Source organism: Sciurus vulgaris, assembly GCF_902686455.1.
Source record: "Sciurus vulgaris genome assembly, chromosome: 8".
Lineage (NCBI taxonomy): Eukaryota > Metazoa > Chordata > Mammalia > Rodentia > Sciuridae > Sciurus > Sciurus vulgaris.
In genome coordinates this window covers 105772780-105916958 of record NC_136468.1, presented here as the reverse complement: position 1 = coordinate 105916958, position 144179 = coordinate 105772780, and the positions used below count along the sequence as shown (strand labels likewise).

The window sequence follows — 144179 nt, the reverse complement described above, 5'->3', positions numbered from 1 at the left end:
AAACATATTTTCGATAAACATCAACTGGGCCCTGCCTTGCAGACATAATACTATGGTAGTATAGTAACAGTGCATACACAGTTTTCTTGGGACTCTCTCCCCACCAGATGCATTTTTAAGTGGTGTTCTTGTTACTGTCTTGTCCTGAGGTAGGAACTCTGAGAAGCTGCTGATCTGGTGGAAAAGCAGGTCATCCTGTGGGATTACAATACCTGGTAAGAACAGGAATCTGAAAATACTTTCTGGTGTGACAAAAGTAATTCATCATCAAAGTACTTTAGAAATGTCACCAATCCCAAATTCAGATTTCCTTATCAACGAATCTGGAAGATATAAACAAGTTGGAAAGCCATATAGGAAGTGAAGCAGGAACAGCCATTCTGAGCAAGGCAGGGCTGGGTTTCTCTTCCTTTCTCTGTTGCATTGTTATTATCCACGCTCCCTCATCACTTCACTCTCTTTTTATTGAATACTTCCTTGGCATATTGCATAGTCACCCAGGCCATTCATATAATGGGTAATAAAAAATTATCAGAGCAATAACAAATGACAAAGACTGAGGTTCCCAACAGTGTGGTCCATGATGACTCATCTTCAATCCTGAAGGCAATCATAGGAAGCTTTCTCTGATGATCTTCCCTCACTGACCTCTTCTAATTACAGTGTCCCACCACCATCTCAGTTGTTCTGCACAGCATCCCTGCCAATGCCCAGGACATTTCACTTTACATGGCTAGATCTATGTCACATCAATGATCTGCAAATTGTTTCAATTCCAGTAACCAGAGAGGCAAGGCAGACTTAAAGGATAGGTACAGAGTAGACACTAGACGGCAAATGTTGCCATTTTGTTTTAGTTTTTTCACTGCTGTGACTAAATGACCCAACCAGCACAACTGTAAAAGAGGAAAGGCCTGTTTGAGGGCTCATGGTTTCAGAGGTCTTGGTCCATGGAAGGCTGGCTCCATTCCTCCGATTTCAAGGTGAGGCTGAACACCATGGCAGGAGAGGGTGGTGGAGGGAAGCAGAAACAAATAAATACACTCCACTCACCAGATACAAATATATATACCCCCAAACCATGCCCCGATTCCCACCTCCTCCAGCCACACCCTACCTGCCTCCAGTTACCACTCAGTTAATCCCACCAGGAATTAATTCACTGATTATGTTAAGACCCTCAAAATCCAATTCTCCTCTGAACCTTCTTTCATTGACTCACATGTGAGCTTTTGGGGGATACCTCACATCCAAGCCATAACACATTTCCTTTCCAGTGAATGATAGGTGTGATCATACATTGTGCTTCATGTGAGAACTTCAAAGGAGAAGAGAAAGCAATAATTGTTCAGTGCAGGACAGGAAGAACATGAATACAGACAAGGCCGGAAGCCAGTGGCAACCTGATTGTTCTGAAGAGTTATTGATGAGAGCTTAGAATGTGAGGGAATTTGTGAAGAGTGAGACGAAGGTTTCAGACGATAATGAGGTACAGCCCAAAAGAAGTAAGGTCCTAAAATGAGCGAACCCAAGGGCAGGGGAAGAACTCAAGGGAAGTAGTTGAAGAAAACTGTGTTCTAGAGGCCAACTTCACATGAGGAAAGCAGAATGGAATGGGCAGAGAAGGAAGAAGAGGCCCCACAGGTGGAGAAGAGGGGACATAGTCCTGACTGAGGGAGATGTGTGTGAAGGCAGGAAGGAAAGGGTTGGAATGAGACATCTGTTTTCCTGATGTACAACTTCTACTGATGAATGAAAACAAAACCCGTGCCCCATTTGAAGGTACCCCATACCTTACACTCAGAACCAAAACTTTCTCGTATACCCATAACAGTGTCCCCCATCCCATACGAACTCTGCCAAACCTGTGCACCTTTCCAGTTGGATGCTTTCCCATATTCCTGGTATTCATAAATTGTTCTTAATGTGACAATTTACACGTGTGTTCTCTACATACATACTGTAAAAGCAGGAGTCACAATGGAGCATTTTCTAATATTCATTATATCTATCTGTAGAAGTTTTTCCATCATGGACTCTGGTGCTGAGGAAACATCCAACTCTAGCCAGTTTTGCACACTACATTCTTTTAATTTCTTGGGTGCTGTGATGCTGAATCAGAACTCAGGAGAACTAAAAATACCACACTCTCCTATCCGTTGGGCTTCCCCCTGGTGTAAATTTGCTCATGGTTGACACCTTGGCAGTTACACATAAAAGCAATCTCATATTCCTTTCTTTCAAAGGGTGTCTGCCCAGTGTGGATTCTCTGATGCCAAATGAGTTTTTAGTCGCATCTAAATGGTTTCACAAAGTCTCCACAGTCATAAACTTCCCTGCATTAAGAATGTTCTGATACTGGGAAAGGTGGGAATTCTGATGAAGACTGGAAAGTCTTGCTATGAGTGGGGTTTTTCCCCGGTGTGGATTTTCCAATGCTGCAGAATTTCAGTTTTGAAGACTCTCCCACATACATTATACTATGGACTTCTCGATAGTGTAAATCTTAAGGTGCTAGTAAAGGTCTAAATATCAGTTGAAATATCTGCCAAAATTGCCACACATATAAAATATCTGTGTTCTAGAAATGCTCTGAATCACAGGGAGACATGTGCTGACATGAATACTCTTCTCCCATTTCTTGGCTATCTCCTTTTTCCATGGCAGAGGGTTATGATCTGGGCTGTTAAATCTGTCCAATCTCTAATCTTCAATTTTGTTTTTTCTCTGTGTCACATTGTGTTCTTGAAGTCAGGGTGCTGGGGAATGTCCATCAACAGCCCCTGCCCTGGATATCAGTTTGTGGGTCTCAGGTTCTTTGGAAGAATTCTGCTTTGGGTTTCTCATTGTCAGTCTTGGTTTTACCTCCTCTGCAGGCACATCTCAGACTCAACAGTGTCCCCAGTGCTTCCCATTGGGACTGATTTATCTACATTGAATTCCCTTTGTGTACTTTAAGTACAACATCAGCTGGTGTTATAATGTTTGTTTCCACCATCAAATATGATTTAAGATATCCATGAGAAGTCTCTTCTATTATTACAGTCAAATGTATTAATATATGTATTTTAGTCATTTAATAATTCTTTCCTTCTATGAAATTCAGGTTTCTTATACCTTTTGCTTTCTTTAAAGAATTTGTTTAAAGAATTTCCCTTAGCTATTATTTAAGGACAGATCTTCTAGCAAGTTTGTCTTATTCTCCTTTTTTTCTTAAAAATGTTCATTTTTTCATTTTCAATGCCCACAATATATTTTTGTCAAGTATTGAATTCATAGTTTTGACTCTTCTTTCAGCAATTGAAAAATATGAGACCACTTCCTCTGGACTCTATGGTTTCAGATAAAAAATCAGTCAGTTGAGGAACATTGACTGTCTTTTTGGCAATTTTCAAGATTTTTTTCTTTGTTTATAGTTTTCAGAACTCCAGGTTGGTTTTTTGTTTTGTTTTGTTTCTTGGAAGTTGCGGGGTGTGGATTCTGTTTGAAATTATATCAGTGAGAAGTGAGATTCAAGAAGAATCTATAGGTTTCTGTTCTTTGTCAAATTTGAGAAGTTTTCAGTCTTTATTTCTTTAATCAGTTTTTATCTCACCTTTTCCCTCAATGTCTGGACTATAGCGATACAAACATTAGAATCGTGTTATTGGTCATAGACGGTTTTTCTTCACTCTTTTTAGTCATACTCATTGAAAAAGAACTAGTGCCTCTTGTTGCAGTTTCATGGCCTCCTGTTTTTGTAAACCCAGCTCCATGGAACACAGCTCTGTGGCATTCATTTATATAATATCTACAACTGCTCCTCTGTTATCACATGATTGAAGAGTTGCAACACAGATCCTATGTGTGAGAAATACAAAGTCCAGTGGTCATTTTTAAAAATTCAGTATTTAGCTTTAAGTGTAAAATTATTGTGGATGAAGGAAAAACATTGGAGGGGAAATAGAACAGAGTGGTTACTAGCATTTAACACTTGAGTGTGACAGAGTCACAGACCCTTGACAAACGGGAGGTGGGGGGAAGAGGACAACCTAATCAACAGAGATAAATGGCACATGCCAAGATGCACATACAAGATGCCCTCAAAAGACCTTTCTGCCACAAGAGAACAAAGGGAGGTGGAGACAACTAAAGGTGCATTTCTTTTAAAAACCCAGTAGGAGACATAAAAGCCAGGCATCATTGGGAAGAATGTGCACCCATAGGACTCAGTCAGTGGGAACTGGAGAGGAACCCTGTGCACTAGGGGATAAGATGCTGATTATAACCATTCTGGGTGTGCCTGCTCACCGAAATACGCCACTCTTGGAAGACCCGCAGAAAAAGTTTTGCTTTCTCCGTACTTCACATCTCTGAGTCCATTCTTTGGGTTTGAACAGGTGAAAGGTTTGTGCCTTTACGAAAGTTTTTTCAGATCTCTAGTTGGGTCTTCAAATCTGCCAGTTTTAATATGCACGGCATACATAGAACAAAGACAAAAATTTCCACAGATTTCTGTCAGACATTATGCAAGCAAAAATACATTGAACCAACATTTTTAAAGTGCCAAGAGAACATTTTTAAAAAATCAAATTATAATTCCAGCAAGAACTTTATATAAATAAATATGACAACTTTGTCAAAATATACTATTCCACACAACCCAGAAACTCCATTCTTAGGTGTTTACTTCAACTAAATTAAAACATGCAGCCACATAAAATTTGCACACAAATCATCATAGCAACTTTTTTGTTAATAACTCCAAATATGAAGTAACACAAATGTCCCACAAGTGACTGGTGATATGGTTACATAGCAAAACACTGCTCTATGGTAAAACAAAACAAAACAAAACCTGAACCTATTATGTTTTGAATGTTTGTGCCCCCCTAAAATTCATATGTTAAAACCTTAACCACCAGGGTGATGTCATTAAGACAGGGGGTCATGGGGCCGTGGAAGTCATTAAGTCATAGGGTTGGTGCCCTTATAAAAGGGACCCCAATATGCTGTCCTGCCCTTCTGACATGTGAGAACACAACATGAAGGCATTATATATGAACTAGGAATGGGCCTCCACCAGACACCAAATTTCCTGGTACCCTTATCTTGGACTTCCATATTTGAGTAATGTGAGAAACAAATTTTTGTTGTAATCTAGTCAAAGGTATTTTGTCATAGCAACTTCAGTGAACTAAAACAAGTGCACACACAACATGAATAAATTTCAAAAGAATTGTGCTGACATGAGGGAAAGTCCAGACACACTGGCATGCTAGACGATCCATTTTTATTGAAAGCGTAGTGGGAAAGTTTTTAACCTACAGTGACAGAAAGCAAATCAGCAGTTTCCTGATGCTAGGAATTAAGTGATATGTTAGTCAGCTCCCTGTTACTGTAACAAATACCTGAGATAATCAACTTTTCAAGATAAAAGGTTTATTTAGTCTCATGGTTTCAGAGATTTTAGAACAAGGCGAATTGGCCCCATTGCTATCAGGCTCGTGGTGAAGTAGCACAACACGGTGGGGCCTGCATGACAGCAACCTATTCATCTCGCAGACAGGAATGAAAGTAGCTCATGTCTGACAGTGCCCTTCATGGGCATCCTCCCAATAACTGAAGCCCTCCCACTAGGCTCCACATCTTAAGGTTTCTATCACTTCCTAATAGAACCAATCTACGTACCAAGCACTTTTAACGCATGGACCTTTTGGGGACATTCTAGATCTAAATTATAACAAGAGGGAAGGGAAGGGCAGAGGGAAGTTTTGGGGTCTTGTAGATGTTTTATCTGTGGGGCGGAACTTACAAAGGTATGTGAATTTGTTAAAACTCATCCAAACGTACATTTAAAATTGGTGCATTTGATTATATGTGCATTATACATATTACACTTTGGGGCAGTAGTTTTGTTGTTTTCGTTAATAAAGAGCGATTGATATATACACACAAATGGAAATCAGTGTTAGGAAAGATGGATCAATGATTCAAGCTGTATGTCATGGATATAAATTGTCATGTTCATCTTGTGTTTGTAAAAAGGTTTAGACAGGTTGATATCTCTAACCTGGTGGCTTTCAGGCACTGGAGAACATCATGACAGTGTGCAAGTATCTTAGGGAAAACACTGTGAAGGAGCAGGAGGGTAGGGGCTCTGAGGGAAGGCCCAGTAGTTACATATGGCAATTGTGCACACAAGAAAGGGGTGCACTGATCACACTCTGGGCTCTGGGACACTAGCTATTCCCACTATGGACTGACCTCTTCTCCCCCACTGCCACATGCGTGCCCTGGACCTGGGGCACCCCAGGATCACTCACCAGCTTCTGGTGGTACAGGATGGAGTTGGCTAGGAAAAGTCTGTGCAGAACCTGGGCCCAGCCACCATCAGATCGCTCTTCAACTTTGGAAAGTCTTAGAATTGGGAACCTGTTTTAGTCAGCTTCTTCACTGCTGTGACTAAATGACCTGATCAGCACAACTGTAGAGGAGGAAAAGTTTATTTAGGGCTCATGGTTTCAGAGGTCTTTGTCCATAGACATCTGCCTCCATTCCATGAGGATCAAGGTGAGGCTGAACATCATGGTGGAAGAGCATATCAGAGGGAAGCAGTTTACATGAGATCAGGAAGCAGAGAGAAACTCCACTCGCCAGATACAAATACATACCCCAAAGCCACACCCCAATTCCCGCCTCCTCCATTCACACGCTACCACTTCAGTTACCACTCAGTTAACTCCAATCAGAAGAGTAAATCACTGATTGGGTAAAGACTCTTACAACAATCATTCCTCTTCTGAACCTTATTACATTGGCTCACACATGAGCATTTGGGGGACACCCCATCTAAACCATAACAGGACCCCTTGTCCACTTTTCTCTGTGTAAGAATATCTGCTGAAGAATTGAAAAGTCAAAAATTAAATTAAAAATAAAATTTTAAAATAAGTAGATGAATGGGTACATGGATTCACCAAATAACTCTAACGGCTTTGAAAGGATAACCCATGGATGGGTAGTGACTTGGACAGAAGCTCTGTCTTCTACCTGCTCGTGTCTTTCACCAGGAGCACTAGCCCACCTTGCTCCTCTCCCATTTCCAGTGAAGATCTGGTACCCTGTGTGCTCCTACCATCCAGACAGGAGAAAAGACTCGTGAAGAAGACCGTCTGCTGGGGTCATTCCTTTTTCAGGACATAGACTATACAGTTCATTTAAGGGCCTGGTCTGAGCCACAAGTCCCAGAGGCCACCAATCACAGATAGTAAATGGACAAGACCCCCATTGCAAGGGCCTACTCCAGAAGAGGTTGGGGCTGACTATAGTGTGTCTGTCACTGCTTATCATAGTGACCTCAGGTGTTATTACTAAGGAGTTGTTCAGAAAAATCACAAAGGTCTGGACTCAAATCAACGAGAAGGGGTAGAAGGAAGAGCTTTGGTGCAGAACATTTGCCTGTTTTACTTATTTCTTACTATTATTGCTATTGCTGTTGTCCCAGCAAGTTCAGATCATGTAAGATATTGACTATCATTTCAAATCTGCCCAAAAGAAAAGAATGAATGACATCGGTACCATTTTAAAACCAAGTTGGTGCAGGTGAGTTGAGAGCCAAAATGCTCACTTTGAAGGGGCTTCCAAAGTCTTTGACAAGCCTAAATGGAAAAATCCCTTTTCTTCCCAGACAGAGGACCTGCCATAGTTCTGAACATAAACCCCATTACCACGGGAGAGAGCATTCTTGTGGTACATCGACTGAGAAGACAACCAGCCTACTCTTTCTTGTGGTATTGGAGCTGAGGACAAGGATGCCTTCCCAGCCTGACCCTCCAGAGCCAGCAAAGGAGCATTTCTGGAGGAAGAGAAATTTAAGATGGCTCATGTCAAACACAGTCAGGAAGCCAGGAGAGCAAGCTGTGGGATGCAAGGAAAGAAATGTGAAATGAGCATTTTCCACTAAAAATCATTTGCAAAATTTCTGTTGGATATACTGACTGCCCTAATGTCATTTTTTTCTCCAGGAGGACATTGAGGTACATTATATTACCAAGTCTTTTGTAAAAGCAAGTTTCTTTCTCAGAGAATATTATAGTATTGGTTTTCAAATACTAATAAAACAGTCAGTATACACCTAAAAGTTTTGCCTTTACTCAAAGTTTGCTTTAGCCAGAGGAGGAGTTCTTCAAACATATTTCATAGCCTTTCTTCTGGCTGCTCATTGATTTGCATCTCAGTTTAATTGGAATGTTTAATACCTGGCATAATATGTGACAGATGAAAGTGGAATTAGCCCACCTGGTATGTACAGGAGATGAACTGCCCCACCAGCCTGGGCCCAGTAGGGCCTGTGCTTCCCCATCTCCACCCACTGCCCACCCTAGCAGCTTGCTAGGTGAGAAGGTCCTGCCTGACCTCACTGTAGACGTTGCCCAGCATAGTGGTTCTGCATGAATTTCTCACCATGCAACCAAAAGAGTAGTGTGAAGTCACAAAGTTGCCCATGAAAAATCTTGTTTAAAAACTTGGCTTTTCAGACCAGGTTACACATCCCTAAGCTGACCTCCAAGTCCTGGATGTGGGTTGTTCACCCACAGAGCCACTTGGAGCCAATCACCCAGGTCTAACTCTACACTTTCCAGTCTCCAGGATCTCCCATACTTGGGCTTAGGGAGGGTCAACCTTTTCTCTTTCTGATCACCCCATAGGCACAGGAACATCTTCATGTGGATGGATCTAGGCATGCCAGATCTACCTCTCCTTCCTGCTTGGCACATATGGGACCACATGGCCCAGCCTCCCTCGGAGCTCAGATTGGCCTAGTCACAAGCCCTTCAAGATGCCCTGAACAGCAAGACAGGGCCACTCCTCACTAGCCCTGTAGTGCTCCCTGTGCTCCTCTGTGCCTCATTTTTCTTGAGAGATGGGGACACCCAGGGAAGCAGGAAAGCCACACATTAGAAATGAGAGAGCAGGCCTGACCTTGAGCTGCTGAGTGTTCATAAGGGAAATGTTCTGCCCACTGAAATGCTAGACCTGAACTCTCAAATGAGGGAGAAACATGCTTCTTGCAATTTAAGCAACTACAATTTTGGGCTAATGTGTTCCTGACCCTACCTTATATCCCTTCACAAATTCCCCCAGACCAAGTAGGATACCCTTTTTATATGTCTCTCTAGCTATACTTTTCTTCATTGCATGTTCTAAAATTACAGTGAGGCTTATGTGTAGAATTCTATTTTCTATATGGATATTCCTTTTGGAGGTGAAAATTTCATGAATATTCTTAACCTAGTTCCCAAAAGGAAATAGGAGCTCAATAAATATTCACTGAATGAATATTAAGCACTCGTATTTGCATTATCCCATTAATTTGTAGGCAAGATGAATTCTGTAATTTGCCAATGTCCTTCAGTAACATAGTATCAGTGCTAAGATTTCAACCCAGAACTGACTTCAATATACTCTGGTCCTAGGATCATACTAAGGGATATGAATATCAATCAGATGTCATCCACAATAGTTATAAAGAAAGAGTATCACAGAAGTCCAGAGGAAGAGAAAGGCCTAATACAGTGAAGAAAAGGTGAGACACAGGAAGAAACTGCAGTTAGGGATTTGTGGAGATGAGGGTGGCAAGCAGTTAGGGAGGGAAGACAGCACAGGGCTCCCCCTGAAGGAATTTTGTTCTTAGGATGAGGATTCCAGACTTCACACTGTGGGCATGTGGGTGGACAGGAGGCAGAGTTGAGAGACTTGTGGCATGGGTGATCAGTTGGATTAGTTGTGGATTTTAAAACAATGACAGCAGCCAGGACAGGACCACTGAACAGGCTGAGAGAAGGAGCAGGCAGGACAGCTGAGAAGTTGATGTGACACTCCAGGACCCAAGAGCAGCAAATCTGACATCAAGTGGGAACAGAGATAGCCACATAAGCATGGAAGAAGGAAAATTCTCCAAGATGTGACCAAGGAGAATAGAGGAATGCATGGGAAGAAGGAGGGCCAGATGGCATGGGAGGGTCGGGAAAAGTTGTGGGCCTCCTAATGAGACAAGGATCAAGGGGCCATGGAACAGGTGAGGATCGTGGGCCCACCTGGCCCACATTTAACTCACACTATGACTTCGTCTTTAGAGGTTGCCTGTACCAGTTAGTAAATGAGCTGTGAATCCCTTTTCTGTGCAAGCTAAAGCATTGTTGCTGGTTTGCTTTTGGAAAATATTTTGGAAGCTGTTTTAGATAGTCCAAATCTAAGCTAAGAGGTGAAAAATTCATGAGAATGTGTCCCAACCAAACAAAACATATAGTTAACTACCCTAAATCATTTCTGAAAGAACTATCCTGTGGATGATCAATCACATAGAAAGAACAAAGTCACAAGCAATTGTTGGGCTCTAGGTGAAAAACTTGCAGATGCGAATGACAAGTTGGCTATGTGTTCACTCACGGTCTCATTTCCCTAGATTTTCTTTGGGAACTTGAGAACTAAAATTGTACATTCCTGGCAACTTTGCTTAAGACATGAGAATGTAAACTGTTTTATTGAAAATCTACTATGTTCCAGGGAATAGGTTAGGGGTTTGGGGAAGGAAGTACATGTCTACAGAAAACATATTTAATGTGTTTTCTTAGTTACACAGCCAGGAGAGTTTGAGGTCCAAGGAATGACACCCTCCTCTTCCTCAGCCCACTCTCCCCCCAGCTATAGGACTCCCCAGTCCAGCAGCAAGTGTCTGCCAGTGGTAAACCTCAGAATCCTCCAGACCTCTACCTCAATTCTTAATCCGGTTAATCCATCTGCAAGTCTGACTCCAGACTTGTCTCCATTCCCACCGTTTCTACTGCTGCTGAAGCCTGGTTCTCCTGGCCTCAGGCCCCACACCAGCCTTTGCACTAGTCTCCCTGATTCTGAGCTTTCCCTGATACTCCAGTTCAACCCTCATCTTGTAGTCAGAAGGATCTTTCCACCATACACTCGACAGCTCAAAATGAACTTGAATAATACACTACACCACAAATGCAGAATTTTCCGGATCTAACTGGAACAACCACTTAGTTAAATAACTTTCTTTGTAATAAAGCTGAACACTGGGAGGTAGTAACATTAATTAATCTTGTAGCAACACATTGATTAAAATAAAAAATGGAAACAATGCAAATGCCCACAAACTCTCCTACACAACAGACAATTGGCTCATGATTCTTCAATACAGTCATGAACACAAGTGTACTGATGTTCAACATCCACATGATGAATCTAAATCCATAGTGTTGGGCTGGAAATGTGAGTCTCAGGGGAGTGATATTACTTCCATGAGGTTCAACAACACAAAGGGCCAAGTCATGTTTTCCTTGCAGATATATACATATGTGAGAAAACTACAAAGCTAGGGAAAGACCAACCCAAATGGTAGAGTGAGTGCCAGGGGAAGAAACTGATGAAGCTGTTGAAGGGCTCTCAGATATTCTGCTCAGACTTTGCTCTGGAACCAGTCTGTTGGTTTTCATTTTATTGTTATCTTTAAAATAGGTTTTATATACTTTCATCATATTTCACCAAAAAAAAAAAAAAAAAGTGAAATGAGACAAAAGGAAAAAGAATGCAATGGGAGCCCACTCTCTCCAGGAATAAAGCAAAGTTCCTCAGCCTATCTCACAGGTGGCTGGTGGCCCCCATGACCTGGTCATCCTTATCTGTGGGACCTGTCCATCCTGGAGCATCATACTCTCTGCACTCAGTTCCTTTCTGTCAGCCTCCCCATGTACAGTGGTCCAACCCTCACCAGCCCCTGCCCAGGGTTCTTGCTGGAGCCAGAGCTTCACACAGACTCTCCCTGGTCCTGCCATGGGGTCTGGGGACTAGGGCTCCAGAATGACATCTCACCCATTTTTACAACAAATCACACTGTCACTAGGACATAATGTAAGTCTTCACTGAAGGCTACAAAAGAAGAGAACCAAAGAGGGCGAAAAAAATGAAAGAGAAAATGGGAGTGGAGAAGGGAGGGGAAAAAAAGATTGATTACATGCAAATAATTGGGTCTAAAACTTATCAAAAAATAGTGTTTTACCTGTATGACATTTATAATTTAAGGTAATTTATCTACATAGGAAGCATACAGATATCAAACTAATATTGGGAACATTTTTTTTCCTTAATCAAATAGCTTTTATTTTTTTTTTACTTTTTTATTAATCATTATTTTATTTGTACAAATTTATGGGGTACACTGAGAACATTATTTTCAAAAAATGTGCTTCTGTTCAAGCACATTCTCTGTTGGCCATGGTAATATGTTAATATATTATGTGTGATATTTTGCTTTTACATTTCTCTCCTAACCTTTCGAACCACTAATTAGTGGAGCATCTGGTAATTAGCTCCTCACTCGGATCATTTGATGATTCCTCAAAGCCATTTACATTGGCCAGTGCCCAAAGTTGAAATTGAGGCAGACATCTGTAGAACTCCTGGTGCCAGAGGGGATATAATTGAGTTAATATGTTCACTTTCACCCAATTTCAAAGGGGCCTTGTTGACTACTAATTTTTCCTGTGCTTTTTAAAGGTCAAGTCTGCTTAAAATTAGAGAAGTTGATAAAATGCAGGACTGCCTTAATTTGGATACTGAATAAAGTATTAAATAACAGAAAACATTAATACAAGTTCAAGAGCAGAATGGACACCCAGCCACCCACTGGTCCATCTCCCTCCTTTACATGTGAGGGACAATGAGAACCAGCAAGTGACTCCCTGGCCCCTGCAGACTCTGTTCTGGTACAGTGAAAGTCAGTCATCTTTTGGGTCACAGTTTAATGCCAATTCCTCCCTACTGTGGTATCTCAAATAACAATACTAAAAATAATTTAAAAAAATAGTATCTATGAAATGCACAGTACCAGGCACAGCTTTCAGTGTTATAGACATGTAACTTCATGGAATAGTCATCCCCCCACCAAACCCAGGATGGAAGACATTTGTGACATTAAGTTTACAATTGAGGAAACAGAAGCACAGGTGTGCCAGCACCTGGCCCCAAGATTGAGGTATAGCCAGGAATTGAACTCAGATTCATTCTGCAACCAGTCTGGACTCTTCCATCCAGGAACACAGTGCCTGCTCACTGATATTCTGAACATGAGCAAGTCTTCACTCCATCAGAATGGCCTTCTCTGAATCCTGCACCTAGATATTTTTTTCTTGATTGCAGGATATTTTCAAAAGTAGGGCAGAATAAAAGATTCAGATTCCTACATGGGAACAAACAAATAAACAAATGCTGATGCCATTTAGAAGCCCCAAAGCTAAAAACAGCATCATCTGTAAGGAATCTATTTTACAGGCATGAAGGAGAATATGCCATCAGATAGCAACAATGACAGGTTGCAGCTGAATGGGCCTGCCACACCTGTCCTCTCTGCTTGAAAATGTGCATGCTTAAGATAAAAATAGACTTCCAGAACCAAGTATTTTAGTGGCTGTGCATTTGAGGGTCAAGGAGAATCATTTGTATATCCTAAGACCTGGCATGATTGCAGGGACAGGAATGATTGATAACATTGGTGGAATGAATGAATGACTGCATGAATGAATAGATGAATGAGATCTGGAGGAAACATTAAAGGCCATATCATCAAATCCCTGGTTACATATTCCTTTCCTATGACATTTTTAACAAGTATACTCCACCTTGGCTTGAACTCTTCCAAGAATAGGGAATTAACCATGGGCCTATGTAGTGTAGTTTATTGCTAGGAATTTAGAATTGGTGTAAAAATCTCTTCTCAATTCTGCCTCACCCCTCCCCTGTCATGTGCATGTCTCTTTATAGAGTGTCTTTAGCACATAGATGGCATGGAGGCAATAGAATTACAAAGAAGGAGGAAATATAAATGCTGAAATTTCTTATCAACCATAGAAGTCCTGGGATGGGGAGAAAGAAATAACAGACTCAGATAAACCAACTATCCATTCAAAGCATGTGGTGAAAGTCCACATCACCTCCATAGCAGAAAAGAGAGAGAAGCTCACCATTTGCAGGTACAATGTATCTTGAACTGAATTTCATACCTGGGATTTAATTGAAATGATAACATTGCTACCAAGAGATCTAAATGCACATATTTAATAGATTATCTTATGCCAAGGTCAGAGTCCTAATAGACAAATAGTTGGACCTTTGAACGTAGGAGAGAAGAATTTGATGACTGATATGAAAAATCTTTCTAATTCTATGTTCATGTAAAATTTACTTATATTGTAAGTTACAGAACTTAACTATTAAATTAAAAGAGTTTTTCTAAATGTACACACCTATACAACACGTTTCATACCTGTCATCCCCAGAAATTTCCTCCATCTTCTTCTAATCAATCCCCACCTCCCAAAGATAACAAATGCTCTGATGTCTTTCGCCATAAATTTTCTTTGCCAGTTCTTGATATTCATTTATGAAGTGTATAGATTTTCAGTATACCAAACATACTGGTGGTTGGAGCACAGGGTTCTATAAATAAATTATATCAGGTGAAAGAAAGGATTAGGTATAGAATTTTATGCTTACATGCTGAGTATGTTTTTGATAAACATCCATGTCATTGCATGTATCAATAGTTCATTCTTATGATAATAGTTAGATAATAACTTATGATACAGTTGTACCACACTTGGTCTGTCAAGTCCAAGTCTTGTTCTGGTTGATGAACATTTGGTTTCATTGAGTTTTGGATAATTATGAAAAAAACTATTTGAATGTTCTTGTATAATTCTTTTTGAGAAAATGAGTTTTAATTTTTATTAAAAAAAATATTTAGGAGCAAAATTTCTGAATCACAGGATACCTGTATTTATAACAATAAATAATTGCAAACATTTTTCCAAAGTGATTATACCACTTTGTGTTACTTACCTTCAGCAATGCAGGGGAGAACCAGTTGCTTCATATACTAAACTGAGTGTGCTAGTCTGTTTAATTCTAGGCATTCTAAGAGATGTAAAGTGGTATCTCACAGGGGTTATAATATGCATTTGCCTAATGATTAATTAATGCCAAATGCTCTTTTATGCACTTACTAATCATTCATACTTCTCTTATGAGATAGTCATCCAAGTATTTTGCCAATATTTTCATTGTTTTCCTACTATTGATTTGTAGAGGCATTCATATGTAATGGACATATGCATTTGATATGTGTGTTGTGAAAGCTGTCATACAGTTCATGACTTGCATATTAATTTCATTAATTGTCTTTTGAAGATCTTATAGTTTTAAATTCTATATGGTCTAACTTATCAGTATTTTATTTTCCTTCAGAGCTCATGATTTGATGTCCTATCTAAGACATCTTTACCTAGCTCAGCATCCTAAAGAGTTTCTCTGATTTTTTTTTCAAAAAAGACTGTGTTTTTAGTTTTTTACATTCATGTCTATTACCCACTTCGAGTTCATTTTTTATTCTGATGTGAGATAAGAATTGAGGCTCATTTTTTTTTCATAGAGGTGTCTAGTTATTTTAGCACTATTTGTTGAAAAGAAAATCCTTCTCCAATTGATAAACAATGACATCTTTGTTGAAAATCAACCAGTTCTAAATGCATTTCAGAAAACAGGAAGCTCTGGTTGTATAGTTTCACTGGTTGTATGGTCCCACTGAGCTTTCCAGAGCTAGTCTCTGGATATTATTATTACACATGTCACAAGCACATTCAGGTGAAGTTTTCCAACTGACTGTCATAAAAACCTGGGTGAAGTACACCCTCATACAGAGGGTGGCACCCAGAAGGACACATCAGCCTTCAACAAAATATCTTTCAACAAGAATTATAAGACATGCTGAAAGGTAAGGGAAAAAACAAAGCAGGCATCAGAACCAGACTAAGATGTGGCAAGATTGTGGAATGACCAGACAGGAAGTTAACCACAATGAATTTGTTAAGGGCTAAAATGGGAGAACAGATAATGTGCAAGATTAGAGAGGTCATGTAAACAGAGATGGAAACAAAGAAAAAGGAAATAATACAAATCAAAAAGCATTAAAATATAAATGATGAATGTTTTTGATGAGTTCATTAGTCAACTGGACACAGCTGAGGGAAAAAAAAAGAAAAGAAACAGTGGACTTGAACATGTCAATAGAAACTTCCAGAAGAGAAAATAAAGAAAAGTTGAAGGCTGAGGGGCAGAGGGAGTAAAACATTGAAGAAGCTTGCAAACTTTAAAAAGGTATAATTTATGACAGATATTAGAAGAAAAGGAGATAAGACTAGAAATAGATGAAGAAATAATTAATGAAAATTTCAAAATTTGTAACAGACAAGGCCCATATACACAGAGCCTGTGGCTAAATCACATTCAATGAAGGAAAGTTGAAAGCTTTTCCTCCAAGATCAGGAATAACACAAGGACACTCACACTTACCACTTCTATTCAAAAAAAAAAAAAAATTGGAAGTCCAAGCCAGAGCAATTAAGCAAGAAAAAGAAAGAAAAAGCATCCAATTCAGAAAGGAAAAATTCTCTATTTGCGGATGATGTCATATTTTATATAGAAAACTCTAAGGGATTTGCCCAAAACCCTATTAGAACTATTAAATAAGTTCAGTAAATTGGCAGGATACAAAGTCAACATATAAAAATCAGTGGTACGTCTGCAATACTAACAACAATCTGAAAACCAAGAAACCAATCCCATTTGCAATAGCAACAACAAAAAAAAGGAATAAATTTTCCCTGAGAAGATGAAAGATCTGCACACTTAAAACTATAAAACCCCAATGAAACATTGAAAACACAAATAAATGGAGCAGTAGCTCATATTCATACATAGGAAGTAATTTTGTGAAAATGTTCAGAGTACTCAAAGTGATCTAGATTCAGTGTAATACCAATCAAAGTTCCAATGACATTTTCCCACAGAAATAGAAAAAACAACACTAAAATTTGGGTGTAACCAGAAAAGACCCTGCATAACCAAACAATCTTGAGTAAAAAGGACAAGGCTGGAGCATCACACTGATATCAAAATCTAGTTCAAAGCTATAGTAACCAAAGCAGCATAAGACTGGCATAAATAAGACACATACCAATGCAAAAGATAGAAAGCTTAGAAATAAACCCACACATGTGGTCAATTGATTTTTGACAATTATGCCAAGAGCCCACAATAGGGAAAAGACTTCAATAAAGAACTTCAATAAATAGTGCTGGGAAAACTGGACATCCACATGCAGAAGAATAAAATTAGATCATAATCTCACACCATGCACAAGAATCAATTCAAAATGGATTATACTTAAGTGTAAGACTTGAAGCTATTAAAATTACTTGAAAACAATACACAAAAAAGCTCCATGATATTGGTCTGGGCAATGACTTCTTGGGTGTGATTCCCCAAAACCACGCACAGCAAAACAAATAAATGAAATGGAATCACATTAAAATCCTCTTCACAGAAAAGGAAACAATAAACAAAGTGAAGAAACAACCCATGGAAAGGAAGAAAATATTTGCTAATTATGCATCCAAAGAGTTAAAATAGAAAATATATAGGGAACTCAAACAACTCAATAGCAAGAAAATAACCCACTTAACTGGGTAAAAGTCTTGAATAAACATTTCTCAAAAGAATACGCACAAATGGCCCATGGTATACGAAAAAATGTTCAATATAACTAATCCAGAGGGAAATGCAAATTAAAACCACAATGAGATATCCCTTCATGCCTGTTAGAAGGACTATTATTGAAAAGAAAAAAGAGAGAGAATAAAGAGAAAAGGAATCCTTATATACTGTTGGTGGGAATTAAATGAACATAGTCATTATGGAAAAAAGTATAGAGGTTCTTCAAAAAACTAAACACAAAACTACCATATGATCTAGCAATCATATGAAAAAAGCCAGGCACTGAAAGAAAAATACTGATATCAGTTATTTGTGAAATCTGAAAAAGTTGAACTCATAGAAGTCGAAAATGGATTGTGGTTATCAGTGGCTGGGGATTGGAGAAGTGGAGAGATGTCAGTCAGAGGATGCAAACTTTCAGATGAATTTATTAAGATAAAAGAAATTAGTTCAAAATCTCTACTATGCCTCATTTTGTCTACAGTTAACAATATATCCTACATGTGAAAATGCTAGGAGAGTAGATTTTAGGTGTTGTCACACACACACACACACACACACACACACACACTTACACACACACGTGTGTGAATTCATGCATGTGTTGAATAGCTTAACAAAATTAAATAACTTAGCTCTTCCATGATACACATATATGTCAAAACGTGTTGTACACCATAAATATATGCAATTTTTACTTGTCATTAAATGGCAGACACCAAATTAGAAGAAGCTCAGAAATACTAAACAAGGTAAATATCAAAACGTACAACCTGACTTAACATATTTAAATTATGGAAATCCAAAGGCAAATGGAAAAATCTTTAAAATAAACCGTAGCTACACAGGAACCAAGATAGGAGTCACATTTCTGTCTTGTCAGAAGTCATGCAAGAAAGAAGAAAATAGAGTGAAATATTTAAAGTGTTGAAAGAAAAAAAGTGCCCATCAACCATAATTCTATATCTAGCAAACTTACCCTTCAAAAGTGAACAGAAGGGGCTGAGGTTGTGGCTCAGTAGGAGAGCACTTGCCTAGCATGTGTGAGGCCCTGGGTTCAATCCTCAGCACCACATTACATTAAAGGTATTGTGTGTCCCTACAACTAAAATATATATATTAAAAGTGAACAGAAATAATGTCATAAGACACATCTGAACAGATGCAACAAAATAAAAATCATATAAAGTATGTTCTCAGACAAGAATGAAATTAAATTAGAGATCAATAAAAGAAACACAGCTGGAGAAACCACAGAGTTTTGACGACGGAACCACACACTTCTAAAGAGCACATGGGTCAAAGAAGAAGTCTCAAGGTTATTAATCTAACATTGCACTTGGGATACTCGAGAATAAGAGCATTTTATGTCTAATGGGAGCAGAGGAAAAAAATAATAAAAATTAGGGCAGAAATAAGTGAAATTGAAAGCCAAAAAAAAAAAAAAAAAAAAAACCCAATAGAATAAAACCAAAATTTGTTATTTGAACGGAAAATTAAATTAAATAATAAAGCCATTAGGAGGGCTAAGAAATAAAGAGAGACTGCAAATTACCAACATCAGAAATGTGAGAAATGTCCTTACTGATGGCCTAAAGGGACAGTCAGGAGTATTATGAACAAATCTATTCACACAAATTTGGTAACCTAGACTAAATGAATCAATTCCTTAAAAGATACAAAGTCTCCAAATTCACATGGGATAAATAGATCACCTTACTGGACAAATCTATTAAAGAAATTAAGTAAAGAAATTTAAATTTTTCTGAAAAAAAAATCAAGTCTACAGGAATTTACCAAATAATGAAGAAGAAAAAAATACCAATTCTCTATAATCTCTTTCAGAAAATAGAAGCAGAGGGAATACTTTCTAACTTATTCTTTAATGCTGTCATCACCCCAATACAGAAAATATCAAAATGAGACAAAACCATTAAAGAAAAACTGAAGACCAATATCTCTCATGAGCACAGATTCAAAAACATTTCAAAAAATATTTTCACATCACATCCAGCAATGTATAAAAACAGCAATGCTCCATAGCTCAGTGGGATTTATTCTAGCTGTGCAAAGTGTGTTCAACATTCAAAAAATAATGTTTTGTCATGTACACATGCTAAGGGAAAAAAAATACTATGATCATATGTTTGTCAAAAAAAAAGCATTTCACAAAATCTAATACCCATTTGGGAAAATTTTCTTAATTTTTAAAATTTTTCTGATTTTAATTCACTGTACACAAATGGGGTACAACTGTCATTTCTCTGGTTGTACACAAAGTAAAGTCACACCATTTGCATAATCATACATGTACATAGGGTCATATTGTCTCTATTATCTTTCCCCCTACCCCCTCCACATTCCTCATTTTCCTTTGTACTATCCATCCTTCCTCCATTCTTGCCTCCCCTGCACCCCCCATTATGTATCATCATCTACTTATCAAAGAAATCATTCTGCCTTTGGTTTTTGGGGATTGTCTTATTTCACTTAGCATGATATTCTCCAACTCCATCCATTTACCTGCAAATGTCATAATTTTATTCTTCTTTATGGCTGAATAATACTCCATTGTGTATATATGCCAGTTTCTTTATCCATTCATCAACTGAAGGGCATCTAGGTTGGTTCCACAATCTGGCTATGGTGAATTGAGCAGCAATGAACATTGATGTGGCTGTATCTCTGTAGTATGATGATTTTAAGTCCTTTGGGTATAGGCCAAGGAGTGGGATAGCTGGGTCAAATGGAGGGTCCATTCCAAGTTTTCTAAGGAATCTCCACACTGCTTTCAGAGTGGCTGCACTAATTTGCAACCCACCAGCAATGTATGTGTGTACCTTTTACCTATATCCTCGCCAACACCTACTGTTGCTTGTATTCTTAATAATAGACATTCTAATTGGAGTGAGATGGAATCTTAGGGTAGTTTTGATTTATATTTCTCTAATTACTAGAGATGTTGAACATCTTTTCATATATCTGTTGATTGCTTGTAGATCTTCTGTGAAGTGTTTGCTCATTTCCTTAGCCCATTTATTGATTGGGTTATTTGTATTCTTGGTGTAAAGTTTTTTAAGTTCTTTATATATTCTGGAGATTAGTGCTCTATCTGAAGTATGTGTGGCAAAGATTTTCTCCCACTTTGTAGGCTCTCTCTTCACATTGTTATTTCCTTTGCTGAGAAAAATCTTTTTAGTTTGAATCTATCCCAATTATTGATTCCTACTTTTATTTATGTGCTTTGGGAGTCATGTTAAGGAAGTCTGGTTCAAAGCTGACATGATAAAGATTTGGACCTATGTTTTCTTCTTTTAGGTGCAGGGTCTCTGGTCTAATTTCGAGGTCCTTGACAGGATAAAAATTTTAAATAAACAAGAAATAGAGGGGGAATGCCCCCATTTTGGTAAGTAACACCTATAAAAGCCTACACAAGCACACCTAATAGCTAGAAACCAGAATGCTTTTCACCAAAGAAGCACTCAAGATCAGACGAGGATGTATTTTCTCACCTCTCCTGCTCAACATCACCCTGAAACTGATCACTACCGGACATAAGTCAAAAAACAAAATAAAAGGGACACAGATTGAGAACCAGAAGTAAGCCTCGTTTTTTATAAATAATGTAATTATATAAAATATCTAAATTGAATCAACATCAACAATGCCAAAGATTTCTGGAGTTAACAAACAATAAGATTATAGCAAGCTCAGAGGAAGTAAAGTTAGTATACAAGTATATACAAGTATAGAAGTATCTTATATGCAAGTAGTAAATAATTAGAATTTGAAAAAAATTTAATACACACAATTACACAATTGCACTCCAGAAATGAACTACTTAAGCATAAAATTTACAAACTAAGCACAGCTTTATGTGGTAGAAATTTCAAAACTCAGATGACAGAAATCAAGCAGGTTCTAAAGATTTCATGATCATGGATTGGAAAACAATGTATTACAATATCAATTCTTTCCAATTTGATCTTATAAATTACCAATAAAAATCCAACCAAAACATTTTATGGATAATGACAATCTGATTCTAAAGTTTATTATCAAAGGCAAATGCACAATGCTAATAGAGAAAAAGTTAGAGAACTCACATGATCTGATGTCAAGACTTGTTAAAGCTATAATAATCCAGATAGCATAGTATTGGTAAAGTAATGAAAATGTAATCAATGAAACAAAATAGACTCCAGAAATAGACCTATGCAAATATGGTCAATTGACCTTTGACAAAGGAGCAAAGAAATTCAATTGATAAAGGAGAGTTTTCAGCAAATGCTGCTATAAAAACAGAATGTCAATACATTAAAAAAAATTAAGTAGGTTAAGACCTGATACAGAACTTATGCAAAACTAACTGAGAATGGATCATTGACTTTCTAAAAAAAAAAAAAACCATTAAATTCCTGGGAGAAAGCAAGAGAGATCTTAGGCAACACTCTGCTTAGTGGCAAGATTTTAGATACAAAATGATTTTAGATATAAAAGAATGATCCATGAAAATATGTGATAAATTGAACTTCATTAAAATTAATACCAGCTCTTCCAAAGACACTTAGAATCAAAAAGCAAGTCAAAGAATTGGTTAAAATGTTTGCAATGTTCATATCTGGTAAAGAACTTGTATCTAAAATCTAGAAAGACCTCTTAAAACTAAAGAAAATGAACAGTCCAATTTAAAAATTGGCAAAAGATCTAGACACCTCATGAAGAAGATATTCAGAGAGGAAATCATATACTAAAAGATGTTCAATATCATTTAGCTTTAAAGAATTTCAAGTTAAAACAACAATGAAATACCACTAACAGAAGGAGTATTACAATGACTGAGATTCAAAATCTGACCATACAAAATGCTGGTAAAGATAAGGAAAGCAACAGGAAGCAATGAATTCAGTGTTAGTGGGAAATAAATGGAAAGGGTATAGCCAAGTTCAAAGACGTCTTGGCAATTTTTTAGAGACAAATATAGTCACATAATAAAAGTTAGCAATCATGATCCTAGATATTTCCTCAATTGATTTAAAAGCATATCACTACACAAAAATCTGCATATTAATATTTGTAAAAGCACTATTCACAATCATTGAAAATACAAGCAACCATGATATCCTTCAATAGGTAAATACATAAACTCTGATTTATCTATACAATAAAATATTATTCAATAAGAAAGAATAGAAACCAGCCAGCACAGTGGCTCATGCCTGTAATCCCAGCAGCTCAGAAGATGAGCAAGGAGGATTGCAAGTTCAAAGCCACCTCAGCAACTTAGTGAGGCCCTAGACAACTCAGTGAGACCCTGTCTCAAAATAAAAAAATTTAAAAATAGGCTGAGGATATGGCTTAGTGGGTAAATGCTCCTGGGTTCAATCCCTGGTCCAAAAAAAAAAAAAAAATCCAAAAAGGCATGAATGAATCTCAAATATATATATTTGAAGTGAAAGAAGCCACTTAGCTTGAAAGAAACTTCCCTCAAAAGACACATGCTGAAGATCCATCACTTATGTATAAAAATGCATTGGATTTATGAGCATTGATCTTGTAACCTGCTACCTTACTGAATTCACTTATGAGTTCTAAAAGTTTTCTGGTGGAATTTCCAGGTTCCTCTAAATATATAATCATGTCATCAGCAAACAGGGATAGTTTGAGTTCTTCTTTTCCAATTCGTATCCCTTTAATTTCTTTGCTTTGTCTAATTGCTCTGGCTAGAGTCTCAAGAACGATATTGAATAGAAGTGATGAAAGAGGGCATCCCTGCCTTATTCCAGTTTTTAGGGGGAATGCTTCCAGTTTTTCACCATTAGAATGATATTGGCCATGGGCTTAGTGTAGATGGCCTTTACAATGTTAACGCATGTTCCCACTACCCCAATTTTTTCTAGTGTTTTGAGCATGAAGGGATGCTGTATTTTATCGAATGCTTTTTCTGCATCTATCAAAATAATCATGTGATTCTTAACTTTAAGTCTGTTGATATGGTGAATGACATTTATTGATTTCCAGATGTTGAACCAATCTTGCATCCCTGGGATGAAACCCACTTGATCATGGTGCACTATCTTTTAAATACATTTTTGTATGTGATTTGCTAAAATTTTGTTGAGAATTTTTGCATTGATGTTCCTTGAGGATATTGGTCTGAAATTTTCTTTCCTCGATGTGTCTCTGCCTGGTTTAGGTATCAGTGTGATATTGGCTTCATAGAATGAGTTTGGGAGTGTTCCCTCCTCTTCTCTTTCATGGAATACTTTGAGGAGTATTGGAATGAGCTCTTCTTTAAAGGTTTTGTAGAACTCGGCTGAGAACCCATCTGGTCCCAGACTTTTCTTTGTTGGTAGGCTTTTGATGACCTCTTCTATTTCATTGCTTGAAATTGATTTATTTAAGTTGTGTATGTCCTCCTCATTCAGTTTAGGTAATTCATATGTCTCTAGAAACTTGTTGATGTCTTTGAGGTTTTCTGTTTTGTTGCAGTATAGATTTTCAAAGTAGCTTCTAATTATGTTTTGTATTTCACTCGTGTCTGTTATGATATTTCCTTGTTCATTCTGAATTTTAGTAATTTGAGTTTTCTCCCTCTTTCTCTTTGTTAGTGTGGCTAAGGGTTTATCGATTTTGTTTATTTTTTCAAAGAACCAACTATTTCTTTTGTTAATTTTTCCAATTATTTCTTTTGTTTCAATTTCGTTGATTTCAGATCTGATTTTAACTAATTCCTGTCTTCTACTACTTTTGGTGTTGGTCTGCTCTTCTTTTTCTAGGGCTTTGAGCTGTAGTGTTAATTCTTTTTTTTTTTTTTTTTTTTTTTTTTTTGTTGTTGATTTCTACTTCTTTTGTTGAATGTGCCCCCATGAAATAAATCTTCCTCTAAGTACTGCTTTCATAGTGTCCCAGAAGTTTTGATATGATGTGTCTTTCTTCTCGTTTACTTCTAAGAATTTTTTAATTTTCCTCCTGATATCTTCAGTTATCCATTCATCATATAATAGTGTATCATTTAATCTCCAGGTATTGGAGAAGTTTCTGTTTTTTATTCTGTCATTTATTTCTAATTTCAATCCATTATGATCTGATAGAATACAAGGTAGTATCTCTATCTTCTTGTATTTGCTACCAGTACCTTTGTGGCATAAAATATTGTCTATTTTAGAGAAGGATCCATGTGCTGCTGAGAAGAAAGTGTATTCGTTCTTTGTTGGATGGTATATTCTATATATGTCCGTTAATTCTAAATTGTTGATTGTGTTATTGAGATCTATGGTTTCTTTATTCAATTTTTGTTTGGAGGATCTATCCAGTGGTGAGAGAGGTGTGTTAAAATCACCTAGTATTATTGTGTTGTGGTCTATTTGATTTCTGGAATTGACAAGGATTTGTTTGACGTACATGGATGAGCCAATGTTCAGGGCATAGATATTTATGATTTTTATGTCTTGCTGATTTATGCTTCCCTTAAGCAGTATGTAATGTCCTTCCTTATCCCTTCTGACTAGTTTTGGCTTGAAGTCCACATTATCTGAAATTAGGATGGATACTCCAGCTTTTTTGCTGTGTCCATGTGCATAGTATGTTTTTTCCCATCCTTTCACCTTTAGTCTATGGGTATCTCTTTCTATGAGATGAATCTCTTGCAGGCAGCATATTGTTGGATTTTTCTTTTTAATCCAATCTGCCACTCTATGTCTTTTGATTGATGAGTTCAGGCCATTAACATTCAGGGTTATTATTGTGATATGATTTGTATTCCCAGTCATTTGACTCAGTTTTGTTTTTTGACATGATTTGGTTTCTCCTTTATTTGGCTATTCCTTTAGGCTAGTTACTCCCGTTGCTGATTTGCATCATTGTTTTTCATCTCTTCCTCATGGAATATTTTGCTGAGAATGTTCTGTAATGCTGGCTTTCGTTTTCTAAATTCCTTTAGCTTTTGTTCATCATGGAAGGATCTTATTTCGTCACCAAATCTGAAAGTAAGTTTTGCTGGGTATAAGATTCTTGGTTGGCATCTGTTTTTTTTCAGGGCTTGGTAAATGTTGTTCCAGGTCCTTCTAGCTTTTAGGGTCTGGATTGAAAAATCTGCTGATATTCTTATTGGTTTCCCCCTGAATGTAATTTGATTCTTTTCTCTTGTGGCCTTTAAAATTCTGTCTTTATTTTGTATGTGAGGTATTTTCATAATAATGTGCCTTGGTGTGGGTCTGTTGTAATTTTGTATATTTGGAGTCCTATAAGCCTCTTGTACTTGGTTTTCCATTTCATTCTTCAGATTTGGAAAATTTTCTGATATTATTTCATTGAATAGATTGTTCATTCCTTTGGTTTATTTCTCTGTGCCTTCCTCAATCCCAATAATTCTTAAATTTGGCCTTTTCATGATATCCCATAATTCTTGTATATTCTGTTCATGATTTCTTATCATTTCTCTGTTTGGTCAACTTTGTTTTCAAGATTAAATATTTTGTCTTCAATATCTGAGGTTCTGTCTTCCAGGTGTTCTATCCTATTGGTTATGCTTTCTATGGAGTTTTTAACTTGGTTTATTGTTTCCTTCATTTCAAGGATTTCTGTTTGTTTTTTTTTTTCAGCATCTCTAACTCTTTATTGAAATGATCTCTTGCTTCCCGTATTTCCTCTTTTAATTGTTGATTGGTGTGATCAATTAATGCCTGCATTTGCTCTTTCATCTCCTCCTTCAATGCCTGCATTTGCTCTTTCATCTCCTCATTTGCTTCCCTGGTTGTTTTAATTATGTACATTCTGAACTCCCTTTCTGACATTTCTTCTGCTGTGTTGTCATTGGGTTTTATTGATATAGTATCTAAGTTTGTTTGGGACATTTTCTTCCCTTGTTTTCTCATATTGGTCAGATGTCAGTGGGACTCTGAGATATTGCAGATTTCCTCTATTGGTTTATAGTGTCCCTGTAGATTTCCAGTATATCACCTCCCAGCCTTCAGTAGCATGTATTCTTGGAGGAACTTGATAATGCAGTGCTTCTGAAGAAAGCTGCCCCTAGCCCGCTACTGGTTCCAGGGCTTGGAGCTGTCTCTGTGTGGAAAGGCTTTCACTGGGGGGCCTGCGCAGAGAAGCTGGCTGTGAAAGGAGCCTCCTGCCGGAGGGAGCAGGGCTGCTTGGGGAAGTCCCTGGCTGCCCTGTCCTGGTCCCTGAAGGTTCCTGTGGGCTGGAGCTCCAGGACTTGGGGCTGGTTCTGTGCAGAAAGGCTCTCACTGGGAGGCCTGCTCCGAGAAGCTGGCCATGTGGAAGAAGCCCACCACCAGAGTGAGCAGGGCTATCTGGGGAAGACTCTCGCTGCCCTGCCCTTCTCTGAGAAGCCACCCCTGTCAGGCCTGCCTCCCGGGCCGAGCTCACCCAGTTGGGGAGACTTACCCCATGGCTCTATTTTAGTGCGAGTCTCTCAATGCCTCCCCTTCTTGAATCCTGAGTTCTGGAGTGACAGGAGATGCAGTCACCCTCTAGTCCGCCATCTTGGATCACCCTGTCAGTAGTCCTTTGACTAGTTCTGATAAGAATGACCCCCAAGGCAATGGCACCTTGGCGGAGTTCGAACTGCTGCTCGAAAAGCAACTGAAGGGCAAACAAATGCAGAAAGAAATGTCTGAATTCATCCAAGAGAGGATAAAGATTGAAGAAGAATATGCAAAGAACTTGGCTAAGCTCTCTCAGAACTCATTGGCTGCACAGGAGGAAGGCTCCCTGGGAGAAGCATGGGCTCAGGTGAAGAAGAGCCTGGCAGATGAAGCAGATGTTCATGTCAAGTTCTCCGCCAAGCTTCACAGTGAGGTAGAAAAGCCCCTAATGAACTTTCATGAGAACTTCAAGATAGACATGAAAAAGTGTGACCACCACATCATTGACCTCTGCAAGTAACTCTCCAGCCACTATGCATCAGTGGAGAAGGCCTGGAAAGCCCTCACAGAGCAGCAGAGAGACCTAGAGATGAAGACCCAGGAAGTGGAGGTCAGGCTGAGCAACAAGATGGAGAAGGACATCAAGAAGGCACAGAGGAAGTCCACACAGGCTTGTAATGACCTCATGCACTGTGTGGACCTCTACAACCAGGCCCAGTGCAAGTGGTTTGAAGAGATGGTGACCACCACTTTGGATCTGGAGCGGCTGGAAGTGGAGGGGGTGGAGATGATCTGGCAACATTTGTGCCATTACACACAGCTGCGGCATGAGTCGGACATGTCAACCAAAGCACAGTTGAGCCTGTGGACCAACTGCTTCAAAAAGTGGACCCAGCCAAAGACAGAGAGCTGTGGGTCAGAGAGCACAAAATGGGCAACATTCGCCCTGTGGACATGGAGATCTAGACACGCCTGTGTGGCCCCGGGGGTCCTGCCCAGGAGAGGAGCTGGGTGTCCCATGGAGAGGAGATGGTGTCTCCTGCTGGGTGAAGCTGCCCTCCCACCCACTCTCCTGTCCACTGAGGAGAGAGGAGAGAGCTGACAATTCCAGAAGGGTGATCTGGATGGCCCAGCTGGGGGATCCCAAATATTCCCAGGCCAAGAAGACAGACCTGCAACCCTGCCCTTGTCTCTAAGACTGAAGCCCCCAAACCCCATGCCATGCTTGTTGCTCTGAGAACAAACTGAGGCTGGAATTTTGTGGTCCCTGCTGAGTTCCATAAGGGTGGCCGTCACACACTTGTGCCCTTGGGTGCCTGAAGGCCCATCCTCCAACTGTTCCTTTTACCTCCTTAGGGGCTTTGGAAGATCAGGGGAGGGCTGCCTCTCCCTCCAGGCCAATGTCAGGATCAGAATCATGAATAGAAGGTGCCATCAGCTCAGCCTGCACCTAAAAAAAGAAGAAAAAGAAAAAGAAGAAGAAGAAGAAGAAAATATCAACAAATAAACGGCCTAACACTACAGCTCAAAGCCCTAGAAAAAGAAGAACAGACCAACACCAAAAGTAGTAGAAGACAGGAATTAGTTAAAATCAGATCTGAAATCAGTGAAATTGAAACAAAAGAAACAATTGAAAAAATTGACAAAATAAATAGTTGGTTCTTTGAAAAAATAAATAAAATTGATAAACCTTTAGCCACACTAACAAAGAGAAGGAGAGAGAAAACTCAAATTACTAAAATTTGGAATGAACAAGGAAATATCACAACAGACACAATTGAAACACAAAACATAATTAGAAGCTATTTTGAAAATCTATACTCCAGCAAAACAGAAAATTTCAAAGACATCAACGGGTTTCTAGAGGCATATGAATTACCTAAACTGAACCAGCAAGACATACTCAATTTGTTTTCTTTTTTAAACTATTTTTATTTGGCTTTCAATTTTTTACAGACTGCATTTTGATTAATTATACACAAATGAGGTACATAATTTTGTTTCTATGGTTGTACACAATGCAGATTCATACCATTTGTGTAATCATACATGTACATAGGGCAATGATGTCTGTCTCATATTTCATACCCCCCTCCCTCTCATTTTCTTCTACATATTCTAAAGTTCCCCAATTATTCTCTCATTCCCCACCCCCATCCCCATTATATATCATCCTCCACTTATGAGGGAAAACATTCTGCCTTTGGTTTTTTGGGCTTGGCTTATTTCGCTTAGCATGGTATTCTCCAATTCCATCCATTTATTTGCAAATGTCATAATATTATTCTTCTTGATGGCTGAATAGTATTCCATTGTGTATATATACCACAGTTTCTTTATCCATTCATCTGTTGAAGGGCATCTAGGTTGGTTCCACAATCTAGCTATTGTGAACTGAACTGCTATAAACATTGATGTGGCTGTGTTACTGTAGTTTGCTGATTTTAGGTCCTTTGGGTATAAACTAAAGAGTGGGTTAACTGGGTCAAAAGGTGGGTCCATTCCAAGTTTTCTTAGGATTCTCCATACTGCTTTCCAGAGTGGCTGCACCAATTTGCAACTCCACCAGCAATGTAAAAGTGTGCCTTTTTCCCCACATCCACGCCAACACCTATTATTGTTTGTGTTCTTAATAAAAGCCATTCCAATTGGAGTACAATGAAATCTTAGAGTTGTTTTAATTTGCATTTCTCTAATTACTAGAGATGTTAAACACTTTTTTATATATTTATTCATTAACTGTGTGTCTTCTTCTGTAAAGTGTCTGTCCAGGTCCTTGGCCCATTTATTGATTGGGTTCTTTGTATTTTTGACATACACAATTTAAATAGATCAATTTCAAGTAATGAAATAGAAGAAGTCATCAAAAGCCTACCAATAAAGAAAAGTCCAGGACCAGATGGGTTCTCGGCCAAGTTCTACAAAACCTTTGAAGAAGAGCTCATTCCAATACTTCTCAAAGTATTCCATGAAATAGAAGAGGAGGGAACCCTCCCAAACTCATTCTATGAAGCCAATATCACACTGATACCTAAACCAGACAGAGACACATTGAGGAAAGAAAATTTCAGACCAATATCCTTAATGAAATTTGACTCAAAAATGCTCAACGAAATTTTAGCAAATTGAATACAAAAATTTCTTCTTTCTTAATAGTAATATATCCACATTTTCTTTATTCACTCATCCATCTGTGAACACTTAGGTTATTACCATAGCTTGACTACTGTAATTAATACTGTAATGAACTGAAAGCACAGATGTCTCTGAGATCCTGATTTAAATTCTGTTACAATTAAATGCAGAAAGGAGAGTTCTGGATCATACCACAGGTCTATTTTTTAATTTCTTGAGGAACCACTGTACTATTTTATCTAATAGCCTCACCATTTGACATTCCCATTAACAGTGTACAAGGGTTAAACTTTCTCCACATCTACCATGTATTGTTTTTCAAAAAATAGCTATTTTAACAAGTGTGAAATGATATCCCATTGTAGTTTTGATTTGTATTTCCCTCATAATTAGCAATATTGAGCACCTTTTCATATATCTGTTGGCTATGTGTATGTCTGTTTAGGTCTCTTTCTCATTTTTTTTAATTGGATTATTTGGAGGTGGTGTTATTGTTTTACTATTGAGTTGTACAAGTTTCTTACATTTTTTGGAAATTAACCTATTGTCACATGTTTGATTTGAAAATATTTTCTCCCATTCTACAGATTGCCTCTGCACTCTACCCTTTCTTTCTCCATGCAGAAGCTTTTAGCTTTGATGCAATTCTATTTGTCTATTTCTGCTTGTTTTGTTATCTTTTATTTTTTTTTTATTTTTTCATATAGAATTCCACATTAGAATCCAATTATAAAAGTATGGAATGTAATTTGTTCTAATTCAGCCCCATTACTTCCCCTTCCCCTTCCCCTTGCCTTATCCCTCCCCCTCTTCCTTTCCCTCTATTCTACTAATCTTTCTGACATTTACTTATAGTTTGTTTTTCTAATTAGTGTCTTGTGGATATACATAATGGTGAGATTCTCTGTGGTACATTCTTATATGTATACAGGAAATTTGGGTCAGATTCATTCCACTGTCTTTCACTATCCCAACCCTGTTCCCTTCCTTTCATTCTTTCTGTACTCCACTGATCTTTCTTCTGTTTTTTTACACCCCTGTTCTTATTTAGGATTAGTTTTCACATATTAGAAAAAACTTTGACCTTTGACTTTTGGGGACTGGCTAATTTCACTCAGCATAATAGTCTCCAGTTCCATCCCTTTACCTGCAAATGCCACAATTTCATTCTTCTCCATTGTGTATATATATCACATTTTCTTTATCCATTTATCTGTCAAAGGGCACCTAGGTTGACTCCATAGCTTAACTATTGTAACTTGTGCTGCTATAAACACTGATATATAGTGTGCTGATTTCAGCTCCTTTGCATATGTATGGAGAAGTGTCAAAAAGTGGTTCCATCAAGGAAAAAAAAACTTCAGGCCAGTATTTCTGCCTTATGATGTAATATCCAAGAAATCACTGCCCAGACCAATGACAAAAATTGCTTCCCCTATGTTTTCTTGTGGTAGTTTTATAGTTTCACATTTTATGTTTAAGTCTTTAAAACGTTTTGAGTTCATTTTTGTTTATGGTATAAGATAATGAAATAAAATCAGACCTTTATCTTATACTAGGTGGATACTCTAGAAATAACAGAATAATAGAGGAAGAGAACTAAGTAATGGTTGTCAGGAAACCATACCTGGAGGGTAGGAGGAGCTATACCAATATACACAGTCTGAGGAAGGGCTTTTATGGTGAAAATATGGTTCTTTACTCTTTATCTTAACATGGTGATGGATACATGAGTCTAGATGTTGAAAACAATATTTTACTAAACTTGGTTTCAGAATTTTGGATATTGTACTATATCTATATAAAATATCACCATTAGAAGAAGTAGAATGAAGAATCTTTGTGACTCTATAGTTGTTTTTTTCAAAATAAAGTTGTTTTATTTTAAGATGGGAAAGATGGTTTCATCTCTAGAAGCAACTTATTTATTTAACCCATTTGAAGTGTGCTTGTTTGCTTATCAAACCACTGTGACTTCATACAAGTGTGTGATTTGTTATGGGACAACACATTCAGGTTTGATAGGGGCTTTTGATCAAATGGGATATATCACACTAGCAACTATTTCTAGCCCACTGAGGATACATATTCACTGCCTCCTCTTCACTGCCCAAGCCTCTATTTTAAAGCATCGAGGGAAACTACTTCAGATACATTTCTTGAATAGATGCTTAGCAAATTAGCCAGCATCCTAAATAATAGACCTGGTATCTCTGATGTTTCTGGCTCAAAGTTTGATTAGTAACCCACAGAGATGATTGAAATGTGCTTGTGTGTCATTGCCAATTTGGCAGCAATATGGGCATTATGATCATGTTACATGAACCACTCCCTCATCTTTCATATGTACTTGAACTCTGTAATTCCTGCCTTTATCTTGGTAGGTAGGTCTGGGTGGGAGGAAGGTTGGCAATAGTTTCTGAGTAGTGATGATCCTGAATATGGAGTTTCTGGCTTGGGTATAAGATTTCCTTCTGCTTTCAAACATGGATCTTCTGTAATCACAGCCTTGAATCTCACAACCTTGTAAGTGGAGGGATGTTGCTTTTGGACCCCATCCGCTGAAAAGAAAGATAGCAACAGTAGTTGATCCTTCTGTGCAGGGAAATATCTCACTTATTAAACACTTGGATGCCATGCAGATGAGTAGTTTGGTGTGAAAAACAATTTCAAAAACATGCAACTTTACAAAATTGTGTCTGAAAAAGACATCCCAATTGCTGCGGCACCAGGTCAACATTATAGTATATTTACCACTCTGGGAAACAGGAATATGTCCGTGATCTCATCTACCCATAGCCCTAAGGATGGAGCAAAGAAAGAGATCAAGCAATAACCATCATAAGAACTTCCTATAAACAGATGTGTCATTTTCAGTTCATGCTCATGTGGTTCCTAGTGTTTAGAGAAAATCCATAAAAATTAATGCATTTATGGAAAGAAATCTTTTATGGTTTGGATGTGAGGTGTCCCCCAAAAGCTCATGTATGAGATAATACAAGAAGGTTTAGAGGAGAAATGATTGGGTTATGAGATTCTTAACCCAATCAGTGAATTAATCCCTTGATTGAATTAACTGAGTGGTAACTAGAGGCAGGTTGTGGATGGAGAAGGCAAGTCAATGGGGGCATGACTTTTGGGGCATATATTTGGTCTTTGTCAAATGGAGTCTCTCTGTTTTCTGATCATCATGTGAGCTGCTTCCCTCCACCACACTCTTCTGCCATGATGTCCTGCGTTGCCTTGAGTCCCAAGAAATGAAGTCAGCTATCTATGAGTCCTCTAAAACTGTGGGCCCTCAAATAAACTTTTCCTCCTCTACAACCATTCTAGTCAAGTCTTTTAGTCACAGCAGTGAAAAAGCTTAACTAAAACAAAATCTATGCAATTCAAAATCATTTATTTATTTAATACAGTGTCCATTGTAGAAAAGAAAAGGATATTGGTGAATAAAGCAACATAGGAGCTTGACCATACAGCATTCACCCAAGGAGAAAGGAGGCAATGATGTATTAACCTTTTGAAAAATATTTTATTTCATGACCTGATTGGTCCAAAAGGATTGGTTACAAGCAATGGGAAGAATTCCAGAATCCTGAATGGTTGCAAGATGCAAGGGTGGACAAGTTTACTGCCACACCCCCCAAAATGTTCTCTCAATCTAGAAACATCCATGTAAGTATGTTTTGCACCCCAGGTGCATCCTGGGCACTTGCTATGTGATGTGCAATTAGATATATTACTTGTCTTTAAATGCTTAAAATGTAGAGAGACAGGAGAGAAGAAAAGCAAGAGCAATATAATGAAAAAAATGCTTGGCAGGATTAATCACAAAACTGTGGGATGAAGGGAAGTTGGCATGAAACCTAATGTTTTAACTGGGGTACAATATGCATATACCAAAATAAATGTGTCTTAACTGAACAAATGACTGGAGTCACCAACCATGTCAAGGATCATCTCAGTCTCAGGAGGTCTGAAAAGATTCTGAGAGAAGGGTTGAGGATGCCAATTAAGTCTGGCAAGTACCAAACAAAGCTTACCTTAGACTCTACACCATGTGTGAAGGCTAAAATCAGAAGCAACAGATAAGCAGTGAATGTGCGGGAACCAAGATGGTTCTCTAGGAAGGAAAAGTCAAATATGATGGGGAGAGAGCCTAAATCAGGGGAATGGGAACCTCAAATGTTTGGGGATTATGACCCAAGTGTGACAGAAATTTGCAGGATATAGGAAATCAGATTGAAAATTGGGATTGGTCTTTAAGAAAAGAAGGACAGAGACAGGTCTCAGAGAAGGAACCATTTCTTATCAAAACTGAGGAGGGGTCAACTGATGCATGAAGCCTTACACAAAAAACTCAGAGATTAATCTCCCTGAATTTTGTTTCAGCTCACGTTGCTTTCACTTAAATACATTCAATGAAGCTTCCCAAAAAAATTTGGAGAAGGTGACACAATGAGTTTATCTACCATTGTGTAACTTCTCGTTGAGCTAACCTAAGGAATGTAGAACTCACCACACTTCCAGAGAACCCTGCTACCACCACTGCTATTGTCCATTCCCTGACCAAGGAAGAGAAGTAGGAAGTTGCCTTTGGTGGAGACAAAAAGCTTAATATGTAGCCATGTTCTGGAAAATAATGGGACCAGCTTCCGAAATCAGAGACAGCACTTTCTTCCAGCTTCAACCTTGAAGGCAGAGGAAGGAGAAGGTGTTTCGAGTAGAGCAAGGCACTGCATTCCAAGGAACTCAGTCTCAAAATAAGCCCCTTGACTTTGTAGACCTTATTCCAGCGAAGTAAAACATCTCTTTTATCTACCAGATCCTAAAACACAGCTTGATATGATCCAGCACCATCTCCATTATCAGACAATCACAGAATTCCTGTTACTTTCTGTTAGAAAGCATGAGGAGATGGGAACGCTAGGCAAGATAGAGCTCAAGGGGCATGAGAGCAAATGTCCCTTCTGATATAGATTGGTTTGAAGAAAACGGAGGAAAGTAGAAAAAGATTTTAAACTTCTCATTGAGACTCAGTAAAAATAACTATTAGAATGAATTGATTTTTAATGGAAAACAAACTAGCAAAATTTTAAAGTTGAGACAGTGAAGAGCAGATTAGATTCTAGAGAAAAAAAAAATGAAACACAAGATCACACAATTCCACAGTAACAAAAAAGCATAAAGACCTGATAAGATGAACAAATGTGTAAGAGATAATAGGAGAACATACACAAAGTCAATATAGTTTAGATAAGAATTTTAAACAAAACCCAGAACTATATAGTCCATGAAACAGTAATCAAATACAAATATGGGGAAATTTTTCAGAACAGAAAAATTTATATTCCAGTGGACTCATCATGTAGTCAGCAATAATGGGAAGGGGCCTGCATTTAAATGTTAATTAATTTCTTAATTCAAGGATAAAGAAAAATTGGCCAGCTTCTAGAATTCATAAATGCCTTTCTCTACCTGGATCCCTTCTTATCTCTGCCATCAACAGGATTAATTTGGAAGATAGCTGTTCATCTTTATAAGCTGATTCCAGTTATGTCCCCAAAACTGGTATACTTGTTATGATTTTTGTCTGCACCAAAGGTCAATTTCTTACTTGTGTTCCTTGGTCAGGGAATGGATAGTATCAGTGGTAGCAGTAGAGTTAGTTGGAAGTGTGGTAAGTTTTATATGATTTAGGTTAACTCAATGAGACAGACATCATTACCCTATGGACATGTATGATTACACAAATGGTATGAATCTACAGCGTGCACAACAATAGAAACAAAAAGATGTACCCCATTTGTGTACAATGAATCAAAATGCAGTCTGTAAAAATTTTTTAAAAATTTAAAAAAAGAAAGAAAAGTTGCACAGTGGTCAGTTAAAGGTTACCCAGAAGAAAAACAACTGTATTGACATCATATGTATTCTCTTTAAACTGAGAAGATGGAACGACAACTGTAGCATTTTGAGGCAGAAACATTTTGATGTAAGTTTCCTTAAATTATTTGAGGCCAACAAGAAGAAAGATTCAGATATGCAGAAAAATATGAGCCTCAATGTCCTAGCCCAAAAAAATAATCGTTAAAAAATATTCTAGCTAGTGAAGGAATGAAATAATGGATTTTAAAAATATTTTATAAAAGTAATAATGGGAAATAAAAGTGGTAAAACAGAATGAAGCTGTATACAAATCCAAATATTTTAACATAATTAAGTAAATTACTACAAATTCAAGAATATTTCCAGAAAGAGAAGATGTGGATACACAATTATATTAATCAGAATAGTATTTTGATGTGGACAATAAATTCTAAATAGGAAAATTTACAATAACCATAGTTATATTAAGGTAAAAAATTATCACCTTAATGCTTTTCTGATTTAAAAACAAGAAAGATTCTAAAGGAATGAACTAGAATTTTATAACAGAAATATAAAAAATGAAGATTTTTAACATGAAACTCAAATATTAATGAATTAAAAAATGGAAAATAGCTGGTGTGGAATGTAGTTCAGTGGTATAGCAATTGTCTAACATATAATAGGTCCTAGGTTCAATCTCTAGCACTGCAAAAATAAAAGAAGATAAAAAGGAAGGAAAGAATGAAAGAAAGGAGGAAATGAAAAATGAAGAATTGACATATCTAAGAAGAGACATTCAAAAGCATAATACAAAACATCATTAAATCACTAAATAATACAAAACATCACTAACTCACTAAATAATATGGTAACTATGGAAAACTTACAAATATATAACTTAAGGGAATAAATATGAGGACAACTGAAAAATCCCAAGAATAATATATACATGTATAATTATCTCCAGTGACATATAGTAGTAAAGTATAAATTTCAAGGTAACAAAATTCCATGTACTCTTTATACAACTTTCCCCTAAAGCTTTCAAAGGGAGCATAGCCCTGCCCACACCTTGATTTGGTCTTCTAGCCTCCAAAATCATGAGAAAATTAATTTTCATTGGTTTTAGTTCCTCCTTTTATAGTAACTAGTTATGTCATGCAGCCTGAAGAAATTCATACAATACCCGAAACCAGAGGACCCAGAAATAACTTCCACTATGGCATGGATATGCCCTTCTCTCTTATGAAGACTTCACAGGTTGATGGCTCACAAATGACCTAAGCCAAATGGACATGAAAGGGTCATGCAGATGTACAACTGGGGTAGACGAGACCAATGTCAGGGGTTGATCAAGGATACCTACATTCACCTAAGATCCAGAGGTACAGTTGCCAAGGGGCTATCCTGAAAAACAAGCGTATGATCCAGCACAATCATGAAGCTTTGACATCAACTGCATGAGAAAATTTCCCAGAAGTCAGGGAGAGAGACATCCAGCATTATTAATTTTGTTTGGATTGGTTTGGTTTGGTTTTGGTTTCGGTTTGCTTTTTGTAGTGCTGGATATCCATTCTTTGTGCATACTAGGTAAGTACTCCATCACAGAGGTATATCCCTGGGCTCAGACACCTGGTATTTAAAGGATTATTCACACTGGGCAAGGACCTGCCCAGTCCCTGGACAACAGTGACTTTCCCAGTGATAAAGCAATATGGAAGATGCCCTTCTAGGGACCTCGGATGAGGCAGAGAGGCCTCCACAACCCCCACAATGTCTCCTTACTTTGCAACGTATGAAAGGCTCTCTCTTACTTCCTGCTTCTTTGGGACAACTAGGGGGAAGGCTTTAGAGTTTCCCAGGCAACAGTAAAGAATGACTATAATGCCTGGTAATAATACTCGTGTTGAGATAAATATCTGCTTGAGAAATACAGTTTTAAGCTGAAAGTAACTAAAAGTTGCCGGACAGCCCTGATTTTACCAGATTATACTGTTATTATTATTATTCTCTGCTGTGACAGAATGTAGGTTGGAAAGCAGGAGCTCATAAATATTGTATATAGTTGTAAAAATGAAGTGACTTTCACCTTCTCTTCCTGAGGCATGAATCTAGTCACTTCAGCTAGTTTAAATAAATTTTAGTGTCTTAATGAAATAAATGCCTTTCTGGTGTGTGGGGGGTAGGGCTCCAAAATGCATTCAAGAAAATATAGAAAACTCATTAACATGAAGGAAATTATTAAACCGCCTCCTCCAAAATATCTAAAAATAAAAACTATAGGGGCTCGGCAATTGCACAGAGAACTCCAACAAGGTTGCTGAAAACAGGTAATTTAAGAAATTCCAATTGTTCTCCTGCAGCCCAAAAGGTGGATACTTTTCAAATCAGCAGGAAAAAGAATCTCCCAGGAGAAAAGCAGGCCATGGAACACGAAGAGACAATTGACAAAAGAAGAAATTCAGATGTTCTGTGACAATAGGAAAATAGATAAAAGGTGGAGTCATGCTTTTCCCATGTCAAAATGCTGGTCATTTCATAAAAGGAGAACCTTCAGTCTAATGAATGGGAAGTCCCTCCTGCAGTTTTAAAAATTAAGTACAGGAAGGGAGAATCCTCCATTAGCAGGCCTACACCTGACACCCTCTGGGGACAGGGCCTATTGTGGGTGTTGAATGAACTTCTCAGAAGACGCAGGATACAGTCAGCGTTGCTACTGCAAGCTGCACCATCAGCTCCCAGTCCCTCCTCCTGGGACACCATCACCAGTGACTGGCTCCTGGGAACCTGACCCCACAGTCCATCCCAACAAGGGAGATGTTCCAAATCTCACAATGGGACACCCAAATTAAAAAGACCCCCCAAAAGAAAGAAATGTCTTCTCCCAGCAAACAAAGAAGGTAAGCTGGGGAGTAAATGCCCTGAGCTCCCACAGGTGGATGGAGCTGACTCTGAGCATAGAGTTTGCCCATGCTCCCTAGAGAGGATGATGTCATCTGTGTGGGTGACACTAGAGAAGGCAGAATCACTCAGCAACCTTCAAAGGAGGGCAGGGAGAGCCAGCATGGCCACAAGGGGAATTTAAGCATTTCCGACACCAGTATGTTGTGTTTGACAGTCTCATCTGTGCTTTGGGATTTCACTGCCCTTTCTTCCTGGATACTCACTTTCCCAGACCTTCATGGGCTTCACTGCTCACCTCACTGGGCTCTCAGCACCTAGAGGTTGCCCCTGCCCAGCTGCCTCTCCTGAATCCTGCTGCCCAGACTCTACAGTGCTGAGCCCAGTCAGACACCCTGTCATGTTGGCTCCTTTTTGGGGGACAATAGAATCAAAGCTTCCCCAAAAGCAGGATTTCAGGAATTGAGTCCCCAAAGCTTTGCACAGTAAGTTAATTCATATTTATTGAATAAAGCAATCACCAAATTCATTCAAATTCATAAGTACTTAGGGTTGAAAAAACTTGCCATGAAAAACATGCTCTAAAATTACCATATCTAATACCTGTTCAATGAAAATTGAAAAGTAAGTGCAGGATTTGTCGGTCACATTTGTTCATGGGGACATTTATATTCCTGTTATAATTTAGATGTGAAATGTCTTCCAAAAGCTCAGGTGTGAGACAATGCAAGAAGGTTTAGGACCCTGCCTGACCACCACACTGAGGTCGGTTGCCATCGCAGAGTAAGCCAGCAGACGAGCCAGCCCGCCTGCATCACGGAGCTAGCCAGAGGGTGAGCCAGCCGGCCTGACCCCCACACCGAGGTCAGGCACCTTTGCTGAGCCTGCCTCCCTGCCCCCACTAATGCTGAGGGACACTGCAATTGCCTCTGTGCTGACTCAGCGCACCCTCACTGGGGCTCCCCAGCTTCTTTATAGGCTGGTGCAGGCATTTTGAATTATTCCTGAGGATGTGACTATCATCATCAGAAGGACAACTCCCTACCTGAGACACCTACAGGAGACTAGAGGACCTTTGACAGGACCCAGGAGTCAAGAAGAGGAGGTATTGAGAGACTTGGAACCAACTCAGAGCCACTGGGTGAGTCTCTCCCACTGGGCGGGCTCCCCGAATGGGGCAGTAGTCCTGAAATGCAGGGAACTTTGTGCAGTAGAGTGGCCCAATGAGACTCCCCCACTGGAGCCATGAAACCGGTCAACCAGGAGCATTGCAGAGGAGGGATGCACAGCGAGAGGCTTCGAGGAAGAGTGAGGGTCCAAGCCCAGGTGCTAGTTCCAGTCCCCAGGGAACATAGCAGAGGAGAGCCCCTCAGCAATGGAGTCCCTCACAGGACCAGGCTCCCCAACCCAGGCAGTAGGTCAGGACTCCTGGGAACATCGCAGAGGAGGGCTTCCCAGTCCAGGTGGTAGCTCTGGACCGAAGGGAACTTCTCGGAGGAGAGCTTCCCAGTGAAACTTTCCCACCAGGTGAGTCTTCCCCACTGGGCAAGGCTTTCCAACCAGAGCAGTAGAACCAGAGACACAGGCCCAGATCAGACATGCCACAGTCTGCATTCTAGTCCCCCTTTAACTGACCATCAATCAACAAGTGGAGGCACCTCTGCCCACTGACAGGGAATATACTCCATCTGAAGGCCACCACTCCTACAGTGCAGTTTCCTGTGGAGCACCACATTATCAAGTTCCTCCAAGACTTCAGGCTACTGAAGGCTAAGAAATGAGTTATTGGAAATCTACAGAGACAATATTAGTCAACAGAGGAAATCTGCAATATGTCAGTTTCTCTACTAGAGGGGTAGATACCTGAACAATATGAGAAAACAAGGGAAGAAAATGTCCCAAACAAACTAGATGGTATACCAATAAAATCCAGTGACAGCATGGCAGAAGAAATGTCAGAAAGGGAGTTCAGAATGTACATAATCAAAACAATCAGGGAATCTAACGAGGAGATGAAAGAGCAAATGCAGGCTTTGAATGATCGCACCACTCCACAGTTAAAAGAGCAAATGTGGGAAGCAAAAGATCATTTCAATAGTTAGAGATACTGAAAAAAAAAAACAGACAGAAATCCTTGATATGAAGGAAACAATAAACCAAATTAAGAACTCCATAGAAAGTATAACAAACAGGATAGAACACCTGGAAGACAGAACCTCAGACATTGAATGCAAAATATTTAACCTTGAAAACAAAGTTGACCAAACAGAAAAAATGGTAAGAAATCATGAACAGAATCTATGAGAATTATGGGATATCATGAAAAGGCCAAATTTAAGAATTATTGGGATAGAGGAAGGCTTAGAGAAACAAACCAAAGGAATGAACAATCTATTCAATGAAATAATATCAGGGGAAGATCCAAGATGGCAGCCTAGAGGGAGGCTGCATTCCTTGTTGCTCCATAAGTCCGGTTTCAAGCAGAGGATATCTGTTTCTTGGTGAGGCAGATTTTGCTGCTTATCGATCCCCTGCTGTTTACCCCATTTGTCTACTGTGATCACCTGCAGTCTGCCAGCATATTCATGCCTTTTTTGAGTGCAGATTGCTCACTGTCAGGCACCTATCATCCGCCATTTTCCTGCCTCTTGCCTGTCCATTGCCTGCCTTACACTTACTTATCCATCACCCAATGCACATGGTTCACCTCCTGATAGTCCAATGACAGCAAACTGATCGCCAACCACCAGTGGAGCACTAGATGCCTGCTGTTGCCTGGAAGTTCACTGTTACGGTACCTGCGGGTATGGATACATGTGGCTGCCGCCATTTTGAGAAAACAGCCAGGCCCCAAAGGACCCCTGGCCGGACTGACTGAGCCCCGTTTCCAGGATCCCTCAGCCCGACCGATCACTCCCTGCCTCCAGGGCCCTCACATTGACTGATTGCTCCCTGCTGCCAGGACCCCAGACCAACTGACTGCACCCTATCACAGGGACCCCAGACCAACTGATCGTACCCTGCCTCCAGGATCCCGCAACCACACCAAACACACCCGACCTCCAGGACCCCTGCCTGACCAACTGCATCCCGCCTCCAGGACCTCCAGGACCTCCAGCTGACCACATCCACACCCCGAGCTGCAGTTCCCCATTTGCCAACACATTTGGAAGCCAGAGCAGCCATCTTGGATAATCCTGGAAGCCTTGGCTTCGATCTTTAGTGGGGCAAATCCCATCCTGAGACATCTGCTGGAGACTTGAAGCTCCTTGTCAGGTACCTCTCAAACATCAGGCTACTCAAACTATATGAGTACTATATGACTATTATACTATAGATTTTCTTTTTTCTCCTTATTGGACAATTTTAAGTTTTTCTTTCTTTACTTTTCTTGCTCTCTTTTCCCTTGTGTACACCTGTTCCCTCAGAGTCTTTCTCTTCCTTTTTTACATGCTAACATCCAATTTCTTTTGATTACACTCTCACACTTTCTATTATCTAGAACTTCTGTATATTCTTTTCTTATCACATTAACAGCTACATCCTACATCCCTCTGCATCCTCTTTGTCCTCCATTAGAAACTGCAGACCTTATTGCAAATCTGTTTGTTATATGGAAGATAATATTTGAACTAATTCTGTTTATTATGACAATATTGTTAATGTCTGCATAGGAGCTATTGGTTTAAGATTGCATAGTGTCTGAATTGGGCACTGCTAATATTGATCTCCCCTTAAAGAAAAGGTTTTGGAAACCTATAGGGCCACTATAAGTCTATGGGGGGAATCTGTAATACCCTATATGTGCACTGCTAGAGGAAAAACATGAACATGAACAACATGAAACATGGACATGAACAACATGAAAAAACAAGGGAAGAAAATGATCCACACAAATCTAGATTCTATATTAATAGAACCCAATGACAGTATGGTAGAATAAATGTCAGAAAAGGACTTCAGATTATACATGATTAAGACAATTCGCGAAGCAAAGGATGAGATCAAAGAGCAAATGCAGGCAATGATTGACAATACCAATAAGCAGTTGAAAGAGCAACTGCAGGAAGCAAATGATCATTTCAACAAAGAGATAGAGATTCTCAAAAAAAAAAAAAACAAACAAACAAACAAATGGAAATCCTTGAAATGAAGGAAACAATAAACAAAATAAAAAACTCAATGTAAAGCATCACCAAAAGACTAGACCACTTGGAAGACAGAACCTCAGACAATGAAGACAAAATATTTAATCTTGAAAATAAAGTTGCCCAAACAGAGGAAATGGTAAGAAATCATGAACAGAATCTCCAAGTACTATGGGACATCATGAAAAGACCAAATTTAAGAATTATTGGGATTGAGGAAGGCACAGAGATACAAACCAAAGGAATGAACAACTTATTCAATGAAATAATATCAGAAAATTTCCCAAACCTGAAGAATGAAATGGAAAATCAAATACAAGAGGCTTACAGAACACCAAATACACAAAATCACAACAGATTCACACCAAAGCACATTATAATGAAAATGCCTAACATTCAAAATAAAGATAGGATTTTGAAGGCTGTGAGAGAAAAGCATCAGATTACATATAGGGGGAGACCAATACGGATAGCAGCCGACTTCTCAGCCCACACTCTAAAAGCTAGAAGGGCCAGGAACAATGAAATTTCAAGCTCTGAAAGAACATGCTTGCCAACCAAGAATCCTATACCCAGCAAAACTAACCTTCAGATTTGAAGATGAAATAAAGTCCTTCCATGATAAACAAAAGTTAAAGGAATTTACAAATAGAAATCCTGCACTACAGAATGTTCTCAACAAAATATTCCATGAGAAGGAAATGAAAAACAACGATGTAGGTCAGCAAAGGGAGGAACTACCTTAGAAAAAAACCCACTCAAAGGTGAAACCAAGCCAAGTTAAAAAACCAAAAATAAGCCCAAATGACTGGGAATACAAATCATATCTCAATAATAGCCCTGAATGTTAATGGCCTAAACTCATCAATCAAAAGACATAGACTGGCAGAATGGATTAAAAAGAAAGACCCAACAATATGCTGCCTGCAAGAGACTCATCTCATAGAAAAAGACACCCACAGACTGAAGGTGAAAGGATGGGAAAAAACCTACCATGCACATGGACTCAGTAAAAAAGTGGGGATTTTCATCCTTATGTCAGATAAAGTGGACTTCAAGCCAAGGTTAATCAGAAAGGATAAAGAAGGACATTTCATACTGCTTAACGGAACCAAAAATCAAGAAGACATAACGATAGTTAATATTTATGCCCCAAACAACAGTGCATCCCTGTACATCAAACAAATCCTTCTCAATTTCAGGATTCAAATAGACCACAACACAATAATTCTAGGTGACTTTAACACACCACTGCCACCACTAGATAGATCTTCCAAACAAAAACCAAACAAAGAAACCATAGACCTCAAAAACACAATCAATAGCCTAGACTTAATAGACATATATAGAATATTCCATCCATCAATGAGCGGATTCACTTTCTTCTCAGCAGCACATGGAACCTTCTCAAAAATAGACCATATGTTATACCACAAAGAAGCCCTTAGGAAATGCAAAAAAATAGAAAAATGTAAAAAAATAGGAAATGCAAAAAATACTGCCTTGTGTTCTATCAGATCATAATGATCTGAGAGTAGAAATCAATGACAAAATAAAAAACAAATTACTCCAACACCTGGAGACTAAATAATTTGCTAGTGAATGAAACATGGATAACAGAAAACATCAAGGAGGACATAAAAAAAGTTCTTAGAGGTCAATGAAAACAATGATACAACATATCAAAATCTCTGGGACACTATGAAAGCGGTACTAAGAGGAAAATTCATTTCATGGAGCACATTTAAGAGAAGAATGAAAAGACAACAACTAAATGACCTACCATTACAGCTCAAAGCCCTAGAAAAAAGAACAGAATAACAGCAAAAGTAGTAGAAGACAGGAAATAATTAAAATCAGAGCTGAAATCAATGAACTTGAAACAAAAGAAACAATTCAAAAAATTGACAATAACAAAAAGTTGGTTCTTTGAAAAAGGAAACAAAATAGACAAACCCTTAGCCACTTTAACAAAGAGAAGGAGAGAGAAAACTCAAAATTACTAAAATTCATGATGAAAAAGGAAATATCACAACAGACACCACTGAGATACATAACATACTGAGGAGCTATTTCGAAAATCTGTATTCCAAGAAAATAGAAACTATCGAAGAAAAATTTCTAAAGACATATGCTCCTCCCAAGCTGAACCAGGAGGACATACACAATTTAAACAGATCAATATGAAGCAATGAAATAGAAGAAGCCATTAAAAACCTACCATCCAAGAAAAGCCCAGGACCAGATGCATTCTCAGCTGAGTTCTATAAGACCTTCAAAGAAGAACTCATTCCAATACTTCTCAAAGTATTCCAGGAAATAGAAAAGGAGGAACCTACCAAACTCATTCTGTGAAGCTAATATCACCCTCATACCCAAACCAGAAAAGACACATCAAGGAAAGAAAATTTTAGACCAATATCCTTGATGAATATAGATGCAAAGATCCTTAACAAAATACTGGCAAACCGTATCCAAAAGCATATTAATAAAATTGTCCACCATGATCAAGTGGGGTTCATCCCTGGAATGCAAGGATGGTTTAACATCCCGAAATCAATAAACGTAATCCTTCATGTCAATAGACTTAAGGATAAGAATCATATGGATATTTCAATTGATGCAGAAAAAGCGTTTGACAAAATACAACACCCCTTCATGCTCAAAACACTGGGAAAAATAGGGATAGTAGGAACATACCTGAACATTGTAAAGGCTACTTATGCTAAGCCCATGGCCAACATCATTCTTAATGGAGAAAAACTGAAACCATTCCCTTAAAAATGGGAACAAGACAAGAATGTCCTCTTTCACCACTTCTATTCAACATTGTCCTTGAAACTCTGGCCAGAGCAATTAGACAAACTAAAGAAATTAAAGGGATAAGAATCGGAAAAGAGGAACTTAAGCTGTCACTACTTGCTGATGACATGATTCTCCATTTAGAGAATCCAAAAGACTCCTCCATAAAACTTCTAGACCTCATCAATGAATTCAGCAAAATAGCAGGCTATAAAATCAACACACATTAATCTAAATCATTTTTATACACAAGCGATGAAACATCTGAAAGGGAAATGAGGAAAACAACTCCATTTGCAACAGCCTCAAAAAAAAATAAAATGCTTGGGAATGAATCTAAGCAAAAAAGTATAAGATGTCTACAATGAAAACTACAAAACATTGGAGAAAGAAATTGAGGAAAACCTTAGAAGATGGAAAGATCTCCCATGTTCTTGAATAGGCAGAACTAATATTGTCAAATTGGCCATACTACCAAAAGTGCTATACAGATTTAATGCAATTCCAAATAAAATCCCAATGATGTACCTCACAGAAATAGAGCAAGCAATCAGGAAATTCATCTGGAAGAATAAGAGACCCAGAATAACTAAAGCAATCCTTAGCAGGAAGAGTGAAACAGGGGGTGCCACAATACCAAAACTTCAACTATACTACAAAGCAATAGTAACAAAACGGCATGGTGTTGGTACCAAAATAGACAGGTAGATCAATGGTAGAGAATAGAGGACATGGACACAAACCCAAATAAATACAATTTTCTCATACTAGACAAAGGGGCCAAAAATATGCAATGGAGAAAAGAGAGCCTCTTCAACAAATGATGCTGGGAAAACTGGAAATCCATATGCAGCAGAATGAAACTAAACCCCTATCTTCACCCTGCACAAAACTCAACTCACAATGGATCAAGGACCTTGAAATCAGACCAGAGACCCTGCATCTTATAGAAGAAAAAGTAGGTCCAAATTTTCAACGTGTCAGCTTAGGATTAGACTTCCTTAACAAGACTCCCATAGCACAAGAAATAAAAGCAAGATTAATAACTGGGATAGATTCACACTAAAAAGCTTTCTCTTAGCAAAAGAAACTATGAGCAATGCAAAGAGAGAGCCTACAGAGTGAGAGAATATCTTTTCCACTCATACTTCAGATAGAGCACTAATTTCCAGAATCTATAAAGAACTCAAAAAACTCTATATCAAGAATACAAATAATCCAATCAACAAATGGGCTAAGGAAATGAACAGACACTTCACAGAAGAAGATCTACAAGCAATCAACAAACATATGAAAAAATGTTCACCATCTTTAGTAATAAGAGAAATGCAAATCAAAACCACACTAAGATTCCATCTCACCCCAATTAGAATGGCGTAAGAATACAAGCAACAATAGGTGTTGGAGAGGATGTGGGGAAAAAGGTACACTCACACATTGCTGGTGGGACTGCAAATTAGTGCAGCCACTCTGGAAAGCAGTGTGGAGATTCCTTAGAAAACTTGGAATGGAACCACCATTTGACCCAGCTATCCCACTCCTTGGCCTATACCCAAAGGACTTAAAATCATCATACTACAGAGATACAGCCACATCAATTTTCATAGCTGCTCAATTCACAATAGCCAGATTGTGGAACTACCTAGATGCCCTTCAATTGATGAATGGATAAAGAAACTGTGGTATATAGATACAATGGAATATTACTCAGCTATAAAGAATAATAAAATTATGGCATTTTCCAGGCAAATGGATGAAACTGGAGAATATCATTCTAAGTGAGGTAAGCCAATCTCAAATATCCTAAAGGTGAATGATCTCACTGATAAGCGGATGATGACACATAATGGGGGGTGGGAGGGTGCAAGAATGGAGGAAGGAGGGACTGTATACAGGGAAAGAGGGGTGGCAGGGGTGGGGGGGAAGGAAAAATAACAGAATGAATCAAACAACTTTACCCTATGTAAATGTATGATTATGCAAATGGTATGCTGTTACTCCATGTACAAACAGAAACAACATGTATCCCATTTGTTTACAATAAAAATAAGTTAAAAAAAAATATCTACCTCCTACCAAAATCAAACCTTTACATGGCTCCAGGACAAGCAGAGTCTATTCAGTAATTCCTTTAATGGAGGCCAAATAAAAGTTTTACATAGATTCTCCACAATTAATCTAATTGAGATGAATTTCCTATAGATTTTTACTTTAAAGTAATTATCAAGTGTTTTTATAGACATGTTATTTTAAGCAGTTAAAAAAAAAAGATGTTGATACTATGATGAATATCCCAGTATACTGATGGGAAACAGGGTCATAGGAAGGTTAAATGGTTTGACCTGAGTCTATTAAAGAAAATGCAGAGCTGTGAGGCCTGAGGTCCTCTGATGATAAAGTTAAGGTTTTATCTATTACTTTTTGCCTTTTATAAAATCAGATTTTGCCTTAATATTTGCAACCCTTTCTTTGTTCAATCAGAAAAAAAATGAAGCCTCTTAAAATAAAGGAGAATAAATATGTGATAAATTCACTCTGAAAAAAAAAGAAAGAATACAAGCAACAATAGGTGTCAACAAGGATGTGGGGAAAAAGGTACACTCATACATTGCTGGTGGGGCTGCAAATTAGTGCAGCCACTCTGAAAGCAGTGTGGAGATTCCTTAGAAAACTTGGAATGGAACCACCATTTGACCCAGCTATCCCACTCCTTGGCCTATACCCAAAGGACTTAAAATCAGCATACTACAGAGATACAGCCACATCAATTTTCATAGCTGCTCAATTCACAATAGCCAGATTGTGGAACTACCTAGATGTCCTTCAATTGATAAATGGATAAAGAAACTGTGGTATATATATATATATATCATATATATTGCATATATATATATATATATATATGCAATGGAATATTACTCAGCCATAAAGAATTATAAAATGATGGCATTTGCAGGCAAATGGATGAAATTGGAGAATATCTTGCTAAGTGAGATAAGCCAATCTCAAAAAAAAAAAGGATGAATGATCTCGCTGATAAGCGGATGATAACACATAATGGGGTTTGGGAGGGGACCAAGAATGGAGGAAGGAGGGACTGTATAGAGGGAAAAGAGGGGTGGGAGGTATGGGGGGACGGGAAAAATACAGAATGAATCGAAAACTATTACCCTAGGTAAATATATGATTATACAAATGGTATGGCTCTACTTCATGTATGAACAGAAAAAGAAGATGTATTCCATTTGTTTAGAATAAAAATAAATTTAAAAAAAAAAAACAGAATTAGCTACCAAGTGCTAAACACTGTAAAAAAAAAAAGAAAAAGAAAAAGAAGAAGAAAGAAAAAAGAAACCTCTTTTAGGCAAGTGAAAATTTTAAAAGCATCTATGGTTGAATGTTAAAGCAGCTTTTAGTATTTAGGTAATTTGATTAAGTTATGGATAGTCCCCAGTGATTAGAAATAATTGGGTAATTCGAACCTTAACCCAAACAGTGAATTGTCCCTTAATAGGGATTAATTGAGTGGTAACTGTGGGCAGGTAGACTGTGGCTGGAGGAGGTGGGTCCCTGGAGGCAAGACTTTGAGATTTATATTTGTTAAGCAGAGCTCCCTCTCTCCGCTTCCTGGTGTTGTGTTCCCAACCGCTTTCCTCTTCCATTCTCTTCCACCATGATATTCTGCCTCATCTCAGAGTCCCAAGGAACGGAGCTGGTCATCTATGAACTGAGATCTCTGAAAATGTGAGCCCCAAAATAAACTTTTCCTCCTCTAATTTTTCTTGAAAGGTCTTTTGGTCACAGCAGGAAAAAAAAAAAAACTGACTAAAACAACTCTTCACACAGTTTATGCTAGAGAACTCTTATGGGTAGCATCAAATGTCCCATTTAAGAGCATAGAATGAAGGTCTCACTTCTCAATCACTTGCTGGGTGACTACAGAAACACCTTTCTGAGTCTCCTCATCTGTCTTATTTTTAATACAGACAATAAGAAGCAGACAAGATGAGGACTTTGAAGCACTTGAGCTTACTGGCTGACCTGTCTCCACTCTTCCCATGCTCATCCTCCCACCCAGGTAGAAGAGCCCTAAGGATGCCTCCCACACAGGTAGAAGAGCCCTAAGGATGCCACAATTAATCCTGTTCCAGAGTTCAGCTTCAGGGGACCCTCACAGGTTCCTGCTTTGATTCCATTTGCTCTAGTCTTCAGATGATAACATCTGGACTAAGCCTTTGCTTCTTAGACTCTGCGCATTTCCCCTTGGAATCCTCAGAGCTTCATCCACAGCTCCAAGCCAGAGCATTCCTCTTTCCAGGACCCCTGTAGCCACTGGGCTAGACACTTCTTTTCCCCATCTCTCCCTGAAGCATTCTTTTATTCTGAAGCAGCATGTTCCACAGTGGGATAGAAACTTCCATACTCTCAACTGAGCTTTGCCTTCTATTAGTCCCAGCTATATCCATTGGTCCTTGAACCATTCACTCTGTCCTCAGAAATTGCACAGAAAAACATGATTGATGGTGATTGCATTACCCCACAAATCAGCTCTCCAGAACAAACACCTTCATATCTTTCTGTAACCAAAAATTCAGTCCTTGTCCCTGCTGCTAATTAAATAACAAGGACATGGTTTTGAGAAAAAGGAAAAAGGTTTATTGCTTTGCTAGCAAAGGAGAAACACAGGGGACTTCTGTCCCAAAAGCCGTGATTCTGTCCATCAGAAGGAGCAGGGGGATTTTAAAAGAGCTCTTCAAAGGCCACATTCCAGGTGTGCCCTGACAGAGGTGCCAGGGTGCCCGATGGTGTGTTAACATTCACTTGTTAATTTGGGAGATGGACTGGCAGACATCTCCTTCCTATGGAGCACAGATAGCTCTAGGTAATTTTGTTTCCCACGCCCAGCTTAGGGAGAGGGAGATGGAGAAGAGGAAAAGGAAAACGTGCCTTTTAAAAATAAGCCTCAGAACTATATCCAAAAGTAGACCACTGTTACTTTTCCAATGTTCCTACCACAGGACTCTCAGAGTACCTTTCATCCATCTTTGTTAGTCCCCTTCCCTCACAGCAACCAGTAAAGTAGTTTTGTGTTCATTAGTTATTATTGGAAAGAACAGGTCTCTAAAAAAGAAAAAAATATCAACAATATCTAAATTTGTCTGCTCATCTGAGGTCAGTCTAAGACCATCAGCACCTTCATTAGAGAAAAGCTGAGCTTCACTGAGGAAGTGGTCCCCAGTGTACAGCTGAAGAATGGAATGAAGAGAATTCAGGAGATGAGTGCTATTTGATATTTGGGTGTGTGGCATCTGAACTACAGAGGAAAATCAGTCTGGTACCTGGTCTACTAACTTTAGCTTTTTTTTTTTTTTTTTTTTTTTCTGTTCTGTCAGAATCTGTGTTTTCTTCCATATGCATTTATTCAGATTATTATATATGAGGGAAGGTGCTAGGCACAGGATGACTGAGTACAGATGAAGCAACATAGTCCCATCTACTTTATCTGCATCCTTAGAGACACAATCTAAGTGTATACAAGCAGGTAGGAGTGTCCTTTTCCTTTCATTCTCAAAGTAAACATTAGCAGCTTTTTGTGCTTTGTTGTCCTCGAACAAAGGAATCTTGGTGAAGATTCCAGATCATTCCATAACAAAGTGCTTCATTCTTTTTGCTCTGTATATTGCACTCCATTGCAGTATTGGAATATTCTGTCAAAAAAAAAAAAAAAAAAACTTTCTAGTATATATTTGGATTGTGCTCCTAGACTCAGTTTTCCAATAGCATTTATGAATTTATTACATTTACACTCACCAAAGAGACTGAATTATAGTTTTTAGGATATACTTGAAGATTTGGATAGCAATAGTACACTGATTTAAAACTTTTTGGATAATTTCTTTCTGATTTTATAATAATTTGAATACTATCAGCACTGCTTAATTTTTAAGCTGTGTTATGATTCATCTAGGACTTTTCGGGTGAGGTCTTCATTTTTTCCAAAACTTTGTTAATTATTTTATTTATTTATTTTTTTTTTTATTTTATTCTGTGTCAAACCCAGTGCTTCACACATGCAAGGCAGGCGCTCTACCACTGAGCCACAACCCCAATCCCTTCAATTTTTTAGATGACGTCAAATTGACCCAAATTTTCTAGCTTTTCCAGGATCTCTACTTTTTCATAGAAATTCAAACTTCCAGAATCTCTACCGCTTCATAGAAATTCACATATTTGGTCCAAATTTTCAAATATACTTGCATAGACTTGAGATTACATTTTAAAATTTTTCTGTAGAATCACTTGTTTTCCTGTTGTCTTCAACAATAATACTAAATACTGCTTTTTCCTTTTTATTCTTGTCTGAGTTACTTAAATGATTTTTATTAATTACTGGCTTTATAAAGAAAAATACTTCTCTTTTTTAACTCACTAATTTTCACTATATCTTTATTAATCCTTTCATTCTGTTTTGCTTGGGTTTGTTGTATTATTTTCCCCTAACTTGAGTAGAATTCCCAATCCCTTTATATACATTTTCTTCTTTTACATTAATTCAAGTACTTAACAATGTGAATTTTCTTAACACTGATATAACCACAGTTTCTATATGCAGAATTTTGTTGAATTTTTATTAATCTTCAACATGGATGTAGGTTTAGTTTTTAAAGGGAAATTTAAAGATAGTTTTGATCTTATGAGTAGTATTTTTGAATTCTAGCTAGTGGACTTTGTTTTAAGTTGTTTTGCAATCCATGACTATATCCTATTGTGACCATAGCACATAATACATCATGTTTTTACTGCATGGGGTTTACTGACCAGATATGTAATTTGTTATCATGAGTTTCTGTGATTGGAAAAACATATATTTTCTGTTTTCAAGCTTTAGAAATCAGTATATAGCAATTAGACTTGTCTGATAGTATGGTCTTCAATTCTTCAAACTCCTTTTATTTCTGAATGAATTAAATATTCTCCTGATATAGTCTTTTAAGTTCTCTATTTTCCATGAATTTTATTGCCTCATCTCCCAGTACACAGCTAATTTTTACTCTCATATTATTATTATGTGGTACTTTATTGTGGATTGTGTTTTGCTTTTTGTTTGTATTTAGGGTTTAATGGTCAGAGTTTAAACTCCTCTGATCAAAAGATCATGGGTATCTCATGGGTATGGTTTTAAAATTTGTATTCCTAATTACTAGTGATGTAGAGCACTTTCTTTTACATATATATATTTTTTCAGTTGTAGAAGGACACAATACCTATATTTTATTTATTTATTTTTATGTGGTGCTGAGGATAGAACCCAGTGCCTCACACATGCACGCTAGGCAAGTGCTCCACTACTGAGCTAAAACTGCAGCCCCTAGAGCACATGCTTATATATGCTTTGTATATAATTATATGTCTCATATAGTAATATAAATACAGGCACATTTGTATATATAATTGCATAATGCAAATATCCTTTATCAGATAGGTGATTTGCAAACATATAGCTCCTTTTTGTTTTCTTAGATTTTTGTGAAGCACAAGAGACTTTAATTTTCAAGAAACATAATCTCTCTCTCTCTCTCTCTCATAATTTTTAAATAATTTTTTTCAGGATTTTTACATACGAAATCAGGTCAAAATAAAGAAAAGCTTGCCAATCCCCACAAGGAACCAGCAAGAAAAAGGAGCAATCATAAATTCAGGTATCTGAGGTTCAGAAGTTGGACATGCATATCTAAGAATCTTTTGCATAACCTACAGGAAAATTTTCTCCCATGTTTTCTGTCCAAGTTTATATATGTACTCTTACGTGTAAATCATGGTATATCTGAGTCAATTTTCATAGTGATGTGAGGTACATCTTTCAGTATTGAGACATCTTTCCTATTGTTTCAACATACCATGAATATGAAACACAGGGTTTTTTTCATGATTAAATTGCCTGAGTACTACATCAAAAATAAATTGACTATAAGTACTAGGTTTTCTACCTGAAGTCTAGATATTCTCCTGCCCTCTGGTAGGACTTTCCTCTGGGATTGCTTTTAATTGATAGTTTCATTTCTCATGTCAGCAATATCGAGTCTTCCCATTCTACAATATATACTATCTCCTCATGTTTTTAGATTTTCTTTCTTTTCTGTCAGCAGGATTCTCTGGTCCTCTGTGTATAAGCCTTGTAACTTCTGTTAATCTTCCCTAATTCCTTCATTCTACTTGGTGCTATCATAAATAGAATTTTTTTATCAATTTCATTTTTGTGCTGGTATTTAGAAATGCAATTAGTATTTGTTTATTAAGCCTGTGTCCTCCAAGTTCAATGAAGCTATTGGTTCTTGTAATTTTTAAATAAATCTTTTTCAGGATTTTTATATATGAAATCAGGTCAAAATAAAGAAAAGTTTGCCAATCCCCACAAGGAACCAGCAAGAGAAAGGAGCAACCACAAATTCAGACTTCAGGTGTCTGAGGTCCAGAAAGCCGGGCATGCAGCCTAGACTGGAGAATGAATCTGAGCAGAGAGTTACTGGAGGTGTCAAGAGATGTACAGAAAACTGAAGAATAAGGACACAGTGTGCACCAAGAAAATAAGAAGCAGAAGTCGTTGGGACAGTGAAAATATTTTGCAAGGAAATTCAAGAGGGAAAAATATAATAAAGTTAGTTTAGTGATAAATTTTTTGTATAATTTTTGATACTAGTATAAAAGTGAATTCTGTAAACTACGATATGGGTGTGTTTATGGGAAGAAAGTTCAGAATTGTGGGGCTCTGGTTTGTCTTCAGAATCCTGCATGGGGTACAAGGGGCATTGCTGGCCAACCTGAGTTGTAACAATTTATGTCTGGGGCAGGTGGGCAAAGCATGTTTCCTCCGTGTTGCAGAATAAAGTCCTGCTTCATGAATGAATGAATGAATGAATGAATGAATGAAAGAATAAATAAATACAATCAATTTGACTTCTTTCCCTATCTGAATACTTTTTATTTCCTGTTCTTGCCCAGTTGCCCTTCTAGAAGCTGTGGCACAGTGTTGAAAAGGAGTGGAAAGTACAGATATCCTCATGTTTCCCAATCTATTAAGTATCTATTCAGTTTTTTTACCACTGAGTAGGACATTAGCTATGGGTTTCTTCACAGGTATTCTGTACCAGGTTAGAAAAGTCCCTTCTGTTCCCACTTTGTTGAAATTTTTCATGAAGAAGTGATGGATTGTTTCAAACACCTTTTCTACAACTGTCATGATGAGTGTTTGGTTTTTGACTGTTTTTCTACAGTCAAAAATGTGATAAATTATATGAACTTATTTTCAGATACGAAACTGCTTGAATACAGTGTATGATCCTTTTACCTGTTGTTGGATGTGGTTTTTTAACATTTAGTAAGGATTTTTCAATTTTTTCCATGTATGGAAGTGTAATTTATTTCCATATTTAAATTTACTTCCAAATACTGGTGTGCAGTTTTCTCTTTTGATGTCTTCATCAAGTTTTTGTGTGAAGATAATATGGCATCCCTCATTGACACAGGGAGCTATCCCTCTTCTTCTGTTTTGTGACAGTTTGTTAAAGACTGGTATGGTTTCATCTCTAAATGTAAGATTTCACCAGTAAAGACATATGACCCTGAGCTTTTTTTGTGGAAATATAATTAATAACTAATCTAATGTTTTACTTGTCATGAAAATATTCATATTTTCTTTTTGTTCTTGATTCAGATTTAGTAATCTTTCCAGGAAATGGTTCTTTTTAAATTAGTCCAATTTGTTAGTGGGAAGTTACAAATTTTTATTAGTATTCTTTTGTAATCATTTTATTTCCCCCTACAGTCAACCATGAAGTTCTTTTATGAATATATGATTTGGAAAATTTTGTCAACTCTCTCTCTTTCTTCAATATCAGTTTAGTAAATATTTTTCAATTTATTTTATCTTTTAAAAGAAATATGTTTTTGTTTTACTGATTTTCCATTCTTTTTCTGTTTCTTCTTTTAATTTTCCACTCAAATTTTTATTATTTCTTTTTTTCTGCTTTCTTTAGACTTAATTTACTCTTCATTTTCTGTTTTTTTAAGATGTACATTTGGTTCTTAAAGAAAGATACGGTTTTCTTTCTAATATTGGAATTTATAGCTATCAATTTCAAGCTAAGCAATGATTTAAATTCATCTTAAAATTTGATATTTTGCATATTAATTTTCACTCAGGTTGAGATATTTTATAATTTCTTTTGTGATTCCTTCTTGGTTAGGTAATTTACATACAAGTCTAGTGTTAATTTCCAATTTGTGGATAATGAATTTCTTTTCTGTGACAGATTTCTAATTTAATTCCATTGTAGTTGGTGAACACATTTTGCATTACTTTGATCTTTTTTGGTTTTGTTTTTTTGTGTGTAGTGGGGGGTTGTTCTGGAAATTTAACCCAGTGGCAATTTACAACTGAGCCACATTCCTAGCTATTAATTTGGTTATATGATTTGTTTTGTTTTCTGTTTGGGGTTTTTGTTGTTTTTGTTTTTGTTTTGAGACAGAATCTCACTAAATTGCTTAGGGCCTCACTCCATTTCTGAGGCTGGCCTTGAACTTGTGATCTTCCTGTCTCAGTCTCCTGCTGGGATTACAGGTCTGAAATACCATACCTTGTTACCTCTGAATTTGTTGTTTCCATTCAGCAAAGAATTGAAGACTAGAACACAGAGATAGCACTCAAGCCGCAGATTTATTGCAAAAGCAACAGTAACAGACTTCTCCAAAGAGAAGGGGCTCCAGAGCCAGGAGTCTGGTGGGGGAGATTTGGCTTGTTCATTTTATGGTCTCTGGTATTTCCTCCTTTATTTATCTCCTCCCAGACCATGCTCTCCTCACTATTACTGATTGGTGACCCCTCTCTCCAAGCATCTGTTTTAGTTTTTCTATTGGATCCCCAACTTAGAGGCACAAGGACAGAAGTATCTGTCTGACTGGGTCCCCTGCTTGTGTCCACAAGTACTTTCATCAACCAGGAAGTTGACCTTATTAGAAGACCCTCTCCATGCTCCTTTGTTCTGGCCCTGCCACTGACTTTATCACTTGCCATCTTGCCCTGGCTGCCTGTGCCCTTCTACACTTCCCTCAGTTACAGGGGTGCACCACCGCACCTGGCTACTTTTATCCTTTTAAATGTATTAGATGTTGTTTTATGGCCTAACATACTCTTGATTCTGGAGAATGTTCCAGAAAAGCTTGAAAATAACATACATTACACAGTTGATGTAATATAAAGCTGCTCACCCTCCCATCTTATAACCTAGATTGTCAGTCTGTGAACATCCTAGCTAGCTATTGGTCCATTAGTCGGCCTGCAAGTCTTCTTCTCAGTCATTGGTCTGTTGTTGTTAGCCCGCGAAATTCCAATACTTAGGAGAAGCTCCTGCGCCATTCTCTCTCTCTTTTCTTTCTTTCCCAGCCCCAAGCGGAAGCTCTAGTCGTCTGCCTAATAAAGTCTCTGGTGTAAGTTCCCGTGTCTGGAGTGACTTTCTGGGTGCTGTCGCTGGACCGTGACTCAGACCGGGCACCCCAGAGTGCATGCTCCCCTGGATTCAAGGGTCTGAGCTGCCATGGGACCTGAACTGCGCCGCATTTTTCTTACAGTTGGTGGGTTGAATATTCTATAAAGTCAAGTAAAAATGGCAAAGGACCTCTAAACAGCTGATCCCCCACAAAAGCACAAGAACACTAGTAAAAATTGTCAGAATCAACATTTGCAGATCTATGGAATTTAACTAAAGTCTTAGAACAGTCAGGGAGTCTCTGTTAAAGAATAAAAAGGTTGGATCTCTGTAAGAACACAAGTATTTTAAGTTGTCTGATTGTATTTAACCCTCTGTGACTCTGGTATTGCTTTGAAAACCATCTACTCAATCACAATGAAAACCTTATGGCCGGTATGGCGATATAGTTGCAGGATAGATCTGGAGCTCTCCCAAAGTTTTATTCTCAGAGAACTCCTTACTTGAACTATCACAGGGCTCTCTGGAAGACCCCATTTACAAATCTATCATTATTTGAGGTAACCTGAAGTTCACCACACAGCTCCACCCTGCCCCCCAATACATTTGACAAACTAATGAGATAATTGTTTAACATTTCAACTTTCTAAAGCAACAGAGAACAGCTGAAATAAGCAAACAATAAGCTAACCAAAAGTCTGAAAAAGGAAAAGCTGATTAATTATACATCCATAAGACCTTGAAAAAGTTTCAAAATATTCCTGAATTCTAATAGTTCAAATACCTGTATAGAATTGCGTTCATATATATGCATTGTGCAAACACCTATATAGAATTTTGTTCATATATATTCATTGTTCAAACACCTGTGTAGAATTGTGTTTGTAAGGTATAAAGCCACCCATCTCTCTCGTTACAGGAATTTTCCGCCTCCCAACCACTTGTCAATCTGCCCTTCGCCAGCCTCTTATGTTACAGGAATTTCTGGCTTATGCTGCCCTCATCTTCCTGCCTCCCACGTTATGTCCTAACATGTTATTGGTCCATCAGTCAGTCTGCAAGAATTCTCCTACACGATTGGTTCTTCCCAGCCTGCGAAGTTCCAATATCTGGGAGAAGCCATATGCCATCTTCTCCCTTTCTTTTCTTTTTTCCACCCTGAGCGGACCTCATCCATCCGCAAAAATAAAGTCTTTTGCGTGAGATCTCGTGTCTGCTGAGCATTTTTTCTGGGAGCTACCGGCGAGCCACAACTGAGCCAGCAACCCCTAACAATGTTCATATATATATGCATACTTGTACCCTGAGAAGAAGACCTTAAGAATACCTACAAAGACCCTAAGTTCTTCCTTCTGACTGTCCATCAGATTCTGCATGAGAAAAAGTGAAGACTAAAGCAGAGTTGTCAAGTATCTATCTGAGCACTGAAGGTATTCCCTATGAGTAAACAGAGCTTCTCTGCACAGATGGGGATATTTATCAGTTCCAAGAATTTCAGAAAATTTCTGTCCATTCATCAGCAAGCTACTGAGCTAACCAAGCAGAGATCTCAGTGACCACACACAGCAAAGAATACATATTTCAAAGAATTAGTTAAAGCATAACAAGGAATAGTAACAACAATAGCAAATGGAAACAACAACAAACCCTGGGGAAATCCGAGGATTTGATTTTCAGATTTACCACAGTATTTGATTTAAAATGTCTGTTTTTCAACAAAAATGGTGAGACATAAAAGAAACAAGAAAGTATGGTCCATTCACAGGGAAATATGCAGTCAACAGAAACTCTTTGAGAGAGCACAAGCTTTGAACTTACTAGATAGACTTCACAATAGCCTTTTTAAATTCTCCAAAAAACTATGAAAAACCATGACCTAAAGAACAAAAGGATAAGTAATGAAAGTGACAAGAAAGATAGCCTCCAAACAGAGAATATCACTGAAGATATAAGATTTCTATTCCATATGTAATTATAATGGACTATATCTATATTTCCATTATAAGGTTACACACAGACTCAATAAATTTCTAGAGTTGAAAAGTACAGTAGCTGAAATGAAAATTTCATTAGAGGAGCTCAGTTGCAGATTTAAACAGCAGAGTCAACTAACTTTAAGATATGTTAATTGGGATTGTCTAATCTAGGTCATAAAGAGAAAAATGCAACAAAGGAAAATGAATAGAACTGCAGAATACATAAAAAATGAGTCTCTTAATGGAAAAAAGACAAAGAAACAGAAAGAATATTTGAAGAAATAATGACAAAAACTTCCCAAATTTTATAAAAAATTAGTCTATATAATCAAAAGACTTAGCACACTACAAAATATAATAAACTCAAAGATATCCATATCTATGCATATCATAACTAAACCACAAGAAAACAAAGACAAAGAAAGAATTCTGATAACACGAGAGCAGCCTATCTTATACAGGGATCTTCAATAGAATCAATAGTTGATTTCTCTTTATACAACATAGAGGCCGCAGAGAGTGAGTGATGTATTCAAAGAGTTGAAAGAAAATAGTACAAATTAAAAATTCTACATACAGCAAAACTATCCTTCAGACATGAAAAAGAAATTAATATGTTCCAACATAAGCAAAAACTGAATTTCTTACTATTCCTTACAAGAAATAATTTAAAAAATCCTTCAAGAAGAAATAAAAGAACACTAGACTAACATTCATATTTAAAAAGTAAAAACTACCAATAAAAGTAGCTACATATGTAAATATAAATGTAAATTTAAAAATGCATTTTTGTTTGTAACGTCTTTTCTGCAATATGACTTAAAAGACACCTGAATATGCAACCTTTTAAATGTAATTTGTATGATAATGAGAGCAAATGGAGAGGATAGAAAAGAGAAATGGAGCAATTTTTTTTATTCAATTGAAATTAATTTGATATTAACTCAAACTACATTATTATGAGTTAAGATGTTATCTGTAATCTCTAAGGCAGGAACTAAGAAAATAATTTTTAAAATATAGAGAAGAAACAACAAGAAAATTAAAATTGTAAAATGGAAAACATCTATTTAACTCAGAAAAGATAATCACAAAATACAGAACATAAATTAAAAATTGAGGTTGTAAACCTTCATATCAATAATTACATTAAATGTAAATGGATTAAGCAATCAATTACATGGCATCCATTGGAAGAATGGATATAAAAGATGATACCACTAAATATTATCTATAAGATACACACCTTAGATTCAGTGACACAAATAGGTTGAAAATAAAAGGGTAGAAAGGATACTACCTTGAGAACAGTAACCAAAAGAGATATGGCATATCTATGCTAATATCAGGTAAAATAGATGTTAAGAGAAAATTGTTACTGAAGACAAAAAGGTTGGTTTTATAATAACTTGTCAATTTATCAGCACACATGTGTGCACTTAACAAAATCACCAGAAAGTACATGAAATAAAACTGCCATACATGAAGAAAAACTTAAATCTATTTAATAGTACTAGATTGAGATGTAACTATGCTTTTAATAATAATATAATTACTAAAACATTAAAAATAATCAAGTATATATAAGAAATGAAAAAATACTAACACTACTCAATTAATATACAGATGAACTCCAGCTTGATGGTTTGACTTTTGTTGATTTTTCAATTTTTCATTGAGTTTATCAAAACATTATATCATCATGAATCAAGAAACATTTGCACATATGGTTCATCATGTGATTATTTAACTTAATTATTTATTGGAGGTATTTTTTGACATGATATTTTCAAATAATGATGGTTTTATCAGGATATAATCCCATCATAAATCAAAGATGATCTGTATTTTCTTGAAATATGAATCACATGCCATAAAATTTATGTTTTTAAAATATAGAGTTAGTGTTTTTAGTATATTCACTATTCTTATGCAACCACTATTGCCACTGTATAATTCCAGAACATTTTTACTATTTCTTCAAAACATTCCATACCCATGAGTGGTCATTCCTTATTTATCCCTTCATTCCACTCTCTGGAGAATACTATTATACCTTCTGTCTTTATAGATACCATTATTTAAGACAGTTCATATTAGTGGAATCACATAATATATAAACTTTCACACCTGAAATTAACTTTGCATAACATTCTCAGGGTTTTCATCTAGTTACAGCATAAATCACTACTTAATTCCACTTTTATGCCTAAATAATAATCCAGTATGACTAAACCATATATTTTGTTTATCCTTCCTTCAGTTGATATACATTTGGGTGGTTTCAACTTTCTGTTATCAATAATGGTTCTATTAATATTCATGTATAGAAGAATAATATTAATTCCAGTTAAATATAATAAATAAATACTAATACAATTTAGTTTCCTGATTCTTTTACTATCATTTTCATTGATATTACATATAGGCTGACAAATATTACATATGCATATTTTATAAACCTAACAACATAAGTTTAGAGTTACTATTATATGAATTTTTTTCATTTTTAAACAACTTTATTATTGTATGAACAACTTCAAAAAAGCTTTATACATTAATATATACAACCTGATGAGTTTGGAAATAAATATACATATCCAGACGTATGATAAGTATCACTACAATCCATGCTGTAAACCTGTCAAAGAACACACTTATACCTCAAGACCTTTGCACTCACTTTTCCCTCTGCCCAGAATACTCCCTCCAGAAATCCACACAGCATCCTCACCATATCTAAATGTATAAACAATTACTATTTGTCAATTAAGAATTAAATTTTAAGATAAATAAAGAATGAATGTCACTTCCAACAAGTCCTGAAGACTGATGGTTCCTCTGTTGGACATCTCAAAACTTATAAGAAGGTGAAAACATTTCATCCACAATTTCTGAGAGAGACAGAAGCAAGAATAAGTGGTTTCTACTGATATTGTAAAAAGCAATGTCCAAACTGATCTCTTCTTAGGGGATATCTCCCAACTGAGTTTAATTCTACTAGTGATGTATCCCAGATGACTAATAAATATTGATTGAAATCCTAATGAGTCTTGTTAAAGAGAAATAATGAATAGTTTTTCAAATCAACTAGAATAACAAAGCAGACAATATGTTTATGCTGTCTTTTATATTTACCCAAGTAGTTACTTATCCATATTCTTTATTTCTTTGTGTGGATTCATGTTAGAACCCAGTATCATTTTCTTCTTACACCTTCAAGATTCTGGTTTTGTTTTTATCTTTTGACAGTTTGGTTATGATATGCTGAGGTGAAGCTCTTTCTTTGTTTATCCTACTCAGAGTGTTTAGTTTCTCAAATATGTTAATGAAAGCTTTCCACAAGTCTCTGAGGCTTTGGGTTTTATTTTCCTGTCCCTTTTTCCTTTCTCTTCTTTATGCTGGATACTTTCTATTGGTCAAAATTCAAGTTTGCTTATTTTCCCAATTAAATCTTTTGTAGAGAATGGCAATTATCAAAAATACAAGCAACAATAAATGTTGGCCAAATGTTATGCAACCACTATTGCCACTGTATAATTCCAGAAATTATAATTCCAGTTGTATAATTCCAGTTGTATCATGACTTTTGGGAGAGATAATCCAAGCACTTCCACCAGTCCAGATATTAATGTGAGGAAAAAGGTACACTCACACATTGCTGGTGGGAATGAAAATTGGTGCAACCATTATGGAAAGCAGTATGGAGATTCCTCAGAAAACTTGGAATGGAACCACTATTTGACCCAGTTATCCATCTCCTTGGATTTAAATCAACATACTACAGTGAAACAGCCACATCAATGTTTATAGAAGCTCAATTCACAATAGCTAAACTATGGAACCAACCTAGATGTCCTTCAACAGATGAATGGATAAAGAAAATCTGGTGTGTGTGTGTGTGTGTGTGTGTGTGTGTGTGTGTGTGTGTGTATATGATGGAATATTACTCAACTTTAAAGAAGAACAAAATTCTGGCATTTGCTGGTAAATGGATGGAGTTGGAGAATATCATGCTAAGTAAAATAAGCCAAACCCAAACACCAAAGGCCAAATGTTTTCTCTGATATGTGGAAGCTAATTCAAAATAAGGGGGCAGGAGGTAGAGAAGAATAGAGTTACTTTATATTAGGTAGAGGGGAGTGAAGGGAAGAGAAGGGGAATGGGGGAAGGAATGATAGTAGAGTGAAACAGACATCATTACTTCATGTACATATATGACTGCATGACCAATGTGATCCTGCAATAAATATAATCAGAAAAATTAGAGATCACACTCCATTTATGTATGGTCTATCAAAATGTATAAATGCATTCTTCTGTCATGTACAACTAATTAGAACAAATAATTTTTTTAATCTGTTTTAAAAAAATCTGCTTCTCCTATGAAAATTTCATTAGGATATTGCATTTCTCAATTCCAGGATTTTGCTTGGTTATGTTTTTGTAATTACTATGTCTTTATTGATATTATTGTTCATTAATCATTATCATTATGCTTTCCTTTACTTCTTTAGACATGATTTTCCTAGTGTTTTGCAAAAATAATCATAGCAGGCAATGTGAAGTCTTTGCTAAGTACACTATCTGGACTCCCTATTAACTCATCCATTTTCCTGATGTATGTATCACAATGTCCTATTTTTTTGCATGCCTCATATTTGTTAATGGTTCTTGTTTCTGTTGAAAAATGAAGATTTTTAGGTAAAATATGGAAGCAACTCTGAATTCCAATTTCTCCTCTAGAGGGTTGTTGCTAGGGTTGGGTTTTTGCTTATTGATTTCCCCAGTCCAAGAGTAAAGAATCTGTCTTCCCTACTGTGTGTTCACCAGTATCTCTACTCAGTTTTTTTTAGGTTGTTTTTATTTTTAAGCCCAGCCTTCTAAGAGTTGTCTTTCAGTCGCAATAGCTTAGTTATCAGAGATTTTTCTTAAAACCTCAAACCAGTGAAACTTCTACTCTCTCCCAGTGGGTTTGAGTTTGGTTTGGGGAATGCACTCTTAGTCCAAGTAGTTGACACTACTGCAAGTAGTTGCCTTCTGCATGTGAAAGGCCTTACATTCATTCAGGAATGCTAGGAACTTCTGTCTATCTAAAGCCTGTGCGAAGTCTTAAGCAAAGTTTTCCTGTTGTATCATGATTTTCGGGAGAGATAATCCAAGCTCTTCCACCATTCCAGACATTGACATCTATTTATATTTTGTTCCCTTTCCATACATACCAATACCCTCTGGGTACAAGGTTGCCTCAAAGCTCCCTTTGGTTATCTTATTTCCAGATCTCCTTGTTATATTTTTTTCTTGTTCTGCCAGCATTTTCCATGCTGTAATTATTATTAAAATCTCAAAATGTCTTACATTATTTGCCATTAAGACTGATATGGTTTCTGAAAATGCCCCTTGGGGGCAGAGAGAGAGGAAGAAGGAGGAAGAAGAATGGGGGAAAAGGAATTGCATCATCATAAAAGAAAAACCAGAGGAGTAGAAGAAGGCTATTGGTGGGAGTGGAGGGAGAATGGACAGGATAAAGGAAAAACAGTGGAAGAAATTTGAACTATCTTTCCAATGTGCATATATGAACATACTACAGTGAATCTCATCATTATGTATATCCACAAGGTACATGTTTTTAAAAAAATATGTTAAAAAATGTAAGAAAATGCCCCTTGGGGCTTGGACTTTCCCAAACTGTAATACAAGCCAAGTCATCCTCTTCTGACAGCAAGCTGCCAGTCCTCAAATGTTGTCCAGTGATCTCGGGCAATTCATGCCATGGATTTGAAATGGAGAGAGGAATGGCTGCAGCTCCAGGCTAAGTAAAGTGTTCCAGTTGTATTATGACTTTTGGGAGAGATAATCCAAGCTTTTCCACCATTCCAGACATTAACACTATTTATATTTTGTTCCCTTTCCATATTTCTCCCAATTAAAAAGTATTTTATTGATTTTTTTTATTTTATTTTATTGAATTCAACTTTAAAACACACACACACACACACACACACACACACACACGCACACACAAACTTCTGTCCTTTATAAATTACCCAGTCTCAGGTATTTTGTTGTAACAGCACAAAAAGACTAATATAAGCATTTTATAATTATTAAGTAATTATCATATTTATTCTCATATGTACTTTGCCTGCTTTTAATATAGATACTACCACTTTCTTTTGCTGTTTGCTGGGTATATTTTTTAATCTTTTCGCTTTTAGTCTTTCTGGGTTTTTTATATTTAACGTAGGCTTATACAGAAAACAAATTGTTGATTCTTGATTTTTGCATATAATCCAATCATCTCTGTCTTTCAAACAAGAGTGTGGAGAACATCTATGTTTCATATGATTTTTTGATGCAGTGTAGTTTAAAATCTAATACATTTTTCTTTTTTCCATCCCATCTCTTCTTTTGTCCGATTTTCCTGACTTATTTCATATTAATCAAGTGCTTTTTACTAATTATTCTTTGTCTCCATTATAACATTGCATACTATCTTTATTCTATTGTTTTTTTAAAATGCTTTTTCTGGTTCACATTTATGACATACCACCTTCAATAATACCATGGTGTTTCATATGTTAAGAATCTTACACTAGTATATTTCCATATACTCCTTAATAGCACAATCTATTTAAAATATGCTATATGTTTTGACTTTACAATGTCAGTGAGGATTTCAAGATATTTCAAAGTGAGAAAAAAGTACTTAATATTATCAAAGTGTTTATAGTTTCCAGTGTCTCCCATCATTTGTATATATTATAATTTATATCTGGAATCATTTTCTGTGTATAGAACTCACTTTAATATTTTTATGGTGCTGGTTAACTGGAAGAAACTTCTCTAAGTTTTTGAGTATATGAAAATATGTTATATATTTGCCTTTATTTTTGAAAAAGAAAATTAATTAAAGACCGAGTATAGCAATTTTTTTCTCAGTTTTTTAAAGATGTGTTTACATTCTTATCTGTTTTGCATTCTCCCTGATATTCACTTATTTTTATACTTGTTCCTATGTACATGTCTTATTTCCTTTGGCTGCCTTTCATATTTCTCTTTACCCCTTATTTTTCATCAATTTGATGGTAAAGCCACCTGATGTGATTTTGCTTTTGTTAATTTTGCTTGACGTTTTCTGAGTTTTCTAGAATTGGGACACAGTTTCATTGAATATGAACAACTTTCAACCTCTATTTCTTCAACATTTTTCTCTTCCTCTCTTCCTCTTCTTTCCTTCTAGGACTCTGGTGACACAGTTTTAGTTCCCTTGTTGATAGTTCATTGTTACTCTGTTCTTTTTTTAGTCTTTTTCTCTCTGTGTGTTTCATTTTAGATAGTTTCTATTGCTCCTCCTTTTATGACATTGAATTTTTGTTCTGCAGTCTCATCTGCTGTTAATCCTATCCACTGTAATTTTCCATTTTAGAAACTAAAATTTCATCTATAAAAGTTTAGTTTGGGTAATTTTTATAGCTTCTATTTCTCTAATCATCATGTTTATGTTCCTTTTGCATTCTTGAATATTTAGAGCTTATGTATACGAGCTATTTTCATGTCTTTGTCTACTAACGCTATCATCAATAATATTTTTTGACTGACGATGTTTTTGTCTCCTATTCTTTCATGCCTGGTAATTTGTTATTGGATACCAGATGTTGTAAATTTTACATTTTGAGATGATAGCATCTTTGTACTGTTTTAAGTATCTTGGGCTGTGTTCTAAAACACAAATAAGTTACTTAGAACTTAAGTTACTTAGAACATGTTTGAGCTTTGTTTTTGTTCCTGTTTAATAAAGATGCAGAATATCCTTTTGTTTAGGGTTAGTTTGGCCCCATTACTGAGAAAATACTTTTCTGAGAACCCTATATGTGGCCCACTTATTAGGAAATCTTTTTTTTTTTTTTTTTTCTCTCTCTGGTGGAATCACAAACTATTCCTAGTCGTGTGTTAATTGTAGGCATTTTCTAGTTACTCCTTAATGTCTGTCTTTTAACATTTGTAGCAGAATTGAGGCTACTGATCTCCCCAGTTAGGCCCTGTCCAGGAGAAAAGAAATTTCCAGATAATCTATTGACTCATGAATAGCAACAAATCCTATGGTTTTAAGACCCTCACTCACATGCAGTTTTTTACTCAGTAAATAACTGCTCAATAAGCTGGCCCACCAACAAAAGACCCAAATAAGAGCAGTAACAATTCAACCTGACTTTTAGTCCTATTAAAAAAAATGGTATGCCTTTACGCCATGTACAAACAGAGAAACAACATGTATTCCATTTGTTTACAATAAAAAATAAAAATAAAAAAAGAAAAAAAAAGAAAAAATAGCTTTATGCATACTTTTGTTGGTCATTATAAAAGTATAATGAGGTGAGAGAATAGTACATATATTATTTGCCAATTTGGATTGTAACATGAGTGCACTCTATGAAAATATTAAGAATAAAATAGGTAGTTAAAAGCATCTCTTAAATATAATGAATCTTCTTCACCTAAGAGGAAAAAAAGCTTCACTTTTCTAATGTACATATGGCTTCAATAAATAACTAGGTTAGAAAAACATTGGCATTTCTGAGCTTATTTTTCTCAAAGTGTGTTCTATGAACTACTGGGGGCATGTGAAATTTTAGGTAGAAAATATTTTAAATATTATTAGATATATGAATATTTAATTAAGACAAGTGACTCATTTTTCATTTTATCATTTATGACAATAAAGTTTACTTCCAAATAAATTTAAAGTGAATTAATTCAAATGTTAATAATAGTGTAGACAGTGACTATGTATGGTGACAAAAAAACCACAAAGATTACAATGTAAAAATGGCAGAAATTTAGAAAACTGACTTCTACAACATGTGAGAAGCATATTACATAATATGCCAGGCCTTTAGGAAACTGATAAGCTACAATTCACCATTAGCCTTGCTGTAGTTTGGATCTTGAAGGCCCCAAGGTCCATGTGTTAAAGACTTGGTCCTCAGAGTGGCACTATTTGCAGATGAGAGAACCTCTAAGAGGTGGGGCCTAGTGGAAGGTGTTTAGGTCATTGGGGGCTGTGCTTCTCAAGGGTCTGTAGGATGCTGGCCCCTCCTTGCTCTCTTCTTATGCTTTCTGGCCATGATTTATGTAGATTTGCCCTGCCAAGTGCCCCCACCATGATGCGCTGCCTCACAGGCTCAAAGCAATGGGGCCAATCAACCATGGACTAGAACCTCTAAAACCATGAGCTAAAACAAAACTTTTATTTTTATATGTTAATGATCTGAGGTATTTCATCATAGTAAAGGAAAGCTGGAGAACACAGTCTCCTATGTGTACTCTTGGGAGAGGAGTTACCTTAATATACATGGGTTCCCGACAGTTTAGCATTAATTGGGTTCATTTACCATATGTTCACATTCAAAGGTAAACAGTTATTCAGACCTCTAAAAAGTAGTATCAAATCATTTTCAATAATTTAAATGATTCCATTTTAATTTATCTCAGTTTCTATGTGTAGCAGCAATTCTTACTGAGTAACGAAAGAAAAGTACATAAGATTTGTGAAATGACACAGCCTAGACCAGCCCTGGTGATTAGAAGGTCCAGGGCTAGAAGAAAAGACATGCAATGAAACTTAACTTTTAAAAGTTACAAATCAAGCAAGCTATTAAATAAAGTCTTTCCTATTTTCCTACCTTGACATTATACCCTTGTGATGACAAAATGAAAACATATGCAAAGTTGCTGTATGATTGAAAATTAGCAAAATATCAGTGGTACTGAATTTTATTATTAGTATGCATACTTGGATATTTTTATGAGATAACCATATTCAAATGAATAATGGAGACACACTTGATGTATACGTTTTATTTCTATAAAATCATGAATTATACCATTTTAATCAAGATTCCTATGTTTTATTGACAGCAATGATCTAATCTGGGTAGGCTATCTTTTTCTGAAACGAGCCATATGATAAATAATTCAGAGTTTGTGGGTCATTAGTTCTCTATCACTACCCAGCAAGGACTTAGCTTTGTCATTGTCCTACAAATATAGTCACAGAAGATATGTAATGACTGTGCTCCAGCTAAACTTCATTTACAAAAACAAGGAAGACATGAGGTTGCATTTGGTTCTCTGACAGTAATTTACCAACCGTTGAATTAAAGGATTAATAAATACAATGTCATAAATTCAAAGTGTACAGAATTTAAATACATTCTCAAAAAGTATAGCTTGAAGTATATGTAAAGAATTATTACATTTATTCATTAAAACTAAAAGGAAAACACCATTGAGAATTAGTAGCAGTATTCATGTAGCCAAGATATGGATCGAACGACGTGCCCATCAATGGATAAATGAAGAAAATGTGGCACATTAAACACTACGTAACACTGCAACTTTAAAAAAAAGGGGGGGGGGATTTTATCCTTTTGTATAACATGGATGCATAAGGAGGTCATTAAGCTAGGTGACGAAATTCAAGCACAGAAAGCCAAATACTATATGATCTTACTTATGGGTAGAATTAAATAAAAATTGATCTCATAGATGTACAGAAGAATGGTGGGATGGGGGACACAATATTGGGGAGATGTTGGTCAGAGTGTACAAAGTTTTAGTTAAGCAAAGAATAAGTTTTAGGAATCTATTGCACAGAACGTTGATTATAGCTGATAATAATGTACTGTACACAGCCAACATCCCACATAACATTTTGGTCAACAGTGGACCACATAAACAATAGTGATCCCATAAGATTATATGACCTACTGATGGCATACCCATCTTTGTGTAAGAACACACTATGATGTTCACACAAAAGTAGAATCTCCTGACACATTCCTCAGAATACATCCCCTAAATTAAGTGACACATGACCACATATAAGAAGTGCTAACAGTAAATTTCAAATGTCTCACCATCAAACATTAGAGGTGATAAATAAGTGAGGTGATGAAGATATTAATTAAGTTGTTTTAATCATTCCACACTGAGTACATGTATCAAAACTTCATGTTGTGCCCCCTAAGTATATATAACTATGATTTGTTAATTAAAATCATAAAACAAAGAACCAAATGCTTTTAAATATAAACTCAGCTTAAATATTATTTTAAAGACTGACATTTTTAATCTAGCTTTGAAAAATTCTCTTAGAAATCTTATTAAGCCATTTCAGAAAAATCCAACTATTCAGTGTGAGTGTTCAGCATCCATTAGATTGTGAACATAAAGAATCAGTATTGAGCTTCATACCTTGCATACGGATGGATAGTTAGATAACTGAATATGCATGATAGATGACATATAGATAGATAAATGGGTGATAGATATAATGATAGACAATAGATAACTGACAGATAATAGATGATAGACGATTTATAGGTAGATAAACGATAGGTAGATAACAGACCAATGGATAGACACTGAAGAATAACATGCAAAGTTTAAAAACGTAAATCTTGCCTTGATTCTATGAGCAAATGTTGTGAATACCACAGTCATTTATGTGCCATCAAAATGGGAAATGGGAAGATGAACAGGAGTGATACGGTAGGCCTCAGGCACCGTCAGGAAATGCTAGTTAGTTGATGAGCAGGAATCTACAGCATCCTGACTCCTGAACAGGTGCTATTATGTTTGGAACATCATCTCTTGAACTTCCTGCTCAGCAGTATCTGTGTCACAAGGTCCTTTTTCCCCAGGACCCAGGCAGGTCCTGAGGGAGGCTTCAGTCACTGAGGCTTCAGGGGCTCCCAGGCTGGTTCTTCAAAGAAGTTATTTTCTGGAGAGTCTATGACATGAGGAGTCCTCTACTTGTGGTGTACAAGAACTGTTTGTGACTAGCCTGAAATAAAAACAAACACAAGAATTGAAAGTAATTGCTTGGAAAATTGAGCAATAACTTGCCAGTGTAATTTATGGCTGTCAAATTTAAAAAAAAAAAAAAGCAAACATAAAGCAGGGCTTGTATTTCATATGTCTTTCAATATCTTTTTTCTAGTCATTTATTCTTATTATGTCTTAGTAAAATGCGGGGCCACAGCAGCTGAAACGGGGAAGAACACACTGGGTCATTCCAAGATGGAATTCTGAAATTCTGAGCATCTGTTCTCTGTGCTGTTTCCTAGATGAGGCTGCTTCACCTCATTTGATTGGTTCACTTTTAAATCTCAATTAATAAAATAAATTTCCTTTGGCCTCCATACAACAACTGAATAGCATGAGGTTAATTTGTTGTCGTTTTACACTGATTAAGGTTCGAGCACTCTAAATTTGAAACAGCTGATGCAAAGAAGTTCAGCTGGATTCTGTTTCTATCCCACAGGGATAATAAATCCACTTAGAGTTATAGGATGCTGACCAAAAGATGAGTGGCAACACTGATGTGCCCAAGGTCAAACCACAAATTTGTAGCTGGGGCAACTCAGTGGGGTACTAGAGCCAGTTTGTCACTATTCAAAAAAGCCGTATCAAACATGTAGGAATTTTGCCAGCCAGTTATCAACCTCCAGTGCCTCCAAATCTTGAAATCAGTCATAATGAAGGATTTACACCACAGAAATTGGCAAACACTACAAAAACCAAACAAAATGGAACACAAAATGGAATAAAATAAAAATCTTGCTGGCTTATTTTATAGAGAACAACCTTAATAGCAAACTACTATCTACTGTCAATGTGGAATGTGGACTCTTTCAGCCATTTCTTCAGAACCTGACAAATGTTCAGTGAAAAAAATATGTATAACATAAAGAATATGACCTTGTATGTTTTTATATAATCCTCAGATCACATGACCATATTAGAATGTAGGGGAATTTGCAATCACTCCCTGTTTGATGCATTTTGATAATCTGTTCTAAAAAGACCCAGCTAAACAAAGCTAAACAATGATTCCATTTAAAATATCTCCAGAATTTAACAAGTAAAAAAAAAAAAACAATCACGGAACTTTGGGAGATTCAATTCCAAATTGACAAAATGAAGAAGTCTGACTTTGTTCAGTATTTCTCTACCCAAATTTACTACAGATTAGTATCTGAGTTCTCTTCCAGTATTGACACCCAGGAGTAAAGGAGGGAATGATTGTGGTTGGGAGAGAGTTAGACTCAACAGAGAACCTCTTGACTTTCATGGACTGGCAAGTCAGCCACCTGGACCAGCTGGTTCCCTTCCTGTCTAGTCTGTGAACTCTTCTACCTGGCTATACAGGCACATTAGAAATCATGGCAATGAAGATATGTGATAAGAACATGTTAATTTCTCAGACATAGATATAAGCATTGTTTGAATGTAAGCTTCATGAAAACATAGATTAGTGTGTATCATTATTTGCTCATGCAGAGCTCTGAACGTATTGTCTAATACAGCCTCTCCCAATGGTCAGGTGTTTGAATGACATTCTAAGTACATTTTCCATAAATTAAAGAGTAAATACATATCACTATTGTGGAGGAGATACAGCTTTCATGCATATCACTCATGACTCTGCAATGGTCTCCAAACCCACCACTTTGGCTGTGGTTTTCTCCTCTCTGATGCCCCTAAGTATGCCTTCCGCTAGTCATCACCCATCCTATCTCTACGCCATTGATCACCATGATCTTGGGCCCTTGCTCTTTGCTTCAGCCTGACCAGCATCTATGTCATCCTCCAAAGTGTTTATCACTGCCACTTGCTCTGGAATGCTCAGCTGTCTCCATCTCTTCCTGCCTTTCCAACTCATTATGATTACAGCATGGCTCACACACATGAGTCATATCACATAGGTAACATCACATTGCTTCTGTTTCTGACTCATGAATATTTCAGAATTCTTGAAGAGAGAAAGAATGTTTATCCTGCAAGGTTGCTTCAACATAAGCAAATTAATAAATGTAATTCATCACGTAAATGGAATTGAGAACAAAAATCACAATATTATATCCATAAATGCAGAAAAATCTTTGACAAAATTCAGTATCAATGCCAGGCCCAGTGGTGCATACCTGTAAGTAATCCCAGCAGCTCCAAAGGCTAAGGCAGAAGTATTGCAAGTTAAAGGGCATCCTCAGCAACCAAGCCAGACCCTTAGCAACTTAGCCAGACCCTTCTCAAAATAAAAAATAAAAACAAAAGGGCTGGGGATATGGCCCAGTGGTTAAGTATCCCTGGGTTCAATCTCTAGTACCAAAACAAAAACATCTATGACATTCTTTAAACAGCTGAAAAAAACAGCCCTAAAATTCATTTAGAAGAATAAAAGACTCAAAATAGCCAAAGGAATCCTGAGCAATAAGAGCAATGCAGAAGGCATCACAATACTTGATGTTCAATTATACTGCAGAACTATAGTAACAAAAACAGCATGGTACTGGCATGAAAATAGACATGAAGATCAATGGAACAGAAGACACAGAGACAAATCTGCATAGGCACAGTTATCAAATGCTTCACAAAGGTGCCAAGAACATATACTGAAGATAAGATAGCCTTTTCAACAAATGATACTGGGGAAACTGGCTATCTACATGTAAACGAATGAAATTAGATCCCCATCTCTCACCTGGCACAAAACTAAATTGAAAGTGAATCAAAGATCTCAGAATTAAATCAGAAACATTAGAAGAAAACAAGTTAGCACTCCAACATATTGATTCAGTCACCAACTTCCTTCACAAGATCCCTAAGTGTCAAGAAATATATAGAAGAATAAGAGGGATGGAATGAAATTTTCAAAAACTTCTGATATGTGGATGCTGATTCATAATAAAGGGGGTGGGGGATAGGGAAAAATAGAGTTACTTCATAACTGGTAGCTGGGAGTGAAGGGAGGTGAAGGGGTGTGGGGGAAGGAATGATAGTAGAGTGAAACAGACATTATTACCTCATGTACATATATGACTGCATGACCAATGTGATCCTGCAATACATACAATCAGAAAAATGAGAGATTATACTCTATTTATGTATGATCTATCAAAATGTATGAATGTGGACTGGAGTTGTGGCTCAGTGGTAGAGCACTTGCCTGGCATGTGTGAGGCCCTGGGTTCAATACTTAGCACCACATATAAATAAATAGAAGATCCATTGACAACTAAAAAAAAAAGTTTTAAAAAAATGTATAAATGCATTCTACTGTCATGTACAACTAATTAGAACAAATAAAATAATTAATAAAAATAATAAAATTACATATGTGGCTTGCAAGAAAAAAAAACTTCTGCACAGCAAAGTAGACAATTAAATGTGTTAATAGAAAAACTAAGGAATGGGAGAAAATCTTTGCCAGCTACTCCTCCAACAAGTGATTAATCCCCAGAATATATAAAGAGCTCAAAAAAAATCAAAAATATAATAACCTAAATCAATCAATGGGCAAAAGGACTAAACAGACATTTCTTGAAAGAGGAAAAAAATGACCAGCAAATATATAAAAAAGGTTCGACTTCCTTATTAATCAGGGAAACGCAATTCAAAACTTCACTGGGATTTCATACCACTCCAGTGAGAATAGCAATCATTAAAAATACAAGAAGTGTGATGGCACCAATCAACAATTAAAAGAGTAAATACGGGAAGCAAGAGATCATTTCATTGAAGAGTTAGAGATACTGAAAAAAAAAAAAAAACAGAAATCCTTGAAATGAAGGAAACAATAAACCAAGTTAAAAACTCCATAGAAAGTATAACCAATAGGATAGAACACCTGGAAGACAGAACCTCAGACATTGAACACAAAATAATTAAACTTGAAAACAAAGTTGACAAAACAGAGAAGATGGTAAGAAATCATCAACAGAATCTACAATAATTATGGGATATCATGAAAAGGCCAAATTTAAGAATTATTGGGATTGAGGAAGGCACACAGAAACAAACCAAAGGAATGAACAATCTATTCAATGAAATAATATCAGGAAATTTCCCAAATCTGAAGAATGAAATGGAAAACCAAGTACAAGAGGCTTATAGGACTCCAAATATACAAAATTACAACAGACCCACACCAAGGCACATTATTATGAAAATACCTAAATACAAAATACAGACAGAATTTTAAAGGCCGCGAGAGAAAAGAATCAAATTACATTCAGGGGGAAACCAATAAGAATATCAGCAGATTTTTTAATCCGGACCCTAAAAGCTAGAAGGGCCTGGAACAACATTTACCAAGGCCTGAAAGAAAACGGATGCCAACCAAAAATCTTACACCCAGCAAAACTTACTTTCAGATTTGACGACAAAATAAGATCCTTCCATGATAAACAAAAGCTGAAGGAATTTACAAAAAGAAAGCCAGCATTACAGAACATTCTCAGCAAAATATTCCATGTGGAAGAGATGAAAAACAACAATGCAAATCAGCAATAGGAGGAACTAGCCTAAAGGAATAGCCAAATAAAGGAGAACCCAAATCATATCAAAAAACAAAAATGAGTCAAATGACTGAAAATACAAATCATATCACAATAATGACCCTGAATGTTAATGGCCTGACTCATCAATCAAAAGACATCCACTGGCAGATTGGATTAAAAAGGATAATCCAAAAATATGCTGCCTGCAAGAGATTCATCTCATAGAAAGAGATACCCATAGACTAAAGGTGAAAAGATGGGAAAAAACATACCATGCACACGGACACAGCAAAAAAGCTGGAGTATCCATCCTCGTTTCAGATAATGTGGACTTCAAGCCAAAACTAGTCAGAAGGAATAAGGAAGGACATTACATACTGCTTAAGGGAAGCATAAATCAGCAAGACATAACAATCATAAATATCTATGCCCTGAACATTGGCTCATCCATGTACGTCAAACAAATCCTTGTCAATTCCAGAAATCAAATAGACCACAACACAATAATACTAGGTGATTTTAACACACCTCTCTCACCACTGGATAGATCGTCCAAACAAAAATTGAATAAAGAAACCATAGATCTCAATAACGCAATCAACAATTTAGACTTAACAGACATATATAGAATATATCATCCAGCAAAGAACGAATACACTTTCTTCTCAGCAGCAAATGGATACTTCTCTAAAATAGACCATATTTTACGCCATAAACTACTGTTAGCAAATACAAGAAGATAGAAATACTACCTTGTACTCTATCAGATCATAATGGATTGAAATTAGAAATAAATGACAGAATAAAAAACAGAAACTTCTCCAATACATGGAGATTAAATAATGCACTATTATATGATGAATGGATAACAGAAGATATCAGGATGGAAATAAAAATATTCTTAGAAGTAAATGAGAACAAAGACACATCATATCAAAATCTCTGGGACACTATGAAAGCAGTACTTAGAGGAAGATTTATTTCATGGGGTGCATTCAGCAAAAGAAGTAGAAATCAACAAAAAAAAAAAAAGAATTAACACTACAGCTCAAAGCCTTAGAAAAAGAAGAGCAGACCAACACCAAAAGTAGTAGAAGACAGGAAATAGTTAAAATCAGAGCCGAAATCAACGAAATTGAAACAAAAGAAACAATTGGAAAAATTAAAATAAATAGTTGGTTCTTTGAAAAAATAAACAAAATTGATAAACCCTTAGCCACACTAACATAGAGAAAGAGGGAGAAAACTCAAATTACTAAAATTTGAAATGAACAAGGAAATATCACAACAGACACGAGTGAAATACAAAACATAATTAGAAGCTACTTGAAAATCTATACTGCAACAAAACAGAAAACCTCGAAGACATCAACAAGTTTCTAGAGACATATGAATTACCTAAACTGAACGAGGAGGACATACACAACTTAAATAAATCAATTTCAAGCAATGAAATAGAAGAGATCATCAAAAGCCTACCAACAAAGAAAAGTCCAGGACCAGAAGGGTTCTCAGCTGAGTTCTACAAAACCTTTAAAGAAGAGCTCATTCCAATACTCCTCAAAGTATTCCATGAAAGAGAAGAGGAGAGAACACTCCCAAACTCATTCTATGAAGCCAATATCACCCTGATACCTAAACCAGACAGAGACACATCGAGGAAAGAAAATTTCAGACCAATATCCTTAATGAATATCGACACAAAAATTCTCAACAAAATTTTAGCAAATCACATACAAAAATATATTTAAAAGATGGTGCACCACAATCAAGTGGGTTTTATCCCAGGGATGCAAGGTTGGTTCAACATCCAGAAATCAATAAATGTCATTCACCATATCAACAGACTTAAAGTTAAGAATCACATGATTATTTTGATAGATGCAGAAAAAGCATTCGATAAAATACAGCATCCGTTCATGCTCAAAACACTAGAAAAAAATGGGGTAGTGGGAGCATTCCTTAACATTGTAAAGGCCATCTATGCTAAGCCCATGGCCAATATCATTCTAAATAGTGAAAAACTGAAAGCATTCCCCCTAAAAACTGGAACAAGGCAGGGATGCCCTCTTTCACCACTTCTATTCAACATTGTTCTTGAGACTCTAGCCAGAGCAATTAGACAAACCAAAGAAATTAAAGGGATAAGAATTGGAAAAGAAGAACTCAAACTATCCCTGTTCGCTGATGACATGATTATATATTTAGAGGAACCTGGAAATTCCACCAGAAAACTTTTAGAACTCATAAGTGAATTCAGTAAAGTTACAAGATCAATGCTCATAAATCCAATGCATTTTTATACATAAGTGATGAATCTTCAGAAAGAGAAGTTAGGAACACTACCCCATTCACAATAGCCTCGAAAAAAAATAAAATACTTGGGAATCAATCTCACAAAAGAGGTGAAAGACCTCTACAATGAGAACTACAGAACACTAAAGAAAGAAATTAAAGAAAACCTTAGAAGATGGAAAGATCTCCCATGTTCTTGGATAGGCAGAATTAATATTGTCAAAATGGCCATACTATCAAAAGTGCTATACAGATTCAATGCTATTCCAATTAAAATCCCAATGGTGTACCTTACAGAAATAGAGCAAGCAATTATGAAATTCATCTGGAAGAATAAAAAACCCAGAATAGCTAAAGGAATCCTCAGTAGAAAGAGCGAAGCAGGGGGTATCGCAATACCAGATCTTCAACTCTATTACAAAGCAATAATAACAAAAACAGCATGGTATTGGTACCAAAATAGACAGGCAGATCAATGGTACAGAATAGAGGACATGGACACAAACCCAAATAAATACAATTTTCTCATACAAGACAAAGCGGCCAAAAATATGCAATGGAGAAAAGATAGCCTCTTCAACAAATGGTGCTGGGAAAACTGGAAAACCATATGTAACAGAATGAAATTAAACCCCTATCTCTCACCTGCCACAAAACTCAACTCAAAATGGATCAAGGACCTTGGAATCAGACCAGAGACCCTGCCTCTTCTAGAAGAAAAGTAGGTCCAAATCTTCAACTCATTGACTTAGGATCAGATTTCCTTAACAGGACTCCCATAGCACAAGAAATAAAAGCAAGAATCAACAACTGGGATAGATTCAAACTAAAAAGCTTTCTCTCAGCAAAGGAAACTATCAGTAATGTGAAGAGAGAGCCTACAGAGTGGGAGAATATCGTTGCCACTCATACTTCGGAGAGAGCGCTAATTTCCAGAATCTATAAAGAACTCAAAAAACTCTACACCAAGAATACAAATAATCCTATCAACAATTGGGCTAAGCAAATGAATAGACACTTCACAGAAGAAGATGTACAAGCAATCAACAGATATATGAAAAAATGTTCAACATCTTTAGTAATAAGAGAAATACAAATCAAAACTACACTAAGATTCCATCTCACCCCAATTAGAATGGCGATTATCAAGAACACAAGCAGCAATAGGTGTTGGCGAGGATGTGGGGAAAAAGGCACACTTATACATTGCTGGTGGGGTTGCAAATTAGTGCAGCCACTCTGGAAAGCAGTATGGAGATTCCTCAGAAAGCTTGGAGTGGACCCACCATTTGACCCAGCTATCCCACTCCTTGGCCTACACCCAAAGGACTTAAAATCAGCATACTACAGAGATACAGCCACATCAATGTTCATAGCTGCTCAATTCACTATAGCCAGAGTGTGGAACCAACCTAGATGCCCTTCATTTGATAAAGAAACTGTGGCATATATATACAATGGAATATTACTCCGCCATGAAGAACGATAAAATTATGGCATTTGCAGGCAAATGGATGAAATTGGAGAATATCATGCTAAGTGAGATAAGCTAATCTCAAAAAACTAAAGGACGAATGATCTCACTGATAAGCGGATGAGGACATATAATGGGGGGTGGGAGGGGGGCAAGAATGGAGGAAGGAGGGACTGTATAGAGGGAAAAGAGGGGTGGGAGGGGTGGGGGGGGAAGGGAAAAAAAACAGAATGAATCAAACAACATTACCCTATGTAAATTTATGATTACACAAATGGTATGCCTTGACTCCATGTACAAATAGAGAAACAACATGTATCCCATTTGTTTACAATTAAAAAAGTACAAGAAGTCAGGGGATGGCGCATGCCCAGAATCCCACTGACTTGTGTGTCTGAGGCAGGAGGATTATAAATTCAAGGCCACCTTAAGCCATTTAGGGAGACCCTAAGCAAATTATCCTGATCTTATATTAAAATAAAAAATAAAATGGCTGGAGTGTGGCTCAGTGTTTGTACCCCTAGGTTAATCCCCAGTACCAAAGTAAATAAATAAAGTAATAATAATAATAATAATAACAACAATAATTGCTGACAAGGATACAGAGAAAAGTTATACTTTTACATCATTGGTGGAACTGCTAATTAGTACAACCACTTTGGAAAGCAGTATAACATCTCTCAAAAGACTGGAAATGTAACAACCACATAACCCAACCACAAATCCCACTCCTTCGTCGTTATAAAAAAATAAATAAAATAAATAAAAAATAAGAAAACACCTAAAACCAGCATACTATAGTGATACAAGTATATCAATATTTATAGCAGTTTCATTAACAATAGCTAAGTTATAGAACACACCCAGGTACCTATCGATAGATAAATGAATAAAGAAAATGTGGTATATATAAACAGTGGAGTTTCATTCAGCTACAAAAAAAGAATGGAATTCAATTATGTCATTTACTGGTAAATGGGAAGAAATGGAGAACATTGTGCTAAGTGAAATAAGCAAGACTCAGAAAATCAGAAGCTGAATGTTTTTCTCCTATGTGTAAGCTAGAGAGCACAAAAGAAAACAAATTAAAAGAGGGATCTCACAAAAATGGAAGGAATACCAAAAGAGTAGAGGAAGGGTATGGTGAGGGAGGGAGGAGGGAAGAACATGTAGAAGCACTAGAGAATTAAATCCAGCAAATTATGCTATGTCCATGTATAAATATACCACAATGAATCCCAATTATATCTACAATTATAATTCACTAATTAAAATAATAATAATAGAAAAAGATCAGTAGAGAAGAACAAGTGGATCAGGGGAGGTGAGGAGGGAAAGTGGAGGTGGAGGGAAATGAGACTGATCAAATTATATTGCATGCATGCTCAAATATATATTAATGAGTCTCACCATTATGAACAATTATAATCTAACAATAAAAAGAAAGAAATATGTTCATGGCCATTTTCTTAGTTTGTTTCTTTTTTTTTTTTCATCATAAATTTTTCTTATAAGCAAATTGTGCACCACAGAATTTTATCTCTATTAATGAAAATCTGCTGTTGGGAACCATTTTGTCACAATTTTTAAGGAGTTTGTTCATGTCTACAAAAGCTTCTGCTGAATCCTCATGTGGCTCTTCTTGCTTTTTCTTTAGCTATACCTTCCTGTTCCAGTTCCAATAATTCCTCATTAGTCAGTTCCTCAGGAACCATCTCCAGAGCTCCTCAACGTCTTCCTCACCCACACACATGGTAAAGGTGTTTGCCATTTGACCACAGCCTTATTGATTTTTGCAACATCTTCTTTAGAAAACCTTTTGAAGTCATGAAAGAACCTCTGAGTGTCTTATTCCAGATGCTATTAATTCACTCCTTGCCCAAGCCCATGAAAGCAGCAATAATAACTGTTATAATTCTTTCAGAATTGTTTCAGTAGCTTGTCATGGTCTTCCTTGGTTGCAATAATAGCCTGGGCCTCAGGTTGTAGGGTTTAAACACTGCCATAACTCCTTGATCCATTGGATAGAACAAAGAGTAGAATAAAGATCACTTTGATTTTGGAATGAAAATCACCCATAAGAGGAAAATATGCAGAAGGATTATTGACAATAAGTGAAATCTTGGAAAGTATGTTATTCTCCAAACACTACTTCCTTATTTCACTGGCAGAGCAATTCAGGAAGGCATCCTGGAGGAAGAGCTGGGTCATCCCTGGTTTCTTATTGCTTCTGTAATATGCCAGCAGTGTGCGCTTAGTGATGTGTTTAAAGACACTTGGGCATTTGCTGTGCCAGAAAACATGGGTTTCAATTTGTAGCCTACAACATCACCCTCAAGCAAGATTTTTATCTTGTCCTTAAAAGCCTGAGACCTGTTATTGACCTCCTTATGGATGAAAGTCCTTTGAGGCATCTGTTTCTGAAGGTTTCATCCATACTGAATATTTGCTCTGGCAAGTATTTTTATTCGATAATCAGTTTATGTAGAGTTTCCAAAAATTCTTCAGCTGCCTCCACATCAGCACTTGCAGGCACATCACTAACTTTCACTACATGTAATGGATCATGATCCTTGAATCATTTAAACCACTAAGAGCTGGCAATAAATCCAGCATCACAATTGGGTGAGTCTTTTCTTTCAATATCACAAACTTTTAGCTTTGACTGTGGTCATCATGGTGCTGACGGGGTAACACTTCAGTGTATCTTCCTCAATCCAGGTCACCAGAAAGTTCTCCTTGTCTGATATAGGCCCTTCTCAAATTTTGTTAGTCAGTTTCTTTCAATGAAATAGGTCCTCTGACAGCTCTGACACTTAGTTCTTATTCTTCAGGATGGTTCCGTAGTAGGATGGTGAACAATAATATTCACTGATTTTTCATCTTCATGGTCCTTTATCACTTTTAACTTCATTTCCAAGTCAATCCCTTGATATGACTTCTTACTGGCAATATTAGCAGTGGATTTTATATACTTAGGAGCCAAGATGAATGGAACTACATGATATTAATTTAAGCCCAAGAGAAAATAATGTAATCAAGAGATAGAATAAACATTATATGTATTAGACTACTGCTGGCCACCTTATCTGTGCTTCATTTTTTTTTTTTTTTTTTTTTTTGGGTGCTGGGATCGAACCCAGGGCCTTGTGCTTACAAGGCAAGCACTCTACTGACTGATCTATCTCCCCAGCCCCTGTGCTTCATTGTTGACCAAACATCATTATGTGCTACACAATTGTGATTACTTAATTCTCTACATGATAATATCACATAGAACTAAATATACAAATGCACAAATGGGTATATGTGAAATTAGTGAATTATGATTACGATGATCTTAGCTTGCTTTTTGTTGCTGACACAACTTGGAGGAGGAAAAGTTTATTGTGGGCTCAAAGTTTCAGAGTTTCAGTTCATGGTTGGCTGACTCCATTGCTCTGGGCCTGAGATGAGGAAGAACATGGCAGAAGGGCATGGTGGAGGAAAGTCACATAGCTCATTGTAGCTGGGAAGCAGAGAGAGAGGGGAGCCAGGGACAAGTTGTAATCAAGGCCATACCCTCAGTGACCTACTTCCTACAACCATGCTCCACCTGCCTAGAGTTACCACCTAGGAGTCCTTTTGAATAATGAATCCTTCAAATAGATTAATCCACTGATGAGGTTACAGCACTCAAAATCATTTCATCTATGAACATTCCTGCATATTCCTGCAATGTGAGATTTTTTTTTAATGCTTCTGCAGGCCTTTTTTTTTTTTTTTTTCCTTTAAGTTGTAGACAGACACAATACTTTATTTTATTTATTTATTTTTATGTGGTGCTGAGGATCAAACCCAGTGCCTCACATACGTTAGACAAGTGCTGTACAACTGAGCTACAACCTGAGTTCACATGTGAGATTTTGGGGGACCATTTAAATCCAAACCATAACAGTTGGCATCAGTTTCCCAGTAATGACATTGTGTTATGTTTATGCAAAATATTACTAATCAAGTAAACTGGGTGAAGGGTGTGTGGGATTCTAACAACTCCATAGGTAACCATGATTATCTCAATAAAAAACTTCAACTTGAAGAATTCATTTATCCAAGAAATATTCACTTCAGCCCCATCCTCAAAAAAAAAAAAAAGAAAGAAAGAAAAAGAAAACCCAAGTCTTCTTGTTGAAAACTCAGATTTCAGGCATGAAGGACAGGATTGAAAATATGTTTATCATAAAATGAAAAACAAGTGTAACATGGACCATGACTGTAAGGTGGGTTTTTTAACTCACAAATTCAAAGAATGGGATCAATGTACAAGTGGAGGGTAGAGTACCAAGATTTACTAAAAGCAAGAAAAGGCTCCTGCAGTACAGGAGGGGTCCCAATGGAGGGCACCACTTGCTGTTCTTTGTCTAGGGGTTTTGAAAAGTCTATCTGATGGCCCAGCACAGGTGATTGGTAGACCCTATGCAAATAAGAGATGCTAGCATGGACCAATAAAGCTCAAGCTTAATTCAATCCCGTATTTACATAATTAACAGGGCAGGCCTAATCTTGGGATTTGGCAAGTATGTTGGTAAGAGGAAACGCATGGGACAAGAGTAGATGTTGTTGTTGGCCATCGTGAAGGGTAGGGGCAGGTAGGGGTAACAACGAAAGAGCCACTGCTGTTGAAGCTGTCAGGAACAACAGGAGTTCTAGCTAAGGAGGAACTGGTGTGGTTGAAGCTGTCAGGGACAGCAGTTGGATGTTCTCCAGGTCTGATGTCCAACTCCAGATCCAATGTTTCCTTCTAGGATAGCCTGGTCTCCTCCTCTCCTTACTTTCTCCAAGGCCCTTATTCTATCAGCCTATGGGCAGGCTGCATTCCTGCCTCATTCCATCAAAAGCAGCTGTTACAGACTACTGAGGTTATTTCAGAAAAATTCAGGAGCCACCTGACAGAATCTCCTGTAGTTGGGACCATTTATATACCAATGAGGATAAAAGATAAAACCTGAAATGAATTAAAATAAAGTTCAAATTTTTAGGCCCATGTATCCTTACTGATTTTTCAAAAGCAAAATCCCCATTTGTCACCTTTAGATGAGGTTGGGTAACCAACACATCATTTCAAAAACAGAATATAAAAAGGAAAAATCAACCATTTATCTTCATTTTTCTAAAGGATCTTAACTCAGGGCAATCAAATTTATGAAGATAAGATCACATTCAGGATATTTTAGCCAGATAAAAATAAGGAACAATGGAAGGAAAATGTCATCATTCTGCAACTCCTACTTAGATAAAAGATGTCTGCAATGCTTATCAATGTTACCCACTTCATTCTCACAGAGACACTACTGGATTGTCTATATCTCCATGTGGGTGCTTAAAAGACCATGTTGCAAGATTCTTCCCACAAACCTGAACTTGAGTCTTATAAAGTATCTATTAGCCATCTTACAGGAAGGAAAGGAGACAAAAGAAGCATAAGACAATTAGTCTCTTTAACAAATAAATTAGAAAAAAATTAGGAAGAATGAGTGGAAGAGTGACCCTGAAAATTTATGTAGACAAAAAATTAACCCATTGTGATACATAAAATCGTTCTTATCTTTTAAAGATATATTCAGAAATACATAAAAATGAAATAATATCTGTCACTTCTACAATATCTGAAATTGTTTCACAATAATCCAGGAATGAAGAAGTAGGTACCAAGATGACTGGTCATTAATTGACTGCTGCAGAAGGAAAATGACAGGTCCTTAAAAGGATGCATTTTACTTTTCTATATACACACATAGAAAAGAAGATACAGAGAGAGACTCAGGTATATGTTTAATATTTTCCATAAAAAGAAACCTGAGCTTGGACAGTGAGTAGCCCATTTCTGTTTACATGTTTACCCTTTCCATGGATAGCAGATGACTATCCACCCACTTCCTTGTGTAGTCATTAGGAAAAGAAAACACACAAGCATCTGTGGTTGAAGTTCTGTGCTCACTTACAGTAAAAAATATAACCCACTGTACAATAGTCCTCAACACACAGTAAATTATTTGTGTCACAGGCACAACAATTAGGAAAGTAGAATGAAAGGTCACCATCTCAAATGGTGGCCATTTGGTTGGATTCTGAAACCACAAAGAAATAACCAGTATACTAAGTTCTGTCATGGAGACTTCATTGAGTTTTTGTCTTAGAATCTAACACTCTTTCTTTTCTTTCATTTGGTGTTTTGTTTTGCTTTAGCTTTGCATTTTTCACCTTAATTTCCTGGAAAGAAAATTATATCAAAATTTCATTGTGATGTTTTTGTTTTGTTTTCCTATGCTTTGTTTCATTACTTTTGTATACTTCCATTTCTACATTCCTGCATTAATAACACATATTAAGTAACCCTGCTAGAGGAGTTTTAGAAGTGTCAATAGAAAATAATGATGTGCATACTTCTGTGAATATAAATCAATTAAGCATAAACATTTTTTAGGGATATAGCTTCTTAGCTACCAGTCATTATTCTAAGCCAGAGAAATCATGCGTTATCAACTTATGCAAACCACAAAATTTTGCTCATTTTGGTTATAATATCTAAATTCCTAAAATACAAGAGCTGCAAGGTTCAAAACCTACTCCACAGTCTGCAGCTCACTGATTAATGAGAGCACTGTGTCCTCCTGAAAATCAAGACAGACACCAAGAAGAAAGGCATTTCTGTGGGCTCTTGTTCACTGCACCATAGACAGTGCTGGAAAGTGGAGACTGCAGGAGCTGTGCGGTCAGCAGAAAGCGGTGGATTACAACTGCTTCATGCACGACACCAGGGCCTGCTTGTTGGACCTGCTACTGGCCTTCCCATCCTGCCAGCTGCCACTCAGTCTCCTGCTCAAATATCTTCCTAAACTCCAGCTCTATTCATGTCACAAGATATCCATCTCCACCTTAGTGACCAACTACTTCACTTGCCAGCAGACCCCTCCACCGCCATCATCATGGTGGGCCCCAGCCCCCTTTACTGGTTTCCTGAAGCATAGAGGGAAACTACAAGAACAACACCCAGAGGCAAATTTTGGAGCAATGAGGTTGGGTTTTGGCTGCAGACATAAGGACAGGGACTATTTGTTCCGAGAAGAGCTCAGACATTTCCTGAAGTGTGGGGTTTTATCTCCCCTGAAGGTTTCCCTCTCTAGAGATGCTGCCCTGCAGGAGGAGGAAGCCCCAGTCAAGTATGTGCAGAACAATCTCTAGCTTCACAGCCAGCCAGGAGGTCAGGATCCTGCTTCCCAAGAAGAGCTGCCTATACATGTGCAGAGATGCATAAGAATATAGCCAAGGATATAAATGATGTCCTTGTGGAAGTAATAAGCAAAGAGGTTGGAGTTGACAAACTAGAAATAATGAAAACTCCAGCAGTTTTAAAAGAAGAAAACTGGTATCTTCAGGACATTTGGTCATAAAAGTGGAGATTAAAGGAAGACAATGAAGCATTTTTGGCTGAAAGTACTAAACAGCGATTTTACTGAAGCCAAGATTTTAAATTTTTAAATAAGTTTTTGAGACTATTTCTTGGAGGAGGTGGGGTACAGAGTGATCACTTGGCATAATAATGAGAGAAGCTGATGTGGTCTTATGCATCTCCCACCCACTCTCCTCCTGTGTCTGTGACCCTCACCAAAGTGTCCACAGCTGACAGGCAGCCCTTACTTGTTCACAGGTGCCTCTGTGTATCTGGAGAACTTCTGCCTTCACAGGGCTCCACATCTGTGTGCCCAGACTTCCAGGTGCTGCATCTGGGCAGTAGAATTCACTGCATAATTCCTGTGAACTTATCTTGCCAATATTTTTTAAACAATGGAAAAGTAATTTATTGCTTTTATATGAAGTATAATCATAAAGAATATTCATATGCATATTTTTAAATCACACATATAAAGTTATGTCTGTTGCATGCCTATTACTAAAACTATATTTCTAAAAAACTTTTTTTAAAGTAATCCCCTATAATGTTCTTGTTATTTATGGTGTAAGAAATGTAAGATATATTTTGAAATTCTAAAAAGAAATAAATACAAGAAAAGTTTGTCAGATTGCTTGAACAGAACATGATGAAGAATGGAGTCACATTTATTTATTGATGAGCAGAAATGTTTCCACATAAAAATTCCTTCCTGGCATTACCTGGGAAATTGTGTTTTTCTAAATCTTGAGTGATAAAAATAAGCTGAGATTTGGGGAAAGTGATCATTCTCCTGAGAAAATCAAAGCTCAAAAATCAACATAGAAATGTCTTTGGGTTGAAAGGATCCAGCAATGGCCAATCAAAAGCAAGTGTAGGGCGTGTGGACAGAAAGAGTTGAAAGCTAGGGCACACAGGAGAGAAACTTCTGTGATCTCATTAGTCTGTCTTGTATCTATTGCCATGCCATTAGTGTGTCCAAGCCCTCATCTGCTACTAATAGTCATTCTTACCAATGACATAGCATGCTCTGTAAAATCATATATGTGATATTCCAAGAAATGATAATTTTTTTAAATGAAAACTTCATTAAATTGGCAACTTTACATAGATGCATATATATGTAAGGAAATATGACAGAATGAGCTTATTAGGGCAGGTTTCTGAAGCAAAGGACTTAAATAGCCAACATGTCCACCATCAATTGTGACACTAATACACAACTTTACAGTCAAATGGAACAATTACACATTAATTTGGAGTCTTCAAGTGTGAAAATAAAACAATAAACATCTAGGTAGATGAGTGGACCAATTGCCAGAGTCAAAGGTATATGAGTTTTTATGTATACTACATGTAGACATCACTGAATCTTGGTTTAATTAGAATTCTTGGGAACTACTCCACAAAAAAATGTGGTCTTCATTTTTGGAAAAATTAGAAACCTTTGAATTAATGCTTAATCTGATGTGATTATGTGATAACCAGTGCTAAGAGAGCCCCCAGTGGTCCCCTCCCTTAAATGTGGACTAAACTTATTAACCAGTGGCAAATATATCAATTGTCACATCCACAAAGAGGTTATAAGAGGGATGGACTATAGCTTCTGTTTTGGGTCATATCTCTTCCTCTTTCCTTGACCTCTGGTTCTGAGGGAAACCAGCAGCCACATTGTAAGGGAACCCTGTATACAAGCAACACGTGGATAAGCTTGGAAACCCCATCCTCTGAGACTGCCTATAAGGACAGGAGTGAACTAGAAAGCAGGTCCTCTCCCAGGCAAAGTCAAGATAAATGCAGTTTGATTATAGCCTCTTAAAAGACTTGAACTAGAAACTCATCACAGCCACTCTAAGATTCCTAGGACATAGGCACCGTGAGATAATGATTTTTCTTCTAAACTGTTAGATTTGGGTGTAATTTTTAACACAGCTACAGATTATTACACAGGTTAACAACAAGAAAAGGGGCAACAATTATGGGCAAATTCAGAACATTCTCACAGCTGATTTAGCAGTCATCTATAGTTATACATTTTACCTGGACCAACCATCAAAAACAAGTGGCAGTAGAAGAGAAGTAATGCAAATTTGTAATACCAAAATATTGAAAGAAAAGAACTCAGGTTCAGATTACAGAGCCAAATAGTCTCATTTGCAAAATGTTGTCTCTTCTACTATTTTAAGATAAGGAAAACCGTTTAATTCGCCAGAAAAAAAAAAAATCTTTTGCAGGAGAAAACACTCATGATTGAGAAAAAATAAACCTGTAAGTCATTTTGGACAGTAAAACACACTGGGGTATGTTATAAAGAGCAATCTGATGTATTTTTTAAATGTTCTCTCTGTTTTTTGACTGCTGATTATTAGCTGTTTATTGTAAAGTGGAGTGTTATCAAGTTGAAAGTTATTCATTCATTTACTTTAACTTTTCACCTCACATAAAGTGGAAAAGGACAACTTCTTATTGCTATCAAAAGCAAAATGGTTCTATTAGCAAAATCATCAATAAATAGATTTTTAAAAGAAAATGTACTTCCACAGAAGAAATATATGAAAAAGTGTGAAAGCCGTTGTGAAATACTCTGACACAAGAAGAGAAATGGAACTAGCAACTGAAGTTAAAGAAGTAAATTGATTTCAATGGTAAAACCAAAATCAGGAACAGGGAAATGAGAAAAAAAAAATGAACTGAACAAAAGCAATATCATTACACATAATAAACATGCACTGAATTTTTATACTATATTCTACATATGTGCACATTATTCTATCATTAAAAAACTAAAAATAAAATGTAAAAAATAAATAAGCAATATGCACCAAAAAACTAACTTGAAGAGGATTTTTGGACAATTTAAGCAGTGCCAATCAAAATGGAAAGAAATGTTTTCATTTCTAAATTATTTTTCTTAAAATAATGAAGCTGTGGAACAATGCAATGCCTGATTTGTGAGTTTTAAGCCATTATTGTAAGAAAGATAAATGTTAATATTAAGTATTTGTAGTCTTACCAGAGTTTTAATGATTTTGCTTAGTATCTACTTTGTGTTAATGCTCCCTTCTTTCATCAAAAGGCTATATGATTTTAGCTGTCATGTTTATATGTTGCTGAAATGTATGGATATGAAGCATTAGTTCATAATAGCAATAAAGCATACATTGTATTTATTATTATATCTTTTATTTTCCCAAAAGTCTCTGGAACTTTTGGTATATTCTTGTCACAAAAAGCTGATTCAGCCACTTATTATTTTAAAACATGTAAATATAATACTATGAAAAACACAGTATTATTTCAATTATATTATAGTTATTTGCAAATATTAATAATGATTCTGTGTATATGTGTATCCATGTATGTACACATTTGTGTCATTATGTAATAGTGGCAGAACTTTTATTATATTATATTTTTATTTTAAAATTTAAAAATGAGCTGGGTATGGTGGTACACACCTGTAATCCCAGTGACTCGGGAGGCTGAGGCAGGGGAATTTCAAGTTCAAAGCCAGCTTCAGCAAATTACAGAGGCCCTAAGCAACTTAGCAAGACCCTGTCTCAAAATTTAAAAAAAAAAGAAAGAAAAGGACTGGGGAAGTGGCCCAGTAGCTAAGTGCCTCTGTGTTCAATCCCTGGTACCAAAATAAGATAAAATTAAATTAAAAATTAAACTAAATAACAAATCAAGGCCCCTCATCTAAGAAACAAGATAATATATCCTATGGCTTTACGAAGGTAATGTGACAATAGGTAAATAAAATGTAGGGCACAATGTTTGGCATATGGTAAATTCTAAATGAATGTTAGCAATTAAAATAGCTACTTGACTTTATGTTAAATTAATTACACAGAATTCTGTATCTTTTCAAATTTGTTTGGGGGTTTTTGTCTTTTTTTTTGAAGAAAGAAGAAGTTATGTTTCAATATACAGGAATACATTTCTTTCAATCTTTCAATTCCCCTTTTCAGGTCATATTGAGAATTAAGCGAGCTACGCTTGGCATCACAGCATGTAGCTGGGGCCAGGGGTTAGTCAGGCAGGAGGAAAGAGCAGGCTGTTACTCCAGCACTAGCCTTGGACCTCTCTGACTTAGACATGGAATAAATGGCTTTAAATTGGCTTCCTCCACCCTTCAGCTTCAATCCCTGCTCTATGAAGTCAGAAAGTTCTTGCAGAATCATAGTATTCTTGGCTCACTATGTCTCAGTGTTTCCCCAGCATATCACAGGACCCTCAGTATGTGACTCCTCTTGCTTCTCTATCCTTGCTTCACACCCTGATCTTCTTCCCTCTGAAAACAAACACAGTAATCTCCCCCAGCTGTTCTAACACACCCAGCCCTTTCCACCTCAGGGCCTTTGTATATCCCTGTGCTGGGAAACTCCTGCCTGGTCCTCTCAAGCCCTTTCCTAACCTCAGATTGCACGTAGGCCCACATTAAAATAAGTTTTTATGAACTCAGTATATGATTTATTCTTTCAGTGAAACCCAATGGGAATGTACTTGAAATATGGAGATGCGAAGACAGAATATGTGACTGCTGCCTGAGAAAATGTTCTAGTAATAGGCTAGACATGTGTTCTGTTGTTATTAAAGATTTTGCTTTAATAATAATAAAGACTTTGCTATGGTTTGGAAAAGTGTCACCCAAAGGCCTGGCCTGTATGCTAAAAATGTAATCCCCAGGGTGGTGCCATTGGCAAGTGGTAGAACCCTTAGAAGTTGGGGCCTAACAGAAGGTCTTCTAACCACTGCGGAAGTGACCTTGAAGAGGAATGTGTGATCTTGGACCTCCACTTTGCCTTTGCTCCTCTGCTTGTGATAAAAGTGGTTTTGCTATGCCATGCACTCTGCCATGATGTGCTGTCTCATCAGAGACTCAAAGCAATGCCCCCAACCAATATTGGATTGAAACCTCAAAAACTGTGAGCAAAAACAATATTTTTTCTCTTTATTAGTTAATTATCTCAGGTATTTTGTTACAGAAACAAAAAGCTGACTAACATGAATGTAAAATAACTTTCATTCCCAAGAATTGTCATGTAAGCCTCAAATAATACATCTGTATAACTTTTTCCAGTTCTGATAGCAATAAAAACAAATACATTTTTAAAGTTGTTGGATATAGATGTGAATTATTTACCTAGAGATTAAAAGAAAATATAAAGCAAACTATTGCTATCAGCATAGACTGATGATACATTTAAAAATATGACTACTGTTTTTTCCTAGCGATGAAGTAGTAGACACTCAAGGGCTTCTCACCCCACAATCTCCCAACGTCTCCTTCTTCAACTCAGTCTTAAACTGTGGTTCTCAAAGAATCTTCCAGGACCCTCCTGTGGAGTTCACAATGAACCTTCAAGGAGTCCAGTAAGTCATAACTACTTTCCTAGCAACAATGAGACATTATTTACCTTTTCCAATCTCATTAACTCTGGAGTTTCCAATAGATGTTTCCAAAGATTACCATGAATTGACATTACAAAAGAATCAATGCAGAAACAGATGAGAATCTATTATGTAGTAAGTAAACTTCGAGATTTACAAAAACATAAAATAGTGCCATGTATCATTACATTTTAAAATATTTAATTTTTTACTTATAATATATATGTGCATGTATAATAGGAAAATTTTCGCTTACTAACAAACTCAACACAAGACTCTGTGTGTGTGTGTGTGTGTGTGTGTGTGTGTGTGTGTGTGTGTGTGTGTTTCTCACATCAAATATTCTTCCACACTAGCTGGGCATCCTATAATTCAATTCAGTTCTGACATGGACTAGGGGTAATAACACAACCTCCACAGTTAAAAGCCCAGTCCCAGAAAAACTGCATCCATTCAGATGTCAATCACATGTCCCAGGTTGTAACCATGTATGTCTGACTGATCCGTTAAAAATCAGGGGTTTCCACTACTCCTTCCCAGGTTTGCTAACTTGCTAGTTCAGCTTACAAAACCTGAGGAAACATTTATATTTACTGGTTTATTAAAATACAGTAAAGAAAAAGAACCATATGAAGAGGTGCATGGGGCAAGGGCCCAAAGGGTCTTGAACATAGTTCTTTCTGTCCCCATGGAATTGGGGAGTGCCACCCTCTTGGCACTAGATGCCTTGGCTAACCTGGATGCTCCCCGATCCCCATAGCTCCTGGACATTTATGGAGGCTTTAATCACATTATCATGGTTGATTAACTCAACCTCCAGCCCCTCTCCTCTTCCCAAAGGATGGGGTCAGGCTGAAAGTTCCATGGTTCTAATCATGAGTTGGTCTTTCTGGTGATGAGACCTCATGTAGGAACTCACCAAGAGTCACTTCATTAGAACAAAAGATTATCCTACTATACAGGAAATTGCAATATTTATTAGGAACTCTCTGTCAGAAATTGGGGGCAGCAACCAAACATGTCTTACTTTAGAGTATGCATAGTGGGTTTATTTTTACTCATAATCAATGATTCAAAATCTCAGGGGTTTTCTGGTGGTAATAATAGATATAATTCATATAAAAAATTCTGAGGTCTTCAAAAATACTTTATATAAAGGCAGCCAGTCATGGTGGCCCACACCTGTAAAATAAAAAAGGGTTGGGGATATGGCTCAAGTGGTTAAGCACCCTGGGGTTCAATACCCACCCCCCGTACAAAAAATATATATAGAGAGAGAGAGGTCACCGTGTTCCTGAGATCACTCATTTCCTGGGTGGGAGAGAATTCACCAGCTTCTGAAGCAGCCAGGCTACCACTGAACTGCCATAACTTTATGAAAATCATTTTTCTTTTTGGAAATCATTTCTCCCATCTGAGAAGAAAATCAGACATGTCCTATCATTAAGTGTGTGAATGGGGTGGTGTTTAATAGCTTCTCTTCCATTAAATAGGTTTTCTACTTTCCAACTAGAACTTTCTGTCCCTTCACAACAAAATGAGACTGGGGTAGATTTAAGTGTGTCCTCCCTTGCATTTTGAGAGAGAGAGGGAGAGGGACAGGAAAGAGAAAGAGACACATGTTGAGATATGATACATTTAGACTAATCTGAAAGATTCTACCAAAACAATTCTTAATGACATTTACATTTTCTAAGCACATGCATGCCTTGTCATGCCTAGTTATCCAGGTGCTAAAATTCTGGATGCTTTTGTTTATAGTTTTAAAAAAGAATATGTTTTTATTTATTGGAATTAAAATTTTCTGCTCTCAAATAACTCTAGAGTTCCAATTTGGTATGCAGAAGCTTGAAAAGTCCTTTTCAATATAAATTAAATCAAGATATTTTTTTAAACTTCAGACAATTGTCTATGAGAGACAAGGACTGAATTTCTTTTATCACGTTACTTGCAGACTCCATACTATTCAATAAATGTTGGTAAAATTAAAGAATATGAACGCATAAAACATTTTAAAGGAGAAGTAACCAAAAGAAAAAGTGCCTGTACCCATTCCCATCCTGTCAATGACCTCAGTGACTTATGGGCTCTGGTAGGTTTTATGACAAGAATGAATATCAATTTGAAAAGTAGAGAAAGAACTTCCTTTGATTTATTAATGGTCCCTTTCAAAATTACTACTTTTCCAATTACAAAGCAATACATCTTAAGGTTGACTTTCAGAATAGAAGAATGAAGACATCAAGGAACTTGCCTTTCACAAAAACAAAACAAAACCTACACCCAAACAAATAAAATTAACCATTTCAGAATGCTGCCCATTAAACAAGCTTCAGATCCAAATGAAATTCATCCAGCCAAGAGAAGTTGCGATCCGTAGTAAAACAGCAGGATCTGTGACATTTTTAACTTAGACTGTTCCCATTCCTCTTCCACCCTGGTGCAGAGGTTGGGTAGCTAAAATCTGGCAGCACTGCAGACAAAGAACAGATTTCACCTTTTTGGAGCTTCATGAAAAGCACCTTCCCTAGATCACTATCAATACTTTGTGTGAACTTGCAGCTGCCTGGAAAGTCTACGCTCTTGGAGTGTAGTGGCTATTTGTTTGGACTCAGCAGTTCAACTGGGGTATGGGACCTACTCACAGGATTCTAGGAATCTAGATATCTAAGTTTCACTTATCTCTAGCCCATCTTAAGGTTGTATGAACAGGAAGTGAAAGATAAAACTGTTTTGTAAAATTCTAAAATCTTCTCACACTGAGCCCTACAGCAAAGGAAAGCATTTAAGAAAACATGGCCCATCATCAGCTGACCACTAAATTATAAGACTAGTGTGGCCCTTGGAAACTTGTGTTGAATTAAAAAAATATATACATATACATAGTTACTTTAGTTCACTAATGTCATTAAACATATAAGCAGCAACAAGAAAACCAAACAAAACTAAAAGTAGCAACAAAAACCATGAGGAGGTGGAGAAAGTAGATTCAATGGTTGTCAAGTTGTTATAAAGCATTATCCAAAATTTTGTTATTTAAAATTTTCAAAAAAAATGTGATACATGAATAAATAAATAAAAGAACAGCAAAGTATTCTAACTTAGGAGAGGAAAAAAAGCAGCCAACAGGAAATACCCTGAGGGTAGATGATTTTAGATTTAGTGTAAAAAGATTTTAAATAAGCTACTACAAATATGTTTACAGATCTAAAGGAGACTTGCCAGCCCCACTGAGCAGAGTGTGCAGCAGCTGAGTACATGGGCCCACAGGTTGGGTGGGCTCAGGCTGCTGGGAAAAAGGGGAACAGCAAGAAGCCACCAGTATGGATGCATCCTACCCCCAACCCAGCCCCACATGTTCTGGAGTCTCCTAAGTGCATTTCCACACAAAAAGGATGTTGGTATCCCCAGTGACCTGTGAGACATAGCTGGGCCCACCCTCCAAAGATGGACTGAGATAGATCAGAAATTGCCCCTCACACATGGAGCACAGGAGCCTGGATTACACTGGAATCCTATGGCTCAGAGTTATACCTTTACATGAACCCCACATTATCCTGAGGGAGGCTGCTGGACAGTGGTTCCCTGTTGCTTCATTTTCCATAAAGCTTCCATCTGAGGTGGTATGATCACATCCTTAGGTGGATGGGCAGTAACCATGTGTCATTCTATTGACAAATGGCCTTCACTGGCCTGGGTCACATGGAGAATGTATATGACACCCCATGGGACCAGAAGTCAGGCTTCCTGAGTTTGAATTGTTCTTTTGGAGTCTTCTTCCACTTCATAAATGACAAACACCCTGCTTTCCTCCACCTATAATTACCACTTGGTGCTCACAGAGAGGCTGAGGATAAACTATGGAGATGGATACTTGGATGTCTGGCTGGGGACACCAAGTAGGAGAGAAGAGACTATGAGCTCCCCTTCCAGCCAACCCCAAGTTTTGCTGGCCATGGACTACATGTTTCAAGCAACATCATTTAACAATTAAAGGAAAAAAGAGGTTGGATTTGGACCTCCATTATAGCCTGTACATTTTATCATTAAGCACATATTCCTTTTTTAATTCATATTTAGGTAGCTAGTTCTGTAAGATCATTTTTATACCTCTATTCTTATTTATTTATTTGTTTATTGATTGATTTTATGTGGTGCTGAAGATCAAACCCAGTGCCTCAAATGTGCTGGGCAAGTGTTCTACCACTGAGCCACAACCCCAGCCCTAAGCACATATTCTTTTGAATAACATAAATTAGGGGGAAGTTTAGAAACTTCATAAAGGCTTCCTGAACAATTGCTTTTGAGAAATGTACTTTACAGGATATCAGTAGAAGTAGAAACTATAAAATTGAATCCACAATAAATTCTGGGACTGTAAATTCAATAACTGAAATGAAAAAAAAAAATCACTAACAGGGCTCAACAGAAGAATTGAGTAGACAAAAGAAAGAAGTAGACGAATTGAGGATAGGTTAAACAACAATACCCAGACCAGAAAGCAGGGTGAAAAGAGAATAAATGAAAGCTAGTAGATTATGAGAGGCCTGTGTTAGTACACATGGGAGTTTGAAAAGGAGAGGAAATTGAGAAAGGATATATTAACATTTGCGGGAGTAGTTGAAGACCTCCTACCTTTTATAAAAAAACATTACTCTCTACATTCAAGAAGCTCAACAAACTAAAAGTTGAATAAAGTCAAAGAGATCAGTCTCATAGTCACATTGGACTAGTAAATTCTAAATCCAGACAATTTTAAAAATGAAGAAATCACTACATTTCCAGTAAACAAAAATTTAAAGAGTGTGGGCTACTAACTGTTACTGTCAGCTTTTTCACTGCTACAAACAAAAAACCTGACAAGAACAATTTTAGAGGAGGAAAAGTTTGGCACTCACAGTTTCAGAGGACTCAGTCCATAGATGACCAACTCTGTTTCTCAGGCCTGAGGTGAGGCAGAACATCATGGCTGAAGAGTGTAATGAATGAAAACAGCATAGGACATGTGTTTTAGTCAGCTTTTTCACTGCCGAGATTAAAAGATCTGACCAGAACAATTGTAAATGAGGAAAAGTTCATTTGAGGCCTCACAATTTCAGAACTCTTAGTCCATAGAAGACTGGCTCCATTTCTCAGGGCTTGAGGTGAGACAGAGCATCAGGGCAAAAGAGTGTGGCAGAGGGAAGCAGCTCCCATGGTGATCAGAAAGCAGAGAGAGATGCCACTCTCCATATGCAAAATATATACCCCAAAACCACAACCCCAGTGAACCACTTCCTCCAGCCACACCCCACCTACTTCCAGTTATAATTCAGTTAATCCCATTGGGCTATAGCCCAATCATTTCTCCTCCAAACTTTCTTGCATTGTCTCACATTTGAGTTTTGGGGGGACACCACATCTACACTATAACAACATGGCAACAGGAAGCAGAGAGAGAAACTAAGCTGGGCTCACCAAGAGCAAAATATATAGGTATCATTATCCACTTACCAGAATTCCACTGCTTCGGGGAATTCCAAGATGACAGACTAGAGGGAGGTTGCATTCCTTGTCACTCCGTAACTCCGGTTTCAAGCAGAGGATTCCTGTTTCTTGGTGAGGCAGTTTTTGCTGCTTATCGATCCCCTGCTGTTTACCCCATTTGTCTGCTGTGACCTCCTGCAATTTGCCAGCATATCAACGCCATTTTTGAGTGCAGATTGCTCACTGTCAGGCGCCTATCATCCGCCATTTGCCTGCCTCTCACCTGTCCATCGCCTGCCTTACACCTATGCATCACTCAACACACAAGGTTCACCTCCCGATTGTCCAACAACAGATAGCAAGCTGATCGCAGACCGCCAGTGGAGCACCAGCTGCCTGCTGCTGCCTGGAAGTTCACTGTTATAGTACCTGCAGGTTTGATTACATGTGACTGCCGCCATTTTGAGACAACAGCCAGGCCCCATAGGACCCCTGGCCAGACTGACTGAGCCCCGTCTCCAGGATCCCTCAGCCCAACCGATCACTCCCTGCCTCTGGGACCCTCACATCGACTGACTGCTCCCTGCCACCAGGACCCCAGACCAACTGACTGTGCCCTTCACCAGGACCCCAGACCCACTGATTGCACCCAGCCTCCAGGATCCCGCAACCACACCAAACACACCCGACCTCCAGGACCCCTGCCTCACCAACCACATCCCGCCTCCAGGACCTCCAGCTGACCACATCCACACTCTGAGCTGCAGCTCCCCATTTGCCAACACATTTGGAAGCCAGAGCGGCTATCTTGGATAATCCTAGAAGCCGTAACTCGGATCTTTAGGTGGGGCAAATCACATCCTGAGATGCCTACTGGAGACTTGAAGCTCATTGTCAGGTCCTCTCATGCATCAGGCTACTGAAGACTGGAAGGTTTCATTACTATATGACTGTTATACTGTAGATTTTCTTTTTTCTCCTTATTGAAAATTTTTAAGTTTTTATTTCTTTACTTTTCTTGCTCTCTTTTCCTTTTGTTTACCTGTTCCCTCAGAGTCTCTTTCTCCCTTTTTTGCATGCTAACATCCAATTTCTTTTGATTACACTCTCATGCTTTCTATTATCTAGAAATTCTGTATATTCTTTTCTTATCCCATTAACAGCCACATTCTACATCCCTCTCCATCCTATTTGTCCTCCATTTGAAACTGCAGACCTTATTGCAAATCTGTTTGTTTTACTGAAGATAATATTTGAACTCATTCTGTTTATAATGAAAATTTTGTTATTGTCATCATAGGGGCTATTTGGTCTAGGATTGCATAGTGTCTGAATTGGGCACTGCTAATATTGATCTCCCCTTAAAGAAAGGGTTTTGGAAACCTATAGGGCCACTATAAGCCTATAGGGGGAAATCTGCAATACCCCAGATCTGCATTGCTAGAGCAGAAGATATATGAACAACATGATAAAACAAGGGAAGAAAATGATCCACACAAATCTAGATTCTATATTAATACAATCCAATGACAGTATGGTAGAAGAAATGTCAGAAAAGAACTTCAGATTATACATGATTAAGATGATTCGTGAAGCAAAGGATGAGATAAGAGAGCAAATGCAGGCAATGATTGATAATACCAATAAGCAGTTGAAAGAGCAACTGCAGGAAGCAAAAGATCATTTCAACAAAGAGATAGAGATTCTCAAAAAAAAAAAAAAAAAAAAAAAAAAAAAAACCAAACAGAAATCCTTGAAATGAAGGAAACAATAAACCAAATAAAAAAACTCAATGTAAAGCATCACCAAAAGACTAGACCACTTGGAAGACAGAACCTCAGACAATGAAGACAAAATATTTAATCTTGAAAATAAAGTCGCCCAAACAGAGAAGATGGTAAGAAATCATAAACAGAATATCCAAGTACTATGGGACATCATGAAAAGACCAAATTTAAGAATTATTGGGATTGAGGAAGGCACAGAGATACAAACCAAAGGAATGAACAACTTATTCAATGAAATAATATCAGAAAATTTCCCAAACCTGAAGAATGAAATGGAAAATCAAATACAAGAGGCTTACAGAACACCAACTGCACAAAATCACAACAGATTCACACCAAGGCACATTATAATGAAAATGCCTAACATTCAAAATAAAGATAGGATTTTGAAGGCTGTGAGAGAAAAGCATCAGATTACATATAGGGGGAGACCAACATGGATAGCAGCCAACTTCTCAGCCCACAGTCTAAAAGCTAGAAGGGCCTGGAAAAACATATTTCAAGCTCTGAAAGAACATGCTTGCCAACCAAGAATCCTATACCCAGCAAAACTAACCTTCAGATTTGAAGATGAAATAAAATCCTTCCATGATAAACAAAAGTTAAAAGAATTTACAAATAGAAATCCTGCACTACAGAATGTTCTCAACAAAATATTTCTTGAGGAGGAAATGAAACACAACAATGGAGGTCAGCAAAGGGAGGAACTACCTTAGAGAAAAACCACTCAAAGGAGAAACCAAGCCAACTTAAAATCCAAAAATAAGCTCAAATGACTGGGAATACAAATCATATCTCAATAATAGCCCTGACTGTTAATGGCCTAAACTCATCAATCAAAAGACATAGCCTGGCAGAATGGATTAAAAAGAAAGACCCAACAATATGCTGCCTGCAAGAGATGCATCTCATAGAAAAAGACATCCACAGACTAAAGGGGAAAGGATGGGAAAAAATCTCCCACACACATGGACTCAGTAAAAGAGGGGGTTTCCATCCTTATATCAGATAAAGTGGACTTCAAGCCAAGGTTAGTCAGAAGGGATAAAGAAGGACATTTCATACTGCTTAAGGGAACCATAAGTCAGGAAGACATAACGATAGTAAATATTTATGCCCCAAACAATGGTGCATCCCTGTACATCAAACAAATCCTTCTCAATTTCAGGAATCACATAGACCACAACACAGTAATTCTGGGTGACTTTAACACACCGCTGCCATCACTAGATAGATCTTCCAAACAAAAACCAAACAAAGAAACCATAGAACTCAAAAACACAATCAATAACCTAGACTTAATAGACATATATAGAATATTCCATCCATCAAGGAGCAGATTCACTTTCTTCTCAACAGCACATGGAACCTTCTCGAAAATAGACCATATGTTATGCCACAAAGCAGCCCTTAGGAAATGCAGAAAAATAGAGATACTGCCTTGTGTTCTATCAGATCATGATGGACTGAGAGTAGAAATCAATGACAAAATAAAAAAGGGAAATTACTCCAACACCTGGAGACTAAATAATATGCTATTGAATGAAACATGGATAACAGAAAAATTCAGGGAGGAGATTAAAAAATTCTTAGAGGTCAATGAGAACGATGATACAACATCAAAATCTCTGCGACACTATGAAAGCAGTACTAAGAGGAAAATTCATTGCATGGAGTGATTTCCGGAAAAGAATGAAAAGTCAACAAATAAATGACCTAACATTACAGCTCAAAGCCCTAGAAAAAGAACAGAATAATAGCAAAAGTAGTAGAAGACAGGAAATAATTAAAATCAGAGCTGAAATCAATGAAATTGAAACAAAAGAAACTATTCAAAAAATTGACAAAACAAGAAGTTGGTTCTTTGAGAAAGTAAACAAAATAGACAAACCCTAAGCCACACTAACAAAGAGAAGGAGAGAGAAGACTCAAATTACTAAAATACATGATGAAAAAGGAAATATCACGACAGACACCCACTGAGATACAGAACATAACGAGAAGCTACTTTGAAAATCTGTATTCCAACAAAATAGAAACTACCGAAGACATTGACAAATTTCTAGAGACATATGCTCCTCCCAAACTGAACCAGGAGGACATACACGATTTAAACAGATCAATATCAAGCAATGAACTAGAAGAAGCCATTAAAAATCTACCATCCAAGAAAGGCCCAGGATCAGACAGATTCTCAGCTGAGTTCTACAAGACCTTCAAAGAAGAACTCATTCCAATAATTCTCAAAGTATTCCAGGATATAGAAAAGGAGGGTACCCTACCGAACTCATTCTATAAAGCTAATATCACCCTCATACCCAAACCAGGAAAAGACACATCAAGGAAAGAAAATTTTAGACCAATATCCTTGAGGAATATAGATGCAAAGATCCTTAACAAAATATTGGCAAACCGTATCCAAAAACATATTAAGAAAATCATGCACCACGATCAAATGGGGTTCATCCCTGGAATACAAGGATGGTTTAACATCTGTAAATCAATAAACATAAACCATCATGTCAATAGACTTAAGGATAAGAATCATATGTTTATTTCAATTGATGTAGAAAAAGCGTTTGACAAAATACAACACTCCTTCATGATCAAAACACTGAAAAAATAGGGATAGTAGGAACATACCTGAACATTGTAAAGGCTATTTATGCTAAGCCCGTGGCCAACATCATCCTTAATGGAGAAAAAATGAAACCATTCCCTTTAAAAATGGGAACAAGTCAGGAATGTCCTCATTCACCATTTCTATTCAACATTATCCTTGAAACTCTAGCCAGAGCAATTAGACAGACCAAAGAAACTAAAGGGATACGAATAGGAAAAGAGGAACTTAAGCTGTCACTACTTGCTGATGACATGATTCCAAATTTAGAGGATCCAAAAGACTCCTCCAGAAAACTTCTAGACCTCATCAATGAATTCAGCAAAATAGCAGGCTATAAAATCAACACACATAAATCTAAAGCATTTTTATACACAAGCGATGAAACATCTGAAAGGGAAATGAGGAAAACAACTCCATTTGCAATAGCCCCCCAAAAAATAAAATACTTGGGAATCAATCTAACCAAAGAGGTAAAAGATCTCTACAATAAAAACTACAAAACATTGAAGAAAGAAATTGAGGAAGACCTTAGAAGATGGAAAGATCTCCCATGTTCTTGGATAGGCAGAATTAATATTGTCAAAATGGCCATACTACCAAAAGTGCTATACAGATTTAATGCAATTCCAATTAAAATCCCAATGATGTACCTTACAGAAATAGAGTAAGCAATCATGAAATTCATCTGGAAGAATAAGAAACCCAGAATAGCTAAAGGAATCCTCAGTAGAAAGAGCGAAGCAGGGGGTATCGCAATACCAGATCTTCAACTCTATTACAAAGCAATAGTAACAAAAACAGCATGGTATTGGCACCAAAATAGACAAGTAGATCAATGGTACAGAATAGAGGACATGGACACAAACCCAAATAAATATAATTTTCTCATATTACACAAAGGTGCCAAAAATATGCAATGGAGAAAAGATAGCCTCTTCAAGAAATGATGCTGGGAAAACTGGAAATCCATATGCAACAGAATGAAACTAAACCCCTATCTCTCACCCTGCACAAAAATCAACTCAAAATGGATCAAGGACCTCAGAATCAGACCAGAGACCCTGCATCTTATAGAAGAAAAAGTAGGTCCAAATCTTCAACTTGTTGGCTTAGGATCAGACTTCCTTAACAGGACTCCCATAGCACAAGAAATAAAAGGAAGAATCAATAACTGGGATAGATTCACACTAAAAAGCTTTCTCTTTGCAAAGGAAATTGTCAGTAATGGGAAGAGAGAGCCTACAGAGTGGGAGAATATCTTTGACACTCAACTTCAGATAGAGCGCTAATTTCCAGAATATATAAAGAACTCAAAAAACTCTACATGAAGAATACAAATAACCCAATCAACAAATGGGCTAAGGATATGGACAGATGCTTCACAGAAGAACATCTACAAGCAATGAACAAACATATGAAAAAATGTTCACCATCTTTAGTAATAAGAGAAATGCAAATCAAAACTACACTAAGATTCCATCTCACCCCAATTAGAATGGTGATTATCAGGAATAACAGCAACAATAGGTGTTGGCGAGGATGTAGGGAAAAAGGTACAGTCATACATTGCTGGTAGGACTGCAAATTAGTGCAGCCACTCTGGAAAGCAGTGTGGAGATTCCTTAGAAAACTTGGAATGGACCTACCATTTGACCCAGCTATCCCACTCCTCGGCCTATGCCCAAAGGACTTAAAATCAGCACACTACAGAGACACAGCCACATCAATGTTCAAAGCGGCTCAATTCACAATAGCCAGACTATGGAACCAACCTAGATGCCCTTCAATTGATGAGTGGATAAAGAAACTGTGGTATATATATACAATGGAATATTACTCAGCTATATAGAATGATAAAATTATGGCATTTGCAGGCAAATGGATGAAATTGGAGAATATCATGTTAAGTAAGATAAGCCAATCTCAAAAATCCAAAAGAGGAATGATCTCACTGATAAGCGGATGATGACACTTAATGGGGGGTGGGAGTGGGACAAGAATGGAGGAAGGAGGGACTATATAGAGGGAAAAGAGAGGTGGGAGGGGTGGGGGGGAAGGAAAAAAATAATGGAATGAATCAAACATCATTACTCTATGTAAATTTATGAATATGCAAATGGTATGCTGTTACTCCATGTACAAACAGAAACAACATGTATCCCATTTGTTTACAATAAAAATAAATTTTTTAAAAAAAGATATATACCCATAACCACACACCCCATGAACTACTTCCTCCAGCCACACCTCACCTGCCTCCAGTTACCACTCAGTTAATCCCATCAGGGATTAATATGCTGATTAGGTTAAAGCTGTAACCCAATCATTTCTCCTTCAAACCTTCTTGCAGTATCTCACATGTGAGCTTTTGGGGGACCCCTCACATCCAAACCATAACAAGTTGATTTATAACAGCTGCTGGGAACCTCCTTGCATAGGAAAAAGATCTGTACATGTGGACTGAGAGATCATGTTGCTAGTTCAGGGACTCCCCTTGTCTCAGAGACTTTAGCATAAATCTTTTCACAGAAAGCTGCTTCCCCTCCAGATTCTTTCTCCTGAGAATTCTGGATAAGGTGGGAATTACATGCTTTTCAGGAATGGAAGCATCAGAAATATCTGGGTTACAAAGAGAAATATTGGGGGCCCAGACCACAAACCATGGGTAAACTTGGCTAGTTCCTACCTGGACACGGTTGCCCTGGGATAGATTCTACCCAATTCACAGGGCAGAACCACCCCTGTGGATTTGCCAAAAAGTGAGATGAGGATTGGGCAACCCCCATCAAGACCTCTTCTTTCTTTTTGTTTTTAGATGGGATTCAATTCTTCCAAAATCCCATGAGGCTCACCTCTGTCCTATGTGCTCAAAAACTGAGATAATTTGAACCTCTGATTAAAGAGAAAATCTCTGATCTTCTTTTGCACTGAGGCCTGGCCATAGTACCAATTAGGAGATAGACAAGCATGGCCACCTGAGGGGATCCTAAATTATAGTACTATCCAGCAATTAGGCCTTTTCTGTAAACAGAAGAGCAAATGGGAGTAAAGTCTCTTATGTACAATTGTTCTTTTATCTGAGAGATTATCCTGAACTAGCAATGGATTGCAAGTTTGAGACTCAGACTCTTAGCAGCAGTCTGACGCTCTAAGCCAAACACCAAATCCCAGAAAAGAAAAGAAAAAAAAAAAAACTTATTGACAGAGGAAAAGTAATCCTTAAACAGTAATCAGTTAAACAGTAATCCCCTTAGGCCCATGAAGGAAAAATAGGTCCTAAGACTGCTTCCCCTTTATATTTCAATTTAAAAGGATTGGAGCCTAGACCTTTGTATCCAGCGACAAACTTCACCTGTGATCTCAGAGTTGCTAGGAAATCTGCTGCTCAGGCAATGCTGGGGGGAGGGGGATGAAGAGTGAGATTTCGACCCAAGATAGTGTATGTCCCTTTTTCATTCACTGAATTAAAGGACATAAAGAAAGACCTAGGGAACTATACCCAAAACTCAGAGCAATATCTTCAAACCTTCCAGCAGTTATCAAATTATGACTTAGCATGGAAGGATGTTATGTTGCTTTTAAGTATAACTTTAACTTCTTTGGAAAAACAAAGGGTCTTAGAGAAGATTCTTGAAACAGGAGACAATTACTATACAGTGCAGGGTGGGGGGGATGGAAAGAAAACATAACTGGCAAAAGCTGGAACATCCCCAAGGGGAGTCAGGCAACTCCCTTTGCTGAACCAAACTGGGATGCTGACAGAAATAAAGATGAATGGGACAGACATCACTTTATATACTGTGTGTTAGAAGGCTTGAGGAGGTCTCAAGTTAAGTCTTTCAATTATGCCCAGCTGGCTCCTGTAATTCAAGGGAAAAGGAGCCACTGGTAACCTTTCTACGGAGGCGCCAGGAGGCCATTACCAAACACATTAATATGGAGCCAGGGTCACAGATGGAGCAACTCATTCTTAAAGATAAATTCTTGATCCAGTCTGCTTCAGACATTGAAGGAGGCTCCAAAAACTGGTTACAGAACTGTACAAAACCTTGGACAAATTAGTCCAGGCTGCTACAATAGTCTTTTATAATAGGAACCTTGAAAAGGGTAAAAAGAAGGACAAACTACATGGATAATTGAAGGCAGCCATGTGAGCAGGTGGCCAGGGGTACTCCTCCAACCTCCTGTTTCTTTTGTGGGAAAGAAGACCATTTCAAAAAGGCCACATGGACCACCTATTGGACTGCCTCCCAGCCCTTGTCCTCTGTGTCATGGGAACTGTTGGAAGGCTATTTGTCTTCAGAACCTGAGAGGATTAAGGTCATTGCACACCAGTTCCCAATGACAGGTCCCATGGGGCTTTCTTTATGACTCCCATGATTGAAGCCCAACTTGAGGATCCCCAGGTAAACATGCCATGGACAGGCGCTAGACAATCTTCCTTCTTGACACGGGAACTTGAATCTCAATCCTGTGCTTTTCTCCTGGAACTCGGTTCCAAGATAAAGTAACCATTCAGAGCATATTGGGTCAACCCCTTGAGCAACATTTTACTAGACTTCTTGCTTTTTCCTGGAGTATTTCCACTTCTGTCATTTCTTTCTCATTATGCCAAAGACCCCAACCCCTATCTTAGGAAAATACCTATTGTCTCAATTAAGGGTCAAGTTGTTGTTGCCATCCGGGGAATATAGCTACCTACCTTTAATAGAGAGAGATGGACCCCTCTGTTGCTCGGATAATAATACAGTGGGAAGGGCACAGACTGGAATCCCTGTTGAAATCATCTTAAGGATTCTTCCTACTTTTCTTGACAAAAAAACAGTATCCCTTAAATCCTTAAGCCAGGAAGGAACTAATACCTATTATAACAAGTGTGAAGCAACAGAGACTCTTGGGGAGAGTGTTCTAGCCCTTATAATACTCCTATGTTGCGGGTCCCACAGGCCCCAATAAATGAAGATTAGTTCAGGATCTTTGTATAATCAGTGAAGCAGTAGTCCCTTTGCATCCAGTTGTTCCAAATCTATATATTCTCCTTACCCAAATTCCCAAGGGAACTACATATTATACTGTCCTGGATTCAAAGGATGCCTTTTTCTGCATTTATTTATATTCAAAAAGCCAACCTGTATTTGCCTTTAAGGATTCTACTCATAAGGCAGGACAAGTTACTTGGACAGTTCTTCCCCAGGGATTTAGAGACAATCTCCATCTGTTTGGACAAGCACTGGCACAAGATCTCATGGACTGGTCATACCCTGATACAGTGTTCCTTCAGTACGTAGGTGACCCTCTTTCATGTGGACCTTCAGAGAAATAATTTCTGATGGTACTGGCTCTCTTCTCAATTTCCTGGTCACTAAGGGATATAAAATCTTGGCCTCAATTATGACTCCCCCTGCTTACTTACTTGGGCATGGTACTGGAAGAAGAAACTCGAAAACTTGGCCCAAAAAGAATTCAACTCTTAGTCTCATATCCCCTTCCTCAGACAGTAAAACAACTCAGGGCCAACAACTCTGGGAACAACTGGATATTGTAGAATTTGGATCCCTGCATATGCTGAGAAGGCAAGACCCCTCTATGAGTGCCTTAAGGAAGTACAGAGGCATTCACAGGCAATTATTAATTGGACTCCAGAGACAAGGAAAGGCTTGCCCACTCAATCAATTCTTCTTTTCTGTTAACGATTTTAAATTTCTTTTATTTAATTAGTTATATATGACAGTAGAATGTACTTTGATACATCATATATATGTAGTATAATTTCTCATTCTTCTGGTTATACATGATGTAGAATCCCACCAGTCATATAGTTATATGTGTACACAGGGTAATAATGTCTGATTCATTCTACTATCCTTCCTATTCCCATACCCCCTCCCTTCCCTTCAATCCCCTCTACCTAATCTAAAGTTCCTCCATTCTTCCCTCCTTCTCCCCACCACCGTTATGGATCAGCATCTGCATATCAGAGAAAACATTCATCTTTTCCTTTTTTGGAATTGGTTAATTTCACTTAGCATGATATTCTCCAACTCCATTTTCTGGAAAATGCCATAATAATTTCATTAGTCTTCAAGGCTGAGTAATATTCTATCATATATATATATATATATATATATACCATTTTTTTATCCATTCATCTGTTGAAGGACACCTGGGCTGGTTCCATAGATTAGCTAGTGTGAATTGAGCTGCTATAAACATTTACGTGGCTACATCATCACTGAAATGTGCTGATTTTGTGTGTGTGTGTGTGTGTGTGTGTGTGTGTGTGTGAATGTGTGTTTGTATTTCTTTTTGTTTTCAGGTATTACATGTATTTTCTGCTTTAAGAAAACCCATTGTAGAATTCACTTCACAAGAATACAATTTTAACCTATTTCAGTATGTGTCTCAATATGTACATTTCTTTTTTAAATTATTTTTTATTTTTACAGACTGCATTTTGATTCATTGTACACAAATCGAGTACATCTTTTTGTTTCTATGGTTGTGCACAATGTAGATTTATACCATTCATGTAATCATGCATGTACATAGGGTAATGATGTCTGTATCATTCCACCATTTTTCATACCCCACCCTCTCATTTCCCTCTACGTAATCTAAAGTTCCTCCATTCTTCTCTCACACCACACCCTTTGCCCCCAGTATATATCATCATCCACTTATCAGGGAAAATCTTCGGCTTTTGGTTTTTTGGGATTGGTTCATTTCACTTAGCATGATATTCTCCATATGCTGATTTTAAGTCCTTTGAGTATAAACCTAGGAGTGGGGTGACTGAAATGGTGGTTCCATTCCAACTTTTCAATTATATGTTACAGAAACAAGCAAACCAGCACTAGGAATAATTACTCAATCATTAGGGGTCACTCCCCAGCCAGTGGGATACCTAAGCAAAATAATGTTTTCAGGAAAAGGCTTGAAAACACAGTCCTACAGATCATCCAAAGTTGTGAAATCTGCCTCATGGATTTTACCTTTCCTTGAGTCTCTGGCAGCCCTGTTACTTATTCTTCTTTTTCATCTTTTCATTAACAATTTGCTTATTTGCTTTGTTTCTTCTCATTTCAGTTAATAATAATTCCAATGGGAGGGGGAATGGGAATAGGAAAGATAATAGAATGAATTGTAATTACTATCCTATGTGCATATATGATTACATAACCAGTGTATTTCTACATCATGTATAACCAGAATAATGAGAAGGTATATGCCATGTATGTATAGTTTGTGCAAATACATTCTACTGTCATATTTAACTAGTAAGAACAGCAACAAAACTTCAGATGGTGTTGAAAATGAAGCCTCCAATGGACATCCCTTTGGACCTCTACCATGGACTCCTCAAGAGATCCACTAATATTTATCATCAGTGTTGGTCCCTGGACCAGCCTGCTGCTTCCCACTTGACCTAGACCTTCCTCAGAAGGATATCCCAGTTACTCCAACAATGACCCTTGTCAGCCTGAACTAGAGCAGTCCTCATCCCAACTCCCAAGAGTAGTTGGGGATTGAGGGTAATGTAGAAGGACTTAGGCAGCCAGGGCAAGATGGTAAGTGAGGAGGTTGCGGACAAGGCCAGAACACAGAAAAGTATAGAGAGGGTCTTCTGAGGAGGTCAACTTTGTGCTTGACAAAAGTGCTTTGGGACACAAGCAGGGGACCCAATTAGACAGACACTTCTGTACTCATGCTCCTAAGCAGGGCATCCAATAGAAAAACTAAAACAGATGTGTGGATAAAGAGGGCACCAATCAGTAATAGTGAGGGGCATGTGGATGGGAGAAGAGATAAGGAAAGGAGAAAATTCCAGAGACCATAACATACAGCCCCAAACTCCCCCACCTTATTCCCAGCTCTGGGGCCCCTTCCTTTCAGAAAAGCCTATCTCTGTCACTTTTGCAATAAACTTCCTTCTTGCTTGCTACATCTGTGTCCTGTTCTTCAATTCTTTGCTGAATGGAGACAATGAACCCAGCAGCACCACTAGACAGTAACGCTACATAAAGGAAACATTACATTCAGAGGCATAGATTAAAAATAAAAGGACAGAAGAAGTACCATGCAAGCTATAGTCAAAACAAAGCTACTATGGCTATACTGATAGGCTTTACAACAAAATTTCTTACTAGAGACAATATAGGATATTTTTAGTGATAAAAGCATCAATACATAAGAAGACATAGTAAGTATAAGGATTTACACACCTAAAAGCAGAGTCCCAAAGTGCACAAAGCAAAAGCTAACAGTAAGGAAGGGAGCAATAGGCAATCCAATAACAATGTGCTGAACAACTAGTTCCAACGAACACATGGAATATTCTCTGGTACAGGCCATATGTGGAGCCATGAAACAAGTCTCAGTAAGTTTAAAAGGAATTAAACCATATAAAGTATGTCCTTTAACCATAATGGAATTAAATTAGAAGTCAACAAAAAAAAAAAAGGTTGCTTGGGGAAATTCACAGATGAGTGGAAATGAAATAACACACTCCTAAACAGCCAATGGGTCAAAAAGAAATCAAAGGGAAAATTAGGAAATGTTTTTAGATGAATACAGATGAATAGATGAATACAAAAATACAGCACACCAAAACTTACAGCATACAGTGAAAGCAATGCTGAGAAGGAAACATACCTGGTTTTGCTTTTTTAATTTTACCTGTATTTTTGTTCTTCTTTATTTCTCAAGAAACTGGGAAGTTAAATAGCCTACTAGTAAATAGCTTTAATATTCATAAAGTTTGAAACTATATTTCTCTCAATGCTGCTCATATAGGGAAAAAAAGCAAGAAGAAAACACCCTCTCCTTATATTGAGAAAAATTAAATCCTATGTATTATATTATTTTTGTATATCATTAGAAATTAAGAATATTTTTCCGGTTTCTAAATTTCAAAGTTTATTGGTATAATCCAGAATTGTGGGCCACTATTAATACTTCTATATTATGTAACTTCTATTTTTTAGAAATATTTTAAAAGTTTAACTCCTAATACTTATCCTCAACTATTGTATTTTCTGCAGTATTAAGTTTGTTATGCCCTGACTTGCACAATTTTTAGGCTGTCAGTCCATCATTCCAAATCTCATAATGATTTACCTTCTCACTGCCAACTTTAATTTTTTTCTGGAATCTGACTGAGATTTTTAACTTGAAGTACTCTAAAATTTCATAAAGTGTCTTGTAATAAATCTACATTTATGGAAACATGTCCTCTAAGAAGGACATGGATTTTTATCAGCAGGTAAATTCTCTGTGGATTCATTCCTAGGATTGCAGGTCTATGTTTAATATCAGGTAGGAGATGAAGAGCTCAAAATTGGCAAGAGCCCCTGCCTAAGCCCAAAGTATGACGCCACCAACCTCCTCTTTGCTGGGTTTACTACCCCAGGAGAGTATTAATTTGATCTTCTTGTTTGCCCTTCTCACTCCACTAGGCCTAAAGAGGGGTTAGAGAAATTGCAGGAATATCTGCTCTGTTGCAGATGGTACGTTGCATTCATCTTCAATCTTACCCCATGTCCCCAAGTGCTCCAGCTGAAATTCTTTAGTTCCCAGAGGCCTGTGGCTATTACTTTTAATATGTATAGATCCCCTGCCACAACACACACACACACACACACACACACACACACACACACACACACACATTTTTTTTGTTTGCTGAGTTAATTTTATTTGAAATATTTAAAAAGCAAGTTAAGTTCATGTGCTAATGTCCCCATTCCATGTGAAAGGAAAAGCAAATGCAACCTGATGCATATGTTAAATCTACTTACAATGAACAAAGAAAGAGGTCTATACATTCTGATGTGTTATTTCACGTTATGCATATATGGTAATAACCATAATACTGCTCTTTAGTGCCATGATAATCAGCAGGTGTGACATGTAAGTTCTAAGCATATGAGTTATCAACATTATTTTTATTTTGATTCCCATTACAATCCTCCAAGAGGAGTACTATATTATTTCCATTTTGCAGAAGTGGAAACTGAGGCCTAGCAATGCTAAGCCAGTGTGTAAGAGCATACTGAGCCAGCAAGTAAATCTAGGCCATTTGAATACACATTCACCTTCTATTCTCTGTTAACCATCTCATAACCAAAATGAAGTACACAAGTGAAGTTTCCACCAGTTTTTCCTTCCATAGGCATGCAAGGCTTATTCACCTATTATATTAATTTTCCCAAAAGCCTAGAAAACTATGATTTTAATAATCATATATCACCCATTGGTATAGGGCTAGCATAGCTTACAATATACCTGCTTCTCTTTACAAAGTGGGTACATGATCATCAAGGCCAGCTGAAGAAGCTGACTCAATAGCTTTGGGTGGTTTACCTGGATTTACACACTTCATTATTTTCCTCACCTTCCCCTCCTTTCTCCCACCTTCATTCCTCCAAAATATGTTGTGTACGAATTATATATCTAAGGGAGCAAGAAGAGGAGAATCAGTACTGTTGTCTCCACAAATTGGCGGTGGAATTGGACATAAACAGAAGATAATTGGAGGTTAGCATAAAGGGGAAAGTGGATAAAAACCTCCAAGCCTGGCCAGGGTATTCATTTACAATGTGAAGCAGAGTCACTTTCCTCCTCCACACTTTTCATTTAGAGTTTGTAAAGTGGGAGATGGTACATGTAGATTGTGGATAGTCTCCTTTAGACATATCCTTTGGGGTTAGAATACAAAAGACAAGAGAAAGCACTTCCAATGATTTCTGTTCACTTTTTGTTCATACTGTCTGAACTTCAGATATCCCTTGTGAATAAAATATGTGGGCTCTTTTCTTCCTGGTGTGAATGTCCTCAGATGCCTCCATGGCACCAATGGCCCCTCAGGCCATGTCTTTGTTTCTGGCCTGTCACAAAATCAAGCTCATTATAAGTTGCTATTTGGGCCTCAACTACATATTTTCCAAAGTCTTTGAAGCCATGAATTTGTTCATTTGGAGTTATAGCTCCAATTAAACTTTCAAAAGACTTCACTGCAAAAAGCATCCATGCATAATTGGAATTGAACATTACTCGAAAGAGAATTCCAAGAAAGCCAACTCAAGATGTAAAGGGAAGCAAATTTTTATGCTCCACATATGGGCTTAAATTAAAGGACACATTTCATTTTCCCAACCAATGGAAACCATATTTTGGCTTTAGGGATACATAAATGGCATTTCACATACTGACTTAATTGGATAATTTCACACAGTTGTGAGAAGAGAAAGGATTCTATAATAGAAATTCAAGTTGTAGCTATAAATTATGACATTAAAACAAGTAAATAGATTTTAAAATTACATTTTCAGGAAACATATAGTTGAGATTGCTAATAAAGTGGCTGAAATCATAGTGTCTTCCAGGAGACCCATGAAATTTGGCCAACTTGTGAGTGAAAGTATGAGTATGTTACTAAACCCTCCATGCCTGGATGCCCACAGGGCAGGAAGATTTTCCTAAAGATGGTGTGGATATGTTGTAAGGACCTCATGGATTGTATTCAAGGAAATGTGTTTTGGTTTTCCTGCACAGGGAATTGGGAACTGAAAGTTTGTGGTCTTATCCAGATGATACCCTTGACCTTGAGAAGGACATGGTGCCTCATACTCTATCGTCATTTTTTTTTAACCTGTAAATGAAGATTTTGAATAAAAACCATCCTTCAGAGCTTTCCACTTTAAAATCTTCCCACTTTAAATCCCACTTTAAAATTTAAAAATGCAAATAAGCATAAGTACTTAGAAGGCATCCAGGACAAAATTCTCTTCAACTTTTTCTAAGATTACTTATTAGTTCACAATCTTAAATTTGATTTTCATGTGCACAATCAGAATTAAAATACCCATCTGCAATGTTACAAGCATCATCCCACCCCAGACAGAAGAAAAAAATAAAGAATCCTGGGCCTGGCAATTTCAGAAGCCAATGTCATATTTTTAATGTCCCCAAAAATGCCAATAAAGGCAGGAAATCTCTTAGGTGTCACTTTGTAGGTGAGGGAGCTAAGATGGCATCAGTTGAGTACTATTTGCATGGGTAGTATGTGGAATAGCCAGTCTATCCTTATGATTAGAGATACAAACCAACCTCCTATGCTACCATAAACATGTGCCTCATGAACCTAAAGAATGAGCAGCAAGTCCGATCCATGTCTCTAAGCAGAAAACCTTATTGACAGAGGCAAATCTTGAAGGCTCTGGGTTGGCCCTGAAAAGAGATATAAATATCCAAGTCTAACAGTGAGACAGACAAGCAGCTTATGGCAATATTCAAGGGAGGAAGATGGAGCTTTCCAATCATCCTTTCACTCACCGCTCACCATTGGATCCCTTGGTGTTGTGCGTCCATTCCATTTAGATAGGCATATTCTTCAGGGATTTTTTGAGTAATGAAAGAATATCTGAATTATCTGCATCCTTTTAGATGATGAGAAGCCCCACATTTTAATATAAGCATGTTCTGGTTCATAGGAGGATCCATGCTTACAGTTGTATTTATGTTTTCAATAGTGCCAATGACAGGAGAAGCACCCAATATGTCACCATGTGCTTTAGTGGTATAAGGATAAAGAATAAAGATCTCCTGCTGGGTGGTAAAGATACCAGGGTCACTACATAGCACCTGTAATTGCTGCCTCACACCTGCCTCATGCCCTGTCCACACCCGTGAGAGACCATGATAAAAGCTAATGATGATCTCAAGGGATACTCCACAGTGTTTAACATCAATGGACATAGTTCCCAACAGGTGGAACATAAAATGTGCTGGCTACTATGAATTGAAATGTATTACTGTCAACCCTGGATGGTCACAGGGAAAAAAGGGGGTATTTTCCATTCCAAAAATGACATCAGTGTGGGCATGTGTTATGTGACAGTTGATTCCATGACCAAGGTGTGTAAGGATGAGTGGAAGTGCACATATGACTTCCTAGTTCTTTCTTGAAGGAGAGGAGTGGGAAATTTAAAAGATGAGACGTCATTGAACCTGGATACTGAATGATAAAGAAGTGGATCTAAGACTTCCCTGGAGAAGAACATGAACAAACCCACAATAGAAATGCAAAGGTGACAATACCCCACTTCTGTGACTGAAAAGAGTGGAAGTCGGGCATAAACTGGCAGGCAATGGGGTCTGTGGAACAGTGTGTGCAGCATCTGTGCCCTCTCTAGGACCTTCTCTCCTTCTTCCCCTCAATTCTCAGTGCCCTTTGAGCCCTGTGCTTTTGTTGAAGTCACAGCCTCTCCTGTGTGGATTTTCCACACCCTGATGGTTTAAAATATGCCCTACATGTTGGTAATATCAAATCTTTGTCTTCGACCCAGACTCCTCCCCTAAGCCTGAAACCTACAAATAAACAGCCCCCTCAAAACTCATGCTGAGATGTTTCTCAAGCCCAGTGCATTCAGTGCTAAGCTACTCAGTGTCACTGCCACCCCACTGTCCTCCTCCTCCCCATTTCTATGTTCCAATTCCAGTAAAGGTTAATAACATTACTCCACCTTCTGGGTCAGAAATCAGGGCATTCATCCTGACTCCTCCCTCTTCCCTATCACCCATGGCCAGTCTGTGTCCCATTTGGTCAGTATGCTCCATTGAACCTGCAAAGTGTACTGACTTGGTACCCAGAAAAGAAAAGCATTCCACTCCACATTTCTTTTTCAGAAATAAGATAAATTAAAGTTGTGACTACTTTCTGGTTCCAAAAGATGTTTGATTTTATGTATCTATATAGCCACCTCTCGGAATCCCTTGGGAATTAGTTCCAGGACCCTCCCTGCTAACAAAATCCATGATGCTCAAATGCCTTTTATAAACAGCATACAGTTTGCATATAACCTACACATATTCTCCCATATTATTGTGGATACAATTGTGTGTGTGTGCATGCATGAGTGCATATGTGTAATCTATCAAACCAAAAACATAAAGTGATCTGCCTGAGATAACATGGGAACAGGTCTTTATGACAGCAGGTAGAGGGTCCAGCAGAGCACACTGGTGACTCACAAGCTCCAGGATGGTGTCTTCGGTCTTTGAGCTGATTGGTAGCTGGTAGGGAGCAGTCACCCAGTAGCAAGACAAGAGCATGACATTCAGCTAGAGCAGCATTGCCACCCCTCCCCTTCCTTTCCCCTGATCTCACTCAGTGGTATCCAGAGACTTTGTGGACTATCAGCACTTGATATAGGATTTCAGAACCAGCTAAAATCTTAACTTGTACTGGTTTCATTCATTCATTCTTTTCACCATCATCTTTGGAAAACTTCCTTTGAGCCAAGTGTTCTACTAGATGTTAATAGAAGGGAACAAACTATGGGTACTTACTCCATTTTGGTAAATTTTTGTCAAGAAAACCATACTATTATATATCTAAATATGTTTTCATATATGTATACATATTTATAACATATTTATATATCTATGTATATCTACACATACGTGGATGCACACAAATCCCAAAACAAAGAATACAAATTTCACTCTTGTTCTATTCTTTTGGATCATCTCCTCGCCTGCCTGAAGCCCCCATGGGACTGTGGATGAAGTTCTTTGGTGGAAAGTTTTGATAATTGGCACCTATATTTTGTTAAGAGCTGTGTTTTGTTCAGCTGAGCACATCTTGCAGGATCTCTGGTTGATAACATGTTTGACAAAATGGTCTTATTTTCAGTAAAAACAGTCTAATATCTCACTGAGAATTCAGTGTTCCCTACTTTCAAAGCACCTGGTCTGATTAATAAGAGTATGGAACCCTTAGCACAATAGAGGTACAACTCTTAAAAATCTGTTAGAACATTTCTCACACATTACTGTTCAAACTTATGGTGATAGTAAAGAAATTGGGTAATTTTAACAAAGAACTAGATGATTTTTTTTTAAATTATCTTTCTATAAGGACTATGGAATATCTTCGGAAGCATTTTTCAAAAGGCATAAATTATAAAAGAAAATATTACATACTACCAAAACAGTGAAATTAAAATAGAAAACACAAAGAAAATATATATTCATGATGCACATTTGTGATGTTCGTATTTTATATTTTTAAATTTTTTGATCAACATATTTTACATATTTATGAGCTTCAATGTAATTTATGTAAACAAATAAAGTGAAATCAATATACCAAAAAGACACCTACACCCTCATGTTTATTGAAGCACTATTCACAAGAGCCAGGAGATGAAATTAATCTGAATGTCCATCAGTAGATGAAGGGACAAAGAAAATAAGGTATATGTCCACAATGGAATAGTATTCAGCAATAAAAAAGCATGAAATCCTTTCACTTGCATCAATATGGAAGAAATTGGGGGACATTATGTTCTGTGACATAGGTCAAGCACAGAAAGATAAATATTGCATGCATAATCTTACTCTTTAAATGGCATCTTTAAAAAGTCAGTCTCATAGAAGTTGAGAGTGGAATTTTAATACACATTTTATGTGGGGGAAAAAACTCTCACAAGGGCTGGGGATATAGCTCAGTTGGTAGGGTAATTGCTTTACATGCACAATGCTCTAGGTTCAATCCCCAGCACCACCAAATAAAAAATAAATAAAATAACTCTTACAATATGGAAGGGAAAGATAAATGTCCTAGTAGAATCATAGGCAAAGTAAATAAATAGCTGTCCATGCAGCCAGCACACAGGAGAAATTTAGGTTCATTTATAGTCAAGAAATGAAGATGAAAATGAAATTTTTAGCCAGGCACAGTGGCACAGACCTGTAATCCCAGCAGCTCTGGAGGCTGAGGCAGAAGGATCTCAAGTTCAAAGTCAGACTCAGCAAAAGCGAGACACTAAGCAACTCATGAGAATCTGTCTCTAAATAAAATACAAAAAATAGGGCTGGGGTTGTGGTTCAATGGCCAAGCGCCCTTGAGTTCAATCCCTGGTACCTCCCTCACCCCGCTAGAAAAGAAATTCTTTCATTCGGCTAAGTAAACTGGCATAGACTGAAAGAATAAAGTCCAACACGTATGAAAATAAAAATGCACCCTCACATACTAATTGTTTAAAGGATCACAAATTGGCACAGACTTTCTAGATGGAAATATTCTGATGTTATATTCAAATCTTTAAATTCAAGACTATCTTTTTATTGCAGAATTACATGTTTATAATTTTTTCCTAAGGATGTGACTGGAAGAGTTCATAAAATGCATCAGTACTTTTTGGCAAAGAAAAGTAGAATTGTTAATAGAAAAAAATGAACAACACAAATTTCCCAAAGCTAAAACTGAATCAAAAAGTTAAATAACCCATGCGTGGTTGTACAAATTGGAGAACAGCTGTTCTTAAATTTTGATGTCAAACCAGCAAAACATATGACACACCCCAGTCTATGAATACATAGAGAAAAATGTGCATACAATTTCAGGGAGACTAACTTCTATTACATCCAAAGATATTTATTATCTTAGAAAGATGCACATCGTCTATGACTAAAACAGAAAATCAGGCTAAACAAAGAATATACTTGGGTGATACAAGTTCATAAAATGGCATGAATGATGTGGATAGTTTAAGCAACCGATTCCTATGAACCCAACTTCGGCTGTCATATAGAACAAGGAACATCTGGGCGTTTCTCAGCAAGTACAGAATGGTCAGCAGTTTGACAGATGTTGGTCCATGAACTTGAAAGCCTTAAAAATTGAGTATTTAGTGATTCCCAGCTCTGCTGCCCAGCGGCAGACTCTTCACCAGACGCAGGGAACTGTGGAAACACCAATGTCATTTCTCCTCCTTCACTTCAACACCCGCCAGATGCTGGCTAAGCCACCTGCCGGCCAACAACCACCGACTCAGGGAAAACTGCACTCTACTGAGCATCCCTCTCATCCCTGACTTCTCACTGGCCTGGGATGATGTTATAGGCTGAATTATGTCCCCTTAAAGTTCAGGTGTTGAAGTCGTAACTCACGGTACTTCAGAGAGTGATTTTGTTTTAAAACAGGACTGTTACAGATGTGATTAGTTAATATAAAATCATGATGGTGAGTACTAACCCGTTAGGAGGGGCCCCCATAAAATGGGGAAATTTGGACCCAGATATTTCTAGAGGGACATGACAGAGGGAGAAGACGCCATCAGCAAGGAGAGAGGCTTGGAACAGATTCTCCATCACAGCCCCCAGAAGGAGCCAACCCTGCCAACAACTTGATCTCAGGCATTGAACCTCCAGGACTGTGGGAGAATGTGCATGTGTCAGTCATTGCAGTCACCCATTGTGTGGTGCTTTGTTACAGCAGCCCTAAGAGACAAATACAGGTGGGATTGCCATGATTACCTTAAGTCAGACAGATGTGCTGATCTTTTGTGCAGGGGATCACCCCAAGAGCTGGACAATACACAGATCACTGGACTCTACCCCAGAGCTTTGGGTGCACAGGGCTGGGGAGGGACTGAGAATCTACTCCTAGCAAGTTCCCTGATGCCACTGCTATTGCCTCAGGGTCATCACAGCCTGTCACTGGCACAGTCAATCCCATCGAAACATCTGCCAACCAATGGGTGTGTCATGTGACCAATGCAGGGTACATGGCAGAAAAGAGAAGACTTGGTACTGCTGAGTAGAGATGGAAGGGTTACTGATATTTGGGAGGCTTTCTTCATTTTATACCCATGTCCCACTTTCCCCCAATGCTTCTTATGCACAGTTTTTAAAATTAAAAATTAAATAGAAGTACATATTTTGAAGTAAATTATTTAAATCAACACAAGAAAATTAAGGGCTTCACTCTGTGCTCGGTCAGCCTTTCCTTTGCCTCTCTCTCCTTTGTATGACAAACAAAGGAGATGTAACCTCCTTTCCTAGTCTCTCTCAACTCACGGTGAGTTCAGCGGTGAGGAAAAGGCACCTGAGTCTTGTATTCAGGCCCTTCGGGGTCGCCCTGAAGAGACACACCCACACTAGTCCCTTTACTCACCTTCAGCCACAGCTCAGTGCTCCTCTGACTGTTCAACCCAAAGCATCTTCTCCAAAATTTTCCAATCTGTCACAGAGAAACACTTGCATCAAATACAAAATGATACACATGGATGTCATGACCATAAAAAGTTTGCTTGAAATGTTTCTAGAGGTTTGCTCTCTGTTTCCGCATTTATCCTACTACAAACCAGCAACCAAAAGCTCGTGGACAGGAGCAGATTTGAGGGACACATTTGAGAAACTCTAACAGAGTTCACACATAAAGAAACCTGTTTTATGTACTTTTCTCAGGGAAGGAAAATGGAACAATGAGAGGACATAACAGGGCACATTATTTTAAGCACATAAGTTCAAGATAAAAATAATCATGAATGTTTTGAACTTAACTGCCCAGTTGTGTTGAGGAAAAATGTGAAAGTTTCATATCCAGCTCACTGTGGGCCAAGCCAGCTAAACTGACCCTGAGAGAGTAAGCCGAGTATATCAGCACAAGACAAGAATCCATGCAAGACAGGGCAAAAACTCTTCCCTCAACTACATGCAATTCTGTGCTTTTCTTTTTCTCTCATTTTTCTTTAGTGTATGCATGTGTGTGTGCACGTTGTGTATAATTCAATTTTTAAATGATTTTAATCTTATTTTGACAAAACTTGTATTTGGACAATAAGGGAAATATGGTGTTCAAAACAGTCTGAACTGTCTTGGCTGTTTTTAAAAGATGGGCTGCATTAAAGCAGAACCTGATTTTTAAATTTTTTTTCTTTTATTTGTTCTAATTAGTTGTACATGAGAGTAGAATGCATTTATACATTTTGATAGATACACATTGTAGGATCACATCGGTCATCCAGTCATATATGTACATGAAGTAATAATGTCTATTTCACTCTACTGTCCTTCCTACCCCATACCCCTTCTCCTCCCTTCACTCCCCTCTCCCAAATATAAAGTAACTCTATTTTTCCCTATCCCCCACCCTTATTGTGAATTAGCAACTGCATATCGAGAAAACATTCAGCCTTTGGTTTTGGGGTTTGGCTTATTTCACTTAACATGATATTCTCTAACTCCATCCATTTACTAGCAAATACCATAATTTCATTCTTCTTTAAAGCTAAGTCATATTCCACATAATATATATATAACATATCTATATATACCATATATATTTATATATATACCATATATATTTATATACCATATATATATTCCACATAATATATATATATATATATATATATATACCATATTTTCTTTATCCATTCATCTGTTGAGGGGCATCTAGGTTGGTTCCATAGTTCAGTTATTGTGAATTGAACTGCTGTAAACATTGATGTGACTGTGTCACTGTAGTATGTTGATTTTAAGTCCTCTGGGTATAAACTGAGGAGAGGGATAACTGGGTCAAATGGTGGTTCCATTCCAAGTTTTCTGAGGAATCTCCATACTGCTTTCCATAATGGTTGCACAAAATTGCATTCCCACCAGCAATGCAAAAGTGTGCCTTTTCCCCACATCCTCACCAACATTTATTGTTACTTGTATTTTTGATAACTGCCATTCTGACTGGAGTGAGATAAAATCTTAGAGTAGTTTCGATTTGCACTTATCTAGTCAACCTTTCTATTAAATCTGAGCTCATATGTTCCAAAATTTTATACACCTTATGAGAAATTTCCAGATGATATGATTTTGGACTAACTCTTTTATGGAGTCAAAATAGTGAAGATGGACAGGAATTATTTGACTTTTGTTTTAATTCCATTGGAAGGTATCAGAGAATTGACAAGGCAATGAGTATAATGGGACACAAATATGGGGGAAAAGGGAAACCCCAAATGAATGAGAATATGCCAACCTGTTGACTCTGAGCAGAGCATTCAAAAACCTGGCAGGTGACTAGTGAGCAGGTAAAGACCCAGGCTTTGAATGGGAACTTGGAAAGGCTCCAACCAAGGATTAAGAGAAACAAGTGTGAAACAGAAGTGGAATGTGCTTTAAGAGGATTGATATATGGCTACCAATCATCTCAAAGTCCAATGAGATTAAAGTGATGTAATTATGTTTGTGAAAATCCACCCACTGGAAGCAAGCATTTATCATCTCAAGAGAAAGATAATGTTACCAGAGTTCTAGGTCAGAGACCCAACTCTGGGGGTCTTAACAAATTAGGTCCAGTCACTCTCCCCGAGAGCCAAACAGAAAAAGTAGTGATGGAAAGCAGAAAAGGAGCATTAGTGAGTATGGCTGTACTAGGAAGACAAAAGAACATGCATTTCCAGCTCTGTCTTTGGAGCTACTAACATGGGTTTCCAGTTTTTATAGATGAGAGGACCAATACACATAATCAAACAGTCTTGGTCACACTGTGGTCTGGTCTGGTTGGTTATTATCTCAGAATTGGCAAGGTGGGATATGGGGAGCCATCCTTATCCAGCAGAATCAGACGTGGTTGAGCCATGGGACACAGAGGTGTGACTTCTAGAAACTGGCAGCCACTGAGAACTGTCCCAGATCACCAGAGAATATGTGGCACTGTGTGGGAGTGGTTCCCTGTCTGGTTTGATGATAGTTTCCCTGAGCAAATTGACTCCCCTAACTCTGCCCCATCCTATTTGTCCCAGAAGAAGTGCCTCCTGGTCCAAGTCCCTTTACCTGTGTGACTATAAATAAAGGAGAGTTGGGCTACTCCATGTTGTTAGAGGCCTGATCCATCATGCTCCCTCTCATTTAAAAAGAGTATTGGTCCTTGTGTGTTTATTGATTAGATAAGTTTATGGGTAATTGATTGACAACCAACATCATCCTCCGGCAGTTAACCCTTTTCTCATCCACACAGGATGTGGCTGAGAAACCCCCACAGTGGGGCCTTGCTGTTGATAGGAAACTTGCTGTTGCCTGGAGAGTAGTTTCCACTCATCACAAGCGGTTTATCAATCAGCCCTATTGTTCCTGAAATTCAACGTGACTGACTCAGAGCAAAAGAGACCGATGAAAAATGGAAGCAGGGATGTCAAATTTTTAACATTTGCAGCCCCAAAGGAAGAGTTTGTTTTTAGCAAAAGTAACTTCAGATTCCTTGTTACAATAACATAGCCTGGTCCTCAAAGTTACTGCAATTTTAGCTGGGCACGGAGGCATATGCCTGTATTCCAGGGGCTAGGGAGGCTGAGGCGGGAGGATTGTGATTTCAAAGCCAGCCTCAGCAACAGCGAGGTGCTAAACAACTTAATGAGACTCTGTCTCTAAATAAAATACAAAGTAGGCCTAGGGATGTGGCTCAGTGGTTGAGTGCCCCCGAGTTCAATCCCCAGTACACTATAATTTTTCATAATATAAGGTTCATCACATAATCAAAAAACAATAACCAGTTATAAAAGAAAACTTCTTTTAAATGAATAATGGAAAATGATCCAACATGATCAGAAAATAGAGGTGCCAGAATAGACTAGAAGCACCTTTATGTAGTCTATGCAAGGAAAAATACAAACACAAGAAAGTTGACCAAGAATGGAAAGTTAGAAAAAGAAAAGAAAACAAAACTTTAAAACATTCAAACTCATCCATAGGGTTTTCTTAGAGGTCTCAGTCTCTGATCCTAGGAGGATATTGTGCTTTTGGTCAAGGATGACTGAATATAAATGAAAAGAGAGAGTCTCTGATGGTCCACATAGTGAACACATCAACTCGAAGATCCATGGACACAGAATCTAAGAGTCTACGTGGCTTATCTATACCCCTGTGTATCCATAGAAGTTTGTGTCCCAATGGAAACATCCAAGACTGCTGGAGAAGGAGAAGTGAGAACCCCCAGGGATAAGGCATAGACTGCAGAGGACCTTGAATAAGGAACTCCTCCTGGCTCCTCTAGGCACCACTACTGCCTGATCAAGAGTGCAAACACGAGGTGTCGTGATTCACAGGTTTCCAGGTGAACAAAAAGAAAGAAGAAGGTGAAAGCTGTTATTTCGTATGTGCCCTTCACTCATCTCCCGCTGCTGATCATGTAGTGTTGAATCAGGAAGACCAAAGCAAAGTCTGGTCCCATCTTTCTGGTAGCGTGGAATTTGAACAAATTCCTCAACTTTTCTTAGCCTCAGTTTGCTCAGCTATGAAAGGAGGACAGAAAAGGCCCTTAACTCACTGGACTGATGCTAGGATTAAAAATAGCATGGAAAACGTTCAACATAGTGGGCACCAGGGGTATAGGAAAGTTATCACAGGATGGGAAGCAGTCATTGACAGAGTCTGTACAATGGGTCAGCCATAGAAAGTGAGTTTCAGAAGGCAGGAAGCTGAGGTAAAGGCTATCATCCTTGAGTATCATGCAAGCTGTAGAGTATCCTGTGGAACCTACCAAAATTATTGTCCAGGCTTGATTCCTTCACACACAAAGAATTCATAGTTGTTATGATTTCTTTATTTCTCAAGTCCAGTGAGGTTTCATATGCTACTACATTTTCCTTACAAATCATATCCTTAAATTATTTGCAGATTTTAATAAATTATATCCAGAATTATAGCAATTGAACCAATAAGATCTGTGTACACCCTCTACCACAGTTCTTGTCTTAATTTGGTGGATTTTCCTTCAGATGCCAAAACCATATGAATACCAGAGTTCCTTTGCATTTAGAACTACCTCCTTTCACAGCCCTCCAGGAAATATCTTGGCTGAAGTGAAGGAATGTGAAACCCAAGATAGCCTTGTTCCACCCTCCAAAAACGACTCATTACCTGTGGCAGAAACTCAAGTCGACCAGACAATTTGTCTGATGAGGCATGTGTGAACTATGAGACACAGCAACAGTCCAAAGTCAAGAGCTCGTGAATTGTGCTGAAAATCTTATAAATTCTCAGCCATCTCTTCCATTTAGAAAGTAATTTGCAATTCATCAGCACTTTGACAACATCCTCATGGAAACTTCAGTAATAAAAACCTTTAGGTTAACAAATCCTCCATGTGATTTAACTCATTTTAGAGGAGTTAAGTAATAAGTCTACAATCTCAAAAGAGGAAGAAAAGACAGAATTCTAGATTTTGCATCCCAAAGACTATGCTTTTTCCTCAGTTTCGTCATCATATTTAAATTTACCCCCAGTAACTGCCAAGGGTGGACATTAGCGTTATCCATTAGGACCCCGATTTCTAGAGAATATTGCTGAAATGGAGAGGAGATAATTCAATGCAAAGAGCAGAGATGATCAAAGAAATTTTTCTGTATTTGAAACACATGGGAAGGAATAACTTATCAGCCAGACCTCCCTGTGAGGGTCCCTATACCTGCAGGCAAGGGTTTCAGGAAAAGAAAGTACCTGGCCAGGGCCTGCTGCATTATGTTGGCTGGTTCTAGGATGACTTGCTATTCTTATGTGCCATAGTGGGAGAGAAACACAGATGGGACCTATCCTCTCCATCCCCACCACACAGCTGTCCACAGTCCTTATGTCTATTTCACCAGCTGCAGGTTTCTCAAGCCTCATAAATGGTCATAATCCTTAACTCCTTACATTCCTCCTCATCCCAGATCCCATCCAACAGCAATCTCTGACATCTCTATCTCCAAAGGACAACTCAAAACAACCACCTCTGCTGTTACTACTAGCCCAGCCTACCCTAACTGCTGACCAGGACCCACTGCAACAACCTCCTTGTCCAACTCCTTATTTCCACACCATAGACTGTTTTTCACAAAGCATCCAGGTGATCTTTCCCACAGCTTCTCACTTCATCCAGGAGAGTCCAAACTCCTTACTGCACAATACCCTCTCTCTAATGTCTCTACCTGCTCTTTCTGACCCCACCAAAATAGACTTTTTTCTTCTTCTGACCCAAAGTTTCTCATGGGAATCCCACATCAGTAACTTTAGCTCCACGAGGAAACCGAAATACAAATGCTGATTTCTGGGCTCTAACCCCAACCTGTGGAATCAGATCCTCTGGAGCCAGTGCCTAGCACATGATGTTTAGCAAGACCCCAGGGAATGCAGAGGCATCTAACGCATGAGGACCATTGATCTAAGCTACATTTATTTTGAGTTTATTCCTGATTCAAGACATTTGGCATCACCGTTCCTTCTAAATAAAACACTCTTCCCACCAGTTTGGCTGGTATCTGAATCTTTCTCATGAGTCACATCTGATAATAGCTTAAGCATTTGCTTGTTTTCATATTTATTTTCTGCCTTCTCCCACTCAGTGAGAATGTAAACTATAACCAAGGTCTCAGGCCTCCTTGCCATCAATTCCTTAATAAAGATCTCACTTTTAATATATTATTGAACACATATAGGAACAGAGTAGGAGACTTTCAACATGTCATTAAACACATGCATGCACAGGACAAGCACCTGCTCTCTGACAACTGCACAAGTTTATCCTACTTTACAGACAAGGAAACTGAGGCTCAGGAAAAGTACTAGGTTGGCTTTCTGTCCAAAACTCAAGCCATTAGAAAAGCTGGAACCTGCCAATACCATTTCCACATGCTTTCTGCTGTACATCATGAAGAAGACACTCATGAAAGGCCTCCAACCTTCTGTGCAGATTTGAAGCAGTGTCATAGAAAGATATCTTTGAAACACTCTGTATTCTCCCCGGTCAATGGTTTAGGCCTAGTGCTTGACATACACAAGCTACAGATTTCAGAAGTGATGAGCTACCAGCTCCTCTTCACTCATGCATCTGACTTGAAAGACTGGTCCTGGAGTCTCTGTCAGATAAGGACCATAGTTTGGAGTTAAAATGTACAGTGTAAGTCTTTGCAGATACAGAAAGGAAATAGGAGGAACATCTTATGAAATGGTTAATTACTTGGACTTGGATTTGGCTTTTATATGACCCAGAGGTATGGCAAAAAAGGGTTCTTTTTTTTAACATTTTAAAACTTTGATCGCATTGTGATATTTAACATTAGCTGGTTTTTCCATTTTTACCATTGCTATTGATCCTGCACTTTTTCAATTAAAGTTTTTCTTAACTTTAAAAGCATTGACTCTTTTCATAAAAATTGTCTAAATTAAGGACCTTCTGAGAAAGAATGACTTAAGAAGCAACAACTGTGCCCTGGGAACTTGCCCACATCCAACATTACAAACATTTTGGCATAATCCTAATTCCGCTTATAGACTTTTCTCTGGTTGTTTGAAGCTCACACTTGCATTCTGCTCTAATGGATTGAAATCTGAGACTTCAATGACTGCAAATCATTTCTTCCCACACTCAAGGATTTCAAATTCAGAACAGCTGGACTCAAATTGCCTGTGCATTTTCTTCTATTTGCATTACCTTTTCATTTTCTGGAACCAAGTCACTGGATGCTCTGCTTTTCTACAACCAAACACAAATCAACAAAAAATAATAATAATTAGTGGTGCCTACAGAGACTAAACTTTAAAATGACTTTTTACCTAATTGTTGACTCATTATATCTTACAAAAGGGAAACTATGTATTCAAAGCCCAATGCATTGATTTTATGACCTATTTTTCCTGCGTTATTTCAGAGATTCTGGAACAACCTACAAAGCATATGTAGAAAAATTATATACATAATTGGCTAAGAAAATTAAGTTTGCATGTTGTTATGTGGTCTGACCAAGATCATAAAGAGAGAAGACACAAATTGCCCATGTTAAGACTTCAATTAGAGGACTGATGTGCTGTGTGAAGGATAAATACTGGAGACTTCAAGTTACAAAGATTCCTCCTAACTTCACAGTCAACTTGTAGGAATGGGAGTTTCTTCATCACGAGGCTCCAGCATCATGCCTGGACCTCACCTGGCATCAGCATCAGTGTGTCGAGCTGATATGAATTCTCTCCAGTCTCTTAACCTGTGGTATAAGTGCTGATGCTGATGCTGGTGTTCATTGACCTGTCTCTACAAGTCTGGTGATATTCTGGAATTTTCAAGCTCTGTCATGTACAGACACTAAGTGACAATTCTGTTCATGATGTTTCTGAGCTTCTAACTATTGGCAATATCCTATAGAACCCCCAACTTTCCTGGAGCTACATGACCTATGTCCAGTCCTTGTCACACTCACTGCCTAATGGTATTGAGCCCTCCTTGGTCTCAGCTTCAAGTTTCTCCCAGTTGGACTCCATCTTCCAAAGAGAATCCAGGGCTAGCCCAGTCTCCTTGGCAGGCCTAAGATAACGTGCACTGTCTGACACCAAATGGCATCTTCTCTCACTTCCCCAGACCCCCTCAGTGTTGTTCCCACAGCACAGCAGCCTGCCTCATTCTTGAACTCCTGCAATGCCCGTGTTTCCCTCCCTTGGCTTGTCTCTGTGCTCTCTGCCTCCACCTAGAAAGGAGACTCATGTCCAGGGGGTCCTAGGTGAGAAGACACCTTTTCTTATAATGGTTCTGCTCTTTGCCCAAACAGTGGGAGAAGTGTGCATGATGAGAGCATAACCCAGCAGAGGACTGGTTAACCAGCAGCACTTGTTCTCTGGCAATAAGGGGGTGATGTGTGCCTTATCTCCCTGTGCATCACTGGAACTCAGTGAAAATAATGTGCTCTGGACAAAAATACATTCCAAGATGGAGTGGTTTTACAGGATGAGTAATAATAATGAATGGACAAGGTCAAAAACCCCTGCCACAATGTGTTAAATTGAATGCTCCAGTCATTCAATTTAAAAGAGAAAAAAATTTTCTATGGTGAAGTTTTTGCTGCCACAAAAGAATAGCATATATTTTCTTTCTTTCCTTCTTTTTTTTTTTTTATTGAGGATTAAACCCAAGGTCTCTTTATTACTGACTTATACCCCTAGTCCTTTTTTATTTTCTTTTCTCTTTTTTTTTTTTTTTTAAACAGGGTTTTGCTATGTTTCTGAGGTTGACCTTGAACTTAAAATTCTCCTGTCTCAGTTTCCCTAGTCTCTAGAATTAGAGATTGTGCCACTGTGCCCAGTTTAGAGTAGTATATATTTTCAATTATTCTCATAATATTAAAGATAAGTGCATATCTAGTGGTTTGGAAGATATAACACTGAACATTTTAAAATGGAGATCTGTGAGTAAAGAATTGAGAACTAGGAATGAAGGATAAAATAGTTTCAAAATCAGAGATACTGAACATTTCAAATGATGATGAGTCATGAAATAAATAAGGTTTTATATTTACTAAACTTATATATACTGAATTATACTAAAAATATATTATACATCACTGAAAATGGAAGGCTAGGAAACTGAATCTTCCTCCACAAAAGCAACTGATGGCTTTATTTAAAAAACTGTCTGAATCAACTTCTGTAGAAGTCTGGAATCTAGTCAAACATTGACAATATCCATGGGAAAGCTTAGCAGAGAAAGAAGCCACTGTGTTATGGTAAAAAGTGTTGAAGCATTTTAAATTGCCTTTTTACCATCCACCACTCCCTAAATCAACAATGGTCACAAAGATAGCAACCAAGCTCCAAGTGCAGGTTGCTAATGACAGAGGTATCAAAAAAGACCTCATCCTCAGAGAACTTTGTGTCTGTTTCAGCCTGGCAGGTGACTCCTCTGAAACACAGGCACTTGTATTACTTGATGCAGAGTATTCCCTGAATTGAGGTAGATTCTGAATGGTATTTCCCCAAAACCTCAAAAGGCAAAAATGGCTGCTGTAGCTAGAATAAAAATCAGGAAAAGCAATAGGTGGACCAAAAAGTCTGAGGAGAAATGGGTTAGAAAATAAGATACATGAGTAAATACGGGTTTTAAAAACGATACACACACACACACTGGGTGATAAGAAATACCATATGCATGACTAGGGCTGAATTCATACTAAGAAAAGTCTTTGGAAACCCTAAGCTTTCTCTTTTCTTTCACCTCTGACTGGCCTTCAGGGTCTAGGTTAACAGGAAGTAAAGGCTAAGACAGAGTCCTAAATGGCCTAGTTAAGCAACAAAGGCCTGTACCAACACAAAGCCAATCTGCAATGACATGGAGAATATATATTCCAGGAAAGTAGATAAATTCAAAATCATTAGCTGACCACTACACTGATGGAACGCAGATTTCAGTGACCCCAAGAAAGAATACAAACTTTTAGAGATTTTTTTTTTAACCAGAATTATCTGTAGATTTTATTTGAAAATACAGATCCATGGATCCTATTCTTAATAAATGTATAGTTTAAAGCCATCCCTGGGAAACTGTTAAAAAAATAAAGTACAAAGAACTAAAGGAGATCAGAGCAATGTCTCCCAAAGGAGATAATATCAATGAAGATAAAAGATTTATAAAAATGTACTGAATACTAATTCTAGAGATAAAAAGTACAATCATAAACTTAAGAATTTCCTAGAGGTCCAATAAACAATTTGAGCAAACAGAAGAAATAATCTATGAATTTTAAGATGGGACAATTGAGATTACCCAATGTAAGGAACAGAAAGTAAAAAGAATAAAGAAAATGCACAGAGCCTAAGAGACCTTTGGGACACTATCAAGTGTGCTAAAAAATATTGTGATTAGTGTGGGGAAATTAAAGGGTCTCTCCCACTTTCTAGTGAGAGACTAGAACTAAACTGTTCATTTTGACCCTTGCGGTCTAGGTCATTACACAAATTGGGCCTTTACCAAGATCATTGTCTTGGAGAAATCATATATTCTAGATAGCATTTGGAAATTAGAATCCACCTGTAAAGTTTGTCAAAAACACAAATGTGTGACTCCATTCTCAACAAATCTGTGAATTTAAGGCTCTATCTAAGAAACATTGTTACCAAAAATAAATAAATAAATAAATAAAACAAAATTGTAGCACATCTTTTTTTCTGAATTGAAAAATAACAAGAGAATTATCAATGTTAATGTGCAACGGTCCTAATAAATATCCAATAGCCTTTATGGGATATGGCATTTCCATGGGATGATCAAAACAATGGTTTGATGGGAAACTATGGATTCCCAGCAAAACACAGGTCTCTGAGCTCTGTGCCCCAACTCCTTTACCAGATATGGATGCTAGAGGATTATTGGCAAGAAGATGTGAGACAAACACAGATAGCCAACCAAGGCTACCTCAAGCTGACACTGTTTTCCTTCTCTGTTGGTCTGCCCAGTATTAGTATTCCTGCTGTAGAAAATAGCTAAAAACTAAAACACTTTCTCCTCTTGAGGCAGTAAAAATTTGTAACCATTACATCCAATTTCAGCAAATCTGTACTTTTAAGATTGGACCCACATAATATAGAAGGAAGGAAATCAGTCAAATGCAAAGATATTGAACTAATCCCTTAGCAACTGGGCTAGAAATACTTTTGAATAGATAATCCCTTGGAACAACCAGTTAACATAGTCTCTTTCCTAAATACCCTTTCTCTGTTACTCAGTCACAGTCATCTCTATCTGCACAGGTTGTCAACCCCTTTTTCATTGCTCAAGTAAGAATATGAAAAATGTGAATGCATATTTTAGAATTGTTCAGAAGTAGGGGAGAAGTTCTCCACCCCATAACTAAGTGGACTAAGTAGCTATAGTTCTAGGATCTCAGAGATCTTGTAATCCTTATCTTTGGTCTTCAGTGTTCATTCTTCATTCTTATCATTTCTGGAAGCCTCTTATAGAAAACAGTCTCACATCTTCCAACTCCCTCCCTTTATATCCTAGTCTCTTATTGAGCCAACCTAACTGTAAACAAAGAGAATATTGGATATTCAGCCAAGATCTTATCTGATCTACATTTCAGTGTTGCTATTTTGGACTAAAAATTGGATACTTTGGGAAAGCTTGGTCTACCACTAAGTTAATGACCTTCAATCCTGCCACCTTTCCCAATTCATTTATTGCCGCAGGTGTTTTAGAACAAGTTCAAGAATCCCAATTGTTGCCAAAACTTGATGTGACTCTGAAATGGGACTCCCATTTGTCTCACTGGTGGGAGACAATATTTTTTCTGTCAAATCCACTTCTTTTCAGCCCCCTTCTGTCCTATAAACCCAGCTACTGCTGGATGATTTCAGAAACCAAGAGAATACACTTTCCATAAGTAGACTACTGCTGACCTCCTGGTTCTAGCTTCACTGCCTTTCCACCATACCATAGCAATAACTATATTGCCCTTTCTCTAAATAAGGGCTGTATGCACCACCCTGAAATGAGAACCTCTAGCCCTAATGGCAGGGACTAGCCTTGTTCCTGCATCACCACCCCCATTACATGTCTTTTAGATATCCATGTGTCATCACAGTCACACCATTCAACTTTGATCTACTTGAGGAACATACCCACAGGTGTGATTTACTAATCTCTATCTTCACTCTCCCACAATTTGTAACAAATAATCATTTACACAATATTTGCTTATGTGTTGAAATGTGCACTCTTGTTTCATGTCTAATTTTTATAAAATACTAGCTAATGAAAAGAATATTATAGAGGACTATATGTGTGAAATGTGTTCATGGTATATAGTATAGTTAAATGATTATCTTTCAAAAGATATGAACTCATTTTGGGTTTTTTTTTTTTTTTAAGTCATGTAGGATGCAGCCAAAGCAATACTTAGAGGAAAATTGATAGCATTAAAGTACTTACATTATGGGGCAGGGGAAGGAAATGAACATCTAACATCTACCTTATGAAAGTAGAGAAAGAAGAGCAAGTTAAACCCAAAGCAAGCAGAAGAAAGGGAAAAATAAATATTAGAGCAGAAATCAGTGAAATTAAAAACCAAAGAACAAGAAAAAAAGTCAATTAAACAAAAAGCTGATTCTTTTAAAAAATCAATAAAATTGACAAATCTTTAACAAGACTAACCAAGAACAAAAGAGACGATACAAATTATCATTTCAAGAATAAAATAGGGGTCCCACTGCAGACCCCAAAGACATGAAAGAGGAAATAAGGTAATAAGATTAACAAGGCTATGAGCCCATTCCTTAAAAGATACAAACTGCCAAAATTCACTAGAGTGAATATTCAAACTAAATATTCTCTTATCTATTAAATAAATTAAATTTGTAATTAAAAATATTTCATAGAGGAAAATTCAATTCCAGGATGGTTTCATTGGTAAGAAATATGACCAGTCCAACATATAAATTTTTCCAGAAAATTAGAGAGGAGGGAACAGTTTCCAACTCATTTTTGGAGAAAAAAAGCATTTAAGAATACTACAGATCAATATCCTTTATAAAGAGAGATGCAAAAAATCCTCAATAAAATATCAGAAAATTAAAACCAGCATTATATTAAAAGGATAGTATTATGGTTGAACAAATTATTAAATATAAAGTAGAAAATCAGAGCCAGGTTTCTCATTGTCAGAGAGAGGGGAAAGCATAGAACAAACCCTGTGGTTTTAATTATAGTTAGAGGAATCAGTATGAACTCATGTTTATTTTAATATAAAACAGACCAATACCAAAATAAATGCAGTTGTGTGTGTGTGTGTGTGTGTGTGTGTGTGTGTGTTAACATGCATACATATGTTTTCTAGCTATGTCCACTGAGAGGGCCCAGAAGAAATAACTGCTCTGTAGCAATCAGCACATACAGTCCCAATTTAAGTACTGTTTTCCCATACATGGATCAGGTGTCAATGCTAAATATGGAAATGGCACTCTCTAGGGCTGGGGAAGGAAAAGACAATATGAGTTTGGAGAGTCTTGCTGTGCAAGAAATGAAGTAAAGGACAAAAAATAAATAAGGATGAGAATATGTCAAAGACACAGAACTCAACCTAACTGACATGAATAAATAAGAAGGAGTGAAGGGACAAGTCTTTCAACCAGAGGAATTTCAATTAATAAACACAGAAGTACTGAAGGAGGGAGATAATCACCATTAGACTTCCACAGTAATAATCCTTCAAGCCAGCGTCTGATGACCCTTTAGTTAGTAGGTGAAATTTAAGGAGACACGAGACATTTTTGTAACTTCAAATTATCTGCCCCCAAATATTTATCAGTTACTGGGTGGACTGAATATATGTCCACAAATTCCTTGAAACCCCTCCATCCTCTTAGGAAGTTGCTTAATTCCCTAGCCTGGTGTGAGGGCTGATTATAGTGGCTCCAATAAGCAGAGAACAGAAAGAGGACAACAATCACATGAAGTTTTCATGTGAAGTTTAGGAAGACAAAATAATTTCTGAAATTTAGACATATTTTTGAAGTAAGAAAGTCAGAGAGGAAAAGATGTAAGAAAAAAAGGAGAATTAAGAAAGTCAACATCCCAGGACTTATAGGATACGCCATTAGACCAACAAATATTCACATTATGGATCTTCCACAGGGAAAAGAGATGGAAAAAGGCACAGAAAACACATTTAATGAAATAATAACTGAAAAATTCCCAGGTCTTGGAAAATACCAGGAAGCTCAATGGTTCCTAAAAGATTCAATCCAAAATGTCATCATGAGGCACATGACAATCAAACTAGCAAAAGTCAAAAAACAGAGCCTGAGGTTGTAACTCAGTGGTAGAGCTAGTTGCCTAGCACATGTGAGGCACTGGGTTTGATCCTCAGTACCACATAAAAATAAATAAATAAATAAAGTTATCGTGTCCATCTACAACTAAAAAAATTAAAATTGAAGACAGAGAGAATTCAATTTGGGGGTGGGGTCTGGAAATTGAAGCCAAAGGTGTTTAACAATGAGCTACATCCCAAGTGTCAGGTATTTTGTAGAATGTTCCAGATTCATCTGCATTCTACAACATACTTGACCTCCTCCACAGTGTCAAGATCATGAAAAACCAAGAAAGACTAAAAATCTGTCACCACAGTAGAAGATTGGGGGTAAAGTGACAAGCTATCCCAGGTTACTCAGGACTAATAGGGTTCCTGGAATGTGGGTCACTCCTTTCTTAAATGGAGACAAACAGAATGCACTGGTCTGAGCTGTTCACCCTGAGAAAGACACTTGACAACTAAATTCAATGCGGTGTCCTAGATGGGACACAGTGGAGAAACAGGTGAAATCTGAAGAGGTCTATAGTTTAGCTATTATTATTGAACCAATATTAACTTCTTAATTTAAAAATCCTGCAAGTGGGAGGTGGTGTGGTTGGAGGTGGGTGGCTGTCTTCACCTCTCTGTGTCTGAGACTGAGTGAATAAAATGAAGCCTGCAAAAATATAAGATGCAGCTGGTGTTAGGTAAATGGTGGGATTATAAGTGGTCTTTTATTTTCTTCTTTTAGTGCATCACTATTTCTTAAACATCCTCAAATACATTAATTTTGTAATAAGAAATTAAAACCACATTTATATATTTTATTTAACTTTGACATTTTAAATATGACAGAGGTAACTCAGTAAAGCATAAATATATGGTTTGATGAATTTTGTAAACAAATGCCTGAGAAACCACCAAGCAGGTAAAGAAATAAGAACATTGCCATCACCCAGAAACTCCCAGGAGATTCATTTACTTCTGGAAAGAAACATGGATTGAATGTGATTGCAGAGTCTTCAGATGGGCCATAAGAACTCACAGCATCTATGACTGTGTTTGCTTTATAATAAAAAATTAAGCAGAATTATTAACTTTCATCTCTCAACTATACTTGGGATGAAAGGATAGATATATCATCTGAGAAAGGACACAGAACACAAAACAAGCAAGTCTTTAGTAATCTGCAAATCCAGACACAGTATGTCTGAATAAGTATTTAACTACAAAACTCAAGCATGAGGTTATTACCTGGGATCTTTCCACTCTCCTGATGTTCTAAATAAGTATCTTAAAACCAGAGGCTCAGTTTCATTCACCATTTGTAAGGTCAAACCATTAATATCTTCCCTTCCATTTAACTGGTATATAATAAATATGCTTCGAAACAAACTGAGGTAGTAGTAACAGTAAAAAAGTGGGGGGAGTGAATTAGAACTGAATCATGCTAACTTCTGTCGGTCTTGATTAATGAAGGGGAAGAAGGAATTACTCGCCACAATTGAAATCCACAGATAACCACAACACACACACACACACATACACACACGAGAATGGAAACTCCCATTCATAAAATAAATGTAGTTTGCTAGGTTACAAGTACTATTTAGTAGAGAAAATTTTTAAACACAGAAAATTATATTGATAAATTCACTATCTCATCAGGGTAAAACCAATTTATTTTATAATATATTATATTAAAGATATGTAGTATAGACATATTCACTCTATGGCCAGGTTATGAGAGGTAACTAGCTATCCCACTGGTACAGAAAACATGAACAGAGCTAGAGACAGTGAACCTTATTCACCTGTACATGCCCAGAGCCGGTGAGCACCCTGGCACACTTTGAGTGCAGATTAAGTACAGGCATATAGAACACTGTTGCAACTGTCAACATGTTCAGGCCTAGAATACCAGTGAATTAATAAAAAAAAAAAAAAAAAAAAAAAGATTTGTTTCTCATCATGTTTTAGTCTTCTTTGTGTTGCTGTGACCAAAAGATCCAAAAAGTACAACTTGGAAGAAAAGTTTATTTGGGCTCACAGTTTCAGAAGTTCAGTCCACAGTTGGCTGACTCCATAATTCTGGGTCTAAGGTCAGGAAGAACAATGAGGCAGAAGGGCATGGCAAAGGAAAGTAGCTCAGGACATGGCAACCGGGAAGAAGAAAGAACTGCTTCACTCATAGAGAACAAAATGTAAAACCCAAAGGCACACGCCCAGTAACCTACTTCTTCCAGTCTCACCGTACCTGCCTACATTTACCACCCAATTAATCCATATCAGTAAATTAATCCACCTATTAGGTTACAGCTCTTATAACCTACTCATTTCACCTCTGAACATTGAAGAATGTTCATTGTCTCACACACGTACTGTCAGAGTTCACCTCATATCTCACCCATAACACCATGGTAGATTCAGACAGGAGTCTGGCAATTTTTAAGTTCAGACCTTCTCCATATGGCAATTTAATAATCTAGATGGCTTCATTCCTGGATTGCCCCTTCCAACATGTGCTTCCAGGTCTCTGTGGGAGGGGATCAGAGGCATAGGGTTATGTACTAGCTCTTAAATATTTCAGCAATGAAGTGAAACACATTACTTCTGCTCAAGCCCACTGTCCAGAAATGTTCTATGGTCATCCTGCTTAACGTCAAGGGGTCTAGAAGCATGGAGAATTGGTGATCCATTGAACAACAAATGTCGAAGTCACAAGCATATCAAAAGACGTGAAGGTCAAAATTAGGGAGCCTGGTCCAAGAACTCTACATAATTCATAGGGTGAATATAGGGTCAGAAGAGTATGAAGGGATGAGCCTAAGGAAGAAGAGGGTAAAAAATGGAGAGCATGTACCATAATGTTAAGAGCTTAGATTTTATCTGATAGAAAATAGGGATGGGAGAACTTTTCTGCAGGGATCTGGACTAATATAGCACACCAAACATGGCACCGCTCTGGGCCAAGAGTCTCCTGACATGTTGGACATTCAGTTTTTCATGACGGGAGGCAGGTGGATGGCAAAAAGATTCACGGCTTTCATTCTCACCCCTTTCTTCCTAGGATTAATCCCACTTACCCATGATGTGTGCTGGGCATTCCTGGCTTTGATTTACTTACGCTTATTTGTTTTACATTTACATTCATAAATGCCATGCTGGTCAAAGTAATCAGTAATCTCCATTCTGCCAATCCCAAGATCAAATTTCTACCTTTATAATTACTTCGTCCATTAGGATATTTGACTCATTTGGCCACTCCATCCTTGGAAACACTTTTTGTTGTTTTTAGGAATTCAATCATTCTTAGCTTAACTCCTGCTTCCCAGACCACTTCTGTTCTACCTCTCCTGGTGGGTGACTCTTTCCTTTCTGATCTCTTCATCCTAGAGTACCGAGGTATCCATCCATAGTTCTCTTATACTCTATCTATACTTTTCCCTAGATAATCTCATTAGATTAAACTTTCAAAACCATCCATAAAGTTATGATTCCCTGGTTATAACTCTGGCACATATTACCTGCAGAATTCCTAACATGTCCACCCAGCAGCCCAAAAAACATCCTCGAGAGGACATCTCACAGATTGCAATTTTGAAATGATGAAAACAGAGCTCTCACTTATCATCTGGACCCCTGCATACTGTTTACCCCAACAACATTCCTTGTTTTCATTTCATGTGGCAATTTCTGAATGCTTAAACTGAGAAATTCAGAGTCCTCCTGAGCTGTCTTTCTCTCACTTGGCATCAGTACATCTGGTAAAATCTAAGTTAAAAATGATCCAAAATCCAACCCCTTCTCACCACCTTCAGAGCTACCCTCAGAGCTTTGTTCTCCAAGCAAACATCCTACCTTACCTGTACTACACTCAGAGCCTCCTAACTTGTATTAGCACTGTTGCAAATTCTCAGCACATTAACCTTAATAAATAAAAGTCAGAGCATATTAGCCTGACTCAAGTGCAAGAAACGGAAGTCATCCCACACAGATGACTTTTCTAGTCCCTATCGTGCCGAGAAGCCCCCATGGGATCATCTGCTCTCTCTCTCATTCACTCTGCTGCAGACACTCAGCATACCCCAGAGTATGCTATTCCTAATCCACACCAGGTAGTATCCAACTCAAGAACCTCTGTAATGATCATTCCCTTCTCATAGAGGCAAGTCTTACCAAACTTCACCTCCTTCAAGCCACATATCACAAAATTCTTTTTCCAACAAAACTTTCCCCAGCTAGCTTATTTTAAAATACAAAGTCACGTCTCTTTGTGTCAACAGCATATCCAAGACTCCTGTGACCTGCTCTAATTTTTTCATTGCATTAATCATCTATATTTTAGTCAAATTTTTCATTGTTGTAACCTAAAAAGGTCTCAGTCCATAGATGACCAACTCCATAGCTCTGTGCCAGACAGAGGTGAGGCAAGACATCATGGTAGAAGGGCATGGTGGAAGGAAACAGCTAAGGATGTGGCAACAGGAAGCAGAGAGAGAGCTCCATTCACCAGGACAAAACAAAATTTCCAAAGTCACACCCACAGTTACCTACCTCCTCCAGCCACAACCTATCTGCCTAAGGTTACTTCCCAGTTAATTCATATCAGTGGATTAGCTTATACCTTTCATAATCTAATAATTTCACTTCTGAAAAGTATTACATTGTCTCATGCATGAGCTTTTGGGGGACACCTCATGTCCAAACCATAACAATCCAATACCCCATAATACCAACTTGCTTGTGTTGATTTTGCTACACCATTTCTCTCTGCTACAAAGTCAGCTCCACATGGGTAGGGTTCTTCATCTACTGTGCTCCTTGATATATCTTCAACTTCTTCAACCTGGAGCTACCAGGTAGGCACACAATTTATTTTGATTAAATGAATGAGTGAATAAGATGTACCAATAATTCTTCTTTTACACAATGTCTTTGTCTAATTTTATACTGAGACTATTCTAGTCAACATAAATGATCTTGATGATTTTTCTTACTATTCTATATTCTGTAACAGTATATAAGAAATGTGTTAACTTTTCCTTGAATTATTGATAGAGCTAAGCTCTAACAATCTTGGCCTAATATTTTAAACTTGAGTTTGTTCCAGTTAAGTTATATTTATTCTAAGAAATTTTCAATTTTGTTTGAAGTTTTTGGCTTATTTGCATAAAATGATTCCTCATGTTCTCTGATAATTTTTTAATTCCTCATTTATCTTTACATGTCCAGTTTTCATTCCTAATGTTATTTTTACCTTATTATTTTCTTTATCAATATTATCAAAAAGTTAGGCATTTTATCATTTTCTAATAACTGTTTTGTGTTTCTTGGATTCTATCTTAGTCTTTATTGCTATAACAAAATATTTGAGGTTGGGTAAACAAATTTTCCTTTACCTCACAACAGTACTGGGAACCAATCTCCCAACACAAGAAACTTTCACAGACACACTCAAACCATATCCAAACCATAGCCAGTTCTTTTATCTTTTACTTTCTATTTTATTAACTGTTTCACCATTATTTCTTTCCTTTCTTGTACTTAAGATTAGTCTCCTGTTTTTTTAAATCACCACTCTATTGGAACTGATATATTTTTAAATATTTATAATTAATTATTATTGTTCTTTATTGGAATTCATTTTGTGGCCAAGATTGTGACCAATTTTGAAAATGTTCTAAGGGGGATTGTTTTATTTTTAATTAATTCTGTAGTTGAGTTGTTGGACCAGTTATTTCAAACTTAAGCTCATTACTGACATTCCCTAAATTTGTCCAATGGATTCATCAACTAATGTGAAAGATATGTTAAAATATTGCACCATATAGCACTGTGCTTGTCAAATTCTAGTTAAAATTATGCCTGGTTTTCACTAACTGTTTTTCTTTGCATTCAAGTTTAATTTCTCTAAGATAATTAAGTCCAAACTTCTTTGGGTAGGAATTTTATGACACATTTTCCCCTCTTTTCTTTCCAATTTCAAGTGTATCTCTTTGTGAACACTAAATCACTTTGATATAGTGTTCTTACTTTCTGCTCACCTGATATATCCACTGATGAAAGCTGGAGTCTCAGACTATAAGAGTGGATCTGCCCACTTCTTGTTTTCATTATGCCGAATTTTTCCTTGTGTTTGATGCTCTGTTATTAGGTGCATACATGTTTGACACTGTTTTCTCATATTATTGGCTTCTTGATCATTATGCACTGTCTCCTTTTTTAATTTTTTTTATTTTATCAGTTCTAATTAGTTGTACAATACAGTAGAATGCACTTATACATGTTGATAGATCATATATAAATGGAATGTAGTCTCTCATTTTTCCGATTATACATATTGCAGGATCTCATCCTTGTCCTGAAGTCTGCTTGGTATGAACCTGGTATAGGTTCTCCAGCTTCCTTTTAATTAGGTTATCCTAGGAAAACTGTCCCTGCACCTCTTTGCTTTTAACCTATTGGAGTCTTTAGATTGGTTTCTCATAGGCAGTAAATGTTTGGTTCTCTTTCTCTCTCTTTTTTTAATCCACTCTAACTTTTTTATATCTATTTTTAGTTGTAGATGGACACAATTTCTTTATTTTATTTTTTATTTTTATTGTGGTGCTGAGGATCAAACCCATTGCCTCACACACAAGCACTCTACCACTGAGCTACAACCCTAGCCCTGCACTCTAACTAAATTGGTATATTTAGACCATTCATCTTTAAGATGATTATTGAGGGGGAAAAAAATCTACCATCTTTTTAATGATCTTGTGTGTGAAGCCATCCTTATCTAGCAGAATCAGATGAGGTTGAGCCCTGGGCCACAGAGGCCTAACTTCCAGGAACTAGAAGCCATGGAAGTATGTGGTGCTGTGTGGGAGTGATTCCCTGTCTAGTTTCCCTGAGAAAATGGCTCCCTTAACTCCACCCTATCCTGTTCATCACAGAAGAAGCTCCTCCCATTCCAGGCCCCTGTGTCTATAAATAAAAGAGAGTTGGGCTACTCCATGTTGTTAGAGGTATGGCCAGACCCATTACACCCCCTCTCATTTTAAAGAAGTATTGGCTCTTGTGTGTTTATTGATTAGATAAGTTTATGGGTAACTGATTGATTTACAGTCAACATTATCCTCCGGCAGTTAACCCTTTTCTCATCCACACAAGACATTGTTGAGAGACCCCACAATTTTCTATTTTTTGAACTGGTTCATATCTTCTTTTCTCCTCTTTTCTGCAGTCTCTTAATGTAACTGAACATTGTATTTGAGTACATTGTGTCACATATCATTTACAATTTTATTGAGTGTTTATAGTAGTTGCCTGAGGTTTTACAATGTAAATTTTTTAATATAAATTCTTCAAATATTATTATTACTTCATGAGTAACAGAGTTATCTCAAGCAAAATGTTACTTATTTCTCCCTCCCATTCCTTGTGAAACTACTGTTATTCATGTGACTTGTCCACATGCTACAAACTTCCAACATTCTTACTATTATCTTTTAGATCAATTCAGCATAGAAAAATTCAAATAACATGTCTTACTATTATTTATTCTTCTGATGCCCTTTGTTTTTTATGCATACCTGAGTTCCTGACCTGTATCATTTTTCTTAGGCCTAAATAATTTATTTTTAAATTCCTCAAAAGCAGGTCAATGTACAATTAATATTCTTATTTGTGTTTGTCTAAGAAAGTATTTATGCTTCACTCTTGAGAAATGGCTGGCTATAATTTCACAGATTATACATTCTAGGTTGAATCTGTTTTCTTTTCTCAACACTTTGAAGACTTTATTCCACTTCCTTCTTACTCACAGTGTCTTATGATAAATCTGTTATAATTCTTATATTTGTTCCTTTATAGGTAACATGTATACTTTTCCTGGCTTCTTTCAAAATTTCTTTTTGGTTTTGATTTTCTACAATTTGAATATGTATAGGTTCTTGGATCTGTAGTTTGTTGTCTGACATGAATTCTAAAAAGTTCTTGGTGATAACTTTTTCAAGTGTTTCCTCTGCTCTTACTCTTTTTTTTTTTTTTTTTCTGTTTATGGTATCCTAATTATGTGTATGTGGTCGTTTCTTATATTATTTGAAGGTTTGGGATAGTATGCCCTATATTATTATTATTCCTAGTTTTTCTCTTTGCATTCAAATTTTGGAAGTTCTTATTAACATGTATTTAATATTACTGGTGGCTTGTTAGTATGTGTCAAGGCATAAGAGAGGAGGACGTTGTTTAAACTTCTGATTATGCATCAGTATTTTGGGTGGTCTGCGTCTCATTGTATGACCTTCATAAGTATTTCTGTTTTCCTCTGAGTGTGGAACTTCCTCCTACCCTCCACTCCCTTTTCCAGCTGAATTCACAGAATTCTTCTAAATGTTGTTATGCTATGGTATTGTATATACAGTAAAGGCAAACAAGTTAAAATCAGTCAAGGGAAGTGACACTTGGGAAAAAAGTTTAGGGGGATCATCCAAATATCCTCTAAGCCCTCCTAGCAATGATGTGTGATAACACATACTTAGTATTTCCAACCAGGAAGTTCAGTTGAGTCTGGGGATTTGGGTCACTGGACTGTTGAATAATGTGATTTAAGATGGAGCTTTGGGTCATGCAGTGTCTATTCCGCTCCTGGAGGGACTGGAGACTTAAAATCAGATATGTGTGCAGTCAAGAATATGTGATGGCATCCCAATACTTTCTGGAAAGCAAGGCTTAGGTGAGCTTCTTTAGTGATCAGCACCTGTTATGGTTTAGATATGAGGTGTTCCCCAAAAGCTCATGTGTGAAACAATGCAAGAAGATTTAGAGGTGACATGATTGGGTCATGAGTGCCTTAACTTAATCTGTGTTCATTGATTCACTGACAGAGATTAACTGGCTGGTAACTATAGGCAGATAGGGTATGGGTCTTTGGGGTGTGCTTTGAGGGTTTATATTATGTCCCTGGTTAGCAGAGTTTAGTCTCTCTCTGCTTTCTGATTGTCATGCCCTGAACTGTTTTCCTTTGCCATGCCCTCCACCTTGATGTTCTGTGTCACCTCTGGCACAGAGCAAAGGAGTCGGCTGCCTATGAACTGAAACCTCTGAAACTGTGAGCACCAAAGAAACTTTTCGCCCTCTAAATTGTTCTTGTTGGGCCTTTTGGTCACAGCAACACAAAGCTGACTAAAACAAAACCCACCAGTATTGTCACGGCTTACAACCAGCAGGAGTTAACCCTGTCCCTTCTTCCACCAAGAAGACAACTGGAAGCTCTGTGTTTGGAATTATTTTGGCTCTGCCCCCCACTTCTCTCCCTTTAGCTATTTTTACTGTCTCTCACCTTTTACCGTATTAAATGATAAACATGAAAGTAACAATTTTCAGAGAGTTCTGAGTCCTTCTAGCAAATATTTGAACTTCAGGGTGGTCTTGGGAAACCCTTCATGCTGCAGTTGGTAGCAGAAAGCCATGGACCATGGCTTTCTTATGGACCACCCTCAACCTTACAGACACAGGAAAGGAATCTTTGTGGAACACTTGCATGCACACAAAGCTTCTGTAAGACTGTCCCCTCTGCAGGAATGGTGTCTACCCCAGGAAGGAGGCAGCACGGGAAGATATAGAGAATGGAGCGGCAAAGCTGCAATCTCATCTGCATCCCACCAGGAAAGCTGGGAATTAACCATTTCATGGTAATTC

The 144179-nt window shown here is 37.4% G+C and overlaps 1 long non-coding RNA gene across 1 annotated transcript; it reads right to left on the bottom strand.

The window, feature by feature from the left end:
* Positions 1 to 70502: 70502 nt before the first annotated feature.
* On the bottom strand, positions 70503 to 136647 carry LOC306667382. Its single transcript, XR_013765518.1, has 3 exons — positions 136543 to 136647; positions 112517 to 112575; positions 70503 to 71157 (listed from the first exon to the last, which is right to left on the bottom strand). It is a non-coding gene; the product is annotated as an uncharacterized lncRNA (long non-coding RNA).
* Positions 136648 to 144179: the final 7532 nt, after the last annotated feature.